Source organism: Dendrobates tinctorius, unplaced genomic scaffold (assembly GCF_039654945.1).
Source record: "Dendrobates tinctorius isolate UK_male_01 unplaced genomic scaffold, ASM3965494v1 ptg000101l, whole genome shotgun sequence".
Lineage (NCBI taxonomy): Eukaryota > Metazoa > Chordata > Amphibia > Anura > Dendrobatidae > Dendrobates > Dendrobates tinctorius.
This window is the reverse complement of record NW_027361769.1, coordinates 1,236,480-1,380,658: the sequence shown is the minus strand read 5'-3', so window position 1 is coordinate 1,380,658 and position 144,179 is coordinate 1,236,480. Positions and strand designations below refer to the sequence as shown.

The 144,179-nt window shown below is 45.9% G+C and overlaps 2 protein-coding genes and 1 long non-coding RNA gene across 3 annotated transcripts; all 3 read right to left on the bottom strand.

Moving 5' to 3' along the window:
• Positions 1 to 5,939: 5,939 nt before the first annotated feature.
• On the bottom strand, positions 5,940 to 12,362 carry LOC141099677 (uncharacterized). The gene is made up of 7 exons (XM_073587638.1): positions 12,247 to 12,362; positions 11,995 to 12,144; positions 11,686 to 11,865; positions 11,480 to 11,603; positions 11,284 to 11,396; positions 10,546 to 10,636; positions 5,940 to 7,817 (listed from the first exon to the last, which is right to left on the bottom strand). The coding sequence occupies exons 2-7, from the start codon at positions 12,070 to 12,072 to the stop codon at positions 6,463 to 6,465; spliced, it is 1,941 nt and encodes a 646-aa protein (XP_073443739.1). The 5' UTR covers positions 12,073 to 12,144; positions 12,247 to 12,362; the 3' UTR covers positions 5,940 to 6,462.
• Positions 12,363 to 36,727: 24,365 nt separating this feature from the next.
• On the bottom strand, positions 36,728 to 141,291 carry LOC141099676 (uncharacterized). Its single transcript, XM_073587637.1, has 9 exons — positions 141,144 to 141,291; positions 140,963 to 141,060; positions 140,674 to 140,764; positions 122,334 to 123,343; positions 115,769 to 115,869; positions 94,508 to 94,548; positions 39,961 to 40,059; positions 39,757 to 39,872; positions 36,728 to 37,387 (listed from the first exon to the last, which is right to left on the bottom strand). The coding sequence occupies exons 1-9, from the start codon at positions 141,289 to 141,291 to the stop codon at positions 36,848 to 36,850; spliced, it is 2,244 nt and encodes a 747-aa protein (XP_073443738.1). The 3' UTR covers positions 36,728 to 36,847.
• LOC141099688 (uncharacterized) lies at positions 113,696 to 115,559 on the bottom strand. Its single transcript, XR_012234505.1, has 3 exons — positions 115,006 to 115,559; positions 114,417 to 114,531; positions 113,696 to 113,809 (listed from the first exon to the last, which is right to left on the bottom strand). It is a non-coding gene; the product is annotated as an uncharacterized lncRNA (long non-coding RNA).
• Positions 141,292 to 144,179: the final 2,888 nt, after the last annotated feature.

The window sequence follows — 144,179 nt, the reverse complement described above, 5'->3', positions numbered from 1 at the left end:
ATACCATGCTGGGGGGGCTATATACCATGTTGGGCTGTATTATACCATGCTGGGGGGCTATATACCATGCTGGGCTGTATTATACCATGCTGGGGGGCTATATACCATGCTGGGCTGTATTATACCATGCTGGGGGGCTATATGCCATGCTGGGAGGCGGGGCTATATACCATGCTGGGCTGTATACCATGCTGGGCTGTATTGTACCATACTGGCGGGGCTATATACCATGCTGGGGGGGCTATATACCATGCTGGGCTGTATTATACCATGCTGGGGGGCTATATACCATGCTGGGGGGGCTATATACCATGCTGGGAGCTATATACCACGCTGGGCTGTATCATACCATGCTGGGGGCCATATACCATGCTGGGCTGTATTATACCATTCTGGGGGGCTATATTTCATGCTGGGCTGTATTATACCATGCTGGGGGGGGCTATATACCATGCTGGGGGGCTATATACCATGCTGGGCTGTATCATACCATGCTGGGGGGCTATATACCATGCTGGGCTGTATCATACCATGCTGGGCTGTATTATACCATGCTGGGGGGCTATATACCATGCTGGACCGTATTATACCATGCTGGGGGGATATATACCATGCTGGGCTGTATCATACCATGCTGGGGGGGCTATATACCATGCTGGGGGGGCTATATATCATGCTGGGGGCTATATACACCACACTGGGCTGTATCATACCATGCTGGGGGCTATATACCATGCTGGGCTGTATTATACCTTGCTGGGGGGCTATATTTCATGCTGGGCTGTATTATACCATGCTGGGGGGGCTATATACCATGCTGGGGGGCTATATACCATGCTGGGCTGTATCATACCATGCTGGGGGGGCTATATACCATGCTGGGCTGTATTATACCATGCTGGGGGGGCTATATACCATGCTGGGCTGTATTATACCATGCTGGGGGGCTATATACCATGCTGGGCTGTATTATACCATGCTGGGGGGCTATATGCCATGCTGGGAGGCGGGGCTATATACCATGCTGGGCTGTATACCATGCTGGGCTGTATTGTACCATACTGGCGGGGCTATATACCATGCTGGGGGGGCTATATACCATGCTGGGCTGTATTATACCATGCTGGGGGGCTATATACCATGCTGGGGGGGCTATAAACCATGCTGGGCTGTATTATACCATGCTGGGGGGCTATATACCATGCTGGGCTGTATTATACCATGCTGAGGGGGCTATATACCATGCTGGGCTGTATTATACCATGCTGGGGGGCTATATACCATGCTGGGGGGGCTATAAACCATGCTGGGCTGTATTATACCATGCTGGGGGGCTATATACCATGCTGGGCTGTATTATACCATGCTGGGGGGGCTATATACCATGCTGGGCTGTATTATACCATGCTGGGGGGGCTATATACCATTCTGGGCTGTATTATACCATGCTGGGGGGCTATATACCATGCTGGGCTTTATTATACCATGCTGGGGGGCTATATACCATGATGGGCTGTATTATACCATGCTAGGCTGTATTATACCATGCTGGGCTGTATTATACCATTCTGGGGGGGCTATATACCATGCTGGGCTGTATTATACCATGGTGGGCTATATACCATGGTGGGCTGGGCTATATACCATGTGGTGCTGGGCTATATACCATGCGGCTGTTATATACCATGGGGGACATTTTACATTATATTCTATAAGGGGAAGCTGTGTTATATAATATGGGGGGCTACATTATGTTCTAAGGGGAGGTGGGCTGTATTATATTCTATATGGGGCTACATTATATTCTATAGGGGGGCTGTATCATATTTATTACATTCTATGGAGGCTGCATTATACTATATGAGGTGGGCTACATTGTATTCTATGGAGGGGCTACATTATACTATATAAGGGGCTGCATTATATCTTATGAGGGGGTTGCCATATATTCTATGGAGGGGCTGCATTATACTATATGGGGGACTGCATTATATTCTATGGGGGGTTACAATATGTTCTATACAGATATTATATCCAGCCCTGCATAGCCTCAATATTAGATAACAACAAATAACTTTGTTGCCCTATGAAGGGTTGGGGGGGGCCCGAAAAATTTCTTGCACAGGGGCCCACAACAGTCTGTGTCCGCCCCTGAATCTGCAGATAGTTTGTCACTATAGTCGGATGGTAGATATATATATCTAGATGGGAAAAGATGACTAGGGGGAAAGGGGGAGGATGGAATTAAGATGGGGAATTGTGGCCGGGGAGAGAGCACAGTAGGTGCTCATCCGCGCTGATTCTACCGGCAAGAATCTTCTTATGGGAGAGAATGAAGGGGGAACTACAATATATTTGATCATATATATTATATTTATACCTAATTTATAACCCACTTGCTGATTGTCTCTCTTAGGCCAGACACATCCACACAATCACAGGGAGTGAGTGTGAGGACAAAATAGTATTGTGACCCGGTCACTGCTTCACATAGAGTCTTCATTGCTAGTGCATAAATCCAGAAGCAGGGGAACGTGGCGAACCCCACAATGTCCACATACCAAAGAGGCAGACACAAACAAGACCGATCTATAGGGAGGATTACATTACCTAGAGGCGCTCTTTTATGCACGTTTCGCTTGTAATGCTTCCCCAGAAACCCCATTTTGTTGTGAATTAAATTTATTTATTTTAAATTTTTGTGGAAATACAAAAACTGAAAAGTGGGGCGTGCAATAGTATTCGGCCCCTTTAACTTAATACTTTGTTGCGCCACCTTTTGCTGCGATTACAGCCGCAAGTCGCTTGGAGTACCATATATACTCGAATATAAGCCGAGATTTTCAGCCCATTTTTTTGGGCTGAAAGTCCCCCTCTCGGCTTATATTCGAGTCATATACACCGGGGGGTCGGAGGGGGAGGGGGGGCGGGGGTGTCAGGTCATACTTACCCGTCCTGACGCTGTCTCTTGAGCCCCCAGCTTCTCCGCACTCTCTCTTCCTGCCTTCAGCGGTCACGTGGTACCGCTCAATAAACTCATGAATACATGCATATTCATGAGTTTTAATGAGCGGTATCACATGACAGCTGAACGCAGGAAGAGAGAGCGCGGAGAAGCTGGGGGCTCAAGAGACAGCATCAGGACAGGTAAGTATAGCGATACTCACCTGTCCTGCGTCCATAGCTGCTATGGGGGAATAATCTAAGGAGCTTCTTATGGGGTTAGCATATGGGGGAATAATCTAAGGATCTTCTTATGGGGTCAGCATATGGGGGAATAATCTAAGGATTTTCTTATGGGGGCAGTATATCGGGGAATAATCTATGGAGCTTCTTATGGTGGCAGTATATGGGGGAACAATCTATGGGGCTTATACTCGAGTATATACGGTATGTCTCTATCAGTTTTGTACATTGAGAGACTGAAATTCTTGTCCATTCTTCCTTGGCAAACAGCTCAAGCTCAGTGAGGTTGGATGGAGATCTGTTATGATGAGTCACCGAAGGAGGAAAAAACAAAATACCAGCTAAGTCCAGAAAAACCAGAGAGGTTGGCAGCTATCGGATTGCAGACCCCTGGACCTATTCACAACAACTAGCAGTAGCCGTGGGGGGTTCCTACGGTGCCCTAGACCCCTCGATCACAGCCGGAGAACTAGATAGCCTAAAGACAGAAAGGGGAAAAACTAAACTGCCCCAGAGCAGACCCCAAAGCAATAGGCAGCCCCCAACATATGACGGTGAAGCAAGATGAAAACACTAACACAGATAGAAAGATAGATTGAGCAAATGATGGGGCCCAAGCTAACTACATAGGACAGGATAGGAAAGCTGCTGTCTAACATCCGCAAAAACCCTATCAAAATGAGCCAACCGTAGGAAAAACAGGCCCTGAAGTCGCTAGGCTTCAAAAGACTATATCAGCACTCAGGTATATTCTGAAGACAGAGCAAAAGATCAACAGATCAGAGACAAAAATGGAATTCAGATCACCCCCAGCCGGGGATGGCAGAACTCCCAAAAAACAAGGCAAAACAAAAACAAAACTGAAGAGTACAAAGCAGAGCAGAAAAACTTAGCTTTGAGAAGCAGGAATCAGACTGGTCTCCAAGAATCCAGCAGGAAAATCACCAGCCAGGAAGAAGGGCATCGGCAGCCTTATATCCAGTCCTCAATTCCAGCCACCCAGTCATAATCTAGCTGCCCAGGTGTTTGATAATCAGCCTCACTACCTTCCTTCACCAGAGGAGGGAGTTCATCAGACCTCAATGGTGAAGGGAAAAATGAACTCACAACAGAGATCGTTTGTGAACAGCAGTTTTCACCTTTTTCCACAGATTTTCGGTTAGATTCAGGTCTGGACTGTGACTTGGCCATTCTAACACCTGGATATGTTTATTTGTGAACCATTCCATTGTAGATTTTGCTTTATGTTTGGGATCATTGTCTTGTTGGAAGACAAATCTCCATCCCAGCCTCAGATCTTTTGGAGACTCCAACAGGTTTTCTTCAAGAATGGTCCTGCATTTGGCTCCATCCATGTTCCCATCAATTTTAACCAGCTTCCCTGTCCCTGCTGAAGAAAAGCAGGCCAAAACCATGATGCTGCCACCACCATGTTTGACAGTGGGGATGGTGTGTTCAGGGTGATGAGCTGTGTTGCCTTTATGCCAAACATATCGTTTGGCATTGTTGCCAAAAAGTTCGATTTTGGTTTCATCTGACCAGAGCACCTTCTTCCACATGTTTGGTGTGTCTCCCAGGTGGCTTGTTGCAAACTTTAAATGACACTTTTTATGGATATCTTTGAGAAATGGATTTCTTCTTGCCACTCGTCCATAAAGGCCAAATTTGTGCAGTGTACGACTGATTGTTGTCCTATGAACAGACTGTCCCACCTCAGCTGTAGATCTCTGCAGTTCATCCAGAGTGATCAAGGGCCTCTTGGCTGCATCTGAGATCAGTCTTCTCTTTGTTTGAGATGAAAGTTTAGAGGGACCACCGGGTCTTGGTAGATTTGCAGTGGTATGATACACCTTCCATTTCAATATGATCGCTTACACAGTGCTCCTTGGGATGTTTACAGTTTTGGAAATCATTTTGTATCCAAATCCAGCTTTAATCTTCTCCACAACTGTATCACGGACCTGCCTGTTGTGTTCCATGGTCTTCATGATGCTCTCTGTGCTTCAATCAGAACCCTGAGACTATCACAGAGCTGGTGCATTTATGCAGAGAATTGATTACACACAGGTGGATTATATTTATCATCATTAGTCATTTAGGACAATTTTGGATCATTCTGAGATGCACAATGAACTTCTGAAGTGAGTTTGCTGCACTGAAAGTAAATGGGCCAAATAAATTTCGGTCGACTTCACAACTATGTCCCACTTGTTGATTCTTCACCAAAAATTTAAATTTGGTATCTTTATGTTTGATGCATGATATGTGGGAAAAGGTTGAAAAGTTCCAGGGGGCCGAATACTTTCGCGAGGCACTGTAATTGTTATACTTCTTCCATATGGGCTTTCCATTTACAATTATATATATGTAAAGGATTTTTCTAAACTATATTTTGGGACAGATTTAGATACGTTTTATATACATACCTGATGATTTTTCTATGCATAATCTCTTCTTTTTACATTTTTTTATGTGTTTTGCTGTAATACAGATATATTTCATACTGAAATGTTGTTTATGGGAGTAACGTTTGTAGGCCATGTTGTTGATTTCTACTTCTGAATATATGGCGGACCTCGTTTGGGCTTTTTATATATATATATATATATATGGTTAGACAAACGAGCTACATATAGTGGTAAAAGGTGTATACATGATAACCTCATAATGCAGGGAAGACATATTCTAGAATACTAAAGAAAGTGATAATACAAAATGACAATATTTAGGAGTATTTCACCAAACTCCATTACAGTCCATAAATCCCCATGTCCCTTTTATCTAATGTCATTACTCACATAACTCTTCACATATTGACTACTGTATTGTCCTCATCACAGACACTACTTACTACCATATGACACCATTATTTACTCTCACAATGCCCTGCAGCTACCCCTATTAACCCTTGTGTATGCCAACCATACCTGCTAATGGCTCTGATGTCATTTTATGTCTCCATTCTGGCTAGAGCTCCCATAAGGTCATCTCATTAGCTGCAAAGTTAGTTAGCGAAAGTTTTTCCAAGATGGCAGCTCAGTCTGACATGGCTGTCCAATATATTTAGTACTGATCATTCTCGTACAATGAGTGTTTTTATTGTAACATGGCCAAACATGAGGAATGACAAGGGGTTGTCCTAGTAGTGGTCAACACCTTTAAGATACAATTTTGAGTTAAAATATTTCCAACATTTTGAACATGAAAAAAGCTTCTCCCCATATGACTTCCCTGATATTTATTAAGAGTTGATTTCGGTAGAAAACATTTCCCACATTAAGAACATGAAAAAGGTTTCTCCCCTGTGTGAGTTTTTTGGTGACTAAGAAGAGATGATTTCTTCACAAAACATTTCCCACATTCTGAACAGGAAAAAGGCTTCTCCCCTGTGTGAGTTCTTTGGTGCTTAAACAAATATGATTTACAGTTAAAACATTTCCCACATTCTGAGCAGGAAAAAGGCTTCTCCCCTGTGTGAGTTCTATGGTGATAAACCAAACCTGATTTCCAGTTAAAACATTTCCCACATTCTGAACAGCAAAAAGGCTTCTCCTCTGTATGAGTTCTATGGTGATTAACCAAATCTGATTTCTGGTTAAAACATTTCCCACATTCTGAACAGGGAAAAGGCTTCTCCCCTGTGTGAGTTCTCTTGTGATTAACAAGATGACAATTCTGGTTAAAACATTTCCCACATTCTGAACATGAAAAACGTTTCTCCCCTGTGTGAGTTCTTTGGTGCTTAACACAATCTGATTTATTGCGAAAACATTTCCCACATTCTGAACAGGAGAAAGGCTTCTCCCCCGTGTGAGTTCTCTGGTGATTAACACAATCTGATTTATTGCTAAAACATTTCCCACATTCTGAACAGGAAAATGGCTTCTCCCCTGTGTGAGTTCTCTGGTGATTAACACAATCTGATTTATTGCTAAAACATTTCCCACATTCTGAACAGGAAAAAGGCTTCTCCCCTGTGTGAGTTCTGTGGTGCCTAACCAAATCTGATTTCTGCCTAAAACATTTCCCACATTCTGAACATGAATATGGCTTCATTCCTGTATGAATTCTCTCATGTGTAACAAGATCTGAATTCTGCGTAAAACATTTCCCACATTTTGAACAGGAAAAAGGCTTCTCCCCTGTGTGAGTTCTGTGGTGCCTAACCAAATCTGATTTCTGGCTAAAACATTTCCCACATTCTGAACATGAATATGGCTTCTCCCCTGTGTGAATTCTCCCATGTGTAACAAGATCTGAATTCTGAGTAAAACATTTCCCACAATCTGAACAGGAAAATCTATTCTCTGTTATGTGAATTTTTTCATGTTTAAGAAAAGTCTTTTCAAGAAAACTATTTCCATGTTCTGAATATGAAAATGGCTCCTTTCCTTTAGAATCAATTAGTTTTTTACTGCTTATATTGTGACTTTGATTTTCCTTAGTAGTTGGTAATGAGCCAAAAGATGGGACCTGTTTCATAGGATCAGATGACAGATCTTTGCTGTGAAGGGATGATGGTATATCTGGAGTAATGTCATTCACTTCAATTGGATTCTGTGAGATCTCAAGATCATTATATTTAAAAATTGAAGATGTCAGCGTTCCCTCTGATCTCCTGGTGCAGTCATCTGCTAAAAATAAAACCAATTAATAATTTTGAATAAAATATCTTCACATTTTATACTTTTGGACATTTCTACTTAAGCTGTCCATAAAAAAATACAAGCTTTTTAAAAATATTGAATTATTCTCCAAGACAACGACAGTTCACAGTCTAATCGAAAGCCTCATAGCATGAACCAGTGCATCATGGTGTTCAATGGTTTGTTCATTCTGCTTCCCAAACATGGAATAAAAAGCCAACAATGTTATATAGGTCAAAATTATACCAATAAAACTTCTACTCATCTCACGGAAACACAAGACACCACTAAGGTCCATCATCTGTCAGAGGAAAACCAAAAGGTTTCCACAATATTTGTGGCTCAAAAGCTCTTGAAAAGCAACATGGCTTCCATAAACCAATCCAGCAATATCCGCTCTCCCAAAGTCAAATATCCACTCTCTTCTGAGCCTTGTAGTGCGCCCAAACCATATTTAGCATCCATATATTTGGCATTACTATAGTGAGAAGAACCCACTTAATTTACGGTGTGTGTTTCCTGGAGCACAATCTGGGCATTATGTGTTGGATAATAAAATGGCAAATGTGCAATTTTCATGTTGCAACATCCAGTGCGAGCTAATTTCCGTAAAGTGTCACTACTCCCATAGAATAATTCACTGAGGGTTATAATTTCCATAATGGAGTCACTTTATGGGGATTTCTACTGCTTTAGTTTCCTGTAATTTTGTTATATTAGGGCATCTGCAGATGGTGTGTCCCCTCTCCACTGGAATCTGCTCCTGCGATGTTTGGTTCCATCACCAAGCAGCGCCTTATTTATTGTGCAGGCGTTGCTGGTAATAGAAGAGACGTTGAAACCAGAAGCTCTGGGTGGCGCTGGCTCTGTCCAGCCACTAAGATTAGGGTGCCTGAGACCAGTAGTTTCATCCAGCCTGGCAGTATGGGTTTGTGTGCTGTCCAGCAATCTGGTAGCAATCTGCTACCTGCTTAAGCCAATTAGAAAGCACCAAACCCTACTAAAGCTTGAAGCCTATTCCCGGAATCTGCCAGATACAGCCTTGTTCTCCTCTGCTTCAGTCCTCTGTGCTCAGCTGGTGTATTTGTTTCCTGGTGTAATCCCAGCCCGCTTACTGACTACACTTGTGTCTTCTGATTTTGTACTTTCTCTGCCCTCCTGGTTATGACCAACTACCTGACTATTCTTCTTGCCATCTCACCCCACAGAATAGCAGGTAACACCATGGCCCAAGCCTAGGGGTCTCTGTGTAATTCCAGATCCATGAAGAGGGGTTAAGGGATGATGAGCAAGGCAATCACTGGGATCTGGAAAATAGAGTAGATAGAGCCAAGCCTTCTCGTGATGGCCATCTTTTCATATGACAGGTGATCACTAACAGTGCTCCCAATACATCGTGTGTGTAAACTATTCCATCAAGATCTGTGTGCGAAAAGCTAAATGGCGCTCCTTCCTTTCTTACCCTACCATGTGCCCAGAAAGTAGTGTACAACCATATATAGGGGATTATTGGATTCAGGAGACATTGGAGAATAATTTGTAAGGTCCATTTGTTTCCTATTATCCTGGTGAAAACTCTCTGGGTAATTAGAGTATGGGGCTCGGTGGCTCTTGGCAATCTAAACTATCGTAAGGGCCAATATTTTCTGTCAGATGAGTTTCAAGAAGAAATATTAAATATTCATAGAGAACTTTTTATAATAGTGCAGAGCTGATGTGTCTTATATTTAGATCTCAGGCATATGGCAGAGGTAATGGAGACCTTATTTTAAAGGCTACCAGGTAGTTGCAGACTCAGATAAGTGAGGCAGGCCGATCCCACCATCATCAGACTACCATACAAAATGAACCTGTACAAAAAGAACTAGAATAAAAAAACATGTTACCGTATTTTTGGGATTATAAGACGCTCCCCAAATTTTGAGGAGAAAAATAGGAATTTTTTTTTTTAATAAAATGGTGGTGTTTCTTATAATCCATGCGTCTTATTGCTGTGGTGAAGCGGGGTCCCAGAGTCGCTGCTGGAGGAGGCAATGGTGCGGTGATGCTGCAAGCGGCAGGGTGGGATGAGGGTGGGTCCGATGTGCAGTGCACCGCTGCGATTGTTTGGTGCTGCTGGGGTGCCTGGTGCTGCTGCCCGGGGAGTCCGCTGCTGCGGGGGGACTCTGCCGACATTTCGTGAAAGGCCAGAACCCCCCGCATGTCCATGGTTTCCTCCTGTGTGGTGGACTCTGTGAACATGGCTGCTGGGGGGGCGGCACAAGCGCAGATGGAGATCTCGGTATCAAGATATCGGGAGATGATATTTCAGCCCTGAAATTAGATCTCAGGGATCTAGGAAGCCAACAGCATCATTACCCTCCACTTTCTCTTACAGGCCAATCATAATATTTTTCTTCAAGTGATTTTATAACTTGTCAGCACATTCTACGTACGCTGTCATTTGGCTTTATAGTTTACAGATCTGGGCAGGGAACCGTCAACATCTTCTAATCCCAGGGGGGTAGGTGGATCCTCCAGGTCGTAAGTTCTATAGAAAAGGGCTTTCAATGCCCAAAGTCATTTGAACAGTTTTGGGTGGAGGAGAATGTTGTGGTCTGGAGGCAAAATGGTGATCATGGTAATACGGCCGGACTACACCACCGATAAAGCAGCCACAGCCGGTGACTGAGAGGAATCTGTGACTTCTCTGCATTCAGTGGTTACTACTCACCTGGGTAGTCATATGTGGGAATCTCCTCTTTACACCGCTCATCACCCCTCACATATGTCTCTGTAGTATTAATATGGGTCAGATCTTCACCCTGAAACAAATATTGTAAAAGTCACAGACTGATGGAGAAGTCCCATCAATGATCAGCTTTAATCCTGCCATATCCATCGTTCTCATTATACAAGTTGTTGGAATAGGTTTAGTGCAACAACTCCATTCCTGTCAATGAGTGTTTAGTTGCTAGATTTGTATGCTGTTTATAAAGTTCAAAAAAAAAACTCACAGAGGCTCACACAGGGAGAGCATGTGACTGTATTTCCTGTTTTCCTGCTGTGTCTGTGTAAGAGAGAAGCAGCCTGCTGTAGATGCTGCACAGAGAGAGACACTCAAATGATTTATTCCTGATCTATTAAGCTTATCATATATTGTTCCTAAAAAAACAAGTTCTGTTGTCACACGCTTGGGGAGAATTGTGAGTAATCCGCTGCCAACACAAGGTCTGTGATGTATTAAGAGAAGTATAGAGTCTACATCACGTCAAATAATTATTCTCCTCTACTCCTTCTTGGTCAGATCTCTTCTGGAACACTGTGTCCAGTTCTGGGCACAACATTTAAAAAAAAACATTGACAAGCGAGAGCAAGATTAGAGAAGAGCTAACAGGATGGTGACATAAAACAAGACTGAGCACAAGACCGTCACAGCACTCTACACATCATAGGGGAGATCTCCTGATACCTTCTCTCCATCTACCTGATGATCCTGAGGAACACTGGGATCTTCTTGGTTACAGTCCTGTGGAAGAAGAGGACGGCGACATCTCTCTGGTGTTGTCCTCTTACTGGATAGATCTGGAGGAAACACATACAGGGACTGAATTCATTCTCTACATACAGCTAATTATAGGCCGTGTGTATTTAGTCCTGTCTATTACCTGGAGATGTGAGGGGCTGGGGAACCTCCATTATGACGTCCTTGTACAGATCTCTGTGTCCTTCTAAATACTCCCACTCCTCCATGGAGAAATAGACAGCGACATCCTGACACCTTATAGGAACCTGACACATACAATGATACCGTCATCCCCCGATCCCTTCATAGTGTTACTGTATAATGTCCCAGCATTCCCAGCAGTGTCACCTCTCCAGTCAGCAGCTCAATCATCTTGTAGATGAGGTCTAGGATCTTCTGGTCATTGATGTCCTCATGGATCAGGGGGTGAGGTGGAGGCCCCGTGATTGGGCTCAGGGGTCTTACCCATCCCTCAGACACAGGGTCCTGACAGCGATCACTAGAGGTCTTCTTCACCACTGTGTAATCCTGGTTATGGAGAGACACATTAATAAATCTCACTCCAGACATTTCCAGAGTCCTCACCTCTCCAGTTCTGTCCATCTGTTATTCCCACAGATAAGAATGATGTAATGTGACGTCATCAGAATCTCTCACCTCTCCAGTGAGACGGAAGAGGATCTCTAGGGTGAGGTGTAACATCCTCTCCGCCATCTTGTCTCTGTCCATATCCATCCTTGATGGGTAAATCAGGAAAATTCTCTTCTGTAGAAGATCTTCACTGAGAGGATCCGATATTGTAGAGACCTGAATGAGAAGATGATCCGATGTAACATCATAAGAATCCTGTGTAATAATACAATTACTGGAGATAATAAGGGAAACATAGGAGGAGATTTATTATCTTACAGGGTTTAGTTTTCTTCCCTGACATCTACTAATAAAACCTATATATTTAGGCCACAGACAACAAGCAGTTTCCTCCTCGGAGTCGGCAGCTGAACACGTTCCTCATAGACTCATCTTCCATAACGTTAATTCTCGTCTCATTACCGACACTGGAATCGGCATTAGCAATACTGCAGGAGATATTCATTACACGTGACATGAGAAATAACTCCTTCATGATGAGGACGACATCTTCATCTTCTACTGCGGCTCTAGAAACAGATGTGGCCAGAGTCGGTCACTGCCTCCATCCCCACCGGCCGTCTATATGAAGGTTTCCCGTCTTCCCCACACTGGAATCTTCTCTCACGTTAGATCTCAGCTCTGAGTCACACACAGAAGTTTGAGGCTTTTAGAAAAGATTTTTAGTTTCCACAAACACAACGGACAGAAATGATCTGACCCCAAAGTCTCCATGTACAGTGATTTATGGGGTTTATTTCGGGCCTTAGGCTTTCCTATATTACAAGATCGATGTGAAGACTTTTCTGCCCAATGATGATATAACTATTCTCGGAGTGACGCCTTTATAACCAGATAATAGTATGTTTGCAGCTTGCAGAGCACAGCGGCTCCTTCTTCAGGCAGCTGCAACAATCCAGTCTCTCTCAGCACTGACAGCTTCTATGGCTGCTCTGGGGAGAAAACTTATTTTTGTGGTAAAATGTAATTATTTTTTCCTCATCGCCCAATGGTATAAAATTCTGGGACACAGATGAGTAATTGAGAGGTGGCGGGTGTAACATGGCGCCTCTTATTGGGGGCTCTGATAATGTGACATGGCCCCTAACACCATAAGAGCAGACTCTGCCCTGTCAGACGGCGCTCCTTCCCTCCTGAGGAATGTCCGGCCCCTTATGGGGTATCGGCGCTCAGGGGAAATTGTGGAACAAGTGGTTTCTGTTTTCTCCTCTTCTCCCGTGTGATAATTACAGACTTGGGGACGGAGCGACATTTTAGTGGGAACATTTCATTCCTCCGCTCAATGTTACACAATTCTGTGACCCCCTGAGGGTTAATAATCCTCCCTGCCCCCTAGATGAGCCCCCAGAGGTGGAGGGGGTAACATGGGGCCACTTGTGGGGTCTCTGCTGTTCTGGTGTCAGAGCTCTTCACACGTCACACGGCGTCCGCCGTCTATCCCAGCCACAATGGCGCCCCTTCCCTCCCGAGCCTGTGGGGTATCGGCACTCAGGAGACACGGCGCACTGTGCGGCCTCAGCGCTCCTGTCACCTTTAGGACAATGATACATTGGGGGGAAAGTCACATTTCTGTGAGGAAAACAGTAAAATTGTCATTTCTTCCTTCCACATTGCTGAAATTCCTGTCACACTGTCCGAATTCAGAGATTGTCCTGTCAGAAAGGAGAAGACAGGGAGCGAAAGGGTTAATAGGACTCACAGGAGGAACCGGCCCAGAAAGCAGAAGGTCCAGGAGCATCCGCCACATATATGACTGCTCTGTGCACAGGACCTGTGATGAGGTCACAGGAGGGGAGGAGTCAGGGGTCACATGATCAGGGGCCTCAGTGTGTGCAGGACTCTGCTGTGCTGGTTGTCATGGTGCTGGATGAGGGGAAGTTTCTGTGTGGGGTCAGGAGGGGTTTACAGGGTGGATGTAGCAGAGCCGCGTGTGTACGAGGTGTACGGAGAGGAGCCGCGTGTGTGCGAGGTGTACGGAGCCGAGCCGCGTGTGTGTACAAGGTGTACGGAGCCGAGCCGCGTGTGTGCGAGGTGTACGGAGCCGAGCCGCGTGTGTGCGAGGTGTACGGAGCCGAGCCGCGTGTGTGCGAGGTGTACGGAGCCGAGCCGCGTGTGTGCGAGGTGTACGGAGCCGAGCCGCGTGTGTGCGAGGTGTACGGAGCCGAGCCGCGTGTGTGCGAGGTGTACGGAGCCGAGCCGCGTGTGTGCGAGGTGTACGGAGCCGAGCCGCGTGTGTGCGAGGTGTACGGAGCCGAGCCGCGTGTGTGCGAGGTGTACGGAGCCGAGCCGCGTGTGTGCGAGGTGTACGGAGCCGAGCCGCGTGTGTGCGAGGTGTACGGAGCCGAGCCGCGTGTGTGCGAGGTGTACGGAGCCGAGCCGCGTGTGTGCGAGGTGTACGGAGCCGAGCCGCGTGTGTGCGAGGTGTACGGAGCCGAGCCGCGTGTGTGCGAGGTGTACGGAGCCGAGCCGCGTGTGTGCGAGGTGTACGGAGCCGAGCCGCGTGTGTGCGAGGTGTACGGAGCCGAGCCGCGTGTGTGCGAGGTGTACGGAGCCGAGCCGCGTGTGTGCGAGGTGTACGGAGCCGAGCCGCGTGTGTGCGAGGTGTACGGAGCCGAGCCGCGTGTGTGCGAGGTGTACGGAGCCGAGCCGCGTGTGTGCGAGGTGTACGGAGCCGAGCCGCGTGTGTGCGAGGTGTACGGAGCCGAGCCGCGTGTGTGCGAGGTGTACGGAGCCGAGCCGCGTGTGTGCGAGGTGTACGGAGCCGAGCCGCGTGTGTGCGAGGTGTACGGAGCCGAGCCGCGTGTGTGCGAGGTGTACGGAGCCGAGCCGCGTGTGTGCGAGGTGTACGGAGCCGAGCCGCGTGTGTGCGAGGTGTACGGAGCCGAGCCGCGTGTGTGCGAGGTGTACGGAGCCGAGCCGCGTGTGTGCGAGGTGTACGGAGCCGAGCCGCGTGTGTGCGAGGTGTACGGAGCCGAGCCGCGTGTGTGCGAGGTGTACGGAGCCGAGCCGCGTGTGTACGAGGTGTACGGAGCCGAGCCGCGTGTGTACGAGGTGTACGGAGCGGAGCCGCGTGTGTACGAGGTGTACGGAGCGGAGCCGCGTGTGTACGAGGTGTACGGAGCGGAGCCGTGTGTATACGAGGTGTACGGAGCCGAGCCGCGTGTGTGCGAGGTGTACGGAGCCGAGCCGCGTGTGTACGAGGTGTACGGAGCGGAGCCCTGTGTGTACGAGGTGTACGGAGCCGAGCCGCGTGTGTACGAGGTGTACGGAGCAGAGCCGTGTGTGTATGAGGTGTACGGAGCGGAGCCGTGTGTGTACGAGGTGTACGGAGCGGAGCCCTGTGTGTACGAGGTGTAATGTTTTAGACTCAAATTTTTAAATTTCACAGAGTGAAAATGGAAAACAAGGAGATTTCTGGGCACAGTAAACTATTTGATACCATCACAAAATCATTCATATGGCCAGGTACAGCAGCAGTAGAAATAACAAGTAGAGGAGGGAGAGAGAGAAGCACCACTGCATGACAGCGCACACTGACCCAGAGATAGATTATAATATAATGAAATAATCTATATTGATACACAGAATTATGTAAAATTAAAACATAAGTAAAATCACAAGACTATGGCTTCCATGATGTCTACAATACAGAAAACATGTTAGCATAAAGACACAATATATAAATAGGTCCAATTTAAGGTGATATAATACACTCTCCCTGCTACTATGGCTCATGATGACTTACAAGACCCTAAGCACAGTGTGGTCAACCAATATAGAATCATGACCAAAACTGCCTCAAAGACCATTAAACTCAATAGGGCCCCCTGATACAATCTAGCCAGGACTACAATGAGTCCAGGCCACCAAGAGGCAAGAGTCCGACCTTGAATATGCAAGTAGCCCAGTAAAAGAGCCAAGGAGGGGGAGCTAAAAAGTAATAATATTACCAGAAGAGATCATATGCCACAAATAGAATGCAGATCCATGGATGCCAAGCCCTAGACCATGACCCCACGCGTATCGCCGTAACCTGTACGGTTTCGTCAGGGGAAGTATGGAGATGATGATCCATAGGGCTTAAATACCTTGCAGGTGTCCATAAAGATGTTCCGGTGTGCTGGGGACATCCTCTCATTAGAATGAACCGGGAGTGAAAAAAACCGGCGTCCCGGTCATGAGCGCAGGGCCCAAACATTTAGGCCGCATTACAACCGTGCATGCGCCATGCCGGCCTATAGGAGGCTCACGCTGACATTCATACAGCGCTTGCGTCTAGTGGAACGCAGGCCTAGATGCCTGAGCCGCATTAGAATCGCGCATGCGCTAAGCCAACCAGTAGTGAGCTCATATTGATGTATGAAAAAGTGCGCGCAGCTCCCGGGAGACAAAGACACATAAACGGACTGGACATACATAGACACACAGACAAGGAGGACAACAGCACATAAATACAAAACATATATATATATATGTACCATTATAATAATGATGACCATTTAATAATGAATGATCCAGGACAGAAAACTCTCTAATACATCCAGGATCTAATTGATGGAAAAATGAAATGATGTCTAAAACAATAATTTATGGCCAACATACGCACTAGAGTATTTCAAGGTGCAATCCTGTGAAAAAGTGCATCAAGAGGCCTATATATAGATCCGAAATCAATGATTTATGGCAAAGATACGCATTAGAATGTCTCAAGGTAAAATCCTATGAAAAAGTGCATCAAAAAGGCCTATATATATCCAATATCAACAATCCAATAACAAGGAATAGCACAGCACTCCCTGGGAAAGGGCTGCCATGCAAGGAACAGCCAGGCCATCAATGGAAACAATAAGGGGGGGGATAATAACTGAGCAATACAGTCATAGCTACAGATTTATTATTGAAAGAGTATATACATATACCCCATATTTGAGGGACAGTGTGGCCAAAAGTGAGCCGGGAATACCCCATCAAATCCGAATAGAGGAAAGACACACGTATCGCCCACAAAAAACATATATAAACTGTTGCATACTGAAAAGTGTGTACTATCGTGATATATCCCTCCTAATAGACCCAAGATAAGGTTAGGAAAACTAGAAGAGGGATTCCCCCTATCTGCACACCTAACAGTTCCAAGAATAACCAGAAGCAGAGTCCTCGTGAGCCAGTAGGAACTATCCACCACTCTCATCCTCAATTGTGTAAGCTAGATAGTAGGACAATATGTTATTCCATGTGAATGGAGGGAACTCTTGAATAGAATAAGTCCCAATAGGAAGTAACCCAAACCCAAGGTTCTAATCATTGGCATAAAGAGGTCCCCCTGTCTAATACCGGCAGGAAAATCTCGGGTAAACCGGAGTCCATCTTGGTATAAGGATAAAAAAGAGCCAGAACAAAATACTCATAGACCAAAAGATCCTAACATCGGCCTTACAGTTCTCTATTATATAAGGTAAATACTGGGATAATGTATCCTTCACTAAGAGGCAAGGAACTCTCAATAGAGGAAGTCCACATGAAAAATGTCCCAAATCCAAGCGTTGTAATGGTTGAGATAAAGAGGACCTCTGCGTCAGTGTGCGCTATCATGCAGTGGTGCTTTTTTCTCTCCCTCCTAGAGTCAAAATGGAGCCACAGGTTACACAGAAATTTCTCCATAAACCTGAGGCCAGGAATGATTGCACACGGCCGGGTTCCAATGGGGAGAGTCACTGTTTTGCTTTTGGAGCACTAATTTGGCAGTTCTCTCTTGTGGGGCCAAATGTAAAGCCCCCGATGTTTGTGGACAACATACGACCCCCTAAAGTGACCCCATTTCAGACACTGTACCCCTCAGGGAAGTCATCTAAGTGAGTAATGGGCATTTTTATCTTACAGGTGTCACTGATTTCTTTACCACCTGGCTGTGAAGATAATATTACATTTGTTCCGAGGTGCAGCGCAGGGTTCAGCTCAGGGACATCTGAGTGGGCTCCTAACCAGGTGTTATGGTGGTGCCTCACATGGCCTCTCAGCGCCTCCCTACTCACTATGGTGACTGCAGCTTCTCAGCATGTTGCCTCCATTTAGCCTTGGGGGATTGGCCAGTCTCTACAGGAATTTAACCCTGCTGTGTCCTTCACAGATTAGGTTCCCCAGCCTATCCCGTGCCGGCAGGTTCTATATTAGGCAGCTCCACCAGCTGCTCTCTGCTGGATGTTGGTTCTTAGGCAGTTCACTTTGCCTGTTGTACCTCACACATGTCTCTGACCCACCAATCAGCTGAGGTTGTCTTGGGGACTACCCTGGAGTAGTTCCTGGTGTCTACCAGCTGTCCAGCCTATCCTCTCCACCAGTAGCCCTAGTGAAGTCCTGGTGGACACCTAGTTACACCTCTCTAGAGTAAGCCTGGCCGATGGTGCAGTGGGTCCACATCCACCAGTGTTACACCAAGTAACTGTGCACACCTCACAACTTTTGAAGCACAGATAGAGGCACAGATCATGCGGCGCACATAGCAGCAAATTTTGGCCTCACCCTAATCCACGGCCACTTACCACTGCTTTCTCCCCCGGCAGGAGGAGTTGTCAGAGGGACGCTGGTAGTGAGGGAAATTCAGCAGACGCCTGAGACTGCAGGGTGTAGACCCAAATCCGGGACTGTCCGCTGTATCCGGGACAGTTGGGACTAGAGATGAGCAGGTGGATTCATGGCTGTCTGGTCCAGCGTGCGTGGGACCTGGGGATTATTTTTTGTGCCTTCATTCACAGTCGGAGCCTCCAGAACGTTCTCCTCTTTATGTAGCGTCACTATACGACATCCGGCTTATTTGTGTCTGTAAGGCCGTGTTCACACATTGCAGAAATACGGTGTTTTTTGTTTTCTGCAGGATCCGCACCATCTACAATAACGATCTTCTCCCCCTTATTTGATGCGTTCTTGGTGCAGAGGTGAAGTCGCGTTTTTATTGAGCTTTTTAGAGGACAGAAAAGCTTTGATTCTGCACTTAATAAAGTTTCTGCAGTTTTTTACCTGCGATTTTATTAGAGAGAAAAAATCCCCAAATCGGCACAGATCAGCCGCGTGCCTTGGGCGCCCAGCGGGCGCCTTTTATGGTAAAGTAGTTTTTATTAAGGATTTATTTACATAAATGGGGTAAAGAAAAAGGGGAGAGACAGATTATAAATACCCAGTAAGGGTGGTTTCACATTTGCGTTTAAGGCCGCAGCGTCGGCCTGCGCACGGCCTCCGCTAGTAGCTCCGCCTACAGGAGCATGACGCTGCATGCGTCCCCTATCTTTAGCACTGAGGACGCACGTCGTGCGCAGGTATGCGTTTGGCGCCGCACGCGTCCTTTTGACGCTGCGCCGAGCGCACCAAATTGCAACAGGTTGCGGGGGGGGGGGGATTTGAACTTTTATATTTTTTAAATATTTTTAAAAACTTTTTTTCCCTTTTGGCCTGCTTCAATAGTTTCCATGGCAGACTAGAAGCTGCCATAACTCGGTCGGCTCTGCTACATACAGGCGATGATCAGATCTCCTGTATGTAGCAGAATACCTCACTTGTACTGACGTGTGCTGGGAAAGATGCGGGCTCACCGCCGGAGCCGACATCAAAGGGAGAGAAGCTACCTGCACTGTACTAGTACAGTCGTGAAGGGGTTAAGGAAAATGGGGAAAAGGGAAAAATGAAAGGGATAGAAAGAAAATGGAAAAGATTGGTCTGCACCGGATAGGCCGGGAAAGGGGTTACGGGACACATGTAATACCTTATGTATAAAACATTTAAGAGGCGGGAGGGGAAGAGAAGGAATGGGAAAGGCGAGGAAAGAAAAGGGGAGAAAGGAAGAACAGCTGTAACCAGGCGGAGAGACGAGAATCTAGAGGAATACTGACTGTTAGGCTGTGTTCACACACAGCGGTTTTTTCGCGGTTTTTCCCGTGGATTTGCCAAAAAATCTGTGGGAAAAACGCGAAGAAGAAGCTTCCCATTCATTTCTATGCATTTTGCACTTTTTGTGCACATTGATGCGTTTTTTACTGCAAAAAAAACATTGCGGTAAAAAACGCAGCATGCTCATAAATTTCGCGTTTTTTTACGCATTTCCTGCTTTTTCCATGAAACGCGCGGAAAACACGCAGAAAAAAATGCACGGTTTCTGGGAAGGTAGTCCTGTTTTTCAGCAGAAAATTTCTGCTACGTGTGCACTTAGCCTTAGGCTAACTGCACACGGTGATTTTCCTCCTGCGGATTTTTCCGTACAGATTTGAAGAAATCCGTAGGTCAAATGACCGGCATTTTTCCTGCGGATTTCTTCCTTTTTTATTGCGGTTTTTGTGTGGTTTTCCCCTGCAGATTTCCCCCTATGGATTTGGAGAATGGAGCAGGTGGAGAACCGCACAAAAGAAGTGACATGCTGCATTTTTTGTACCGCACAAAAACCGTGTGGAAAAAAACGCAGCGTCTGCACAGCGGGTTTTTTTTCCATTGATTTACATGCTACTGTAAATCACTTTGCGGATCTGCAGCGTTTCTGCGCGGTAAAATCCGCTGCGGATCCACAGGAAAAATGCATCGTGTGCACATGGCCTTAGGCTGTGTGCACACGATGCAGATTTGCAGTGGATCCGCAGCGGATTTTACCGCGCAGAAACGCTGCAGATCCGCAAAGTGATTTACAGTACCTTTAAAATGAATGAAAAAAAAAAACGCTGTGCAGACGCTGCAGATTTTTCCGCGCGGTTTTCCCGCGGTACAAAATCCGCAGCATGTCACTTCTTTTGTGCGGTTTTCCATCTCCCCTGTCACCAAATCCACAGGGGGAAAACCGCAATGGAAAACCGCACAAAAACCGCAAGAAAACCGCGTGAAAAATGGAAGAAATCCGCAGGAAAAATGCAGGTCATTTGACCTGCGGTTTTCTTCCATTCTGCACGGAAAAATCCGCAGGGCAAAAAAGTACGACTGCACTCAGCCTTAGGCCATGTGCACACGCTGCAGTTTTTGCTGCGGTTCTGCTGCGGTTTTGGCCCTGCAGAACTGCAGCAGTTTCGCAGACATGGTACTTTACCATGTTAGCCTATGGGTTTTCAAAACCGCAGTGCTCACGCTGCGGTTTTTTACCTGCGGAAAAGCTGCAGGTTTTTTTCCGCAGCATGTCAATTGTTTCTGCGGATTCTGCTGCGGTTTCACACCTTTAACATAGTAGAGGTGTGAAACCGCAGGCCAAACCGCAGCAAAAACGCAGGTCACTTTACCTGCGGCTTTACCTGCGGTTCCGCAGGAAAAAACCCGCAGGTGAATCCGCAGTGTGTGCACATAGCCTAACATCATGGAAGATACTGATTGTTGGAGTTTAAGGCCCTGTGCACACGGTGCAGATTCTGTGCAGTTCTGCAGCAGATTTGGCCCTGCAGAACTGCAGCAGAAAAGCAGCAGAACTGCACGTGATGTACAGTACCATTTAAGGCTATGTAAAACAAAAAAGGCTGTGCACATGCTGCAGATTTTTCTGCGCAGATTTGGTGCAGAATAAGGCTGAGTGCAGACGGAGTTTTGAGCCCTGTGGATTTTTCCGTGCAGAATGGAAGAAAACCACAGGTCAAATGACCTGCATTTTTCCTGCGGATTTCTTCCATTTTTCACGTGGTTTTCTTGCGGTTTTTGTCCGGTTTTCCATTGCGGTTTTCCCCCTGCGGATTTGGTGACAGGGGAGATAGAAAACCGCACAAAAGAAGTAACATGCTGCGGATTTTGTACCGCAGGAAAACCGCGTGGAAAAATCCGCAGCAGTTTTTTTTTTTTCCATTCATTTTAAAGCTACTGTACATCACAATGCAGATATGCAACGTTTCTGCGCGGTAAAATCCGCTGCGGATCCGCTGGAAATCTGCCTCGTGTGCACACATTGCAGATTCTGCTGTGGAATTTTCCGTGCAGATTTTGTTAAATCCGCAGGTAAAATGACCGGCATTTTACCTGCAGATTTAGTGCAGTTTTTGTTTGGATTTCCCCTGCAGTTTTCCACCTGCAGATTTCTATAATGGAGCAGATGTAAGGCTGAGTGCACACGTACTTTTTTGCCCTGCGGATTTTTCCGCGCAGAATTGAAGAAATCCGCAGGTCAAATTACCTGCATTTTTCCTGCGGATTTCTTCTCTTTTTTTTGCGGTTTTCTTGCGGCTTTTTTGCGGTTTTCCACTGCGGATTTGGAGAATGGAGCAGGTGGAAAACTGCACAAAAGAAGTGACATGCTGCATATTTTGAACCACAAGAAAACCGCGCGGAAAAATCCGCAGTGTCTGCACAGCGTTTTTTTTTCTATTGATTAACATGCTACTGTACATCACACTGCGGATCTGCAGTGTTTCTGCGCGGAAAAATCCGCTGCGGATCCGCAGGAAATCTGCATCGTGTGCACATGGCCTAAGTGCACACGGTGTGGCTCCACCCACGGATTTTTCCGCGTGGATTTTAAGAAATCCGCAGGTCAAATGACCTGCATTTATCCTGTGGTTTTTGTGCGGTTTTCCACTGCGGTTTTCCCCCTGTGGATTTGGAGAATTTGGCAGGTGGAAAACCGCACAAAAGAAGTCACATGCACTTCTTTTAAAACTGCAGCAAATCTGCTCTGATTTTTCCGCACCGTCTGCACAGGGTTTTTTTTTTTTAATTTATTTACATTGTACTGTAAATCACAGTGCGGATCTGCAGCGTTTCTGCGCGGAAAAATCCGCTGCGGATCCGCAGGAAATCTGCACCGTGTGCACATGGCCTAAAACTGCAGCAGAACTGCACAAAAGAAGTGACATGCTGCAGAAATCCGCACCAAATCTGCACAGAAAAATCTGCATGTGCACAGCAGTTTTTGTTTTACATAGCCTTAAATGGTACTGTACATCACTTGCAGTTCTGCTGGGCCAAATCTGCTGGGCCAAATCTGCTGCTGAACTGCAGAAGAATCCGCACCGTGTGCACACAGCCTAAAGAAGCAGCATGTCGCTTCTTTTGTGCGGTTTTGCTGCAGTTTTCCACCTGCTCCAATATAGAAATCTGCAGGTGGAAAACCGCAGGGGAAATCCACACAAAAACTGCACTAAATCTGCACTAAAACTGCAGGTAAAACACAGGTCATTTTACCTGCAGATTTAACAAAATCTGCGCGAAAAATTCCACAGCAGAATCCGCACCGTGTGCACATAGCCTAATAGCGCCGCAGTTCTCATGAAATCTCATCCACTTTGCTTGGACAATTAAACGCAGCAGAAAATCCACAGCATTTACTCTACATGTGAACACGGTCTAAACTTCATAGCAAAGTGAGCGTGATTCCATGAAATCTGCGCTCTCTGTGGTCTGAAGACCCTGCGGACCTCTGGGGCTTTGATGCATTTTCCCTTTATAGGCTTCTTCTGAAAAAAATGTATTAAGAGAAAAAATGTATGAAGAGAAAACCGCCGTCACATTTATAAGCGCAGAATCAAAGCTTCTCTGTACTAATAAAAAAGTGTTAAATGCGGCTTCATATCTGCCAAAAACATCAAATATGGGGGAAAATGCAAAAAAGAAGAAACGCAGCAAACGCGCTATAATCAGGGAGGATTGTCACTACGTCATCTGGGTCAGACATTTACAGAAGAAAGAACGCAGCATTTACGCTACGTGTGAACACGTCCTCCACATCACAGCTTTATCACAAAACCAGGGGAAGAGTCCTGAGGAGATCATTTGCATATTCCCAGTGCCTTCTGGGATAAGTGAAGAGTCTCCGCGAGCTCAACGATCACTGGGTTTTGGCCGTTGCAGCTGAAAAGAGGAAATCAGAATTTTGGCTCATCTTTCATCCTTTTTAAGAAATCTCAATATGGAAGAGGCCAGGAGCCATTTGGTGAGCTGCATTTCTTGCTACATGTTCACAGACTTACCAGTGGAAAAGCCAAACTTCACATGCCACAAATGCAGCTTGTGTCTCTGTTGGAGGATAAGTTGCAAAATCTCGAAGAGAGGTTAGCTACGTTGAAGATCATTAAGGAAGGTGAAGAGTTCTTGGACAGAGCAGAATTATCTCTTCATGTTACAGAAAGAGAAGAAATTCGAAGTGCACCTGAAGAAACAGAGGAATGGAGACATGTGACCCAGAGAAGCAGGAGGATCAGGAGGCAGTCAGCACCCATACTGCTCAGAAACCAGTACCAGGCTCTCACGCAGGAAAACGATGAAGAAATACATCAGGATAAGACTTTGCCCACAAACAGCAACCTTGTACGCCTTCAGAGTCCTCCTGGATGGAGAAAGAAAAATGTTGTGAAGAAGAAACGGAGAGTGGTGGTCATGGGGGATTCCCTGTTGAGAGGAACAGAGGCCGCTATCTGCAGACCGGATATAACTTCAGAAATGTGCTGTCTTCCAGGTGCAAAAATTAAAGATGTGTCTGACAGGATATCAGGACTCTTCAGACCTACAGATGACTACCCATTCCTGCTACTACATGTGGGGACAAATGACACCGCAAGAAACGACCTGGAAACCATCTGCAGAGACTTTGAAGACTTAGGCAAGAAAGTGAAAGAACTGGGAGCGCAGGTTGTTATGATTGAGTGACCGTAGGAGGCAGACACAAAAATAGAAGCTACGTCCAGAAAACCAGAGGAGCTGGCAACTATCCGATTGCAGACCCCTGAACCTAACAACACAACTAGCAGTAGCCGTGGGGGGTACCTACGGTGCCCTAGACCCCTCGAACACAGCCGGAAGACTATATAGCCTAAAGATAGAAAGGGAAATCTAAACTGCCCCAGAGCAGACCCCAAAGTAAAAGGCAGCCCCCCACATATAATGACGGTGAAGCAAGATGAAAAAACACTGACACAGATAGAAAGAGAGGCTGAGCAAACGTTGGGGCCCTATCTAATCTAAACAGGAAAGGAAAGGAAAGCTGCTGTCTGCAATCGGCAAAAAACCCTATCAAAAACATAGGCCAGCAAGCTGAAATGGAAAAAGACCCTGAAGCAACTAAGCTTCAAAACTAAAACAGCACTCTGGTATTTTCAGGAGACAGCGCTAAGGAGTTCAGCTCACCCCAGCAGGGGATGGCTGAAATCCAGAAAAAACAAAGCAAAGCAAAAAGCAAGGAAGAAAACTTAGCTTTAGCAGAGCAGGAATTCAGACTGGACTCCAAGGATACCACAGAGAAATCACCCGCAGGGAGAATGGGCGTATGCAGCCTTATATCCAGTCTGTGACTCCACTCAGCCAGTCATCATCATTAATCTCAGGTGTCTGATAATCAGACTCACTACCTCTCCTTACCAGAAGAGGGAGTTCCTCGGGCCTCAGTGATGAAGAGGAAAATGAACTCACAACAGTACATCCCCCTTGAGGAGGGGTCACCGAACCCTCAACCACGCCACCAGGGCGATCAGGGTGTGCCTGATGTAAGGCACGCACCAGTCTTTTAGCATGAACATCAGAGGCAGAGACCCAGGAATTATCCTCCTGACCATAACCCTTCCACTTAACCAAATACTGGAGTCTCCGTCTAGCCAGACGAAAATCCAGTACTTTCTCTACCTCATATTCAATGTTACCTTCAACCAATACAGGGTCTGGAGGTGCCACTCCCGGAACAACAGGTTCAACAAATCTCTTCAACAAGGACTTATGAAACACATTATGGATTTTAAATGTGACAGGAAGAGCCAAATGAAAAGAGACCGGATTAATAATCTCCAAAATCTTGTAAGGTCCAATAAATCTAGGCTTAAACTTAGGAGAAGCCACCTTCATAGCAATATTTTTTGATGATAACCACACCAAATCACCAACCTTAAACTGGGGACCAATGGTCCTATGTCGGTTGGAAAACCGCTGGGCCTTTTCCTGGGAGAGAGATAACTTATCCACCACTTGGTCCCAGATCTGGTGCATTCTCTCCACCACAGTGTCAACCCCTGGGCAGGCAGATGGCTCCACCTGCCCTGAAGAAAATCGAGGATGAAACCCAAAGTTACAAAAAAAAGTGACATCAAAGTGGCAGAACTAGCTCTGTTATTTAAAGCAAATTCGGCCAAGGGTAAAAATGAAACCCAATCATCCTGATCAGCGGAAATAAAACATCTCAAATATGACTCCAAGGTCTGGTTTGTTCTCTCTGTCTGCCCATTGGTCTGAGGGTGAAAGGCAGAGGAGAAGGACAACTGAATTCCCAGCTTGGAACAGAAAGAAAATCTAGACACAAACTGAACTCCTCTGTCAGACACAATGTTCTCAGGAATCCCGTGCAAGCGAAACACCTGTTGCAAAAACAGGGGCACCAACTCAGAGGAAGACGGCAACTTAGGGAGTGGTACAAGATGAACCATCTTAGAGAACCTATCACAAATCACCCAAATAACAGTCATCCTTTGAGAGACAGACATATCGGAGATGAAATCCATTGAAATATGGGTCCATGGCCTCTTGGGGACAGGCAAAGGCATCAACAACCCACTAGAGCGGGAGCATGATTTAGACCGGGAGCAAGTCCCACAGGACTGCACAAAATTCCTGACATCACGAGACAAGGAGGGCCACCAATAAGACCGACTCACAAGATCTCTAGTACCAAAAATACCTGGATGACCAGCCAAAGCAGAGCAAGGAACTTCAGACATCACTCTCTTCCTCCACTGGTCAGGAACATACAACTTTCCACTGGGACAACTCTCAGGCTTGTCTCTCTGGAATTCTTCCAGAGCACGTCTCAAATCGGGCGAGATGGCAGAAAGAACTACCCCTTCGCCTAAGATGGTAGCAGGCTTGGTCACCACAGGAGAATCAGCAAAGAAACTCCTAGAGAGTGCGTCTGCCTTGACATTCTTAGTTCCAGGAAGAAAAAAAACCACAAAATCAAAACGTGTAAAAAACAAGGCCCACCTAGCCTGTCTAGGGTTCAAGCGCTTAGCAGACTCTAGGTAAATCAAATTCTTGTGGTCGGTGAGGACCATGACTTGATGCTTGGCTCCCTCCAACCAATGTCTCCACTCCTCAAATGCCCATTTCATGGCCAACAGTTCCCGATTCCCCACGTCATAGTTATGTTCAGATGGAGAGAACTTTCGGGAAAAGAAAGAGCAGGGATTCATTTTAGATGTTACAGGATCCTTTTGGGACAAAACAGCTCCTGCACCAATCTCAGAAGCATCCACCTCTACCTGGAACGGAAGTGAGACATCAGGTTGCCGCAAAACCGGGGCGGAGGTGAATCTTCGCTTCAACTCCAGAAAGGAAGAAACAGCCTCCGGAGACCAATTTAACACATCAGCACCCTTCTTAGTCAAATCAGTCAATGGCTTGGCAATACTAGAAAATTTTGCTATAAATTTCCGATAAAAATTAGCAAAACCCAAAAACTTCTGGAGGGCCTTCAAAGAAGTGGGCTGAACCCAATCATAAATGGCCTGTACCTTGGCTGGATCCATTTCAATAGTTGACGGAGACAAATCCCAAAAATGAAATCCTCTGTACCCCAAAAAGGCATTTAGATCCCTTGACATACATGGAATTCTCCCTCAAGATCCGGAACACAGTCCGAACATGTTCCACATGAGAATCCCAATCCTTGGAGAAGATCAAAATATCATCCAGATAGATAATCAAAAATGTATCCACAAAATCTCGGAAAATATCGTTCATGAAGCACTGGAAGACAGAAGGGGCATTAGTGAGCCCAAAAGGCATCACCAGGTACTCAAAATGTCCCTCCGGAGTATTATACGCCGTCTTCCATTCATCCCCATGCTTAATGCGAATAAGATTATACGCCCCCCTGAGGTCAAGCTTGGTAAACCAGCAAGCACCTTTAACTCTGGAGAATAGATCCGAAATCAGGGGTAACGGATACTGATATTTAACAGTAATCTTGTTGAGGGCACGATAATCAATACAAGGTTTTAATGATCCATCCTTTTTGGCTACAAAAAAAAGCCCAGCACCTAAGGGTGAAGAGGATGGTCTAATATGACCCTTCTCCAACGCCTCCTTAATATAGGATCGCATAACCTCGTGCTCGGGTACAGATAAATTGAAAAGCCGACCCTTGGGGAATTTACACCCCGGGTTCAGCTCAATAGCACAGTCATAACTCCTATGAGGAGGCAAAGACGCAGACTCATTCTCACTAAATACATCATAAAAGTCAGCCAAATAGTCAGGAACATCATATGACTGGGGAGAGGTGGAGAAAACAGGAGCATCACTAAGGGCACACCGACAACCCCAACTCACCACAGACAAAGATTTCCAATCCAGAACTGGATTATGGATTTGTAACCAGGGAAACCCCAGAACAATGGTATCATGCAGATTATGCAACACCAAAAATCTGCAATTTTCCTGATGGTCTGGGGCGACCCGCATTACCACCTGGGTCCAAAACTGAGGTTTATCTTTTGCCAAAGGTGTAGCATCAATCCCCCTCAAAGGGATAGGCGTCCGCAGAGGTGTCATAGGAAATCCACAACGTTTAGCAAAATCCAAGTCCATTAGGTTTAGAGCGGCTCCCGAATCCACAAATGCCTTGGCGGAAAATGTGGACAGGGAGCAGATCAGAGTAATAGCCAGAAGAAACTTAGGTTGAACACCACCAACAGAAAACGTGTGTGCAAAGCGTTTCTCTCGTTTAGGACAGATAGAAATAATATGCGAGGTATCTCCACAGAAAAAGCACAACTTATTACGCCTTCTGAACTCCTGACGCTGCTCTCTGGAGAAAACTCTATCACATTGCATAGGTTCAGTCATTTATTCAACAGGTGGCAACACTTCTCGTGCAGTCTTGCGTTCACGCAAACGCCGATCAACCTGAATGGCTAATGACATAGAATCGTCAAGACCAGAGGGCACAGGAAATCCCACCATAGTATCTTTTACGGCTTCTGACAAACCCTTCCGAAAGAGAGCAGCCAAGGCATTATCATTCCAAGTAGTATGTACCGCCCACTTTCGGAATTTTTGACAGTACAATTCTGCAGCATCTCGACCCTGATTCAATGCCAGCAGGGTCTTTTCAGCCTGATCAATGGCATTAGGTTCATCATACAACAAGCCCAAGGCTTGAAAGAATGCGTTCACATTAGTCAGAATAGGATCATCTGGTTTCAAAGAAAACGCCCAATCCTGGGGATCGCCACGCAGCAAAGAGATGACAATTTTAACCTGCTGCGCGGAGCTCCCTGACGAGTTAGGCTTCAAGGCAAAAAATAATTTACAATTATTTTTGAAATTCAAAAATTTAGACCGATCACCACAAAATACATCAGGTGTAGGAATCTTTGGTTCAGCAGCATGTGAATGAGCAAGGTAGGCGGAAATTCCCCACACTTCCGCAGCGAGCTGCTCCACACGATCAGACAATTGCTTTATCTCCATTGAGAGAAAAAAAAAATTCCCCCTACGGCCTCAGAGATATAGAGTAAAAAATATACACACTTTTTTTTTTTTTTTTTTGCAATTCTTTCCTGCTATTGAGTACCCTAGGATCTGCGGTCAGGCGGGTGATTCTGTTATGATTGAGTGACTGTAGGAGGCAGACACAAAAATAGAAGCTACGTCCAGAAAACCAGAGGATCTGGCAACTATCCGATTGCAGACCCCTGAACCTATCAACACAACTAGCAGTAGCCGTGGGGGGTTCCTACGGTGCCCTAGACCTCTCGAACACAGCCGGAAGACTATATAGCCTAAAGATAGAAAGGGAAATCTAAACTGCCCCAGAGCAGACCCCAAAGTAAAAGGCTGCCCCCCACATATAATGACGGTGAAGCAAGATGAAAAAACACTGACACAGATAGAAAGATAGGCTGAGCAAACGTTGGGGCCCAATCTAATCTAAACAGGAAAGGAAAGGAAAGCTGCTGTCTGCAATCGGCAAAAAACCCTATCAAAAACATAGGCCAGCAAGCTGAAATGGAAAAAGACCCTGAAGCAACTAAGCTTCAAAACTAAAACAGCACTCTGGTATTTTCAGGAGACAGCGCTAAGGAGTTCAGCTCACCCCAGCAGGGAATGGCTGAAATCCAGAAAAAAAAAAGCAAAGCACAAATGCAAAAAGCAAGGAAGAAAACTTAGCTTTAGCAGAGCAGGAATTCAGACTGGACTCCAAGGATACCACAGAGAAATCACCCGCAGGGAGAATGGGCGTATGCAGCCTTATATCCAGTCTGTGACTCCACTCAGCCAGTCATCATCATTAATCTCAGGTGTCTGATAATCAGATTCACTACCTCTCCTTACCAGAAGAGGGAGTTCCTCGGGCCTCAGTGATGAAGGGGAAAATGAACTCACAACAGCAGGTGGTCTTCTCTTCCATCCTCCCAGTGGATGGCCATGGAACAAGGAGGTGGAATAAGATTCTGCAGGTGAACAACTGGCTACGTCGATGGTGCCGTCAGCAACGATTTGGATTTCTGGATCACGGAGTGAATTACTTATACGATGGACTACTTGCTAGAGATGGGGTGCACCTTACGAAGACTGGAAAACATGTATTTGGAAGTCGCCTTGCTACACTTGTAAGGAGAGCTTTAAACTAGAACAAAATGGGAAGGGAAGCAAAAGACCAGAAAAAGCCATACACCTGACAAATATATATGTAAAAACTCAGGAGGGCACTACTGAGTAAGATATGCGGATCAACCAGCAGTCAGTATAAACACAAACTGAGAAAATGGAGAAAAAGCTACTGACCAAAATGCAGGGATCACTGCAAAATTACAAATTTTATTGGTAACAAAAAGACAACATCCATGTAAAAACATTTAAAAAGTCATACAATGACATGAAACTATCACAAAGGCTTATAATAAAGCCCAAAGAGCTCCCTCCAGTAAATGGACATATATAAAAAAGGCTCTAGAATATATCACATACAATAGCATACCTGCAATGAAGAAATGTTCAGAGATGTAATACTAAACATAATGATCCATTGAATAATCCATCCAAATAGACTATAGTACAATAATGAATGCAAGTGATAACAAATGTAAGCAACTGAGCCATGAAAATAAACACCATAGGGTACTAAGCATAGATGAAAAGTATAGCAATCATGGTGTAGCCAAGAGGCTAAAATGACCAAGATTAAATCCTGCCTGCATAGTCCCTATATAATGCCACTTACAAGGGGGAGCTTGTGGAGTGCCCTACGCGTGTCGCACAACAAAAGGTGGCTTCATCAGGGGCTAAACTAGAACAACATGGGAAGGGAAGCAAAAGACCAGAAAAAGCCATACACCTGACAAATGCTATTGAGAACTCTGCTATTAGAAGTGGAAAGGAAGAACAAAGACAAAAGAATCTAATTAATAAAAATATTGGAGAAAGAGAAACCAATCACAAACTAAAATGTTTCTATACTAATGCACAAAGCATGGGCAACAAACAAGGAGAATTGGAACTACTAACACAGGAAAAGAAATATGATGTCATTGGAATCACTGAAACTTGGTGGGATAATACACATGATTGGAATACAAGACTAGAAGGATACAACTTATTTGCAAGAAACAGACTTGATAAACGAGGAGGAGGTGTCGCATTGTATGTTAGAAATGCGTATATGCACAGAGATTGAAGCTTCAGAGACTGGGAGTTCTGTGGAAACTGTTTGGGTAAGAATACAAGGACAAAACAATGGAAAGGACACCATTGTAGGCATTTACTACAGGCCGCCTGTGCAAGCTGAAGATATGGATGAACTCTCTATGCATCAAATGGCCAAGTTCTCCAAAAAATATGACATAGTTGTCATGGGAGATTTCAACTATCCAGACATTTGTTGGGATTCTCTCTCAGGCAAAACTAACAGGTCAAGGAAATTCTTATCCTCTCTTGCTGACAACTTTATCTTCCAAAAGGTAGGGGAGAAAACAAGGGGAACTGCTACCTTGGATCTAATCCTTATAAACAGGAAGGAAATGGTTGAGGAGGTAAAAGTGGCTGGGACCCTAGGAGGTAGCGACCATGCTATTTTAGAATTTTGGATAACTAGAGGAGGAAGACCTGTGAAGACTCAGACGTCAAGGTTAGTTTTCAGAAAGGCAGATTTTAACGGATTCAGAAAGAGAATTGGAGGGATCCAATGGCTGGATAATCCTTAAAGACAAAAATGTCCAGGAAGGATGGGAAATCTTGAAAAATGAAATTCTCAAAGCACAATCGTTAACAATTCCGAAAAGAGGGAAGAATAGGAAGCATTTAAGGAAACCAGGATGGATGAACACAGAACTTAAGCACATGCTAAAAAGGAAGAAAGAAATGTTTATAAAATGGAAAGAGGGAGGCATATCTAAAGAAGAATATAATGCTGTCTGCAGGGCACAAATCAGATTAACTAAAGCTGACAATGAATTGAGGCTTGCAAGAGATGTCAAAAGCAATAATAAAGGATTTTGGGGATATGTCAAAAGTAAAAGAAAAGTCAAAGATGCTATAGGATTTTTACAGGATGAAAATGATGAAATGGTAAGACAGGATGTTGAGAAGGCCGAACTTTTAAATTCCTATTTTGCATCTGTTTTCTCTCAGAAAGGAAATGTAACCTCAGCTGTTCTTCACTGTACTATTAAGGGAATAGAAGAATCCAGGATATCTATAAACAGAAAGATAGTGAGGAAACACTTAGCTAATCTAAATGAATTCAAGTCTCCATGTCCAGATGAATTACACCCGAGTACTGAAGGAGATAGCAGAAGAAATTTTTGAACCCCTCTCCATAATCTTTGAAAATTCTTGGAGAACAGGAGAAGTCCCAGAAGACTGGAGAAGAGCAAATGTTGTTCCTATCTTCAAAAAGGGGAAGAAGGTGGACCCAGGCAACTATAGGCCGGTGAGTCTGACTTCTATACCAGGAAAGATCTTTGAACAAATTATTAAACAACATGTATGTCAGTACCTGGATAAGAATGAAGTGATTAAACAGAGTCAGCATGGGTTTGTAACTAATAAGTCATGTCAGACTAACTTAATTTCCGTCTATGACGGAATCACTGATTGGGTGCATCAAGGAAATGCTGTAGATATAGTATATCTTGACTTCAGCAAAGCATTTGACAAAGTATCTCATACAATCCTTATTGCAAAAATGACTAAGTATGGAATGGACAAGGCAACTGTTAGGTGGATTCATAACTGGCTTAGTGATCGGACCCAAAGAGTGGTCGTAAATGGCTGCACATCCAGTTGGAAGAATGTCTCAAGTGGGGTACCACAGGGCTCTGTCCTGGGCCCTGTATTGTTCAACATCTTTATCAACGATTTAGATTAAGGAATTGAGGGTAAACTGATTAAATTTGCTGATGACACAAAGCTAGGAGGGATAGCTAATACTAGAGAAGAGAGAGAGGATTCAAAAAGATATAAATAAGCTGAAGCAGTGGGCAGCAACTAACAGAATGGTTTTTAACAGGGAAAAATGCAAAGTACTACATCTGGGCAATAAAAATGAAAAAAGCATATACAGAATGGGAGGAATAGGGCTAAGCAACAGCACATGTAAAAAAGACTTGGGTATACTAATAGATCACAGACTGAATATGAGTCAACAGTGTGATGCAGCAGCAAAAAAGGCAAATGCAATTCTAGGATGTATTAACAGAAGCATACAGTCTAGATCACGTGAAGTCATTATTTCCCTCTACTCCTCTTTGGTCAGACCTCATCTGGAATATTGTGTCCAGTTTTGGGCACCACATTTTAAAAAAGACATCAACAAACTGGTGCACGTTCAGAAAAGAGCGACCAGAATGGTGACCGGTCTGCAAACCCTGTCTTATGAGGAAAGGTTGCAGGATTTGAGAATGTTTAGCTTGCAGAAGAGAAGACTGAGAGGAGACTTAATAGCTGTCTACAAATATCTCAAGGGCTGTCACATTGTAGAAGGATCATCTTTATTCTCATTTGCACAAGGAAAGACTAGAAGCAATGGGATGAAACTGAATGGGAAGAGACACAGATTAGATATTAGAAAAAACTTTTTGACAGTTAGAGTGATCAATGAGCGGAACAGGCTGCCACGAGAAGTGGCGAGTTCTCCTTCAATGGAAGTCTTCAAACAGAGGCTGGACAGACATCTCACTGGGATGATTTAGCGAATCTTTGAGCAGGGGGTTGGACCAGATGGCCCAGGAGGTCCCTTCCAACTCTACGATTCTATGATTCTATGATTTTATGGGTTTTATAGAGAAAAATATCAATTACGCCATTTTGTTTCTCCCGTAACTTACCGATTCCTGTAAATAGTCTGATCGCTGTGTTCTGCAGGTCATTACAGTTATGTGCATTCTACAACTATGTGTAGAGAAAAGAACATATTCTCACTTTCTTAAGTAAGAGCACGGTGAGGATAGAAAGGAAAACAGTATTGAATTGTGTGGCTAAAATAAATCTTGTTTAACCCCTTAGTGACAGAGCCATTTTGCAGCTTAATGACCGGGCCAATTTTTACAATTCTGACCACTGTCCCTTTATGAGGTAATAACTCTGGAGCTTCCATGGATCCCGGTGATTCTGACATTGTTTTCTCGTGACATATTGTACTTCATGTTAGTGGTAAAATTTCTTCGATATGTCTTGTTTTTATTTATGAAAAAAACTTTAAATTGTTTATGCCCTTAAATCAGAGAGATGTATCACACAAATTTCTTAATAAATAACATTTCCCACATGTTTTCTTTACATCAGCACAATTTTGGAAACAAAATTTTATTTTGTTAGGACGTTATAAGGGTTAAAAGTTGACCAGCGATTTCTCATTTTTACAACAAAATTTACAAAACCATTTTTTTTAGGGACCACCTCACATTTGAAGTCACTTTGAGGGGTCTATATGGCATAAAACATCCCAAAGTGACACCATTCTAAAAACTGCACCCCTCAACCTACTCGAAACCACATTCAAGAAGTTTATTAACCCTTTACGTGCTTCACATGACCTAAAGCAACGTGGAAGGAAAAAATTAACATTTAACTTTTTTGCAAAAAATTTACTTCAGAACCAATTTTTTTTTATTTTCACAAGTGTTAAAAAAGAAAATGAACCACAAAATTTGTTGTGCAATTTCTCCTGAATACGCCGATACCCCATATGTGGGGGTAAACCACTTTTTCAGTGCACGGCAGAGCTCGCAAGGGAAGGAGCGTCGTTTGACTTTTTCAACGCAGAATTGGCTAGAATTGAGACCGGATGCCATGTTGCGTTCGGAGAGTCCCTGATGTTCCTAAACAGTGGAAACCCCCAACAAGTGACCCTATTTTGGAAACTAGACCCCTTAAGGAGCTTATCTAGATATGTGGTGAGGACTTTGAACCTTCAAGTGCTTCACAGAAGTTTATAACGTAGAGCCGTGAAAATAAAAAATCATTTTTTTCCACAAAAATGATATTTTCGCCCCCAAATTTTTATTTTTACAAGGGTAACAGCAGAAATCATACCCCCACAGTTGTTGTGCGATTTGTCCTGAGTACGCTGATACCCCATATGTGGGGGTAAACCACTGTTTGGGCGCACGGCAGAGCTCAGAAGGGAAGGAGTACCGTTTGACTATTTCAATGCAGAATTGGCTGGAATTCAGATAGGATGCCATGTTGCTTTTGCAGAGCCCCTGATGTGCCCAAACAGTGAAAAAACCCCACAAGTGACACCAACAGCAGTGAAAATAAAAATCACTTTTTTTTCCTCAAAAATGATTTTTTTCAGCCCGCTATTTTTTATTTTCCTAAGCGTAACAAGAGAAATTGGACCACAAAAGTTGTTGTGCAATTTGTCCTGAGCAGGTTGATACCTAATATGTGGGGGGAACCACTGTTTGGGCGCATGGGAGAGCTTGGAATGGAAGGAGCGCCATATTGGAGAAAGTAAGTGGATAATGGGAAAATAATGTAAATAAAGCAAATGAAATGGGAATAAATGAATGTGAAAATAACGGAACAAAATCATTTTTGGGATGAAATTTATACAAAAGAATGGATGAATGAAAAAAATGGATGAATAAACTAAATGAAAAAATGTTGAAAAAAAGGGAAAAAAATTAAAATAAAAAGGGGGAAATTTTTTTTTAAGAAAAATGAAAAAAAAAAATGAAAAAAAAAATGAAAACAAATATATTATTATTTATCTTACCGCCAGGGAAGGTGTCAATATAGACTCATAGGGGCACCTGTTCAGTGGGTCTGAAGGGAAGAAAAAACCCTGACTGTTGTATCACCATCGCACCAAAACCACCTAGACTCCCTTTTGTTCATGGCCACCATCCTGCAGAGGGTCCATAATCTCATCCATAAACATTGGTTTCTACTTACCAAAGCCTGCCCCAAAATTGACATTTTCAAGAACCCACCATTGATGTGTTTAAGAAGACCTCAAAACATCAAAGACAAGTTGGTCAGGGCCGACCTAGGACATTGCAATCAGACTTCCACACGAACACTGTCAGGTCAAAAAAGGACGGGTACTTTCCCTTGCCTCAGTTGCATGAGTTGTTCCAACATCATTAAAGTTAATGAAGTCATTCACTCACGTACAGGCAAATCTTACCCCATTAGGGACTACTTCACATGCAACACCAATTTCGTAGTATACCGTATATGTTTTTTCTATTAGTCATCTATTGACTAACCTTCAGGGGCAAATTATGGGTATAGTTTTAGATTTGGAATTAATAAAGTTTAGTTTTATCCTTTTGCCAGCAAACATGAGGAATGACAAGAGACAACCCAATTAAGAAAATTCAATTTTGATTAAAACTATTCCAAGACTATGAACATAAAAAGGCTTCTCCCCTATGTGACATCTCTGATGTTTATTAACACTTGATTTCCAAGTATAATATTTCCCACATTAAGAAAATGAAAAAGGCTTCTCCTCTGTGTGACTGCTCTGATGGCGATCAAGAAGCACTTTCTGGTTAAAATATTTCCCACAATCTGAACAGGAAAAAGGCTTCTTCCCCGTGTGAGTTCTATGGTGATTAGCCAAATTTGATTTCCGGTTAAAACATTTCCTACATTCTGAACATGAAAAAGGTTTCTCCCCTGTGTGAATTCTCTGGTGATTAACCAATTGTGATTTCCGGATAAAACATTTCTTACATTCTGAACATGAAAAAGGTTTCTCCGCTCTGTGAGTTCTTTGGTGCCAAACCAATTCTGATTTGTTGACAAAACATTTCCCACATTCTGAACAGGAAAAAGACTTCTCCCCTGTGTGAATTCTCTGGTGCTTAACACAATCTGATTTACTGTTAAAACATTTCCCACATTCTGAACAGGAAAAAGGCTTCTCCCCTGTGTGAGTTCTTTGGTGCCTAACAAAATGTGATTTCCATGTAAAACATTTCCCACATTCTGAACATGAAAATGACTTCTTTGCTTTAGGAGCAGTTTGTTTTTTTCTGCCTCTTTTGTGACTTTGATTTTCCTTAGTAGTCAGTAATGAATCAGAAGATGGGACCTGTTTCATAGGATCAGATGACAGATCTTTGCTGTGAATGGATGATGGCATATCTGGAGTAATGGCATTCACTTCAGTTGTATCTTGTAGGATCTCAAGATCATCAGATTTAAAAATTGAAGATGTCAGCTGTCCTTCTGATCTCCTGGTACAGTCATCTGCTAAGATAAAAAACAATTTTTTTAATAACATATCCTTGAGTTTTATATTTTTAAACATTTCTACTTAAACTGTCCATAAAAATGGCAAGCTATGTAAAAAACTTTAATTATTTACCAAGACAATAACTGTTCACAGTCTAATAGGAAACCTTGTTGGATGAGCCAGTAGTGTGCGGTGTCCAACTGTTTGTTCATTCTGCCTCCCAAATATCGAATAAAAAGGAACCAATCAATGTTATGTAGGCAAAAATAATACCAATTCTCATCTCACAAAAAACAAGTCCCCACTCAGGTCCATCATCTGTCAATAGAAAAACAGATAAGGCAGGTTACAGTTAGCGCTATAGTTAGGGTTAGTGTTGGGGTAAAGTTAGGGTTACTTTTAGGTTATAGTTAGGGTTAGTGTTATGCTAAAGTTAGTTACTGTTAGGCTAAAGAATTAGGCTTTTCTCAATTGTCTCCCCAATAATTTGGTCACGTCAGTCATGTCAGAGATTTCTATTTCCGGAAAAAGAAATAAAAACAAATAAAATGGCCCGTCAGTATTATAGTGCAGAGGAGGCTTATGCACTTTTTACGTTCTGACAGTGAAAAAAGCGCAGTGTCAGATGGTGATGTGGATTTCGAGGGTTTTAGTAGCAGTGAGAGTGATAGCTCAGAAATGAGCAGTGATTCTGGTCCATCCTCACACACAAGGACCAGTACAACAAGAAGGACAAATAGCGCTTCTGGAGAAATGTCTCCAACTCAGGGAACAATGCCCAGTACTAGTGCTGTCCCTAGTGCTCGTGAATTGGTGCACACCAATGTCCAAGGGGCTTTGCCTCTTGATGTAGCATTTCCCAGATGGGAGGCTTCGGATTCGGCTACTCCATTCATCCCTAATTTTAATGCCATTCCTGGTATATATGTGGAGGTGGAAAATTTTGGACCAATTATTTTTTTATGACAGATAGCTTGCTAGAGCATATTGTCCTACAAATTTATATGTGCCCCAATTCATCAGCCAGAATCCACGATCCGGTTATGCTAGGTCAAATTTATGGACACCAACTAATGTCCTAGAAATGAAAACATTTTTAGGACTTACATTCGCTATGGGGCTTGTTAAAGAAACGAGCATGACGTTGGTAGTGTCGAGTTGCCACCAGACAGGCGTGGGAACAAATCTCACCCTGTCACCAAACCTCCCCCCGCATCACCTCCAATAATCCCCACCACAGAACACGGAGACTCGGAATTTCTTTTGGAATGTTATGGCCACAGCAGCCTTTATTATAAACACCAAAAACACAAACAGTGAATCATAAATCACTTTAACAAAAACATGAACCTGAGAAGGAGTCCTTGAAGCCCCAAGATCTTGGTGAATAACCCCAAAAATTGCTGTGGACAAAAACCCCTCATGATTGCTCCCAGCCGATACCCCACTGGCTCGGGAGCACCAACACCGATATATCTTGTCCACTAAGCTACTCGGGGATCCGCCACTTCGGCCGGAAACTCCCCCCCACCTTTCACCAGATCATCCCCAAGATACCTGTTTAACCAAGGAGACCCTAGACACTGAGTTTCCACACCCAATTTTTACCGACTTCAAGGACTCCCCCCCTCTTGAAACTGCCACAACAAGGGCCCATTGAACACCTCAATGGCCCGAGACCCCCCCGAACCCGCCATGCCATGGGCCGCTCAATACCCTCCTGGAATCCGAGAGCCCAAATGTCAGAACCAACCGAATTCAAATGAACCTCATCGGCCAGCCAGAAATCACCCTCACCTTTTTCCAAATCAAAGTGTCGCACCGCCACCCCTCCATTCCTGATAACAAAAGAAGACACAGCCCTGTTCACTTTTATCCGGGCCTTATTAACCTTAGCGAGAGACCTCATGGAACGCCATCACCTCTGAGGAACAATGTCGGACCAAACGATAGTGACCCCTCGGTACAATAACCACAAGCGCAGACAGTCCTGTTTGATGTCCCGTATCAACTCCCGAAAAGGTCGAACCGCCAAGTCACTACCCCCCAACATGCAACACCAGGATGTCCGGAGCGCGGTCCAACCGAACGCACTCGTGTATCTCCGGCAAGACATGTCTCCACTCCATCCCCCTAAAACCACACCAACGCACCAAGGCCGTGTTCCTGGAAAAACCGAGCTGTCTGCCTTCGTTCCGGACATCCACCCGCAACGCTCCCCAGTAAACGAAGGAATGACCAAAAATCCACACCAGCAACGGCTCGACACCTGGAATAAAAAAGGCGATGCCAATATCAAACACAAACACCATTAGCGTGAATGCCGCCCTCCGCCTCACCCATCACCACCCACCGACCTAACATAACTTCGGTAACGATTGGACGCCCAACCACCAATGCGCCGAATCGAAGCCACATCCAAACCCCGAACTGCTGCTTCTGATGCCACCCCAATCCTGAAGGAATGAGAAGCGAAACGGGATTCATCCAAACCCAACGATCGGATGGACCTCTTGAGAACAGCACCAAATTGGTATCTCGACAAAGTAGAGCCATCCACGTGACACAAAAGGGGGCCGCTCAAACTAGGACCCAGCTCCCAAAACCCCCGCAAACACTGAACGGGACACATCAAAGACCCGGGCACATGGCCCAACACCACTCGGCGACCTTTACCCGCCTGATCCGTCTAAGACCGTCGCAACCAAAACTCAATGCCCCGCGCAGTAAGCACAACATCCCTGGCCAATATACCCCCGGCTGACTGCTTGTTCCCCGACACTAGTTCCCCTACCCTTAATGCGCCAAAAAATGCCAACGAAAAGGCTAGGCGAAATAACAAAACCTCATAGCGTGAAGAACACACCTTCTCCAAAATGCCGCTCAACCGTTCAAGCACCTCAAAAGATATCGGACGCCTCAAGTCACCCCTGCTTTTTAACCGGCGAAACCCTTTCGCCGCTTGTTTCACCAAAAATGTTTTCGTCCAATCGCGGCAGCCGCGCAAGCGAAATCCAAAGGACAAACCCGCTAAAACACGCATGGCTTTTGCACCCGACCAACTCTCGGAGGCCCCCCACCCCAACCAAGACAACAAAACTCCCTCCTGATCCAAGCCGGGCCCGACTGCTACGTCGGCCGCTAACTGTTCCTCCCACTTGCACCATACAGCCCAGTAAGCCTCCCAGGTCTTTGGAGCCAAAGACGACTCAATCAGCGATGCCGCGGCCCATAGGCCACTATCCACAGCTCCTCCGGACAAGCTAAACCCATGACCTCCACCTCTGGCGCCAAAGAGCGAAACCGATCCCACTGTAAACGAGAGAGAGAGTCAGTGATATCGTTCTTAACACCTGGCACATGCGTCGCGGTCACTTGTGCATTCAGGTCCAAACAGAGGAGAACCAACCGCTGTAACACCCGAACGACTGGGGGAGACGATGCAGTAAGGCCATTAATCGTGCACACAGCGCCCATGTTATCGCAATTAAAACGCACCCGCCGATCCCGAAACTCACGTCCCCACAAATGGACGGCTACCAGAATCGGAAAGATCTCCAGCAAAGCGATATTGCGCACCAAGCCATCCGCAATCCATCCCTTAGACCACCGGGACGCACACCACTGCCCCCGAAAGTAAGCCCCAAAACCAACACCGCCAGCCGCATCTGTGAACAACTCCAACGCGTCACTGCTGACCACCTCTTCCATCACCAACGAACGGCCGTTGTACCCCTCCAAGAATGACTCCCAAATCGCCAAATCGGCCCTGAGTTCCGCTGACAACCTGATGAAATGATGAGGGGCTCGAACACCCGCGGTCGCACTGGCCAGACGACGTGAAAAAACATGCCCCATTGGCATGACTCGACATGCAAAATTGAGCTTTCCCAGCAACGACTGGAGATCACGCAGCGAGAACTTCTCGACCCTGCGCGCTCAGACCACCTCCGCCCGCAAATCAGCCAACTTATCCTCAGGCAGCCTGAACTCCCAATTCACCGTATCAATGACAATTCCCAAAAAACGCAAACACGTACAGGGGCCTTCGGTTTTTTCAGGCGCGAGAGGAACACCAAAACGCTCCGCCACCCACTCGATGGCCTGTAACAGTCTCTCGCAACAATCGGAATCCCCGGAGCCCACGCACAAAAAATCATCCAAGTCATGAATGACCGAATCAAAACCGGAAACATCGCGCATGACCCACTCCAAAAAAGAACTGAAGGCTTCAAAATACGCACAAGACAACGAACATCCCATGGGTAGACACCTGTCCACAAAAAACATGCCTTCCCAATAGCAACCTAACAACTTCATGCTGTCCGGATGAACCGGGAGCAAACGAAAAGCGGATTCCATGTCCGTTTTAGCCATAAGGGCACCCCGACCACATTTTCGCACCCACCCCGCTGCTTCATCAAAGGAGGAGTAAACCACCGAACAGCTTTCCGGATCGATACCATCGTTAACAGAACCCCCGCGAGGGTACAACAAATGTTGGATAAGCTGAAACTTATTCGGCTCTTTCTTCGGAACCACTCCTAGAGGAGAAACAACCAAATCCGAAAAAGGGGGGAAACAAAGGGGCCAGCCATACGGCCCAACGAAACCTCCTTTTCCAGCTTTTCTGAAACCACTGAACCATGTAACAACGCAAATTTTTTAAAACCCGCGGAATAGCAAAAGGGGGGTGAGGGATAACAAAACCGTCCTTGAAACCCGCGTACAGCAAAGCCGACTTCTCCCTGTCCCCATATCTATTTAGATAAGGGACCATCCTTTCCAGCCTCACTGGAGTCTCCCCCTTGGGAATTACCACCGCCGGTTCGGGGCTTCCCTTTCTTGAAACACTTGGCGGCTCCATGGGACGCGCTATTGCAGTTGGAGCAAAGATGTTTAAATTTGCAGTTCGCCCCGAATTTACATGGGCCGTCGTTGAACTGCCAGCACACCCCCAACTTATGATTTCCCGTTTGAACCTGCCCGCCCCCTCCTGAGATGCCAGAACTGCCGCTACTCTGGCTGGTACTCCCAGCCCCCCCATGAAAGGAGCTACCAAATTTATTTTGAGCTATGACCCGCATCCACAGCCCAATGTCCTTCTGGTCCCAACGGATAGCCGGACGGACGGCCTTCCTCTGCCGAAATTGCTCATCATAGCGCAAACAAGCCTGACCCCCATACACCCTATAGGCCTCCCCTATGGCGTCAAAATAACGCCGAGCAATTATCAGGGGACTTTTCTCCAATGACGCTCGCCAAAATAGCGAACGCCTGTTGCCAATTAACGAACGTTTGCGGGATCAGACGCCATCTACGCTTCTCTTCATCCTCCTTTTTGCTATCCTCCTTCAGGCCCTTATCCAAATTAAATTTCTCTAATGGCAAGAGGGAAAATATTTCCACATACTCGTCCTTCCAAATGCACTCCTTTACTTCTTTCTTTAAATGAGCCCCCAACTGACCCTCAAAACAAACATACCTCCCCATGCGCTCTATCGTCCAAGTGTATGCGACATTCTTTCTCTTTCTCAGTCTGCACCGACACCGACACCGGTTCACTTGCGCGCCCGGCCAAATCCGACCCACTCCGCCCCGCAGGACTCCCAGCTTGTGGCCAAGCTGCTACTGGTGACGGTGAAGCGAGACCCCGCTCCAGACGTGACACCAAATTCCGCATATCCGCAAGCACATCGCTAACCCCCCCGGCCGCGGCTACGCCACCAGATCCCAACCCCCCGCTGACCCCGAGGGATTCCGCCAACGGCCCCCCACCCAACCAGGATGATGTTGCAACTGGATGACAAACAGGGGACAGAGAGCCATATTCACCGGGCTGCGAGGGGGCTGTGTGCCCTCCAGCCGGAAAACCTGGGTCCTCGGATGTACCTTCGCCAGCTTGCTGTCGACCTCTGGGACTCCCCGCAGGAGGTGTCAAATGATGATGACTGGGCCCCCCGAGGGACCCCGATGACGGGACCCCAGCAATGGACGCTGACCGGGACACCGTGAGTTCTGCTCCCGCATCCATAGCTGGAATTTCCCACACAGCAATGGCATAAAGTGAGACTAGGGACTTTTTTTTTTTTTAAGTGGCGGAGGAATACAGTGTGGAAGGATACCTACCTTCCGTCATTGGATTCCTGCAGCCCGTAGAGAACGGCAGCAACAGCTGATGCTGCAGTTCTCTACCCAAGATCGTCGTGGGACACACTCGTGGACTGCTTCGGATCGTGGGTGAGTATTTTTGTGGTTTGTTATGTTAATATTTATTCCGGAAAAGACAATGGCTTCGGGAAACAATGTGACAAGTATTGGTAAGTATGTTACTCTATGTTATATGTACTGTATGTCTATGTATGTATTGTATGAATGTATTGTATGTAGTATGTATGTAGTATATATGTGGTATGTATGTAGCATGTAGTATGTATGTAGTATGTATGTAGCATGCATGTAGCATGCAGTATGTATGTAGCATGCATGTAGTATATATGTAGTATGTATGTAGCATGTAGTATGTATGTAGCATGCATGTAGTATATATGTAGTATGTATGTAGCATGTAGTATGTATGTAGTATGTATGTAGTATGTATGTGGTATGTATGTAGTATATATGTAGTATGTATGTAGCATGTAGTATGTATGTAGCATGCATGTAGTATATATGTAGTATGTATGTAGCATATATGTAGTATGTATGTAGCATGTAGTATATATGTAGTATGTATGTTGCATGTAGTATATATGTAGTATGCATGTTGCATGCATGTAGTATATATGTAGTATGTATGTTGCATGTAGTATGTATGTAGTATGTATGTTGCATGTAGTATATATGTAGTATGAATGTAGCATGTATGTAGTATGTAGTATGAATGTAGCATGTAATTAGTATGCATGTTGTATGTATGTAGCATGTAATTTTTTTTTTTTTTTTTTTTTTTTTACATTCAACACATTAGCCGGATGATGGGACTACTACTGTCCCATCATTGGCTAATGTGTCAATCACTGTCATGGTAGCAGGCATCGCCCGATGGGACTTGTAGTCCCATCGGACGATGCCTGCACAGACCCCCGAAGCCTGCACAGCCCCCGGGCAGGCCGGCACAGCCCCCCGGAGCCTGCACAGCCCCCCGGCAGGCCGGCACAGCCCCCGGCAGGCCGGCACAGCCCACCGGAGCCTGCACAGCCCCCCTGGCAGGCCGGCACAGCCCCCCGGCAGGCCGGCACAGCCCACCGGAGCCTGCACAGACCACCGGCAGGCCGGCACAGCCCCCCGAAAGGCCCATACAGACCCCAGAGAGGCTGTACAAGGGAAAAACAGGATTTTTCTTATTCCGATACCGGAAGTCCCATAGACTTGAATGGGACTTCCGGTATCGGAATCGGCGATACCGATACTTTTTTTTAAGATCGGCCGATCCATTCCGATCCGATACTTTGGATACTTAGTTGTGGACCTTGCAGATCAGGTTCTACAGCCATACCAGGCATCAAGAAAATCATATATCTGGTATAAAAAGTTAGTCATGTATTTGTTTCAGGTGGCCACATATAATTCTTTTGTGTTATACAAAAAAGTCAGAAATGCAGATACTTTCCTTGATTATCAGGAAAAGGTCACTGAAAATCTTGTTTTTGAAAATTTTGTCCCCACCAATCCTTTAGAATGTGAAGATGTCAGAAGACTCACTGAGCGACATTTTATTGCACTCATCCCAGTAACTGAAACAAGAAAGAACCCCCAGAGAAGATGTCGTGTATGTTCCTAGAGAGGAATGAGGCATGATCCCCGCTATTATTACCCACAATGCCCATCATTGCCAGCCTTATGCCTCCATGACGGCTTTACAATCTTCCACACAGAACCACGTTTTTGAACTGTTTTCACATTCAAGCATTTGGTTTATTTAGTGACAGACACATTTGAGTAGAGCTGACTTAACAATTTCCGGGGGTAGGTGGGGGAGGTCTCCAGAGACACAAGCTGGGCACAATATGTTATTGTGAGGCTTAGAAAAAAAATGACATTCAGCAAATTGCACCGGTCATGGCGGCTCCTGCGCCTTAGCATCTATAAGTAAGAGATAGATGATACTGCGCAGGCGCCGCTGGTGTCATTTTGCTGGATGTAATTTTTTTCTAAGCCTCACAATAGCCACAATATTATAGGAATTATCACCAATAATATCAATGCTATTATATGCATTAATGGGGGCAGGTCAGTGAGGGATCAGCGACCTGTCATAAGCCAATACAGATGAACATGTAATCAGAGCACCACATAAAGCCCCGCCCACAGCCCCACCCACAGCCCCGCCCCAGAGCACGAGAATCTCATTAACTGAAAACTACAAATACAGATTACACAACAGTAAACCAGAGTTGCCCTCATTTATGGTGGACCATTGGAGCTACTATGGATCCTGAGCAGAAGATTAGAGGAAATAATATTGCTCCCCATTTCAGGAGAGATTGTGCAGTAATCTGAATTCCTTAGGATCAGAAACAATGTAATTTATGACGTGGAGTGACTCCATGACACCAGGGCTGGAGCCAACACATCTCCTGCAGGCGTGAATAAATGTATATTACAGCCCTCAGCCGCGCACAGCTTAGAGATCTATCATGGCACAGGTGGAATGTTTGTCCTGTAGATTATCACAATCCTCCCTGAAGTTAGTTGGTTTTAATACAAATTGAAAAGTCAGGATAAAGGGAAACTCTGCTGTTATTGGACAGAAATTCACACTTGGCCTCACTGCACATTTACTGTTGTGGATCATAAAAGGGAAGTTTGGCCAGAAAGACTGGACCTGGTCTTGTAGGGACCATGAGACATTGAGCAGCACAGAAGGGAGAGAAGATTCATCCGATAAGATCTCAGGGATCTAGGAAACCAACAGCATCATTACCCTCCGCTTTCTCTTACAGGCCCAGCATAAGATTTTTCTCCAAGTGATTTTCTATCTTGTCAGCACATTATACGTACGCTGTCATTTAGCTTTATAGTTACAGATCTGGGCAGGTAACGGTCAGTGTCTTCTAATGTGAAGCAGAGAATGGCTGATGAAATCAATTATTAACCCTTATACAAGTCAGTTCACATATGGTGTACCAAGATGGCGTCTGTGCCTTCAGACAACACCCTGTAAGGAATCCTTGGAATGCAGAAGCTGAGATACTGGATACCATATATGGAAGTGAAGCTGAAATGGACCTATCATAGACTGACACTGGCTACTCAGGAGATTGTGTGACACCCATTTCCTGTCTCTTTGTCTTGAGAATAAACTTCAGTTCTGTGCAAGCCTTTGCTGAGAAAGGAGTAGACATCTAACTCTGTGTTCCGTGTGACTCCTTAAGCACGCACTCGGCCTATATTAGGTCAGGTACAAGCAATTATATAGATCTCGCTTTAAAGGTTCACCTTCACACTAATACCAGGGGGTAGGTGGATACTCCGGGTTGTAAGTTCTATAGAAAAGGGCTTTCAATGCCCAAAGTCGTTGAACAGTTTTGGGTGGAGGAGAATGTTGTGGTCTAGAGGCAAAATGGTGATCATGGTAATATGGCAGGACTACACCACCGATAAAGCAGCCACAGCCGGTGACTGAGAGGAATCTGTGACTTCTCTGCATTCAGTGGTTACTACTCACCTGGGTAGTCATATGTGGGAATCTCCTCTTTACACCGCTCATCACCCCTCACATGTCTCTGTAGTATTAATATGGGTCAGATCTTCACCCTGAAACAAATATTGTAAAAGTCACAGACAGATGGAGAAGTCCCATCTATGATCAGCTCTAATCCTGCCATCTCCACCGTTCTCATTACACAAGTATAAAACATATAATACTGGTGGATAAAACAAGACTGAGCACAAGACCTTCACAGCCGTCTACACATCATAGGGGAGATCTCCTGACACCTTCTCTCCATCTACCTGATGATCCTGAGGAGCACTGGGATCTACTTGGTTACAGTCCTGTGGAAGAAGAGGATGGGGACATCTCTCTGGTGTTGTCCTCTTACTGGATAGATCTGGAGGAAACACATACAGGGACTGAATTCATTCTCTACATACAGATAATTATAGGCCGTGTGTATTTAGTCCTGTCTATTACCTGGAGATGTGAGGGGCTGGGGAACCTCCATTATGACGTTCTTGTACAGATCTCTGTGTCCTTCTAAATACTCCCACTCCTCCATGGAGAAATAGACAGCGACATCCTGACACTTTATAGGAACCTGACACATACAATGATACCGTCATCCCCTGATCCCTTCATAGTGTTACTGTATAATGTCCCAGCATTCCCAGCAGTGTCACCTCTCTAGTCAGCAGCTCAATCATCTTGTAGATGAGTTCTAGGATCTTCTGGTCATTGATGTCCTCATGGATCAGGGGGTGAGGTGGAGGCTCCGTGATTGGGCTCAGGGGTCTTCCCCATCCCTCAGACACAGGGTCCTGACAGCGATCACTAGAGGTCTTCTTCACCACTGTGTAATCCTGGTTATGGAGAGACACATTATTAAATCTCACTCCAGACATTTCCAGAGTCCTCACCTCTCCAGTTCTGTCCATCTGTTATTCCCATAGATAAGAATGATGTAATGTGACGTCATCAGAATCTCTCACCTCTCCAGTGAGAAGGAAGAGGATCTCTAGGGTGAGGTGTAACATCCTCTCTGCCATCTTGTCTCTGTCAATATCCATCCTTGATGGGTAAATCAGGAAAACTCTCTTATGTAGATCTTCACTGAGAGGATCCGATATTGTAGAGACCTGAATGAGAAGAAGATGATCCGATGTAACACCATAAGAATCCTGTGTAATAATACAATTACTGGAGATAATAAGGGAAACATATGAGGAGATTTATTATCTTACAGGGTTTAGTTTTCTTCCCTGACATCTACTAATAAAACCTATATATTTAGGCCACAGACAACAAGCAGTTTCCTCCTCGGAGTCGGCAGCTGAACACGTTCCTCATAGACTCATCTTCCATAACGCTAATTCTCGTCTCATTACCGACACTGGAATCGGCATTAGCAATACTGCAGGAGATATTCATTACACGCGACATGAGAAATAACTCCTTCATGATGAGGACGACATCTTCATCTTCTACTGCGGCTCTAGAGACAGATGTGGCCAGAGTCGGTCACTGCCTCCATCCCCACCGGCCGTCTATATGAAGGTTTCCCGTCTTCCCCGCACTGGAATCTTCTATCACGTTAGATCTCAGCTCTGAGTCACACACAAAAGTTTGAGGCTTTTAGAAAAGATTTTTTGTTTCCACAAACACAACGGACAGAAATGATCTGATCCCAAAGTCTCCATGTACAGTGATTTATGGGGATTATTTCTGGCCTTAGGCTTTCCTATATTACAAGAAAACTCCAGAAAAAGCCGATATTAAAATGTTTCTAAAGAAAATTGGCTCCAACAATTCTTGTAAGAAGAAAAAAATATGTAAAAAGCAGAAGACACATTTTATAATTTTTGACATGTTAAACATTTATTAAGAAGAAATTAATCTTTTTGGGCCCCAGAACATAGATGTACACCGCAGGGACGGCACAGATGAGGCTTCAACAAAAACCCTGAAAAGCAAACATGACATCTAAGAAGGTGTGACAGAGTTTGGCTGAATGCCCCCTGCCTCCAAGTACTCGATATTATGGGGCGGCCTAGATACTCTGATACTTAGGCCTGTTTCACACTTCAGTTTTTGTCCATCAGTCAAGATCCGCCGTTTTGCAAAAAAAACGGATCCGCTATTTTGTTTGGCGGATCTGTTTTTTTTCCCATTGAGTTGCATTACCAGTGGATCTTGACGGACGGCCAACCGTTGAATCCGTTTTTTTGCGGATCCGCCAAAATTTTGCCGTCTGCCGACATGCCCGAACGGAGCATGTAACGTTTTTTCGGGCGGAAGGATCCGCACTTCACACTGCGCATGCCCGAAAAACTTCACTCACCCTGAAATGTAACCCTAAAGTCTGTTCTGATGCCTGGAAAAAAAAAATCTCTCTCTCTTTCTTTCTCTCCCCCCTCCTCCCCCCCCCCAGGCTGCAGTTCCTTTAAAATTCTTCAATCATCGGATCCATCAAAAAAACGGTCCGGTGGCATCCGTTCACATCAGTTAGCAACGGATCCGCTTTCCGCCATTTTGGCAGATTTTAACTGACACAAAAAAACTGAAGTGTGAAACAGGCCTTGCATGCCTAATAATGGGGTCTGGGCTGCAATGTATGAAGGTCTATTAGGCCGGGCCAGAGGCAGCGTCCAATAAGTTACCTTATAACCCCCCATACACATTAGACTAAAGTTCCATGAAAGCACTGATTTCGGGGGGTTTGGCCGACCATATAATGTATTTGGGGGCCTCCCGACAGATGATGTCAGGGCAGAGAAGGATCTGGCATCCTGAATTTCAGAGGATAATCTGTTTCCTCTTCCTGTAGATAATCCTCCTCTAGAGGAGTCTGGAGGCGACTCTCTCATACAGACCACAGGAAAGCTGGAATATTTGTGTATATGGGGGAGTCGGGAGAGATCGCCGTCTGCCAAATGACCGTTCAGCCAACTCTGATCTCATGTGTATGGGGCCGTTAGTATTACACTGACAGGCAGTGATGATACACGGCACTACAGTAGTACAGGGCATCACCGGAGCCATCAGAGGCTTGTATGTTGTGTGATCGCACTGATCAGAGGGGTTTAAAAAAGGTTTAAAGTGGAAAAAAAATCACAGTTTCAGCAACAAGAAATATCCATCACTATATGGAAAGCAGAGTCACTGCACAATGTTAGTTACGTCACGTCCATAACTACTTTATTATACTCTATTATCCTGTACACAGTGGATTAGATAGAAATCACAGATCACACAGCAATAGCTGGAATTGGACCCTCCAACGTAAAGAAAAAAAAATCTCTCTATCTATATACACTGTTCAAAAAAAATAAGGGGAACACTTAAACAACAGAATATAACTCCAAGTAAATCAAACTTCTGTGAAATCAAACTGTCCACTTAGGAAGCAACACTGACTGACAATCAATTTCACATGCTGTTGTGCAAATGGAATAGACAACAGATGGAAATTATTGGCAATTATCAACACACCCTCAATAAAGGAGTGGTTCTGCAGGTGGGGACCACAGACCACATCTCAGTACCAATGCTTTCTGGCTGATGTTTTGGTCACTTTTGAATGCTGGTTGTGCTTTCACACTTGTGGTAGCATGAGACGGACTCTACAACCCACACAAGTGGCTCAGGTAGTGCAGCTCATCCAGGATGGCACATCAATGCGAGCTGTGGCAAGAAGGTTTGCTGTGTCTGTCAGTGTGGCACCCCCAAGAGTATGGTCGCCACACTGGCTTTGCCTTCCTCCAGGGGAGGGTAATGCCAGGCTTGGAAGCAGTGATGGGTCTCTCCAGCAGTTAACCTAATGCATGCAACGCAGTTCCACTCCGGGCCAGCAGGGGGAACTCTGAACCAGGATTCTGTAGAGGAGTGTCCTCTGAGGGCCAGGAGGAAGAAGGGGCAGATAGCCTGCGGAGGGTGAAGTGTGCAGACGGGAGGAACGAAGCTGAGCTGCAGAAGGCGAGCTCCCTCAGCTTGAGAGCGCACAGAACTGGAGCCTGGTCTCCACGGTGGTACGGATACTAACAGTCCTGCCACAGATACCAGAGGAGTAGGAGGCTGTAAATGCCCTGCTCTCACCAAAGACTAGGGACACAACAGCAACTGAATAGAGAGCCAGGACTCAGGAGAGTAGTCCCCGAGAGAGGCTACAGCTGTCTGTCATACAAGTAAAGTTCTAGGAACATCTGCAGAGAGGCATTTCAGAGTAACTAAGTACTGGAGTGCTTCACACTACAAAGCGCTAGGAAGGAGACTGCACAGCCCTTCTGCAGAGAGAGAATCATGATCTGCTTCCAGGCTAACCTGCTAAATACCATCTGTAATCAGGACTCTGGACTGCATATACTCAGTAAAGGTACAGAAACTGCAACCGCTGTGTCTTGTCTGTTCCCTATGCTTTTGGCACTGCTACATCCCGTGCCAGCTACATCTACACTGCCCTGGTACTACAGCTCCACCTGTGGGGAGCTTTACCATCTAAGCTGCACATACCATCAGTCCCAGCGGATCTGTATGCAGCGTTGGCCTAACACCATATTTACCAAACACCACGGGTGGCGTCACGAACTATTCCACCATTAACTACATCTCCCCATTGCTTGGGCGCCCAGGGCCACGGACCGGGTCACCTCTGCTGTGACACATCCCCATGACAACGGCCCGATACCGAGTACCCCACAGCCCTGGGAGGGCAACCCATCAGCGTAGTGTCCAGAGGCTGGAGGCATGACCAGGAGACAGGACACTACACCAGGAGATGTGGAGGGAGCCGTATGAGGGCAACAACCCAGCAGCAGGACCGCTACCTACACCTTTGTGCAAGAAGGAACAGGAGGAGCACTGCCAGAGACCTGCAAAATAATCTTCAGCAGGCCACAAATGTTCATGTGTCTGCACAAACGGTTAGAAACCGACTCCATGAGGATGGTCTGAGGGCCCGAGGTCCACAGATGGGGGTTGTGCTCACAGCCCAACACTATACAGGACGCTTGGCATTTGCCACAGAACACCAGGATTGGCAAATTCACCCCTGGCGCCCTGTGCTCTTCACAGATGGAAGCAGGTTCACACTGAGCACATGTGACAGATGTGACAGAGTCTGGAGACGCCGTGGAGAGCGATCTGCTGCCTGCAACATCCTTCAGCATGACCGGTTTGGCAGTGGTCAGTAATGGTGCGGGGTGGCATTTCTTTGGAGGCCACACGATGTTGGGCTGTGAGCACAACCCCCATGGAGACACAATTGTGCCTTTACCTGGAGATAAATTCCCAGTGGGGGCAATTTCCAAAATGCAATAACTTAAGTGGGGAATTCAGCTCTTTTCTCACTTAAGGGATCTGTATATGGAGTCTACAAACTACAGTGGGGAAAATAAGGATTTGTTACGCTGCCAATTTTGGGGCTAAAGTCACATTGCTTAAATTCCTGTCACACTATCCGAATTCAGATATTGTCCTGTCAGAAAGGAGAATACAGGGAGCGAAAGGGTTAATAGGACTCACAGGAGGAACCGGCCCAGAAAGCAGAAGATCCAGGAGTGTCTGCCACATATATGACCGCTCTGTGTGCACAGGACCTGTGATGAGGTCACAGGAGGGGAGGAGTCAGGGGTCACATGATCAGGGCCTCAGTGTGTCCAGGACTCAGTGTGCTGGAGCGCTCCCGAGAATCAGCTGCATGTGTCGCGCTGTGTGATAGTCACAGCACCTGCATGGAGGGCGACACATGCAGCTGATTATCGGGAGCGCTCCAGGGATCCGGGGTCCCGATGCAGCTATTCGGTAAGCGATATTAGCCAATAACAACTTCTCTGACGATATTCGCTCATCTCTAGTAATAACAGCTCAAAGAAATTCACCGAACTTTTCATTAAGTTTAATAGTAAGACCCTATTAAATATTGAGCACCAGCGGGACGAAGCATTGACAGCGGCATGTAAAAGTGTGGGCGCCCCGGGTCAAAATGACCGTTATTGTGAGCAGTAGTAAGATGAAGATGAAATGATCTCTAAAAGGCCGAACCTCTAAGATGACACATGGCCTTTGTATTTTAGGCAAAAAGAATAATAAAACATATATATATATATCTAATATATAAAGCTCAAAGTGTGTATGTATGTACAGTCATATGTTAAAGTTTGGGCACCCCTATTAATGTTAACCTTTTTTCTTTATAACAATTTTGGTTTTTGCAACAGCTATTTCAGTTTCATATATCTAATAACTGATGGACTCAGTTATATTTCTGGATTCAAATGAGGTTTATTGTACTAACAGAAAATGTGCAATCTGCATTTAAACAAAATTTGACAGGTGCAAAAGTATGGGCACCTCAACATAAAAGTGACATTAATATTTCGTAGATCCTCCTTTTGCAAAAATAACAGCCTCTAGTCGCTTCCTGTAGCTATTAATTAGTTCCTGGATCCTGGATGAAGGTATTTGTGATCATTCCTGTTTACAAAACAATTCCCGTTCAGTTCAGTTTGATGGTCGCCGAGCATGGACAGCCCGCTTCAAATCATCCCACAGATGTTCAATGATATTCAGGTCTGGGACCTGGATAGATGGGTTTCCTCAAAGTTATCCTGGCTCGGCAGAATACATGCATTAAAAATGGTGTCACTGCCTCGCTTCTTATATCTATTTAGGTCCCTCCCAATTATGGTACCAGCCAGAACGATCACTCATTTACACTCCACGATGTCTAAGTTTCTTTGGCTCGGAAAACAACCCAGAATTGTGCAAAAACTTATGTTCCATCACAGAAAAGAAGGGGGTTTATCCCTCCCTAATTTTACACTTTACTACAAGTCGGCACAGATTGCTCCATTAATAAGTGCGTGTTCATATCCCAATAGTCCGAGATGGGTTATTCTGGAATCATTTCTCTCCAAACCATTCTCTTTATCAGGCCTAATGTGCACCACAGACCGACTTCCACAGGGGTTAATGAATGTGGCTCCTTTTACAGTCCACTCGTTGCTTCTTTGGAGGAAAGTCCGGTTTAAATATAACTTACAATCAAGCCCTTCTCCCCTGACAGCTATATTACAAAACCCCATGTTCCCGCCAGGCCTTGAGCCTCAAATTTTTTCTTGGTGGAAGCTGAAAGGTATTCATATACTTAAACATTTGTGTTCCCCATTTAATATCTTACTTGACAGACAGGAATTTGTTCAAAAATTTGACCCTCCAGTTAGGGAGGTAATGCGCTTGAACCAGATCTCCCACTTTGCAAAGCAGATCCTCCCGAGCGGTACTACTCTCAGGGCAACCAGTTTTGAAAATAAATGTCTAAATGACCCTTTGGGCAGGGGAACGATCTCATTGATCTACTATGCTATAAATTCTCCACAAGATGATAAAAAATTGAAGTATACAGTATGTTACAGTGGGAGGAGGATCTGGGGTTTGAACAGTCAATTGATGAATGGTATCGTAGCTGTGACACCCTATCATGAGGTAGTCACCAGACTTCCCTTGTTGAGACTTCCTTAAAACTATTACACAGAGTCTATTATGTACAGGAAAAAATTCACAGCATTTTTCCTAAAATCTCGGGAGACTGTTTTAGGGGCTGTGGAATATCTGGTGACATGAAACATATTTGGTGGTCTTGTACGGTAGTTTCTGGGCTTTGGGAGAAGGTGAAGTGTCTGATAGCACAGATGTATGGTGGACCGGTTGATCTGGAACCTTCTACTCTTTTACTGGGAACCAGGCCTTCCCGGCTTCCAGAAAGCTTTCAGAAGCTACTAAACTACTTATGTATGGCCACTAAAATCCACATTGCGGCAAAGTGAAAGTCATCCTCACTGTCAATATCTATGGTGAAAGAGAAGATGAGCGACATTATGTTATTCTCATTTGTGGCCCCAGCGTTTCTTGTAGAATAAATCCCTTTCTCACACAGTCCTGTAGTAATGACTTTGTTCTCACATTTTGTAGGAGGGTTCGTCTGACTCCATCTTATGTTATCAGTATAAGTGCGAGAGATGAGAGACCGACGACCGCAGTTTTACCGTGTGTGTCCGGCGTCAGTTCTACAGTGTGAGAGATGAGGGGTCTGTGACCGAAGCTGGGGGTATACGGATGTATACAGCATACACAGAGGGGTCTGTGACCGAAGCTGGGGGTATACGTGTGTATACAGTACACACAGGGGTCTGCGACCAAAGCTGGGGGTATACAGGTGTATACAGTGTACACAGGGATCTGCGACCGAAGCTGGGGGTATATGGGTGTATACAGTGTACACAGGGGGCTGTGACCGAAGCTGGGGGTATACGGGTGTATACAGCATACACACAGGGTTCTGAGACTGAAGCTGGAGGTATACAGGTGTATACAGTGTGAGAGACGCAGGGTCTGTGACTGAAGCTGGGGGTATACAGGTGAATAAAGTATACACAGGGGTCTACAACTGAAGCTGGGGGTATATGGGTGTATACAGTGTACACAGGGGTCTGCGACCAAAACTGGGGATAAACAGGTGTAAACAGTGTACACAGGCGTCTGTGACCGAAGCTGGGGGTATACGGGTGTATACAACATACACAGGGGTCTGCGACTGAAGCTGGGGGTATACAGGTGTATATAGTGTGAGAGACGCAGGGTCTGTGAGTGAAGCTTGGGGTATACAGGTGTATACATTATACACAGGGGTCTGCAACTGAAGCTGAGGGAATACAGGTGTATACAGCGTACAAAGAGGCATCTGCAACCGAAGCTGGGGGTATATGGGTGTATACAGCGTACACAGGGGTCTGTGCCCGAAGATGGGGGTATACGGGTGTATACAGCGTACACTGTGGGGTCTGAGACCGAAGCTGGGGGTATACAGCGTACACAGAGGGTCCACACAAACACGGCTCCGCTCCGTACACCTCTTACACACACAGCTCCGCTCCGTACACCTCTTACACACACGGCTCCACTCCGTACACCTCTTACACACACGGCTCCGCTCCGTACACCTCGTACACACGCGGCTCCGCTCCGTACACCTCGTACACACGCGGCTCCGCTCCGTACACCTCGTACACACGCGGCTCCGCTCCGTACACCTCGTACACACGCGGCTTCGCTCCGTACACCTCGTACACACACGGCTCCGCTCCGTACACCTCGTACACACACGGCTCCGCTCCGTACACCTCGTACACACACGGCTCCGCTACGTACACCTCGTACACACACGGCTCCGCTCCGTACACCTCATACACACACGGCTCCGCTCCGTACACCTCGTACACACACGGCTCCGCTCCGTACACCTCGTACACACGGCTCCGCTCCGTACACCTCGTACACACGCGGCTTCGCTCCGTACACTTCGTACACACGCGGCTCCCCTCCGTACACCTCGTACACACGCGGCTCCGCTCCGTACACCTCGTACGCACGCGGCTCCGCTCCGTACACCTCGTACACACGCGGCTCCGCTCCGTACACCTCGTACACACGGCTCCGCTCCGTACACCTCGTACACACACGGCTCCGCTCCGTACACCTCATACACACGGCTCCGCTCCGTACACCTCGTACACACGCGGCTTCGCTCCGTACACTTCGTACACACGCGGCTCCCCTCCGTACACCTCGTACACACGCGGCTCCGCTCCGTACACCTCGTACACACGCGGCTCCGCTCCGTACACCTCGTACACACGCGGCTCCGCTCCGTACACCTCGTACACACGGCTCCGCTCCGTACACCTCGTACACACACGGCTCCGCTCCGTACACCTCGTACACACACGGCTCCGCTCCGTACACCTCGTACACATGCGGCTCCGCTCCGTACACCTCGTACACACACGGCTCCGCTCCGTACACCTCGTACACACACGGCTCCGCTCCGTACACCTCCTACACACGCGGCTCCGCTCCGTACACCTCGTACACATGCGGCTCCGCTCTGTACACCTCGTACACACACGGCTCCGCTACGTACACCTCGTACACACACGGCTCTGCTCCGTACACCTCATACACACACGGCTCCGCTCCGTACACCTCGTACACACACGGCTCCGCTCCGTACACCTCGTACACACACGGCTCCGCTCCGTACACCTCCTACACACGCGGCTCCGCTCCGTACACCTCGTACACATGCGGCTCCTCTCCGTACACCTCGTACACACACGGCTCCGCTACGTACACCTCGTACACACACGGCTCCGCTCCGTACACCTCATACACACACGGCTCCGCTCCGTACACCTCGTACACACACGGCTCCGCTCCGTACACCTCGTACACACGGCTCCGCTCCGTACACCTCATACACACGCGGCTCCGCTCCGTACACCTCGTACACACGCGGCTCCGCTCCGTACACCTCGTACACACGCGGCTCCGCTCCGTACACCTCGTACACACGGCTCCGCTCCGTACACCTCGTACACACACGGCTCCGCTCCGTACACCTCGTACACACGGCTCCGCTCCGTACACCTCGTACACACGCGGCTTCGCTCCGTACACTTCGTACACACGCGGCTCCCCTCCGTACACCTCGTACACACGCGGCTCCGCTCCGTACACCTCGTACACACGCGGCTCCGCTCCGTACACCTCGTACACACGCGGCTCCGCTCCGTACACCTCGTACACACGGCTCCGCTCCGTACACCTCGTACACACACGGCTCCGCTCCGTACACCTCGTACACACACGGCTCCGCTCCGTACACCTCGTACACATGCGGCTCCGCTCCGTACACCTCGTACACACACGGCTCCGCTCCGTACACCTCGTACACACACGGCTCCGCTCCGTACACCTCCTACACACGCGGCTCCGCTCCGTACACCTCGTACACATGCGGCTCCGCTCTGTACACCTCGTACACACACGGCTCCGCTCCGTACACCTCGTACACACACGGCTCCGCTCCGTACACCTCCTACACACGCGGCTCCGCTCCGTACACCTCGTACACATGCGGCTCCGCTCTGTACACCTCGTACACACACGGCTCCGCTCCGTACACCTCGTACACACACAGCTCCGCTCCGTACACCTCGTACACACACGGCTCCGCTCCGTACACCTTGTACACACACGGCTCTGCTACATCCACCCTGTAAACCCCTCCTGACCCCACACAGAAACTTCCCCTCATCCAGCACCATGACAACCAGCACAGCAGAGTCCTGCACACACTGAGGCCCCTGATCACGTGACCCCTGACTCCTCCCCTCCTGTGACCTCATCACAGGTCCTGTGCACAGAGCAGCTGTAGAAATCTCCGGCCTCGGGGGTCTCACCAGACTTCGCTCTTTTCTTGCAGGGGCCGCAGTGGATTTCATCCTGGATCCATAGAGCTGAATAGAGGAGCGATGTTCCTTCACTCTGATGGGAATTGATGGTGACGTTTGTCCAACGTCCACGTTACCGAGTAAATCCCCCCAGGACTGCAGCCGGTAAAGACCCCGATATCCACAGGTGTCCCCTCTAATTGGGGGAAAGGGATAGAAAAGCCTCTTATCCCGAGGGGAAACCCTGTACATGGAGACATCGGCCTCAGATCTCTCCTGTCCTGTTCTTCCAGAAAAGCCTCAAACTTCTGTGTGTGACTCAGAGCTGAGATCTAACGTGAGAGAAGATTCCAGTGCGGGGAAGACGGGAAACCTTCATATAGACGGCCGGTGGGGATGGAGGCAGTGACCGACTCTGGCCAAATCTGTCTCTAGAGCCGCAGTAGAAGATGAAGATGTCGTCCTCATCATGAAGGAGTTATTTCTCATGTCGCGTGTAATGAATATCTCCTGCAGTATTGCTAATGCCGATTCCAGTGTCGGTAATGAGACGAGAATTAGCGTTATGGAAGATGAGTCTATGAGGAACGTGTTCAGCTGCCGACTCCGAGGAGGAAACTGCTTGTTGTCTGTGGCCTAAATATATAGGTTTTATTAGTAGATGTCAGGGAAGAAAACTAAACCCTGTAAGATAATAAATCTCCTCATATGTTTCCCTTATTATCTCCAGTAATTGTATTATTACACAGGATTCTTATGATGTTACATCGGATCATCTTCTCATTCAGATCTCTACAATATCGGATCCTCTCAGTGAAGATCTTCTACAGAAGAGAATTTTCCTGATTTACCCATCAAGGATGGATATGGACAGAGACAAGATGGCGGAGAGGATGTTACACCTCACCCTAGAGATCCTCTTCCGTCTCACTGGAGAGGTGAGAGATTCTGATGACGTCACATTACATCATTCTTATCTATGGGAATAACAGATGGACAGAACTGGAGAGTTGAGGACTCTGGAAATGTCTGTAGTGAGATTTATTAATGTGTCTCTCCATTACCAGGATTACACAGTGGTGAAGAAGACCTCTAGTGATCACTGTCAGGACCCTGTGTCTGAGGGATGGGGAAGACCCCTGAGCCCAATCACGGGGCCTCCACCTCATCACCTGCTCCATGAGGACATCAATGACCAGAAGATCCTAGAACTCATCTACAAGATGATTGAGCTGCTGACTGGAGAGGTGACACTGCTGGGAATGCTGGGACATTATACAGTAACACTATGAAGGGATCGGGGGGATGACGGTATCATTGTATGTGTCAGGTTCCTATAAGGTGTCAGGATGTCGCCGTCAATTTCTCCATGGAGGAGTGGGAGTATTTAGAAGGACACAGAGATCTGTACAAGGACGTCATAATGGAGGTTCCCCAGCCCCTCACATCTCCAGGTAATAGACTGGACTAAATACACACGGCCTATAATTATCTGTATGTAGAGAATGAATTCAGTCCCTGTATGTGTTTCCTCCAGATCTATCCAGTAAGAGGACAACACCAGAGAGATGTCCCCGTCCTCTTCTTCCACAGGACTGTAACCAAGAAGATCCCAGTGCTCCTCAGGATCATCAGGTAGATGGAGAGAAGGTGTCAGGAGATCTCCCCTATGATGTGTAGACGGCTGTGAAGGTTTTGTGCTCAGTCTTGTTTTATCCACCAGTATTATATGTTTTATACTTGTGTAATGAGAACGGTGGAGATGGCAGGATTAGAGCTGATCATAGATGAGACTTCTCCATCTGTCTGTGACTTTTACAATATTTGTTTCAGGGTGAAGATCTGACCCATATTAATACTACAGAGACATATGTGAGAGATGATGAGTGGTGTAAAGAGGAGATTCCCACATATGACTACCCAGGTGAGTAGTAACCACTGAATGCAGAGAAGTCACAGATTCCTCTCAGTCACCGGCTGTGGCTGCTTTATCGGTGGTGTAGTCCGGCCGTATTACCATGATCACCATTTTGCCTCTAGACCACAACATTCTCCTCCACCCAAAACTGTTCAAATTTATTTGGGCTTTGAAAGCCCTTTTCTATAGAACTTAGAACCTGGAGAATCCATCCACCTCAAAATACTGACCGTTACCTGCCCAGATCTGTAACTATAAAGCCAAATGACAGCGTACGTAGAATGTGCTGAGAGGTTAGAAACTCGCTTGAAGAAAAATCTTATGCTGGGCCTGTAAGAGAAAGCGGAGGGTAATGATGCTGTTGGCTTCCTAGATCCCTGAGATATTATCGGATGAATCTCCCTTTTCTCCCTTCTGTGCTGCTGAATGTCTCTTGGTTCCTAGGGATGAGCGAGTATACTCGTTAGGGTTTGGTACTCGGCGAGTAATGCGGTACTCAAATCCTGGCGAGTATTTCACAACTCACCTCTCTAAGCTGTGCGTGGCTGAGGGCTGTAATATACATTTATTCCCGCCTGCAGGAGATGTGTTGGCTCCAGCCCTGGTGTCATGGATTCACTCCACGTCATAAATTACATTGTTTCTGATCCTAAGGAATTCAGATTACTGCACAATCTCTCCTGAAATGGGGAGCAATATTATTTTCTCTAATCTTCTGCTCAGGATCCATAGTAGCTCCAATGGTCCACCATAAATGAGGGCAACTCTGGTTTACTGTTGTGTAATCTGTATTTGTAGTTTTCAGTTAATGAGATTCTCGTGCTCTGGGGCGGGGGTGTGGGCAGGGCTGTGGGCGGGGCTTTATGTGGTGCTCTGATTACATATTCATCTGTATGGGCTTATGACAGGTCGCTGACCCCTCACTGACCTGCCCCCATTATTACATAATGCATATAATAGCATTGATATTACTGTTGATAATGCATATAATATTGTGGCTATTGTGAGGCTTAGAAAAAAATTACACCCAGCGAAATGTCACCGGTGATGGCGGCGCCTGCGCAGTATCATCTATATCAAGTATATCAATTTTTTTTTGTTAGGAAGTTATAAGGGTTAAAAGTTGACCAGCGATTTCTCATTTTTCCAACAAAATTTACAAAACAATTTTTTCAGGGAGCACCTCACATTTGAAGTGAGTTTGAGGGTCAATATGACCGAAAATACCCAAAAGTGACACCATTCTAAAAACTGCACCCCTCCAGGTGCTCAAAACCACATTCAAGAAGTTTATTAACCCTTCAGGTGCTTCACAGGAATGAATGGAATGTGGAAGGAGAAAATAAACATTTACTTTCACACAAATTTTCCTTTAGACCTAATTTTTTACTTTTGCAAGGGTAACAGGAGAAAATGGACGATACATTTTGTTTTGCAATTTCTCCTGAGCATGCCGATACCCCATATGTGTGGGAGATCTACTGTTTGGACACACGGCAGGGCTCAGAAGGGAAGGCACGCCATTTGACTTTATGAATGTAAAATATGCTGGAATAATTAGCGGTTGCCATGTCGCATTTGGAGAGCCCCTGATATCCCTAAACAGTTGAAACCCCCAACAAGGGACCCCATTTTGGAAACTAGACCCCTTAGGGAACTTATCCAGATGTGTATTGAGCACCTTGAACCCACAGCTGCTTTATAGAAGTTTATAACATGGCGCCGTGGAAGTAAAAAAAAATAACATTTTTCACAAATCTTTTTAACTCCATATTTTGCATTTTCATAAGGGTAACAGGAGAAATTGTTCCATACAATTTGTTGTGCACTTTCTCCTGAGCACGCCGATACCCCATATGTGGGAGAATGCTACTGTTTGGGCGCATGGCAGAGCTTGGAAGGGAAGGAGCGCCCTATTGGAGAGCAGATTTTGCTGGAATTGTTTGTGGGTGACATGTCACATTGTCAGAGCCCCTGAGGTACCAGAACAGCATAAGCCCCAAAAGTGACTGCATTTTACCAAATACTTCCCTGAATGAATTCCTCTAGTGGTGCAGTGAGCATACTGACACCACAGCTGTTCCATAGAAAATTATACCACTGGGCAGTGAAGAAAAAATAATTACTGTATTTTTCAGACTATAAGATGCACCCCAAATTTTCGAAAGGAAAATAGGGGAAAAAATGTGCCAAATGAGGGTCCGTCTTACAGTCCGAATCCAGCTTACCGGGGGGGGGATCAGCACAGGTGCCAAAGTGGTCATAGAGGTTGTTCGGTGGTCCAGGCTGGTGTGGTGGCCGCCGGATAATCCCTTTCCTGGCTGGTGCGGCAGCGGTGCTCTGTGCTGGGGTGGCAGCAGCTCTCTACCCGGGGTGGCAGCAGTGCTCTGTGCTGGGGCGGTAGCAGCGATCTGTGCTGGGGCGGTGGCGTTGCTCTGTGCTGGGGCAGCGGCGCTCTGTGCTGCGTGGGGGGCTCCACCGCCTTTTTGTCAAAGCCATAGGCCCCTTCAGCTCCATTGCTGCAATGCGGTGGCCTCCGGGAAAATGGCAGCTGGGGGTGGAGCATGCTCAGATTCAGATCTCGGCAACGAGATCACAGGACGAGATCTGAATCTCAGCATGTGCTGCACACAGCGGCCATTTTTCCGGAGACCACCGCATCACAGCAATGGATCTACAGGGGTCTCCGGGCTTTGACAAAATGCCGGCGGAGCCCTCCACGCAGCACAGAGCGCCGATACCGCAGCATTTGTAAGTATATTCCAACTGTAAGACGCACCCCCAATTCCCCCAAAAAATTTTGGGGAAAAAGTGCGTCTTGTAGTCCGAAAAATATGGTACATTTTTACCATTAAAATTTTGTTTTAGCCCCAAAATTTACATTGGAAAATAGGTAGATAGTTAAATGGTCATCATAGGTAAATCTATGGGTATACATAGGTGAATTCGCAGAGGGGTGTCATTTCCAAAATGGGATCACTTCAGGGCGGATTCTGCTGCTGTGGAACTTTGGAGAGCCACTAAGTGCCAGAACAACAGAATCCCCCCTGAAGTGACCCCTTTTCGGAAATGACACCCCTCTGGGATTTCATCTATGGATATAGTGACCATTTTCACTACATGGATGATTTCCAGAAACACATAGTGGAAGTTTCTGAGGAAAAATTGCAAAAATGTCATTGTAGTGTCCAATATATTGTGCCCAGCTTGTGTCTCTGGAGACCTCCCCCCACCTACCCCCGGAAATTGTTAAGTCAGCTCTACTCAAATGTGTCTGTCACTAAATAATCCAAATGCTTGAATGTCAAAACAGTTCAAAAACGTGGTTCTGTGTGGAAGATTGTAAAGCCGTCATGGAGGCATAAGGCTGGCAATGATGGGCATTGTGGGTAATAATAGCAGGTATCATGCCTCATTCCTCTCTAGGAGCATACATGACATCTTCTCTGGGGTTCTTTCTTGCTTCAGTTACTGGGATGAGGGCAATAAAATGTCGCTCAGTGAGTCTTCTGACATCTTCAGATCTAAAGGATTGGCGGGGACAAAATTTTCAAAAACAAGATTTTCAGTGACCTTTTCCTGATAATCAAGGAAAGTATCTGCATTTCCGGCTTTTTTGTATAACACAAAAGAATTATATGTGGCCACCTGAAACAAATACATGACTAACCAGACTTTTAAATAGGGTTATTCTGGTGTAGTAGTTGTCAACATACAGATTGTAGCCTTTTTGAAAAAAAAGACTCAAAACCATTTTTCCAGATGTCCCCAGATAAGTAGGGCCTCCTGGTGGGTTTAGTTGGCTGTCTTTCCCCTCATAAATGTGAAAAGCTGATGCGTATCCGGTTGAACTCTCGCACATTTTGTAGAGCTTTATTCCGAACCTTGCCCTCTTAGTAATAAATGGCTTGAGGTGCAGTCTTCCTTTGAATTTTACAAGGGACTCATCAATGGAAGTGTTTTCTGTTGGGGTGTAGAGCTTTAAGAACTTTTCTGTCAAGTCTTCGATGATGGGTCTGATTTTGAATAGTCTGTCATGTTCTGGGGCATTTCTGGGCAGGCATTGACTATTGTAGTTAAAATGCCAAAATCTCATGAACATTTCATAACGCGTCCTAGGAAGAACGGCAGAAAACATAGGGGTGGCTTGAACAGGTCGGTTGGACCAATAGGACCAAATGCTTGCTTCTTTAACAAGACCCATAGTGAATGTAAGTCCTGAAAATGTTTTCATTTCTAGGACATTAGTTGGTGTCCATAAATTTGACCTAGCATAATAGGATCGTGGATTCTGGCTGATGAATTGGGACGCATATAAATTTGTAGGACAATATGCTCTAGCAAGCTATCTGTCAGAAACAAATTAAAAAAACTAATTGGTCCAAAAATTTCCTCCTCCACATTTATACCAGGAATGGCATTAAAATTAGGGATGAATGGAGTAGCCGAATCCGAAGCCTCCCATCTGGGAAATGCTACATCCAGAGGCAAAGCCCCTTGGACATTGGTATGCGCCAATTCACGAGCACTAGGGACAGCGCTAGTACTGGGCATTGTTCCCGGAGTTGGAGACATTTCTCCAGAAGCGCTATTTGTCCTTCTTGTTGTACTGGTCCTTGTGTGTGAGGATGGACCAGAATCACTGCTCATTTCTGAGCTATCACTGTCGCTGCTACTAAAGCCCTCGAAATCCACATCACCATCTGACACTGCACTTTCTTCACTGTCAGAACATAAAAGTGCATAAGCCTCCTCTGCACTATAATACTGACGGGCCATTTTATGCGTTTTTATTTTTTTTCTGGAAATAGAAAACTCTGATGTGACCAAATTATTGAGGAGACAATTGAGAAAAGCCTAATTCTTTAGCCTAATCCTAACTTTAGAATAAACCTTAACTTTAGCCTAACAGTAACCCTAGCTTTAGCCCCAACACTAACCCTAACTATAGCACTAACCCTAACCTGCCTTATCTGTTTTTTACTTTATAGCACAATCGCTGACTGACACAGCTGTTGGCAGCAGCTCTTGTAACACTGTTTCTCCTCTATTCTCTCACTGACAGGAGATCTGAGGAGAAACAGCGTTTTTATGAGGCAGATCACCCGGGAAAGTTGCTACAACAAACTCTCCTAGTGATTTGTATCATTGGCTGGTGTGATGCTGACATCATCAGGACCTGAACCTATCAGGTCTCGATGAGGTCGGGGGTCACAGGAAGCATTCTGCGCCAGAATTCCCTCGTTATAAGTTATGTGGGGTCCTGATGAGCACAAAACTGCCGACCGTAGACAAACATCGGCATTGCACAAAGCCCTGCTAGCGCGACGTTTATCTACCGTTGGCGGTCATGAAGTGGTTAAGTTAAGGGTACCATAATTTCTGTCCTGGCCTGTTTCATGAGTTTTATTTTTTTTAAAAATTCTGTGGAAGCATGGCTGAAAAGCAATATCAGACTTTCATTTTCATAGATTTTTGATTTATTATTACTTTTGTCAGATTCAAGTTATTTCTGTGACCATTGTGGGTTTTTCTGTCATTAAACGAGGGGTACCAACAGCTTTGACCACGTGTGTAGGAGGAGTGAATATTTTAACTCCACAGTCACTTTCTGGAAATTAACACGCAGTGGATGTTGGAGAGTGAAAATTACACATTTGCCATTTTATTACCCAGCACATAGTGCCCAGATTGTGCTCCAGGAGACACCGCAAATTAAGTGGATTCTTCTCACTATAATATTGCTAAATACAGGGATCCTAAATGTTGTTTGCGCACACTGCAAGACTCCGAAGTGAGAGCGGATTTTGGTGGATTGGTTTATAGAAACCTTGTTGCTTTTCAGCAGCCTTTGAGCCACTAATAGTGCGGGAACCTCTGTTTTTCCATTGGCAGATGATGGACCTGAGTGGGGACTTGTTTTTTGAGATGAGAACTGGTATTATTTTTGCCTACATAACATTGATTGGTTTCTTTTTATTCGATATTTGGGAGGCAGAATGAACAAACAGTTGAACACCGCACACTACTGGCTCATCCAACAAGGTTTTCTATTACACTGTGAACGGTCATTGTCTTGGTAAATAATCAAAGTTCTTTACATAGCTTGCCATTTTTATGGACAGTTTAAGTAGAAATGTTCGAAAATATAAATATAAAACTTTTTTAAAAAATTGTTTTGATCTTGGCAGATGACTGTACCAGGAGATCAGTGGGACAGTTGACATCTTCAATGTTTAAATCTGATGATCTTGAGATCCTGCAAGATACAACTGAATTGAATGCCATTACTCCAGATATACCATCATCCATTCACAGCAAAGATCTGTCATCTGATCCTATGAAACAGGTCACATCTTCTGATTCATTACCGACTACTAAGGAAAATCAAAGTCACAAAAGAGGCAATAAAAAACAAACTGCTACTAAAGCAAATAAGCCATTTTCCTGTTCAGAATGTGGGAAATGTTTTAACAACAAATCACATTTTGTTACACACCAACGAACTCACACAGGGGAGAAGCCTTTTACCTGTTTAGAATGTGGGAAATGTTTTAACAACAAATCACATTTTGTTACACATCAGAGAACTCACACAGGGGAGAAGCCTTATTCCTGCTCAGAATGTGGGAAATGTTTTGCACATAAATCACTACTTGTTACTCACCATAGAACTCACACAGGGGAGAATCCTTTTTCATGCTCAGAATGTGGGAAATGTTTTAACCAGAAATCAGATTTGATTAAGCACCATAGAACTCACACAGGGGAGAAGCCTTTTTCCTGTTCAGAATGTGGGAAATGTTTTAACCATAAAGGGAATCTTGTTACACACCAAATAACCCACGCAGGAGAGAAGCCTTTTTCATGTTCAGAATGTGGGAAATGTTTTGCATATAAATCACTGCTTGTTACTCATCACAGAACTCACACAAGAGAGAAGCCTTTTTCCTGTTCAGAATGTGGGAAATGTTTTGCACATAAATCACATTTTGTTAACCACAAGAGAACTCACACAGGGAAGAATCCTTTTTCCTGTTCAGAATGTGGGAAAAGTTTTCTGAAGAAATCATCTCTTCTTAGTCACCAAAGAACTCACACAGGGGAGAAACCTTTTTCTTGTTCAGAATGTGGAAAATGTTTTAACCAGAAATGTCATCTTGTTGGTCACCAGAGAACTCACACAGGGGAGAAGCCTTTTTCCTGTTCAGAATGTGGGAAATGTTTTAACCATAAAGGGAATCTTGTTACACACCAAATAACTCACACAAGGGAGAAGCCTTTTTCATTTTCTTAATGTGGGAAATACTTTACTTGGAAATCAACTGTTAATAAACATCAGAGATGTCACATAGGGGAGAAGCCTTTTTTATGTTCATAATGTTGGAAGAATTTTAACCAAAATTGAATCTTCTTAAATGGGTTGTCTGTTGTCATTCCTCATGTTTGCTGACAAAAGGATAAAACTAAACTTTATTAATTCCAAATGTAAAACTATACCCATAATTCAACCCTGAAGTTTAGTCAGTAGGTGACTAATAGAAAAAAACATTGTTACATAGTTAGCAAGACTGAAAAAAGACATTTCTCCTTTCAGTTCAGTCTATATTGTCAGAATGAATCCCCAGATCTAGGTCCTAAAGAACCTAATCACTGTAAGATACAATATTGTTGTGCTCCAGGAAGACATCCAGGCCTCTCTTGAACCCCTCAACTGAGTTTGCCATCACCACCTCCTCAGGCAAGGAATTCCAGATTCTCACTGCCCTAACAGTAAAGAATCCTCTTTATGTTGGTGGAAAAACCTTCTCTACTCCAGACGCAGAGAATGCCCCCTAGAGACCATCACCTTCCTTAGTATAAACAGATCCGTGGAGAGATATTTGTATTGTCCCCTTATATATTGATACCTGTTTATTAGATTGCCCCTCAGTTATCTTTTTCTGCACTAAATAATCCTAATTTTGCTAATCTCTCTGGGTATTGTAGTTCACCCATCCCCTTTATTAATTTTGTTGCCCTCCTTTGTACTCGCTCTAGTTCCATTTTGTCCTTCCAGAGCACCGTTGCCCAAAACTGTACACAGTACTCCATGTGCGGTCTAACCAGAGATTTGTACAGAGGCAGTATAATGCTCTCATCATGTGTATCCAGACCTCTTTTAATGCACCCCATGATCCTGTTTGCCTTAGCAGCAGCTGACTGGCACTGGCTGCTCCAGGTAAGTTTATCATTAACTAGGATCCCCAAGTCCTCCATGTCAGATTTACCCAGTGGTTTCCCGTTCAGTGTGTAATGGTGATATTGATTCCTTCCCTTCTTCCATCTGTAGCAAAATACTATCTTCTCTTGTATTGACTGCTTTACATAGTTTTGCATCATCTACAAATATCGATATTTTACTGTGTAAACCTTCTACCAGATCGTTAATATGTTGAAGAGAATAGGTCCCACACCGACCCCTGCGGTACCCCATTGGTCACAGCGACCCAGTTAGAGAATATACCATTTATAACCACCCTCTGCTTTCTATCACTAAGCCTGTTACTTACCCATTTACACACATTTTCCCCCAGACCCAGCATTCTCATTTTGTGTACCAACCTCTTGTGTGGCACGGTATCAAATGCTTTGGAAAAATCAAGATATACCACATCCAATGACTCACCTTGATCCAGCCTATAGCTTACCTCTTCATAAAAACTGATTAGATTGGTTTGACAGGAGCGATTCCTCATAACCCTATGCTGATATGGAGTTAAACATATACCCCACAGTTCAGTATAGAGGGTTATGTGACGTATACACACTCCCTCTCCAAGTCTCTCATTTCTACTTGCTTGATCGTCCTCACTAACGGCGACTCATCAGGAGATTATTTAGTATTGACCTATATTCAAGCGGGACTAGACGAAGAAAATCATCTATCATGTTATCTGAAACAGTCAGAAAACTAGCCACATAATGGCAGACCCCAGACCTCAAACTATATACTTCGTAAGTTTATAATCCACTCCAGTGTCAGGAATAAATAGTATGTGAAAATACAGTATATACCGCTAAGGGAATACTTTACTTTCAGTGATAATTTTGTTCTGGCCCCACATGAGGAGAATGGAGGTATAGTTGATTGGGGCTGGGAGAGATCCCTACCTTCCGTTTCCTCAATGGAGAGTAGACAGGACCATTGTTGCTGTTTTGCTGTTCATGCGTCCAGAGAGATGATACACACCAGATATTGTGAAGTCCAGACTTGTTTATTGGAAATCTGGACATACAGCATATAATTGGTAATGCAGTACTTCTCCAGAAATGGAGGTGTAACAACCCAAGTGATACAGCGATGTGTGTGCAGCAAGGTGTGTAGCAAGTTGATAGCAAGATGATTCAGCAAAATTGAGCAAATTGTGAGTTGTCAAAAAAACTGATGCCTTTCACAGCCTGGTAAGCCTGTCTCTCCCAGGAGAAAAATAAACTAGTAATGGCCACCGGCAGGAAGAGAAGGAGTCAAATGACCAAGAAGTTGAAGGCATGTACTAAAAATAATTAGCTGCAGTCTGCTATACAGAAAAAGGACAGCAGGTGGCAGCAGACCAAATGCAAAACTGAACACAAAGAATGGTAACAATACAATTATATAAGCATACAATCATAACCTTCGATGGAACAGCACACTCCCTGTCTGAAATTCCGTAAGGGATTTTACTATATTAATGTTTTTTGTTTAAGTAAAGTTCAATAGCCTAGAAAGGAGACACAAATATGCATGCAATAATGACAACTTCAAAACGAGGTAGATGACAGTCAGTTCCTGAGACAATCCAATGATACCCATCTTCGGATCGGAGAAGCCGCACTAGGCCAAAATGTCTCCGATCCAACGGTAATCCAATGGATGAAGTAGTAGGGCAGTGTTCTGTTCGTGGTTCATCCTACTGGAATGTCCTCAATTGGTAGTATCAATATAAGCTCGTGGATTGGCCTCTAAAATGTCTTAGGCTCGCCTTTCCTAAGGACCTTCAGCTCCACCTTCCGGACCTTACTGTCTTGACTAGGAAAGGTCCTTGAAACGATTCCCATAGGCCAGTTGATCCTTCGGGCTTGTTGTTCTTTCATTAGTACCACGTCTCCTTTCAAGTTCGGTTTATTCTGTCGCCATTTTCTTCCTTGGAGAGTAACGAGATATTCCTTTCTCCACCGGTTCCAGAAGTAATCAGCGAGGTACTGCACACGCTTCCACTGTTTCTGGTAGGTGTTTGCGTGAGTAAACTCTCCACTAACTGTTAGCGGGTTCCCAGTCTTTTGAGTGAGAAGAGTAGCTGGCGTAAGAATGGTCGGTTTTTCGGGATCCATGGACACTGGGACAAGTGGTCTTGAGTTGATTATGGCAGAAACTTCAGCCAGAAGAGTAACCAAGGTCTCATGCGTAAGCCTTGAACAATTTACGTCCATAAACATAGAGTTCAGGATGTTGCGTGAGATCTTGATCATCCTTTCCCAGGAACCTCCCATGTGAGAACTATGCGGAGGACTAACGATCTTTCTGCCAGCTGATCCTGAATTGGCTTGATGTCAATATCCAGCTCTCGACATGTACCGATGAAGTTGCTTCCGCGGTCAGACCTCAACTGTTTCACCGGTCCTCTGATCGCTAGAAACCGCCGGAGGGCGTTGATCTGACTGGATGTGTCCATAGACTCTTACCTCTATGTGGACGACACGGACACTCATGCAAGTGAATAGTATAGCCCATCGTTTGCTGTTGGCATGGCCACCTCGAGTTCTGCATGCAGATACCATCCATGGCCCAAAGACATCTAGGCCAACGTAGGTTAAAGGCGGTTCGGCACTCAATCTGTCAAAGGGCAAGTCGGCCATTTGTTGATGTACCTGTTTTGCTCTGGTTTTCCGACATTGCACACAGCGATGTAGTGATCCTGCTACACGTGTTTTCATATCTATGATCCAAAGACCTGCAGACCGTAACTTGCCTTCTGTGATCTGCCTGCCTTGGTGCTTGGTTTTTTCATGAAAGTGCTGGATCAGTAGATCAGTGATATGATGTTTACTGGGAATGATGCAAGGATGTTGCTGTGAAGCCGCAATCTTGGCTTGATTTGAACGACCACCGACTCTCAGCAAACCGAAGCTGTCCATTACTGGATTCAAATGGGCAATGGGGTGTTATGATGAGTCACCGAAGGAGGAAAAAACAAAATACCAGCTAAGTCCAGAAAAACCAGAGAGGTTGGCAGCTATCGGATTGCAGACCCCTGAACCTATCCACAACAACTAGCAGTAGCCGTGGGGGGTTCCTACGGTGCCCTAGACCCCTCGATCACATCCGGGGAACTATATAGCCTAAAGACAGAAAGGGGAAAACTAAACTGCCCCAGAGCAGACCCCAAAGCAATAGGCAGCCCCCAACATATAATGACGGTGAAGCAATATGAAAACACTAACACAGATAGAAAGATAGGTTGAGCAAATGATGGGGCCCAAGCTAACTACATAGGACAGGATAGGAAAACTGCTGTCTGCCATCCGCAAAAACCCTATCAAAATGAGCCAACCGACTGATAGGAAAAACAGGCCCTGAAGTCGCTAGGCTTCAAAAGACTATATCAGCACTCAGGCATATTCTGAAGACAGAGCAAAAGATCAACAGATCAGAGACAAAAATGGAATTCAGCTCACCCCCGGCCGGGGATGGCAGAACTCCCAAAAAACAAGGCAAAACAAAAACAAAACTGAAGATTACAAAGAGCAGAAAAACTTAGCTTTGAGATGCAGGAATCAGACTGGTCTCCAAGAATCCAGCAGGAAAATCACCAGCCAGGAAGAAGGGCGTCGGCAGCCTTATAGCCAGTCCTCAATTCCAGCCACCCAGTCATCATCTAGCTGCCCAGGTGTTTGGTAATCAGCCTCACCACCTTCCTTCACCAGAGGAGGAGTTCATCAGACCTCAATGGTGAAGGGAAAAATGAACTCACAACAGTACCTCCCCCTTGAGGAGGGGTCACCGAACCCTCATCCATGCCACCAGGGTGATCCGGGTGAGCCCGATGAAAGGCACGCACCTATCTTTCGGCATGAATATCAGAGGCAGAGACCCAGGTATTATCCTCCTGACCATAACCCTTCCACTTAACCAAATAATGGAGTCTCCGTCTAGCCAGACGGGAATCCAGTATCTTCTCTACCTCATATTCCATGTTACCTTCAACCAATATAGGGTCAGGAGGTGCCACCACAGGAACTACTGGTTCAACAAACCTCTTCAACAAGGACTTATGAAACACATTATGAATTTTAAATGTGACAGGAAGAGCCAACCGAAAAGAGACCAGATTAATAATCTCCAAAATCTTGTAAGGTCCAATAAATCTAGGCTTAAACTTAGGAGAAGCCACCTTCATAGCGATATTTTTTGATGACAACCAAACCATATCACCCACCTTAAACTGGGGACCAACGGTCCTACGTCGGTTGGAAAACCGCTGGGCCTTTTCCTGGGAGAGAGACAATTTATCCACTACTTGGTCCCAGATCTGGTGCATTCTCTCCACCACAGTGTCAACACCTGGGCAGGCAGAAGGCTCCACCTGCCCTGAAGAAAATCGAGGGTGAAAACCAAAGATACAAAAAAAAGGTGACATCAAAGTGGCAGAACTAGCTCTATTATTTAAAGCAAATTCGGCCAAGGGCAAAAATGAAACCCAATCATCCTGATCGGCAGAAATAAAACATCTCAAATACGACTCCAAAGTCTGGTTTGTTCTCTCCGTCTGCCCATTGGTCTGAGGGTGAAACGCAGAGGAGAAGGACAACTGAATTCCCAGCTTGGAACAGAAAGTCCTCCAAAATCTAGACAAAAACTGAACTCCTCTGTCAGATACAATGTTCTCAGGAATCCCGTGCAAGCGAACCACCTGTTGCAAAAACAAGGGCACCAACTCAGAGGAAGATGGCAACTTAGGGAGTGGTACAAGATGGACCATCTTAGAGAATCTATCACAAATCACCCAAATAACAGTCATTCTCTGAGAGACAGGCATATCAGAGATAAAATCCATTGAAATATGGGTCCATGGCCTCTTGGGCACCGGCAAAGGCATCAACAAGCCACTAGAGCGAGAACAAGGTTTAGACCGGGAGCAAGTCCCACAGGACTGCACAAAATTCCTGACATCATGAGACAAGGCGGGCCACCAAAAAGACCGACTCACCAGATCTCTAGTACCAAAAATACCTGGATGACCAGCCAATGCAGAGCAATGAACTTCAGACATCACTCTCTTCCTCCACTGGTCAGGAACATACAACTTTCCACTGGGACAACGCTCAGGTTTGTCCTTCTGAAACTCTTCCAGAGCACGTCTCAAATCGGGCGAGATGGCAGAAAGAACTACCCCCTCGCCTAAGATGGTAGCAGGCTTAGTCACAACAGGGGAATCAGCAAGGAAACTCCTAGAAAGGGCGTCAGTCTTGACATTCTTAGTGCCCGGAAGAAAAGAGACCACAAAATCAAAACGTGTGAAAAACAAGGCCCACCTAGCCTGTCTAGGATTCAAGCGCTTGGCCGACTCCAGCTAAATCAAATTCTTGTGGTCAGTAAGGACCACGACTTGGTGTTTGGCTCCCTCCAACCAATGTCTCCACTCCTCAAATGCCCATTTCATGGCCAACAGTTCCAGATTCCCCACATCATAGTTACGTTCGGATGGGGAGAACTTTCGGGAAAAGAAAGCACAAGGATTCATTTTAGATGTCACAGGATCTTTTTGGGACAACACCGCTCCTGCACCAATCTCAGAAGCGTCCACCTCCACCTGAAACGGGAGTGAGACATCAGGTTGCCACAAAACCGGAGCAGAAGTGAATCTTCGCTTCAGCTCCTGAAAGGAAGAAACAGCCTCCGGAGACCAATTCAGCACATCAGCACCCTTCCTAGTCAAATCCATCAATGGCTTGGCAATATCAGAAAAATTAGCTATAAATTTCCGATAAAAATTAGCAAAACCCAAAAACTTCTGGAGGGCCTTCAAAGAAGTGGGCTGAACCCAATCATAAATGGCCTGTACCTTGGCCGGGTCCATTTCAATAGTTGACGGAGACAAAATAAATCCCAAAAATGAAATCCTCTGTACCCCAAAAAGACATTTCGATCCCTTGACATACAGGGAATTCTCCCTCAAAATCCGGAACACAGTCGAACATGTTCCACATGAGAGTCCCAATTCTTGGAGAAGATCAAAATATTATCCAGATAGATAATCAAAAATTTATCCACGAAGTGTCGAAATATATCGTTCATGAAGCACTGGAAGACAGAAGGGGCATTAGTGAGCCCAAAAGGCATCACCAGGTACTCAAAATATCCCTCCGGAGTATTAAACGCCGTCTTCCATTCATCCCCATGCTTAATGCGAATAAGATTATACGCCCCCCTGAGGTCAAGCTTGGTAAACCAGCAAGCACCTTTAACTCTGGAGAATAGATCAGAAATCAGGGGTAACGGATACTGATATTTAACAGTAATTTTGTTGAGGGCACGATAGTCAATACAAGACCTTAATGAACCATCCTTTTTAGCCACAAAAAAAAACCCAGCACCTAAGGGTGAAGAGGATGGTCTAATATGACCCTTCTCCAATGCCTCCTTAATATAGGATCGCATAGCCTCGTGCTCGGGTACAGATAAATTGAAAAGCCGACCCTTGGGGAATTTACACCCCGGGTTCAGCTCAATTGCACAGGCATAACTCCTATGAGGAGGCAAAAACGCAGACTCATTCTCACTAAATACATCATAAAAGTCAGCCAAATAGTCAGGAACATCATGCGACTGGGGAGAGGTGGAGAAAACAGGAGCATCACTAAGGGCACACTGACAACCCCAACTCACCATAGACAAAGATTTCCAATCCAGAACTGGATTATGGATTTGCAACCAGGGAAACCCAAGAACAATGGTATCATGCAAATTATGCAACACCAAAAATCTGCAATTTTCTTGATGGTCTGGGGCGACCCGCATTACCACCTGGGTCCAAAACTGAGGTTTATTCTTCGCCAAAGGAGTAGCATCAATACCCCTCAAAGGGATAGGCGTCCGCAGAGGTGTCATAGGAAATCCACAACGTTTAGCAAAATCCAAGTCCATCAGGTTCAGAGCTGCTCCTGAATCCACAAAAGCCTTGGCGGAAAATGTGGACAGGGAGCAGATCAGAGTAATTGCCAGAAGAAACTTAGGTTGAACACCACCCACAGAAAACGTGTGTGCACAACGTTTCTCTCATTTAGGACAGACAGAAATAATATGCGAGGCATCTCCACAAAAAAAAACACAGCTTATTACGCCTTCTGAACTCCTGACGTTGCGCCCTAGACAAAACTCTATCACATTGCATAGGTTCAGACATTTGTTCAACAGGTGGCAACATCTCTCGTATAGTTTTGCGTTCACATAAACGCCGATCCACCTGAATGGCTAATGACATAGAATCGTCAAGACCAGAGGGAACAGGAAATCCCACCATAGTATCTTTTACAGTTTCTGACAAACCCTTCCGAAGAGGGCTGCCAAGGCACCATCATTCCAGGTAGTAAGGACCGCCCACTTTTGGAATTTTTGACAGTACAACTCTGCCGAATCCCGACCCTGGCTTAATGCCAACAGGGTCTTTTCAGCCTGATCAATAGCATTAGGTTCATCATACAACAACCCCAAGGCTTGAAAAAATGCGTTCACATTATTCAGAATAGGACCATCAGGTTTCAAAGAAAACGCCCAATCCTGGGGATCGCCGCGCAGCAAAGAGAAGACAATTTTAACCTGCTGTGCGGAGTTCCCCGACGAGTTAGGCTTCAAGGCAAAAAATAATTTACAATTATTCTTGAAATTCAAGAATTTAGACCGATCCCCAAAAAACACATCAGGAGTGGGAATCTTTGGTTCAGCAGCATGTGAATGAGCAAGATAGGCGGAAATTCCCCATACTTCAGCAGCGAGCTGCTCCACACGATCAGACAATTGCTTCATCTCCATTGAGAGAAAAATTCCCCCTACGGCCTCAGAGATATAGAGGAAAAAATATGCACACAAAAAAAAAAATTCTGACACTTTTTTTTCCTTATTTTTTTTTTCTTTTTACAATTCTCTCCTGCTATTGAGTACCCTAGGATCTGCGGTATGGCAGGTGATTCTGTTATGATGAGTCACCGAAGGAGGAAAAAACAAAATACCAGCTAAGTCCAGAAAAACCAGAGAGGTTGGCAGCTATCGGATTGCAGACCCCTGAACCTATCCACAACAACTACAGTAGCCGTGGGGGGTTCCTACGGTGCCCTAGACCCCTCGATCACAGCCGGAGAACTATATAGCCTAAAGACAGAAAGGGGAAAAACTAAACTGCCCCAGAGCAGACCCCAAAGCAATAGGCAGCCCCCAACATATAATGACGGTGAAGCAAGATGAAAACACACAGATAGAAAGATAGGTTGAGCAAATGATGGGGCCCAAGCTAATTACATAGGACAGGATAGGAAAGCTGCTGTCTGCCATCCGCAAAAACTCTATCAAAATGAGCCAACCGACTGATAGGAAAAACAGGCCCTGAAGTCGCTAGGCTTCAAAAGACTATATCAGCACTCAGGTATATTCTGAAGACAGAGCAAAAGATCAACAGATCAAAGACAAAAATGGAATTCAGCTCACCCCGACCGGGGATGGCAGAACTCCCAAAAAACAAGGCAAAACAAAAACAAAACTGAAGATTACAAAGCAGAGCAGAAAAACTTAGCTTTGAGATGCAGGAATCAGACTGGCCTCCAAGAATCCAGCAGGAAAATCACCAGCCAGGAAGAAGGGCGTCGGCAGCCTTATATCCAGTCCTCAATTCCAGCCACCCAGTCATCATCTAGCTGCCCAGGTGTTTGGTAATCAGCCTCACCACCTTCCTTCACCAGAGGAGGGAGTTCATCAGACCTCAATGGTGAAGGGAAAAATGAACTCACAACAATGGGGCTTTTCAGAGGGATCTGATGTTTGTGGTGTAGGCATTCCCATTCAGTGCTGAATACGCTCTGCTGGACGTATTATAAGGGACTCACAGTAAGAAATGTCCTCAGCAGAGAGTGGTTTATGGCAGACGTGCCAACCGCAACAGTCTTTGTCTCCACGTGCGCTGTGATAAGATCTTGCAATGTGGACTAACCTTGCGATAGTCTTGACGAGTCTTATGCAATTGGAGAAGCGTTCAAAGCGCTGGCAACCGAGGCTGGAGGTTGGTTTAGTGTTCGTCGCCAAAGCACTGAGCTCGGAGCGAACTTCTGGATCACCATCCGGATCCTGGATGCTGAAGACTTCCTGGACACGTTCGCTTCCCTTCTGTTCCAACAGAAACTTAGGACCTGAAAGCCAAGAAGAGTTAGCAAAGGACCTTATAGACATAGGTCTAGTGGCATGGTCAGCTGGATTAAGTTCAGATGGGATATAGTGCCAATGTTCAGGCTTGGAAGACCTCCTTATTCTTTCGATGCGGTTACTGACATACACATAGAAGCGCCTTGTTTGATGGAGATGTAACCTAAGACAACCTTACTGTCACTGTAGTATTGTACGTCGTCTATGTTGGTGTCAAGCTCGTGCTGTGCTGTATAAAGTCTGCGAGTTCTACTGCAAGCACGGTTGCACAGAGTTCAAATCTGGGAATAGTGTGGTCAGGGTTGGGAGCCAACTTAGCCTTGCTGAAGACGAACCCAACGTGATCTTGATTGTCGGGTCCCATCACCTTCAGATAGGCAACTGCTGCAATGGCCTCCGTGGATGCATCCGAGAACACATGGAGTTCCTTCCTAGTGCTAGCAGCAAGTGAGGTTCTGGCGTAGCATCTCGGTATGTGGATCTCATCAAGGCACACAAAGACTGCTTCCAGGCTTCTCATTTTGGTTCCTTCTCAGGAGGGAGTGGGGCATCCCAGTCCTTGACGGTTTCAGAAAGCTGTCTCAGAAGGGATTTACCTTGTATGATAATTGGTGCTATGAACCCCATTTGGTCGTATAAGCTATTCACCACTGACAGGACACCACGTTTAGTGAACGGTTTGTCTGCACAGTTTATTTGAAAACTGAAGGTGTCGACTGACAGGTTCCACCTCAAGCCTAAGCTTCTCTGCACAGATGGACAGTCTGGTCCCAGGTCTATGTCCTTGAATCCTGGTGCGTGATCACTTGAATCAAAGGCTCTCATGACAGCCTGGCAGTTTGAAGCAATTTTGTGCAATCTAAGCTTAGCTTGGTACAGCATACCTTGGGTCCTCTTGAGTAGATCGATAGCCACTTCTTCTGGGGGTAGGGATTTTAGTCCATCATCTACATAGAAGTCTTTCTCTACAAAGTCTCTGGCATCTGTTCCATATTCGGTCTCTCCTTCTTGAGCGGTTCTCCGCAGGCCATAGGTTGCCACTGCGGGGAAGGGCTGTTCCCGAATACGTGCACTCATGCGATACTCCACCATCTCTTTCCTGGGGTCATTGTCCTTGTACCACAGGAACCTGAGGAAATTCCTATGGTCCTCTCTAACTATGAAACAGTGGAACATCTGTTCAATGTCGGCGGTGATGACAATGGGCTCTTTCTGGAACCTCATCAACACTCCGACTAGGTTGTTTGTAAGATTAGGACCCGTGAGGAGGACATCATTGAGAGATACGCCTTGATGTTTGGCGCTTGAATCAAAGACAACTCTAATTTTCTTAGGTTTCCGTGGGTGATATACTCCAAATGAGGGTAGGTACCAGCACTCCTCGTTTGCCTTTAAGGGAGGCGCTGGCCCCGCATGGTTATTCCGGAATATCTTGCTCATAAAGGTGACAATGTGTTCTTTCATCTCCGGTTTGTTGCTAAGTGTGCGCTGGAGAGAGCTGAATCTGGACAAGGCTTGTTCACGATTGTTCGGGAGTCTTACCCTGGTAGCTCGGAAGGGTAGGGGAAAAACCCAGTGATTGGTCTCGTCCTTAAGGAACTCATTGTCCATTATCCTGACAAATTCCTTGTCTTCCATTGATGGGGCTACTTTGTTGTCATCCTTAGTTGTATGAAACACTGATCTTCCCAAGTCGTCTGCATAGGGAGAAGGAATGACATCAGGCAGCTGTACAGGATCTGGAGGCTTTTTTTTCACATCATAGTGATGAGGGCATGGCTTGCAGAAAGTAGTTCGTCCGTCTCGGCGTATGTAGGTCTTAAAGGCATTGACTCTTGTTCGGTCCAAGCACACATTTCCTATGATTACCCACCCCAAGTCGAGTCTCTGTGCGTAGGGGGCATAGTCGGGACCATTGCACTGTTGTCGGACCTTAAGTATCCTTAAATTGCCTCTGCCGAGCAGAAGTAGGATTTCAGCATCTTTGTCCATAGGTGGGATAACGCTGACTAGGTGCCTTAGGTGTGGTTGGTGGAACGCAGCTTCTGGGGTAGGAATCTCATCCCTTTAACTGGGTATTTGGTCGCATTCGATTAGCGTAGGTACGGGTATTTCTACACCTTCGTTGACAGGAGAAGCAATGAAACCTTGTGCCCTCTTGCTGCTAGTTTCTATGCGGCCTGAACAATTCTTCAGAGTATAGGGCGTTGCTGGTTCCTTGATTCCAAAGGCTTCAAAGAACTTAGGTCCAGCTAGAGATCGATTGCTCTGATCGTCAATGATGGCATACATTTTTACTGCCTTCTCTGATTGCCCTTCTGGATAAGCTCTGATTAGGCATATCCTGGCACAGAATTCATCACTTTGGCTCTCCCCACATACCTCTGAGCATGAGCAGGAGACAGCCGTGGTAGAATTGGCTTTATTCTGTGGCTCCCCGCCATGGCTTGTAGCCGGACTAGAGGTAACTGCGACTGCTGGATCGCTGGTGGCTGAGGTTGGATGCAAAGCTGAAGGGTGTTTGTCACTGTGACACTCTTCACACTTAATAGCAGATTTACAGTCCTTGGCCATGTGTTCTAATGAGGCGCAACACTTGAAACATACCCAAAGTTCACTGAGGATTTTCTTGCGCTCTTGCATGGTTTTGGACCTGAAGCCTCTACATTTGTTCAATGAGTGTGGTTTTTTGTGAATGGGACACTCACGATTGAAAGATTTATCTCTCAATGGAATGGTGTACTGTTTACCGGCAGTTACTGCAGGTGGTGGCAAGTTAGTCTTTCTGATACATACTGCTCCTCAAGTCCTTGCGTCTATGTGAGACGCTTTCATACCTTGACAGTGTTGCTGGAGCTGTAGTGTTAGACTCCAGGAAGTCTAGGCTAGGGTCATTCCTCATTTGGGCCTGTTTGTCAACAAACTTGCAGAATTGATTAAACAGAGGAAAGGTGACATCATGTGACCTTTTGTACCTGGAAACGCATACTGCCCACTTCTCTTGCAGACTATGCGGCAGCTTTAAGATGATTGGGTTCATCCCATGGGCAGTGTCCAGGTAGCATAATCCAGACAGACGAGGGTCTCTCTTTGCGAGTTCCAGTTCCATAAGCAGGTCGCTTAAGTCCAGAAGCTTGTGGGCTTCCTTAAGGTTGATCCTTGGAACATTCTGCAGTCTCTTGAACAGGGACTTTTCTATGGCTTCAGCACTGCCATAGGTTCTTTCGAGTCTCAGCCAGGCAGCAGCGAGACCTGCTTCAGCTTGCCCCACGTAGACTGTCCGAAGACTCTTGATATGGTTTGTGGAGTCAGGACCCAACCATTTTACCATGAGGTCGAGCTCCCGTTCTGCTGATAGATTGAGGTCAGCAATGGTGGCCTTGAAGGTTGCTTTCCAGGCTCTGTAGTTCTCTGCACAGTTGTCAAACTTTGAGAGGCTGGTGCTGATTAGATCTTTGCTCACCATAAACCTGGCTAACTCGGGCATATCCGATCCTTCACTCCTTGTTACCATGTTAGCTTGTGTTGTCTCTCGGGCGTATAAGCTGTGTGGCGTGGAAGGGTGAATTGTTCCCGAGTAGAATGATGTTGCTGCAGGGTTGAGCTGTGGTTTAACCTCTGGAAATTTCGATGACTGCGGCTTGAACTGTGGAGATGGACTGGAGTGCATCTTGTGGTCGTCTTGTGATGATTGCTGCACCTGAGGGGACACATTATGGCGTTGGTCTTGGGTCTCTGCAGGTGCTGTGGGTAACACTGGCACCGTAAGTTGGGCTGACTGACATTTCCACATTGGTGGGTTGAACGCCGATGGAGAAGGTGTGTTCTGCAGATATCTGTTTCTGCACGTAATCACTGGTACGGACAGCTGGGTCCTCTTCTTCCAGTGGTGGTAGGCAAATCGGGTAGAGGTTTTGATTCAATGCTTGCTCAAGTATTTTTACTTTGGCTAGCGCGATTTCTTCCTCCATTTCTGTTTGAAGGATCTTTGCTTGGGCCTCTGCTTCTGTTTGAAGGATCTTTGCTTGGGCCTCTGCTTTTGCTTTCTTGGCTTCTGCCTTCTTACTTTCTGCCTCTGCTTTCTTGGCTTCTGCCTCTGCTTCCGCTTTCTTTTCTGTGTAGGAGCGTCTTAGTTTGGATTGCTCTGCGTTTAAACGGGCCTCTAGGATTCTGTCGCTGAGGGCTGAAGTTCTTGATCAGTATGATTTATATGACCCAGCAGAGTGTCTGGATGAGCCTGATCTGTGAGATCCAGCTTCTTGCAGATAAGCGATACAGAGCTCCGCTTTATCTTTGGCGTCTTGCACAGCGGCGCCCTTCTCTCTTTCTGTGGAATCCACTTTGCTTAATTCTGATGAGGCTTCATCAATATTTTAGTCTTTTAGGAAGGCAATGTACCTTGCGGACAGTCTCTTGTATCTTCCATGGGCCGTGTCTAGCCATTTTATAGTGTCCAGTAGACTCGCTGCATCATTTTTGTGGCGTTGGATGCTTGACATGAGGGAGGTGACTCGCTCCCATAGGTAATCCAGGTTGTCATTGAACTCGTCCTTAGTACTGTGATAGTTTTTGACAGCCTTTATGGTTGGTTTGAAGGAGCGTCTTGGCCGTGAGTCTTGGTATATTTCTGAAGCTGGCTCTGTTTCCCCCTCTCCATAATGGACAGTATCGGGTAGTATTTGCTCTGTTTCAGCAGTGGGAGAATGTGCCGGGTCTTTTTTGGCTATTTTGATTTAAGGTGCACTGTCAAAAAACTGAACTTTTGAATTGGGGGCTGGAAATCGCAGTGCAGCTTAGTTAAGACGTCCTGACGAGATCCCCAATGTGTTTTTAGAGAATTGTGGGGTTTTGCAGTCCGACAATCTGCAGCGATGTTGTATAATATACAGACAGTAACTATGCACAATGCGGTCTGGGGTGATGCTGCAGAGTTTCTTAGCAGAGCAGGGCTGCAGTATGTGAACGGGCAGATGGGTTAGAATATAAGGGTGATTTTTTGCCGGGCTTCAAGGCAGTTTTTTGACTGTTTTGTCCCCACATGAGGCGAATGGAGTTGTAGTTGATTGGGGCTGGGAGAGATTCCTACCTTCCGTTTCCTCAATGCAGAGCAGACAGGCTGATGAGTCCTTAACCATGTGAGACCGAGTAGAATGGCGTGGGAGAGCTTAGGTAAAACGTAAAAGGCTATCTTCTCTTGATGTAAGGCTCCGACTTGCAACTCCACTTCTTCAGTGACCAAGGTGACGGTCACCTGTAGCGGTTTGCCATCCACAGTGGCAATCTGAATAGGGTTAGACAGAGTGACTACAGGAATATGGTATCTGTCCACCTCTTCAGGCCGAATGAAGTTACCTGCCGAGCCCGAATCCAGACCATCTCGGATCCACGTCTCTCCCCGGAAACCAAAAGCACAGAAATCGTTAAGGGGTTGAGAGGGATCATCATCACCTAGGGAGGCCTCTCTTACCTGACCCAGGTGGAGTCGTTTCCCTGTCTCTTAGAGCAGGTGCGGATATAGTGTGACAAATCACCGCAATAGAGGCACAGACCCTGTGCCCGTCTCTCTCTCTGACGCAACTCGGCCATTCTAAGGCGATCTATCTGCATGGATTCTACCGAAGAGGGAGGAGAGGACCCGGCCGAACGGGAGCTGGCAGATCGGATGAAAAGGGGAACTGACCTGGTGGACCTCCTGTCTCTCGCTGACTCCCGAGCGTGCTCCAAGAAGCGTACGTCAATGCGGGTAGCCAGCGAGATAAGGTCCTCTAAGGTGGACGGGGTATCTCGACCTGCGAGTTCATCTTTTATTCTGCCTGAAAGACCGCGCCAGAATGCCCCTACCAAGGCCGCGTTATTCCAGCCGAGCTCGGAGGAGACTGTGAGAGAGCCATGATGTAAGTTAAAGAGTGACTCAGTGAGAGAGCCTAACCGACCCGGCTCATCGAAGACCCTACGAAACATCTCAAGGAAAACCGGGAGACTCAGAGCGGATTCAACCAAGACAGGGCCTGTGATGTACAATATCTGCAAGATATGTTTTCTGTTGCAATGTGCTAACAAATCCTCCATCCTAGGACATTGTAAACTGTCAGTAGTAGGAATTCCTTCCCCCCGTCATGTTCCCAGAGCGGATTCAACCAAGACAGGGCCTGTGATGTACAATATCTGCAAGATATGTTTTCTGTTGCAATGTGCTAACAAATCCTCCATCCTAGGACATTGTAAACTGTCAGTAGTAGGAATTCCTTCCCCCCAGGTTTTACCAACCCTGCCACTTCCTCTGGAAGAGCAGGAATGTTAATTAGCTAGACCATCTTCCTCACACCATTTGGCTTCTCTCAGCTGAAAGAAAAATGCGGGGAAAAAGGTCTTTGTTTGAAATAAAACTTTAAGAGCCTGCCCTGCGAAAACCGTACCAAGTAGAGATATGAAAATCATATTTTTGTAACCTGAGCGGTCCCAGCTTCGAGACTGCGTATGTTTCGAAGTTCTACCCTGTCCAGAACATGAGATAGGATTTGCGCCCAAATGGATGGTCATATCGCATAGATGTTTGATGTTTTCTTGATAGGCTCATTACGCTGGGAAACATGATACCACTGATGAGTCCATACCAGCTTCTCCCATAAAGTTATAGCTAATCTAAGTTTTGTAGCCAAAACATAACTCGGATGAGAGAGGAGGGATCAACCCAGAATGCATCTCTCCGTGATGTCACAAAGCAAAGCCTATAAGGCCTTCCCTGGGCAAACCAGCTCAGAACAGCTGCAGAGTCCGTGCTGACAAGAACTCAGATGAGCGGAGAAGTGCAGCTCCGCCTCCACCCACCTTAGCCGCATGGTCTGCCTAAGGAACAATATGGAACTGTGAGTGTAATCTCTTTGTTTTCTCCACTTTTATTTTATACCTGTACTGTACATATTTTATGTCTCAATTTTATAGCAACTTTTATCTGTAATCACTGTCCTCTTTCGGAAAATAAATGAAATAATTATTTAGATCTGTCTCTATGCTCTAAGACTCGAACTATACGCCTTTGATAGATAATCGCTACTAATTCAAGGGGTTTGCCACGGACCCTCTTAATTTAACACTGTGAATTAAGTAACCGTGACTGGTGGCAGCGCGTTGTGTACGGCTATTACGGCTTGCTGGCAGTACAGAAGGGTCTTATATTGCTGAATAAGGGTCTGCGGCCACAGCATTGATAATTCCCTTACTGCAGAAGCCTAATTGCCGGTTCACAACAGGCAGCCCGTCCGGCGACCAATTATCCTAGGTGCAGTTCCCTGACTGACCTGAGGGTAAGGGGGGCGCCGGAGAGCTGCGAGTTCCAAGGTGGAACTGAGAAAGTGGGATATACACAAATCCCCGCAGTACTTGGAAGATTGATAGCAGTGGTGGGGCATCCAAATTAAACTCCCCCTGCGGCAAATTGTAGAGCGAGATTAGCTTGCTGGATATTTTTGTCACATGGTGCCAGTGGTGGGATAACTAAGATAAGCCCCCCTGCGCCTGTGATAGCCGTGTGCCGGCATTGTGTCACGTCCCTCCGTCCGCTGATACACCGGTGTCAGTGGTGGGATTGTGACATAGTGGTGACACAGGGTCCGCTGTCCGTCGCGATTTGGTGGCAGAGGGACCCCCGTTGGTGTCGCCCGTAAGTGGACGAACGGCGGTGGGCTGTTCGTCACATATTGGTGGCAGAGAGGTGGGATAATCCTAGAGCATTAGTGATTTGGTTTGAGCAATCATTCCTCTCACTAAAAACCTGCACGGTTCCTGCGGGAATCCTGCATCATAGGTTTTGGAGAACAGACTCAGTGGTTACTAGTCCTGAGACATTAGTGTGTACTTGCAAGTATCCCCCTCCCGTTTCTTCGTTTTTCTTTTTCTATCTTTTATTTGGCAACCATGGCGGCAAAAGGAGAACCTTGGTACAACCGGCAGACAAAGGAAGTTCTTGCTGCGTTATGCACGTACCAAGGCCTTGACGCCACAAACAAAAACAGAGCTCAAATGATCGCGGCTCTAGTGCAGCTGGACAACGACCAGAATCCAGCGAGCGCAGAAGTTGGCCCAAGTTGCAATGGGGCTGCAGCAGAGGCTCCACTCCTGAGCGCTGGCCCCACATTCAACCAGAACGGGGTGGACCCCTATCTGCAAATGGCCTTGGACGAACTCCCCGCCGAAGACAGGGATGGGCGGGTGAGGCTGATCCAGCAATATCGGCAGGAGGCCCAAGCCGAACGTGAGCGCCAAGCTGAGGCTGAGAGAGCAGAGCAGCGAGCCGAGAGGGAGGCGCAGAGGGCCCATGAACTGGAGGTACTCCAGCGGGGTGGGAATGCCCCCACAGCCCGAAGCAGTGAGCCCAGCAGCGTCCAGACTCCTAAACCCCGGCCAGAGCATTTTCCCGTGATGGAAAAGGATGGGGACTTGGACACATTTCTGCGAGCCTTTGAGAAAGCCTGCAGACAGTACCAGCTGCCTAGAGACCAATGGGCAAGGTACTTGACCCCAGGGCTAAAAGGCAAAGCCCTGGAGGCATTTGCTTCTCTTCCGCCAGAAGCCGATGACGACTATGACGCCATAAAGCAGGCGCTGATCGCCAAATACCGGCTGACACCTGAGGTATACCGAAAGAAGTTCCGACACCTCCAACGTGGCCCACACGATAGCTACAGTGATGTGGTGCAAGGACTCAGGACCCACTTTGACCAGTGGATCCATGGACTGTCCGTTGAAACCTTTGAGCAGCTACGGGACCTGATGATCAAAGACCAGTTCCTGCATCTCTGCCCAGCTGAGGTCCGACAGTTCATCCTGGACCGCGAACCAACGAACGCGAACAAAGCGGCGCAGATCGCCGACAACCACGAGGCCAACCGGAAGCCCGAGACGCGGAGGCCAGTCGCCACCAGCTGGAAAGGGGGTAAGCCAGCAACCAACCCCAATGCCCCAGCTAGCCGTCCCTCCGGAGGCCCTGTCCCTGTTGCCAACAACAGGCCGGCTACTGACAGTCGCCTGTGTCACCACTGCCAGCGGCCTGGTCACTTCTTTTACACCTGTCCGAATAGGCCGAAGAACCCCCCAGCCAAGGCCCCCGGGCCCAACGCCTCTGTTCTTTTGGTGGGAGGTGTGGTTGGGAGGGCTGACGACAATGTTCAACCTGTTCAGGTGGGGGCCCGTCTTGCTACAGGCCTCAAGGACACCGGGGCTGAACGAACCCTCATCCGTCCTGGACTGGCGGCCCCTGAAGAGTTTGTTGAGGGGAAAACCCTGACTGTCACCGGGATTGGAGGCACCCGTTGTCCCTTGCCGGCACGAGTTTTTCTTGACTGGGGTGCCGGGAGCGGGTTGAGGGAGGTGGGAGTGTCTGAAAATTTGCCCACTGATGTTTTATTGGGGACTGACTTGGGGAGGATGGTTGCATACTATGTCCCTGACACCCTTCCCCAAACTGATAATAAGGGTAACGTTAACCCTGATGATGATGATGATGACGGGAAACTGAATGTGTTACCTGCTAATGCCTTGATGAGTAATGATGCAACTAACAACCATTCTTTCCCCAGGTACGATGCTGATGCTGATGTGAATGTACCAAAGCAAACTGATAACCATTCTTCTCCTAGGAAGGATGATGATGATGTTGATGTATCTGTGCCGACTGAACCCGTTAACCCTTTCTTTGAAGCGGTAGATGTGTCCACAGGTACCGAAGTGCTCAGCCCCGTCACTCTGCGGAGTGAGACGGCTGAGGAACCCCTGGCAGGAGTAAGCAACGGTGCTCAAGGAAATGGGGAGGTGCATGGGGACCATGAGGAAGGTAATGCCATGCAGCTGACCAGTGCCACCGAGGAAGGTAACTGGCCCATAAGTAGCACTGCTCCTGAAGTGTTGGGGGTGGATGGGGAGGTAGAGCCCAGGGCAGCACCAGCTGGTGGGTCTGAAGAAATCCCCAGGGAGACAGCATACATAGCAGCTGTCACACGCAGTCAGAGTGCCCAGATCGCAGGTAACGCACTGTCTTCTGGACCCTCTGCTGCTACAAGAGAGACTGAACCAGAGGTGAACCCAGAGCCGGTTCCAGAGGGTCCCAGTAAAGAGGGGACCCTGACGTCACTTCTGGCAGCCTCCAGCATGGAGTTCCAGGCTGCTCTGCACTCAGATGCCAGCCTGGAGAAATTGAGAGGTCTCGCCGAGACGCCCACCTCCAAGTCTGATAAGGAGAGGGTGTTCTGGGAACGAGGAAGGTTGTACCGGGAGACAGTACCCGGAGATCCTAAAAAGGAGTGGTTGAGGGAAAGACAGCTGGTCGTCCCCTATCAGTTCAGAACTGAGTTGTTGCGGATTGCCCATGAGATTCCACTCGCTGGACACTTGGGGATCAGCAAAACAAAGGCACGGCTGTCTCAACACTTCTATTGGCCCAAGATGGGGACAGATGTAACACACTACTGCCGCTCCTGTGCCACCTGTCAAAAAGTGGGTAAGGCGGGGCCTGCTCTTAAGGCTCCCCTTATTCCTTTGCCGGTGATAGAGGAGCCTTTCCAGAGAATCGCGGTGGACATTGTCGGACCGCTGTCCGTCCCCAGCAGCTCCGGAAAGCGATACATTCTCACCGTGGTAGACTACGCTACCCGGTACCCAGAGGCAGTAGCTCTGTCTTCAACCAGGGCAGATAAGGTGGCTGACGCACTGGTGACCATCTTTTCAAGAGTAGGATTTCCCAGGGAGATGCTTACCGATCAAGGGCCCCAATTCATGTCTCGCCTAATGGAGGCTCTCTGTGAGAAAATGCAGGTGACGCACCTGGTATCGAGTCCGTATCACCCACAGACTAATGGTTTGTGTGAACGCTTCAACGGTACCCTCAAACAGATGCTCCGCATACTGGTTGAGACCCAAGGGCGCGACTGGGAGCGGTACCTCCCACACCTGCTGTTCGCTTACAGAGAAGTTCCGCAGGCCTCGACCGGGTTCTCCCCCTTCGAGCTCCTGTATGGCAGGCGAGTCCGGGGACCCCTTGGGTTGATAAGAGAATCCTGGGAAGATGAGCCAAACCCCACAGAAGTGTCCATCGTGGATTATGTCATGCGCTTCCGTGACAAGATGCAGACCTTGACGCAGTTGGTGCATGACAACATGACGCAGGCTCAGGCTGACCAGAAGCGCTGGTACGACCAGAACGCCCGGGAGCGGACCTACCAGGTGGGTCAAAAGGTGTGGGCGCTGGTCCCTGTACCAACGGATAAGCTTCAGGCAGCCTGGGAAGGCCCGTACGTCGTCCACCAACAGCTCAACCCGGTCACCTACGTGGTCACGCTTGACCATGCTCGGGGTAGGCGCAAGGCCTTTCACGTCAACATGCTGAAGGCGCACTACGAACGTGAAGCTTGCGTCCTACCGGTCTGCAATCTGCCAGAGGATGGGGAGGAAGATTCCCTCCTGGACATGCTGGCCCAGGCCAAGGCCAATGGGTCCATTGAGGACATGGAGATAAGTGGTTCGCTCACCGTGTCCCAGCGGTTGCAGTTGATGGCCACCCTGGAACTCTTCCGGCCCGTGTTCACCAACCGTCCTGGGAGGACGGAGTTAGCGGTTCATGAGGTGGACACCGGGAATCATGCCCCATTACGGCGAACACCTTATCGGATCTCTGAAACGGTGCAACAAGTCATGCGCCAAGAGGTCGATGAGATGTTAAGGCTGGGAGTGATTCGACGGTCAAAAGGTGCGTGGGCTTCACCTGTAGTCCTCGTGCCTAAAAAGGATCGAACCACCCGGTTCTGCGTGGACTACAGGGGGCTCAACGCCATCACAACCTCTGATGCCCACCCGATGCCGCGCATCGAGGATCTGCTCGAGCGGTTGACAAACGCCAACTACATATCCATCATGGATTTGAGTCGGGGATACTGGCAGATTCCCCTGAGCCCTGAGGCGCAGGAGAAATCCGCCTTTATCACCCCCTTTGGACTGTACGAGTCCACGGTCATGCCCTTCGGCATGAAGAATGCCCCTGCCACTTTCCAGCGGATGGTCAACCACCTGCTTCGGGGACTGGAGGAGTACGCGGTGGCGTACTTAGACGATATTGCCGTCTTCAGTTCCACCTGGGAGGAACACCTTCAGCACCTCCAGGAGGTGCTCAAGCGTCTTCACCAGGCAGGCCTGACCATCAAGCCGGGGAAGTGCCAGATAGGCATGCGCAAGGTCCACTACCTGGGGCACCGGGTAGGCAGGGGTTCCATGAGTCCGGAGCCAGGAAAAGTGGACGCAATCGTGTCCTGGCCCACCCCCAGGACCAAGAAACAGGTGAAGTCCTTCTTGGGCACTGCAGGGTACTATAGGCGGTTCGTACAGGACTATAGCGCCCTTGCCAAACCCTTGACTGACCTCACCAAGCAGAGGCTACCCCAAACAGTCAACTGGACAGATGACTGTGAGGCGGCTTTCCAAGCTTTGAAAGCAGCCCTGTGCAACTCTCCAGTGTTGAGAGCAGTCGACAGCAGTCGCCCATTTCTGGTACAGACCGACGCCAGCGAGTTTGGCCTCGGTGCTGTGCTTAGCCAGGTCGACTCGGGGGACCAAGAGCACCCCGTGTTGTACCTGAGCCGGAAACTTTTGCCGAGGGAAGTGGCATACTCGACCATAGAGAAGGAGTGTCTGGCCATGGTGTGGGCACTGCAGCGTTTGCAGCCCTACCTGTATGGGCGCGCCTTCACGGTGGTAACCGACCACAACCCTCTGAGCTGGTTGCACACAGTGTCCGGAACCAATGGAAGATTGCTCCGCTGGAGCCTTGCTCTTCAACAGTATGATTTTACTGTAAAACACAGGAAGGGCAGTGAAAACGGCAATGCCGATGGGTTGTCCCGCCGGGGCGAACCCGCTGAGGTGCGCATGGCCGATTACCGAGAGGTAATGCCTCCTTAGCGCCCTCTTAAGGGGGGAGGTGTGATGTACAATATCTGCAAGATATGTTTTCTGTTGCAATGTGCTAACAAATCCTCCATCCTAGGACATTGTAAACTGTCAGTAGTAGGAATTCCTTCCCCCCAGGTTTTACCAACCCTGCCACTTCCTCTGGAAGAGCAGGAATGTTAATTAGCTAGACCATCTTCCTCACACCATTTGGCTTCTCTCAGCTGAAAGAAAAATGCGGGAAAAAGGTCTTTGTTTGAAATAAAACTTTAAGAGCCTGCCCTGCGAAAACCGTACCAAGTAGAGATATGAAAATCATATTTTTGTAACCTGAGCGGTCCCAGCTTCGAGACCGCGTATGTTTCGAAGTTCTACCCTGTCCAGAACATGAGATAGGATTTGCGCCCAAATGGATGGTCATATCGCATAGATGTTTGATGTTTTCTTGATAGGCTCATTACGCTGGGAAACATGATACCACTGATGAGTCCATACCAGCTTCTCCCATAAAGTTATAGCTAATCTAAGTTTTGTAGCCAAAACATAACTCGGATGAGAGAGGAGGGATCAACCCAGAATGCATCTCTCCGTGATGTCACAAAGCAAAGCCTATAAGGCCTTCCCTGGGCAAACCAGCTCAGAACAGCTGCAGAGTCCGTGCTGACAAGAACTCAGATGAGCGGAGAAGTGCAGCTCCGCCTCCACCCACCTTAGCCGCATGGTCTGCCTAAGGAACAATATGGAACTGTGAGTGTAATCTCTTTGTTTTCTCCACTTTTATTTTATACCTGTACTGTACATATTTTATGTCTCAATTTTATAGCAACTTTTATCTGTAATCACTGTCCTCTTTCGGAAAATAAATGAAATAATTATTTAGATCTGTCTCTATGCTCTAAGACTCGAACTATACGCCTTTGATAGATAATCGCTACTAATTCAAGGGGTTTGCCACGGACCCTCTTAATTTAACACTGTGAATTAAGTAACCGTGACTGGTGGCAGCGCGTTGTGTACGGCTATTACGGCTTGCTGGCAGTACAGAAGGGTCTTATATTGCTGAATAAGGGTCTGCGGCCACAGCATTGATAATTCCCTTACTGCAGAAGCCTAATTGCCGGTTCACAACAGGCAGCCCGTCCGGCGACCAATTATCCTAGGTGCAGTTCCCTGACTGACCTGAGGGTAAGGGGGGCGCCGGAGAGCTGCGAGTTCCAAGGTGGAACTGAGAAAGTGGGATATACACAAATCCCCGCAGTACTTGGAAGATTGATAGCAGTGGTGGGGCATCCAAATTAAACTCCCCCTGCGGCAAATTGTAGAGCGAGATTAGCTTGCTGGATATTTTTGTCACATGGTGCCAGTGGTGGGATAACTAAGATAAGCCCCCCTGCGCCTGTGATAGCCGTGTGCCGGCATTGTGTCACGTCCCTACGTCCGCTGATACACCGGTGTCAGTGGTGGGATTGTGACATAGTGGTGACACAGGGTCCGCTGTCCGTCGCGATTTGGTGGCAGCGGGACCCCCGTTGGTGTCGCCCGTAAGTGGACGAACGGCGGTGGGCTGTTCGTCACAGGGCCTCTCCCTCCAGATGGGACATGATGAAGGCCACCTTGGCCCGGTCCGAGGGATATTGCTGCGGCAACCATTCAAAGTGGAGGCTACACTGATTTAAGAACCCCCTACAGAGCTTGGGATCCCCGGTGAAGCAAGGCGGTTTGGTGAGGCGGGGCGTCGGGAGAGCTGTAGATGCGGGAGGAGGAGTCGGGGCTGCAGTGACAGCCTGGAGGGCCAACAAGCGGCTGTCAAAGGAGGCCATTTAAGACAAAATGTGGGCTTGCGTATCTTGTTGCTGACCCAGCTCCTGTTGGAGACTGGCCAACTGGGAGGCATTTCCAGGATCGGCTACCTGCAAGGCAGACAAATGGGTGTCCATAGACTTCATGACCAACATAATGCATCCCTGATTCTCCTGCAGGAAGCGCAACTCTTTCTGGGAAGCAGCCGTAGTACCGGCAGAGTCCATGGCCTGATTGTACTGTTAGCATGGGGGGTCTGGAACCGGAACTCCAGGAGTGGACCCTCTGAACCGTGGCACCGAGGGGCCTCAGGCAAGCTGCCAGGTGGGACCGACCCCTATACAGCGACCGTTAGGAGCAGGCCCAGGGGTTTGAGTACCACGGTAGCCGGTACCGAGAGGAGCGTCTCAGGGTGGACCGGAGTAGGACTGTGTGCCTGAAGTATAGAATGACAGAGCTGGAACCAGGAGGCAGGATTGGAGTGAGACAGTAGACTGGAACGAGGAGGGATGACAGGAGTAGGAACACAGGAGAAAGGATGGGAGGAGGACGGAAGGACAGAAGCTGGAAGGAACTGGAACACCAGAGGCAGGACTGGAGTAGGATGGCAAGACTGGAGCAGGATGGAACAGGGACACTGGAGGCAGGACTGGAGGAGGATGCAACAGGAACACCGGGGGCAGGGGGCAGGACTGGAGTAGGACGGCAGGACTGGAGCAGGATGGAACAGGAACACCGGAGGCAGGACTGGAGTAGGATGGCAGGACTGGAGCAGGATGGAACAGGAACACTGGAGGCAGGACTGGAGTAGGATGGAACTGGAACACCGGAGGCAGGACTGGAGTAGGATAGCAGGACTGGAGCAGGATGGAACAGGAACACCGGAGGCAGGACTGGAGTAGGACGGCAGGACTGGAGCAGGATGAAACAGGAACACCGGAGGCAGGACTGGAGTAGGATGGCAGGAACACCGGAGACAGGACTGTGGAAGAGAGCAAGGAACCCGGGTAGCAGGACTGAGAGGCTGCTGCGGAGAGCAGGCGAGAACGGAACTGCAGGAGCCGAGAGCACACGATACAGCGAGGCCAGTGTGCTAGGAAACACAACAATCAGGCACCTCCCTAAGGGGGAAGTGGCCTGATATGCTCCTGTCTGGTCTGCCATTGGTTAGGGAGGTGCTTCCGGGTCACGGCATAGCCGGAGCACAGGAAGCCAGAGGGAGGCACGGCTGCGGCCTATGGCGCATGCGCATAGCATGCAGGGATGGCATCGGCCGCGAGCCCGTCACAGGTGAGCGCCGCGACCGTCGGAAGGAGAGAGGCTGCGGCGAGGGAGCGGAGGCCGGCAGCGGCATGGGAGCAGAGGCCAGGTGAGTATGACGGAGCAGTGTAACAGTATGATTGGTAATGCACTTCTCCAGAAATGCAGGTGTAACGACCAAGGTGGTACAGCAGGATGCAGCAAGGTGAGCAACGGATTTGTATGTGTGGTCAAAAAAATGATGCCTTTCACAGCCTGGTAAGCGTGTCTCTCCCGGGTGAAAAATGAAACTAATAATGGCCACCAGCAGGAAGAGAAGGAGTCACTGATCAGGAAGTAGAAGGCATGTACTAGAAATAATTAGCTGCAGGCTGCAGAAAAATGACAGCAGGTGGCAGCAGACCAAATGCAAAACTGAATACAAAGAATGGTAACATAACACAATCTAGATAAACATATAATCAAAACTTTAGATGGGACAGCAAAAAAACAGCTTACAGTCTGTAAACAGACACATCCCTTGGTCCCTGGGTGGGCTAATCTAATGTCTTCCGCTCTGCATTCTGGGAGAGATTGTGTCACGGGATAAAGACTAAACTAGGACATATATAAAACTTACCAGAAGGAGCTCGGTATTGACACAAGACAAGCAGATCTGAGCTAAGGAGAAGAGAGTGTATATAAGATATGCACATGATAAAATAACGCCCTTATGCTACTTTCACACTTGCGTTTTTTCGCGCTGCGTGCGCACGACCATGCGCACGTCAGAGCACCCATAGACTATAATGTGTTTTTGGGTGAATTTTGTGCGCATTGCGAGTGCATGCATTTTTTTGAGACAGGTTGGACGCACAAAAAATGCCACAGGATGCATTTTGTGCGCCCGGGCGCACACTACAAAAAAACGCATGCGCATACAAATGCGTACGAACGCATGACTATGCGCACCCATGTTAAGTATAGGGGAAAAACCGCATGCGCAAAAACGCAGCGCAAAAAAACGCAAGTGTGAAACCAGCCTTACAAAGTGACTTACAAGAGGGAATTTATCATGAGATAAACTTTCCCCAGTCCCGCATGCTCAATGCCTCGGGGTGATCCTCGACTCTGCCCTCTCTTTCAAGCCACATATCCAAGCCCTTGCCTCCTCCTGCTGACACAAACGCAAAAATATTTCCCGGATCCGTACATTCCTTGACTACGAAGACACAAAAGCACTAGCGCATGCCCTTACCATCTCCCACCTTGACTACTGCTACCTCCTACTCTCTGACCTCCCCTCTAGCACTCTTGCACCACTCTAATCCATCCTACACTCTGTTGCCAAACTAATCCATCTATCTCCCTGTTATTCTTTAGCCTCTCCTCTATGCCAAGCCCTTCACTGGTTTCCTATTGTCCAGAGGCTCCAGTTCAAAACCCTAACTATGACATACAAAGCCATCCACAACCTGTCTCCTCCATACATCTGTGACTTGGTCTCCCGGTACTTACCCACACGCAACCTTCGATCCTCTCAAGATCTCCTTCTCTACTCTCCTCTTATCTCTTCTACACACAACCGCATACAAGACTTCTCCCGTGCTTCCCCCATACTCTGGAATTCTCTACCTCAACACATCAGACTTTCCCCTACCACAGAAACCTTCAAAAAGAACCTGAAGACCAACCTCTTCCGACAAGCCTACAACCTGCGGTGATCCTTAGTCTAGTGAACCGCCACACGACTAGCTCTACCCTCTCCTAGTGTACCCTCACCCGTGTCCTGTAGACGGGGAGCCCTTGCCGGCAGGGTCCTCTTGCCTTCTGTACTTGTGTGTACCTTGTTTTGCTCATGTTGATTGTACTTGTCCATATTTGTAAAGTGACATGGAATAAATCGTGCTATAAAAATGTATAATAATAATAATAATATTAATGAGATGAATTGAAGCTTGAAGTCAGGTTTTTTTTGGGCTGCATTATTGTTCTTTGCACCAAATTTTAAGTGCTGCACGAAACGGTACAATCTTGGTGATTTTTTTATGTGCGAAAAATGGAACAAAAGCCTCAATAAATCTCCAATGTTTCCTGTAAATTCTAGCTATGTGTAACTATAAAACTGCTCTTCAATGTGAACCTGCATTGGAGTTCAGGCTGTGTTATCATCACGTTTGATGTATACGCATTGGTATACTTTCTTTTAACCTGTACAGAAAAGCAATGGAGACGCATAACACCTAGACTTTTATTTTTCCCCAATAGAAGTCTAGTATGCTGTAAAGTTTCTATTGGTTGACAATGGTCATTTCTACCTTCACTACTTCTAACAACTGGATGACCCACTAGAGACAATGCAGAAGATCCACCTGACCTCGCAGCAATCTACCGTCCATCTATAAACAGTCTTTAGCTTCACATTTTCCACAGGATTGGTCATTGTGATTGGTGGGAGTCAGACAGATTGGATCCCCATAGATCCAGAGAACAGGACTCTGAAATATCACGATGAACAGTTGTGGCCTCCATCACTCAGTTCTTTGCCTGGATCACAAAGTTATCATTCATGAACAAAAGTGTCTAAATGATAGCAGTATGCCACCTGCTTCAAGCTAACAGCGGCAAACCATGCAGCCATGATGGGACCCGTGAGTGTGTGTGGGGGGGGGGGGGGTGTCAAGCAACATTGCCCTCCCTGTGCTGGTGGCTAAATTTCACCAGTATCTGCATCCGAGGCCAATACAGTGGAATTCAATGGTAGAACTGTATTCAGTCTGTAGATCTGAGTGTCAGCACAGAAGGCACAATGATGAGACTAGATCGCGCCTGCACAGACGGGTGAAGGGCATTGGAGGAATTGGGCTGCGTGAGAACATTTTTAAACAATTTTGTCAGTGAATTCTTTTGGAATGGAGCCAGCATGCTGAGAAGGAGCAATCATACTGTGTGTGCTGTGGATGGAATTGCGGGGATCACCATACTGTGTACATAGTTATGGGGACATCATGCTATGTGTGGGGGCCTCAATTTTGTGTGAGGGGACTGTGTGGGTAATCTAACTGTGTAGGGAACTGTGGGGGAATCATACTTTATATTGGAGGCAGCTGGGACCATCATACGGTGTGTAAGACTTTGGGGGCCATCACATTGTGTATGGGGTACTGTGGGGGCCATCATACTGTTTTGTGGGGCTGTGGAGGCATCATACTGTGTGGGGGGATGTAGAAGATTCTTACAGTGTAGGGGCCTCATAATGTATGTGGGGGAAGACTGTTGGCATCATACGGTGTTGGGGGCACTGTGGGGACAACATACTGCGTTGGAGGGGGCTGTTGCAGTATCATAATGAATGGGGTGTGCAATGGTCACATCATACTGCGTTAGTGGTTGTGGGGGCATGATATTATGTTGTGGACACGGTTGCAGCATCATACTGTGTTAGGGACACTGTAGAGTCATCCTACTGTGCACGTGTTGGGTATTGTAGGGGCACATTGTGTGAGGAGTTCACTGTGGGGGAATTGTACTGTGTGTGGGAGGGGGAATTTTTGAGGGAATCATACTCAATGAAGGCCATGGAAGGCATATTGTACGAGTGAGAACAATAAAGGGCTGACTGGCGGTATTACTAGCAGATCCTGTCATCACACGCACTGAGCAGTGTCCCATGCACAACCTCCATTTGCCAGCTCACCCCGTATATGCCATGCACAACCTCCATATGCCAGACCACCCTGTATATGCCACACACAGCCTCCATATGCCAGCTCACCCTGTATATGCCACACACAGCCTCCATATACCAGCTCACCCCGTATATGCCACACACAACCTCCATATGCCAGCTCACCCCTGTATACGCCACGCACAACCTCCATATGCCAGACCACCCTGTATATGCCACACACAGCCTCCATATACCAGCTCACCCCGTATATGCCACACACAACCTCCATATGCCAGCTCACCCCTGTATACGCCACGCACAACCTCCATATGCCAGCTCACCCCTGTATATGCCATGCACAACCTCCATATGCCAGCTCACCCCGTATATGCCACGCACAACCTCCATATGCCAGCTCACCCCTGTATATGCCATGCACAACCTCCATATGCCAGCTCACCCCTGTATATGCCACACACAACCTCCATATGCCAGCTCACACCTGTATATGCCACACACAACCTCCATATGCCAGCTCACCCCTGTATATGCCACGCACAACCTCCATATGCCAGCTCACCTCTGTATATGCCACGCACAACCTCCATATGCCAGCTCACCCCTGTATATGCCACACACAACCTCCATATGCCAGCTCACCCCGTATATGCCACACACAACCTCCATATGCCAGCTCACCCCTGCATATGCCACACACAACCTCCATATGCCAGCTCACCCCGTATATGCCATGCACAACCTCCATATTCCAGCTCCCCCTGTATATGCCACACACAACCTCCATATGCCAGCTCACCCCTGTATATGCCACGCACAACCTCCATATGCCAGCTCACCCCTGTATATGCCACGCACAACCTCCATATGCCAGCTCACCCCTGCATATGCCACGCACAACCTCCATATGTCAGCTCACCCCTGTATATGCCACGCACAACCTCCATATGCCAGCTCACCCCGTATATGCCACACACAACCACCATATTCCAGCTCCCCCTGTATATGCCATGCACAACCTCCATAAGCAAGCTCACCCCTGTATATGCCATACACAACCTCCATATTCCAGCTCCCCCTGTATATGCCATACACAACCTCCATATTCCAGCTCCCCCTGTATATGCCACGCACAACCTCCTTATGCCAGCTCACCCCTGTATATGCCACACACAACCTCCATATGCCAGCTCACCCCGTATATGCCACACACAACCTCCATATGCCAGCTCACCCCTGCATATGCCACACACAACCTCCATATGCCAGCTCCCCCTGTATATGCCACGCACAACCTCCATATGCCAGCTCACCCCGTATATGCCACACACAACCTCCATATGCCAGCTCACCCCTGCATATGCCACACACAACCTCCATATGCCAGCTCACCCCGTATATGCCACACACAACCTCCATATGCCAGCTCACCCCTGTATATGCCACGCACAACCTCCATATGCCAGCTCACCCCTGTATATGTCATGCACAACCTCCATATGCCAGCTCACCCCTGTATATGCCACGCACAACCTCCATATGCCAGCTCACCCCTGTATATGCCACGCACAACCTCCATATGCCAGCTCACCCCTGCATATGCCACGCACAACCTCCATATGTCAGCTCACCCCTGTATATGCCACGCACAACCTCCATATGCCAGCTCACCCCGTATATGCCACACACAACCACCATATTCCAGCTCCCCCTGTATATGCCATACACAACCTCCATATGCCAGATCACCCCTGTATATGCCATACACAACCTCCATATGCCAGCTCACCCTGTATATGCCACGCACAACCTCCATATGCCAGCTCCCCCTGTATATGCCACGCACAACCTCCATATGCCAGATCACCCCTGTATGTGCCATGCACAACCTCTATATGCCAGCTCACCCTGTATGTGCCATGCACAACCTCCATATGTCAGCTCACCCCTGTATATGCCACGCACAACCTCCATATGCCTGCTCACCCCGTATATGCCACACACAACCACCATATTCCAGCTCCCCCTGTATATGCCACGCACAACCTCCATATGCCAGCTCACCCCTGCATATGCCACGCACAACCTCCATATGCCAGCTCACCCCGTATATGCCACACACAACCACCATATTCCAGCTCCCCCTGTATATGCCATACACAACCTCCATATGCCTGCTCACCCTGTATATGCCATACACAACCTCCATATGCCAGCTCACCCCTGTATATGCCATGCACAACCTCCATATGCCAGATCACCCCTGCATATGCCACACACAACCTCCATATGCCAGATCACCCCTGTATATGCCATGCACAACCTCCATATGCCAGCTCACCCTGTATATGCCACGCACAACCTCCATATGCCAGCTCCCCCTGTATATGCCACGCACAACCTCCATATGCCAGCTCACCCCTGTATATGCCATGCACAACCTCCATATGCCAGCTCCCCCTGTATATGCCACGCACAACCTCCATATGCCAGCTCCCCCTGTATATGCCACGCACAACCTCCATATGCCAGCTCACCCCTGTATATGCCATGCACAACCTCCATATGCCAGCTCACCCCTGTATATGCCATGCACAACCTCCATATGCCAGCTCCCCCTGTATATGCCACGCACAACCTCCATATGCCAGCTCACCCCTGTATATGCCACGCACAACCTCCATATGCCAGCTCACCCCGTATATGCCACACACAACCACCATATTCCAGCTCACCCTGTATATGCCATACACAACCTCCATATGCCAGCTCACCCCTGTATATGCCATGCACAACCTCCATATGCCAGATCACCCCTGCATATGCCACACACAACCTCCATATGCCAGATCACCCCTGTATATGCCATGCACAACCTCCATATGCCAGCTCACCCTGTATATGCCACGCACAACCTCCATATGCCAGCTCCCCCTGTATATGCCACGCACAACCTCCATATGCCAGATCACCCCTGTATATGCCATACACAACCTCTATATGCCAGCTCACCCTGTATGTGCCATGCACAACCTCCATATGCCAGCTCCCCCTGTATATGATACGCATAACCTCCATATGCCAGATCACCCCTGTATATGCCATGCACAACCTCCATATGCCAGCTCCCCCTGTATATGCCACGCACAACCTCCATATGCCAGCTCCCCCTGTATATGCCACGCACAACCTCCATATGCCAGCTCCCCCTGTATATGCCACGCACAACTTCCATATGCAGCTCACCCCGTATATGCCACACACAACCTCCATATGCCAGCTCACCCCGTATATGCCATTCACCACCTCCATATGCCAGCTCCCCCTGTATATGCCACGCACAACCTCCATATGCCAGCTCACCCCTGTATATGCCATGCACAACCTCCATATGCCAGCTCACCCCTGTATATGCCATGCACAACCTCCATATGCCAGCTCCCCCTGTATATGCCACGCACAACCTCCATATGCCAGCTCACCCCTGTATATGCCATGCACAACCTCCATATGCCAGCTCACCCCTGTATATGCCATGCACAACCTCCATATGCCAGCTCCCCCTGTATATGCCATGCACAACCTCCATATGCCAGCTCACCCTGTATATGCCACGCACAACCTCCATATGCCAGCTCCCCCTGTATATGCCACGCACAACCTCCATATGCCAGATCACCCCTGTATATGCCATGCACAACCTCTATATGCCAGCTCACCCTGTATGTGCCATGCACAACCTCCATATGCCAGCTCCCCCTGTATATGATACGCATAACCTCCATATGCCAGATCACCCCTGTATATGCCATGCACCACCTCCATATGCCAGCTCCCCCTGTATATGCCACGCACAACCTCCATATGCCAGCTCACCCCTGTATATGCCATGCACAACCTCCATATGCCAGCTCACCCCTGTATATGCCATGCACAACCTCCATATGCCAGCTCCCCCTGTATATGCCACGCACAACCTCCATATGCCAGCTCACCCCTGTATATGCCATGCACAACCTCCATATGCCAGCTCACCCCTGTATATGCCATGCACAACCTCCATATGCCAGCTCCCCCTGTATATGCCACGCACAACCTCCATATGCCAGCTCACCCCTGTATATGCCACGCACAACCTCCATATGCCAGCTCCCCCTGTATATGCCACGCACAACTTCCATATGCAGCTCACCCCGTATATGCCACACACAACCTCCATATGCCAGCTCACCCCGTATATGCCATTCACCACCTCCATATGCCAGCTCCCCCTGTATATGCCACGCACAACCTCCATATGCCAGCTCACCCCTGTATATGCCATGCACAACCTCCATATGCCAGCTCCCCCTGTATATGCCACGCACAACCTCCATATGCCAGCTCCCCCTGTATATGCCACGCACAACCTCCATATGCCAGCTCACCCCTGTATATGCCATGCACAACCTCCATATGCCAGCTCACCCCTGTATATGCCACGCACAACCTCCATATGCCAGCTCACCCCGTATATGCCACACACAACCTCCATATGCCAGCTCCCCCATGTATATGCCACACACAACCTCCATATGTCAGCTCACCCCTGCATATGCCACGCACAACCTCCATATGCCAGCTCCCCCCTGTATATGCCACACACAACCTCCATATGCCAGCTCACCCCTGCATATGCCACACACAACCTCCATATGCCAGCTCACCCCGTATATGCCACACACAACCTCCATATGCCAGCTCCCCCCTGTATATGCCACGCACAACCTCCATATGCCAGCTCCCCCCTGTATATGCCACACACAACCTCCATATGCCAGCTCACCCCGTATATGCCACACACAACCTCCATATGCCAGCTCACCCTGTATATGCCACGCACAACCTCCATATGCCAGCTCCCCCTGTATATGCCACACACAACCTCCATATGCCAGCTCACCCCGTATATGCCACACACAACCTCCATATGCCAGCTCACCCTGTATATGCCACGCACAACCTCCATATGCCAGCTCCCCCTGTATATGCCACGCACAACCTCCATATGCCAGCTCCCCCTGTATATGCCACGCACAACCTCCATATGCCAGCTCCCCCTGTATATGCCACACACAACCTCCATATGCCAGCTCACCTCGTATATGCCACACACAACCTCCATATGCCAGCTCACCCTGTATATGCCACGCACAACCTCCATATGCCAGCTCCCCCTGTATATGCCACGCACAACCTCCATATGCCAGCTCCCCCTGTATATGATACGCATAACCTCCATATGCCAGCTCCCCCTGTATATGCCACGCACAACCTCCATATGCCGGCTCACCCCTGTATATGCCACGCACAACCTCCATATGCCAGCTCACCCCTGTATATGCCATGCACAACCTCCATATGCCAGCTCCCCCTGTATATGATACGCATAACCTCCATATGCCAGATCACCCCTGTATATGCCATGCACAACCTCCATATGCCAGCTCCCCCTGTATATGCCACGCACAACCTCCATATGCCAGATCACCCCTGTATATGCCATGCACAACCTCTATATGCCAGCTCACCCTGTATGTGCCATGCACAACCTCCATATGCCAGCTCCCCCTGTATATGATACGCATAACCTCCATATGCCAGATCACCCCTGTATATGCCATGCACAACCTCCATATGCCAGCTCCCCCTGTATATGCCACGCACAACCTCCATATGCCAGCTCCCCCTGTATATGCCACGCACATCCTCCATATGCCAGCTCCCCCTGTATATGCCACGCACAACCTCCATATGCCAGCTCACCCCTGTATATGCCACGCACAACCTCCATATGCCAGCTCACCCCTGCATATGCCACGCACAACCTCCATATGTCAGCTCACCTCTGTATATGCCACGCACAACCTCCATATGCCAGCTCACCCCTGTATATGCCACCTCACCCCTGTATATGCCACGCACAACCTCCATATGCCAGCTCACCCCGTATATGCCACACACAACCTCCATATTCCAGCTCCCCCTGTATATGCCATGCACAACCTCCATAAGCAAGCTCACCCCTGTATATGCCACACACAACCTCCATATGCCAGCTCACCCCTGTATATGCCACACACAACCTCCATATGCCAGCTCACCCCTGTATATGCCACGCACAACCTCCATATGCCAGCTCACCCCTGTATATGCCACGCACAACCTCCATATGCCAGCTCACCCCGTATATGCCACACACAACCTCCATATTCCAGCTCCCCCTGTATATGCCATGCACAACCTCCATAAGCAAGCTCCCCCTGTATATGCCATGCACAACCTCCATATGCCAGCTCACCCCTGTATAAATCCAAATCATTGCTGACGGCACCATCGACGTAGCCAGTTGTTCACCTGCAGAATCTTATTCCACCTCCTTGTTCCATGGCCATCCACTGGGAGGATGGAAGAGAAGACCACCTGCGCTCCCAGTTCTTTCACTTTCTTGCCTAAGTCTTCAAAGTCTCTGCAGATGGTTTCCAGGTCGTTTCTTGCGGTGTCATTTGTCCCCACATGTAGTAGCAGGAATGGGTAGTCATCTGTAGGTCTGAAGAGTCCTGATATCCTGTCAGACACATCTTTAATTCTTGCACCTGGAAGACAGCACATTTCTCTTGAAGTTATATCTGGTCTGCAGATAGCGGCCTCTGTTCCTCTCAACAGGGAATCCCCCATGACCACCACTCTCCGTTTCTTCTTCACAACATTTTTCTTTCTCCATCCAGGAGGACTCTGAAGGCGTACAAGGTTGCTGTTTGTTGGCAAATTCTTATCCTGATGTATTTCTTCATCGTTTTCCTGCATCTTCTGCTTAGGAAAACAATAGCCAAAATCCCACTAGCTGTTGACATAAGCCTAAATTAGATTATGGTCCAGGTACATCACAAGACATTGCAAAGTATTGGGGGAAGGAGACATGGTTAATTTACAGCGAATACAACCAGAGAAAATTAAAATGACATATTATACAAAATACAGGACAGGACAAAACTACAAATCATGACAGTGAGTATGCTTAAACCTTCTTTCCTCCAGACGTAGAGCATGCCCCCTAGTCCCCGTCACAGGTCTAAGAGTAAAAAGATCAGTAGAAAGGTCTTTGTATTGTCCCTGCATATATTTATACATTGTAATAAGATCACCCCTAAGCCTATTTTCTATTATTCTTCGTCTGCTAAAAATAGTCATCTGGTTAATTAAGATACAATGTGGTAAAAAATAAAAAATAAATATATAAGTTCAAATTACCCCCTTTTCGCCCCATTGAAACTAAAACAAAACGCCACATAGGTTTTTTTGGTCACTGCAACATTGCATTAAAATGCAAGAACGGATGATCAAAAGATCGTATCTGCACCAAAATGGTATAATTAAAAACGTCAGCTCGGCACACAAAAAATAAGCCTTCACCCAACCCAAGATCATCAAAAATGGGGATGCGACGGGTATCGGAAAATGGAGCAATTCTTTCATACTTTACCTAATTAAGATGAGTTATTTTTACTGATAAATATTTGTTTTGGGTCATTTATTTTCTGTTTGTATTTGGTTTATCCTATAAAACTCCCATATAATATTCTCACCTAGAATTTATCCTATAAAACTCCCATATAATATTCTCACCTTGAATTTATTCTATAAATCTCCCATATAATATTCTCACCTTGAATTTATCCTATAAAACTCCCATATAATATTCTCACCTTGAATTTATCCTATAAAACTCCCATATAATATTCTCACCTTGAATTTATTCTATAAATCTCCCATATAATATTCTCACCTTGAATTTATTCTATAAAACTCCCATATAATATTCTCACCTAGAATTTATCCTATAAAACTCCCATATAATATTCTCACCTAGAATTTATCCTATAAAACTCCCATATAATATTCTCACCTTGAATTTATCCTATAAAACTCCCATATAATATTCTCACCTTGAATTTATTCTATAAAACTCCCATATAATATTCTCACCTAGAATTTATCCTATAAAACTCCCATATAATATTCTCACCTTGAATTTATCCTATAAATCTCCCATATAATATTCTCACCTTGAATTTATTCTATAAATCTCCCATATAATATTCTCACCTTGAATTTATTCTACAAAACGCCCATTGTTATAATTTTATACTAAAGTTCTATGAAGCCCGATGATGTGGGTCAGAAATGAAGACAAACACAGTATATCACAGTTCAAGATGTAAATATCTATTGATAGAGATATGAACTTCCGGATAACAGATGCAAACTGCAATGTTACAGATAAGCAGGCAATAAGACAGTCTTTAGAGTAGGCAGATATAGTAGTACAGACCGAGGGTGTGAGAATGAGTCCAGCAATGCAGGCTCCAGGGCCCTGGGCCTGGAAGGCTCCTAATGGAGGGCAGACCGTAGCCGAGGTGGGTGCAGAGCCGGAGTAAAGCAACATAGTCCTTTCGTGGTACATAGATCAAAGCGGGTGGGGTATCCCGAAGATTAGAAGAAGCAAGCAGGTTGCAGGTCCTTCCAGCTTGGCAGCAAGGTACAAGATACACAAGCAAGGCATAGTGTGCAGAGTTCCCTTATATATACAGCAGACAGGAAAACAAGGAGTATCAGACAGGAAACAAGATGGCCCCGGTGAAGCCAGCAACTCCATTTTGGTTAAGGGCAGAATCCAACCGAACTAAGGGCAAGAGCAGACACAACAAGTGCACAGTCCCAGTCCTTACATTACTCGCCTCTTTAAAGATGTCCTGTGGATGATCTTATATCTGGTTTATTGGGGTATCTGCTGTGGAACTGTCTGATCAGACGAGAAGCGTGAATATTCTCCAGAGGTTCCCAGGAATTCTCTTCAGACGAATACCCTTGCCATTTTACCAGATACTGGAGTCGTCCCCTATGAATCCATGAATCGATGATCCTCTCCACGATGAATTCCTCCTGCCCGTCAACGAGAATTCGATCAGGAGGAGCAGATGTGCGCCCAGAGAAAGGATTTGCCACTACCGGTTTAAGCAGGGAAACGTGAAAGACGGGCTGTATCTTTAAAGAACTAGGCAACTTGAGTCGACAGGCTACAGAACTCACTATCTTGCTGATTTTGTACGGACCAACATATTTCTGCCCCAGTTTAGATGTTGGGACCTTGAGTTTCAAGTTCTTTGTTGAAAGCCAAACCATGTATCCTACCTTGCATGTGGGTACTGGCTTGCGGAATCTGTCTGCTGCCTTTTTGTATCTCTCCTGTGCTGTGGCCAGCATCTGCTTCAGAACTTCCAGATTCTCCGGTAGAGATGAAATGCGGTCGGCTACTGCAGGCACAGACATGTCCATTGGAAGCCGAGGAAGAATACTGGGATGATATCCCTTATTAGCAAATAATGGAGACATTTTGGTGGATGCACTCTGATTTATTATAGGTGAATTCAGTCAACGGGATCAAACTCACCCAGTCATCTTTCAGGTGACACACATAGCAACGCAGATACTGCTCCAAGGTCTGGTTGGTCCGTTGCGTTTGGCCATTAGACTGCGGGTGGAAAGCAGATGACAAATTTACCTTGATGTCGAGAGCAGAACAAAAATTTTGCCAAAATTTAGAAGTAAATTGAACCCCTTGTCAGATATTACTTCATCCGGGACTATATGTAATCGAAAAATATTTTGTACAATGAGGTCCGCTGTCTGTTTGGCCATCGGTAACCTGGTACTCGGAATGAAATGAGTAGCTTTGGTTTGTCGGTCAACCACTACTAGAATCATGTTCTTTCCTTGGGATGTTGGCAACTCTACAATAAAATCCATTGAGATAGACCCCCAGGGATGAGAAGGAATAGGAAGAGGTTGCAATAGTGCAGTAGGTGAGGAGGGAGGGCCTTTTGATCTGGCACATACCGCACATGATGACATGTACAGTTGAACGTCTTTCCGGAAAGTCAGTCACCAAAAGAAACGAGACACAAACTCCTGAGTTTTCTGGATTCCTCTATGACCGTTGATCTTAGAGTAATGCATTAGTTTTAATACTCTTAATTTTATTGTTTCCGGGACATATAGAAGTTGTCTCTGAAACCAAAGGCCATTCTTCAAGGTTAAATTTACCTGAGTAGGTGGTTGAATCAGCAGTGAATCTGTGGCGTAGGCCTCCTTAATATCCTTTAATAGGTCTTGATTGTGCAGCACACTTGTGAAGTTTCGTTCTCACAGTATGGTCCTTGGAGGTGAAGCCAAGGTTACATCATCCGAATGAATCCTGGACAGAGCGTCGGCTTTCCCATTGTGAGAACCTGGGAACCTGGTCTATAGGAAATAATGAAATCAAACTGATTAAGAAATAGATTCCCCCGAGCTTGTGTGGGTTTTAGACACCTTGCCGACCTCATGAATTCAAGATTTCGGTGATCTGTGAGCACAACAGTCTGTTGAAATGCCCCCTGTAGCAGGTGCCTTCATTCTTTAAGTGCAGTTATAATAGCCAACAAATCTATATTCCCAACATCGTAATTTTTTTCAACAGGTGACAACTTTTGGGAGAGAAAAGCACAGGGGTGTAGAAGATCTTTCTCACCTGTTCTTTGCTAGAGTATGTCCCCTATAGCACAGTCTGAGGCATCCACTTCCACTATGAAGGCCCAATCTGAGTCCGGATACACGAGGATAGGGGCCGAAGTAAATTTAGCCTTCAATTTAGAGAATGCCAGTTGTGCCTGTGGTGACCAAACAAACGGCGTCTTCTTCTCTTGTATCCGGACCAGGGGAAGAGTCTTGAGGAGATCATTGGCATATTCCCAGTGCTTTCTGGGATAAGTGAAGAGTCTCCGCGAGCTCAACGATCACTGGGTTTTGGCCGTTGCAGCTGAAAAGAGGAAATCGGAAAACCAGGGGAAGAGTCTTGAGGAGATCATTTGCATATTTCCAGTGCTTTCTGGGATAAGTGAAGAGTCTCCGCGAGCTCAACGATCACTGGGTTTTGGCCGTTGCAGCTGAAAAGAGGAAATCGGAAAACCAGGGGAAGAGTCTTGAGGAGATCATTTGCATATTCCCAGTGCTTTCTGGGATAAGTGAAGAGTCTCCGCGAGCTCAACGATCACTGGGCTTTGGCCGTTGCAGCTGAAAAGAGGAAATCGGAAAACCACGCGCCTATCGGCGCGCAAATTTTGGCTCATCTTTCATCCTTTTTAAGAAATCTCAATATGGAAGAGGCCAGGAGCTGCATTTCTTGCTACATGTTCACAGACTTACCAGTGGAAAAGCCAAACTTCACATGCCACAAATGCAAGCTTGTGTCCCTGTTGGATGAAAAGTTGCAAAATCTCGAAGAGAGGTTAGCTACATTGAAGATCATTAAGGAAGGTGAAGAGTTCTTGGACAGAGCAGAATTATCTCTTCATGTTACAGAAAGAGAAGAAATTCGAAGTGCACCTGAAGAAACAGGGGAATGGAGACATGTGACCCAGAGAAGCAGGAGGATCAGGAGGCAGTCAGCACCCATACTGCTCAGGAACCAGTACCAGGCTCTCACGCAGGAAAACAATGAAGAAATACATCAGGATAAGACTTTGCCAACAAACAGCAACCTTGTACGCCTTCAGAGTCCTCCTGGATGGAGAAAGAAAAATGTTGTGAAGACGAAGCGGAGAGTGGTGGTCATGGGGGATTCCCTGTTGAGAGGAACAGAGGCCACTATCTGCAGACCGGATATAACTTCAAGAGAAACGTGCTGTCTTCCAGGTGCAAAAATTAAAGATGTGTCTGACAGGATATCAGGACTCTTCAGACCTACAGATGACTACCCATTCCTGCTACTATATGTGGGAACAAATGACACCGCAAGAAATGACCTGGAAACCATCTGCAGAGACTTTGAAGACTTAGGCAAGAAAGTGAAAGAACTGGGAGCGCAGGTGGTCTTCTCTTCCATCCTCCCAGTGGATGGCCATGGAACAAGGAGGTGGAATAAGATTCTGCAGGTGAACAACTGGCTACGTCGATGGTGCCGTCAGCAACGATTTGGATTTCTGGATCACGGAGTGAACTACTTATACGATGGACTACTTGCTAGAGATGGGGTGCACCTTACGAAGACTGGAAAGCAGGTATTTGGAAGTCGCCTTGCTACACTTGTAAGGAGAGCTTTAAACTAGAACAACATGGGAAGGGAAGCAAAAGACCAGAAAAAGCCATACACCTGACAAATGCTATTGAGAACTCTGCTATTAGAAGTGGAAAGGAAGAACAAAGACAAAAGAATCTAATTAATAAAAATATTGGAGAAAGAGAAACCAATCACAAACTAAAATGTTTCTATACTAATGCACAAAGCATGGGCAACAAACAAGGAGAATTGGAACTACTAACACAGGAAAAGAAATATGATGTCATTGGAATCACTGAAACTTGGTGGGACAATACACATAATTGGAATACAAGACTAGAAGGATACAACTTATTTGCAAGAAACAGACTTGATAAACGAGGAGGAGGTGTCGCATTGTATGTTAGAAAGGCGTATATCTGCACAGAGATTGAAGCTTCAGAGACTGGGAGTTCTGTAGAAACTGTTTGGGTAAGAATACAAGGACAGAACAATGGAAAGGACACCATTGTAGGCATTTACTACAGGCCGCCTGTGCAAGCTGAAGATATGGATGAACTCTTTATGCATCAAATGGCCAAGTTCTCCAAAAAATATGACATAGTTGTCATGGAAGATTTCAACTATCCAGACATTTGTTGGGAATCTCTCTCAGGCAAAACTAACAGGTCAAGGAAATTCTTATCCTCTCTTGCTGACAACTTTATCTTCCAAAAGGTAGGGGAGAAAACAAGGGGAACTGCTACCTTGGATCTAATCCTTATAAACAGGGAGGAAATGGTTGAGGAGGTAAAAGTGGCTGGGACCCTAGGAGGTAGCGACCATGCTATTTTAGAATTTTGGATAACTAGAGGAGGAAGACCTCTGAAGACTCAGACTTCAAGATTAGATTTCAGAAAGGCAGATTTTAAGGGATTCAGAAAGAGAATTGGAGGGATCCAATGGCTGGATATCCTTAAAGACAAAAATGTCCAGGAAGGATGGGAAATCTTGAAAAATGAAATTCTCAAAGCACAGTTGTTAACAATTCCGAAAAGAGGGAAGAATAGGAAGCATTTAAAGAAACCAGGATGGATGAACACAGAACTTAAGCACATGCTAAAAAGGAAGAAAAAAATGTTTATAAAATGGAAAGAGGGAGGCATATCTAAAGAAGAATATAATGCTGTCTGCAGAACTTGCAGGGCACAAATCAAATTATCTAAAGCTGAAAATGAATTGAGGCTTGCAAGAGATGTCAAAAGCAATAATAAAGGATTTTGGGGATATGTCAAAAGTAAAAGAAAAGTCAAAGATGCTATAGGATTTTTACAGGATGAAAATGATGAAATGGTAAGACAGGATGTTGAGAAGGCTGAACTTTTAACTTCCTATTTTGCATCTGTTTTCTCTCAGAAAGGAAATGTAACATCAACTGTTCTTCACTGTCCTATTAAGGGAATAGAAGAATCCAGGATATCTATAAACAGAAAGATAGTGAGGAAACACTTAGCTAACCTAAATGAATTCAAGTCTCCAGGTCCAGATGAATTACACCCCAGAGTACTGAAGGAGATAGCAGAAGAAATTTTTGAACCCCTCTCCATAATCTTTGAAAATTCTTGGAGAACAGGAGAAGTGCCAGAAGACCGGAGAAGAGCAAATGTTGTTCCTATCTTCAAAAAGGGGAAGCAGGTGGACCCAGGCAACTATAGGCCGGTGAGTCTGACTTCTATACCAGGAAAGATCTTTGAACAAATTATTAAACAACATGTATGTCAGTACCTGGATAAGAATGGAGTGATTAAGCAGAGTCAACATGGGTTTGTTACTAATAAGTCATGTCAGACTAACTTAATTTCCTTCTATGACGGAATCACTGATTGGGTGGATCAAGGAAATGCTGTAGATATAGTATATCTTGACTTCAGCAAAGCATTTGACAAAGTCTCTCATACAATCCTTATTGAAAAAATGATTAAGTATGGAATGGACAAGGCAACTGCTAGGTGGATTCATAACTGGCTTAGTGATCGGACCCAAAGAGTGGTCGTAAATGGCTGCACATCCAGTTGGAAGAATGTCTCAAGTGGGGTACCACAGGGCTCTGTCCTGGGCCCTGTATTGTTCAACATCTTTATCAACGATTTAGATGAAGGAATTGAGGGTAAACTGATTAAATTTGCTGATGACACAAAGCTAGGAGGGATAGCTAATACTAGAGAAGAGAGAGAGAGGATTCAAAAAGATATAAATAAACTGGAGAAGTGGGCAGCAACTAACAAAATGGTTTTTAACAGGGAGAAATGCAAAGTTCTACATCTGGGCAATAAAAATGAAAAAAGCATATACAGAATGGGAGGAATAGGGCTAAGTGACAGCACATGTGAAAAAGACTTGGGTATACTAATAGATCACAGACTGAATATGAGTCAACAGTGTGATGCAGCAGCAAAAAAGGCAAATTCAATTCTAGGATGTATTAACAGAAGCATACAGTCTAGATCACGTGAAGTCATTATTTCCCTCTACTCCTCTTTGGTCAGACCTCATCTGGAATATTGTGTCCAGTTTTGGGCACCTGTTGTGAGTTCATTTTCCCCTTCATTACTGAGGCCCGAGGAACTCCCTCTTCTGGTAAAGAAAGGTAGTGAGCCTGATTATCAAACACCTGAGGCTGATGATGACTGGCTGAGTGGAGTTACTGACTGGATATAAGGCTGCCGACGCCCTTCTGCCCTGCGGTTGATTTCTCTGTGGGATCCTTGGAGACCAGTCTGAATTCCTGCTCCTCTAAAGCTAAGTTTGCTGCTCGGCCTTTTGCTTTGGTGCTTTGACTTTGTTTTGCTTTGTTTTTCTGGATTTCTGCCATTCCCTGCTGGGGTGTGCTGAATTCATTTAGCTCTGTCTTCTGAAAATACCTGAGTGCTGATTTAGTTTTGAAGCCTAGCTGCTTCAGGGCCTTTTTCATATCAGCTTGTTGGTTTATGTCTTTGATAGGGTTTTGGCAGATTGCAGACAGCAGCCTTCCTGTCCTTTCCTATCTAGGTAGTTTTGGGCCCCGTCTTTGCTCAGTCTATCTTTCTGTCTGTGTTAGTATTTTCAACTTGCGTCACCGTCATTATATGTTGGGGGCTGCCTATTGCTTTGGGGTCTGCTCTGGGGCAGTTTAGATTTCCCCTTTCTTTCTTTAGGCCTATGTAATTCTCCGGCTGTGATCGAGGGGTCTAGGGCATCGTAGGAACCCCCCACGGCTACTGCTAGTTGTATTGATAGGTTCAGGGGTCTGCAATCTGATAGTTGCCAACTTCTCTGGTTTTCTGGACTTAGCTTGTATTTCTGCTTTTGTCTCCTACGGTGACTCATTCATAACAGGCACCACATTTTAAAAAAGACATCAACAAACTGGAGCAAGTTCAGAAAAGAGCGACCAGAATGGTGACCGGTCTGCAAACCCTGTCTTATGAGGAAAGGTTGCAGGATTTGGGAATGTTTAGTTTGCAAAAGAGAAGACTGAGAGGAGACTTAATAGCTGTCTACAAATATCTCAAGGGCTGTCACATTGTAGAAGGATCAACTTTATTCTCATTTGCACAAGGAAAGACTAGAAGCAATGGGATGAAACTGAATGGGAGGAGACACAGATTAGATATTAGAAAAAACTTTTTGACGGTTAGAGTGATCAATGAGTGGAACAGGCTGCCACGCGAAGTGGTGAGTTCTCCTTCAATGGAAGTCTTCAAACAGAGGCTGGACAGACACCTGACTGGGATGATTTAGTGAATCCTGCTTTGAGCAGGGGGTTGGACCAGATGGCCCAGGAGGTCCCTTCCAACTCTACGATTCTATGATTCTGGGTCAATTGAGTAATGGGTGCGATGATGTCTGAAAAGGTTTTAATGAACTGCCTGTAAAAATTGGCAAATCCAATGAATCGTTGAACCTCCTTCACAGACCTGGGAATTGGCCATTCTTAAATGGCTTGCGTCTTGCTCGCATCCATGCTGAGACTCTGAGAAATAACATACCCCAAAAATTGCATTTCCGTTTTGTGAAACTCACATTTCTCCAGTTTGATGTATAACTGATTTTGCCGTAAACGATCCAGAACCACGTGCTGCTGGTGCTCTTCTATATTGCTGGAAAAAATCAAAATGTCATCCAGATAAATCACAACAAAAATATTGAGTATATCCCTAAAAATATCCTTTGCCAGATGTTGGAATGTAGCTGGTGCATTGCGCAGGCCAAAAGACATAACAAGATACTCATAATGTCCATATCATGACCAAAAGGCTGTTTCCCACTCATTCCCGAGACGAATACATACTAAATTGTAAGCACCACGGAGATCTAATTTTGTGAAGATCTTGGCGTGTCGCACCCTCTCGAGTATTTCAGGAATTAGCGGAAGCGGATAAGAGTTCCTGATCGTAACTTTGTTAAGTTCACGGTAATCGATACATGGTCGAAGAGAACCGTCCTTCTTTTTGACAAAGAAGACTGGAGCACCTGCTGGGGAGGAAGATGGTTGTATAAATCCCTTCGCTAAATTTTCGTCAATATACTCTTTGAGAGCTTTCAATTCTGGCCCAGACAAGGGATAAATATTCCCAAATGGAATCACAGCACCGGGAAGTAGTTCCACAGGGCAATCGCATGGCCGATGTGGTGGCAATTTGTCTGCTTTCTTTTTATCGCGTACATCCGCAAAATCTTGATATTCAATTAGTAATTCTAACTCACCTGTGATGGCTGACCTCAGAAGTTAATTCTCCAGATGGTGTCTGTTTACTTGGAAACTGCAATTCTTTCATCCTCCAATCGATAGTTGGATTTTGCTGTTGTAACCATGGTAACCCTAGAATTATAGGAAAGTGAGGGGAGGAAATTAGCAAAAATGATATTTTTTCAGAATGACCCTCCCCCATACGAATCTTCAGAGGTGTTGTTTGAAAGTCTATTGGTCCGGACACCAACGGAGACCCATCCATGGTTTCCATTAACACCGGTGAACGTCTCTTCTGCGAGTGTATACCATGTTTTTTAGCGAATGCAATGTCCATGCAATTGCCGCTAGCCCCAGAATCAATCATGGCCTTACTAGTAATCCAACAAGATTGCACCCAGATCTCAATGGGAATAGTATAAAGTGTGTCCTTTCTGACCTCGCCTGAGATCGCCGTAGCAGTACTTATTGGAAATACTTCCCCACCCACAGGTGATGATGCTTCTGAACAAGAATCAGAGAAATCTGGGGTCTCGTCCAGCATCATTTCTCTGCAAGTATTTGACTGAGAGCAAACAGAAGATCGGAAAAGTCACATTCGATTACCGCAGCTGCGGACTTGCGATTTTTTTCCGGGACAGACCGAGATGTAGTGACCCGATCTTCTGCAGCAGAAACACAAATTTTCTCTGAAGCGATGTTCCTTGCGTGCGTCGATGTTACTCCTCCGAACCGCATCACTCATAGGTTCAGACTAAGCCGGAGAAGACGGCTTGTTTTAGGTTTCCCTGGAGGAAGATGGGAGGAATATGGGGTTATTATGATTGGCCTCCGCCCACCTCTCTTGCCGACGCTCCGTGAGACAAATATCTATCCGGATACAATGATTTATAAAGTCAGTTAAATTAGGAGGTGATTCACCCCGAGCCAGTTCATCTTTAAGGGTATGTGCACATATAGTTTTTTGTCTCTGCGGATTTTGTAGAGAAAAATCGCAGGAATTCCGCAGGACAAAGTGCTGCGGTTTTTCTGCGGTATATCTGCGGTTTATCTGCGGTTTTACACCTCATAATGGATGAGGTGTAAAACTGCAGCGTTTCTGCACCAAACAATTGACATGCTGCGTTTTGAAAACCGCAGCAAAACCGCGCGGAAAAAAACGCAGCATGTGCACAGCTTTTTTTTATTTCCACAGGAAATAAAGGTACTGTACAATGCAGCAGAATCTGCTGCATTTCTGCAGAGCCAAAAACGCTGCGGAAACGCAGCAGAAACCGCAAAGTGTGCACATACCCTAATAGTAGCAGACAAACCCCTCCTGAACACTGCATATTTTGCTGAGTCACACCATGTAGTGTCCAGCACCCACCTCCGAAATTCCATAGCATATTCCACCACAGGACGCTTTCCTTGACGAAGTGTTAATAATGCAGCTTCTGCCGTGACATTACGGTTGGGATCATCGAACATCTGACACATGGCAGCAATAAAGTCATTTAGAGAATTCAAACATGCATCATTGGTTTCAATCAGCGGATTTGCCCAGGCTAAAGCTTTGCTTGTCAGCAGCATTATCATGGTTAACACCTTGTCCCGTTCGGTTGCGAACTGAGCCGTATGTGCAGAAAAATACAATTGACACTGGTTCAGAAACCCACGGAATTTCTCTCTTTCTCTACCAAACCTGAATGGTGGGAGTTTGGGAAAAACCGGACCTGGAGCTGGAACAGGGGCTGGAACCGCAGCTGCGGCTGTAGTCTCCACATTTGAGAGGCTATAGCCTGGATAGAAGTATCAGCCACATTTACATTGTGATTAGTTTGGGACTAATGCCCCCAGCATGGTCTTAATCGCCTGAAGCTCTCCATGCAGTCCTGTGACAAATGAGCACAGCTTTTTCACCCGTGTCTCCATTGTATCTGACCCAGTGAGCTCCATCTTTGAGGCTTGTGTATTCTGTTATAATTTTATACTAAAGTTCTATGAAGCCCAACGACGTGGGTCAGAAATGAAGACAAACACAGTATATCACAGTTCAAGATGTAAATATCTATTGGTAGAGATATGAACTTCCGGATAACAGATGCAAACTGCAACGTTACAGATAAGCAGGCAATAAGACAGTCTTTAGAGTGGGCAGATATAGTAGTACAGACCGAGGGTGCGAGTATGAGTACAGCAATGCAGGCTCCTAATGGAGGGCAGACCGTAGCCGGGGTGGGTGCAGAGCCGGAGGAAAGCAACAGAGCCCTTTCATGGTACGTAGATCAAAGCAGACTAGAAGAAGCAAGCAGGTTCCAGGTCCTTCCAGCTTGGCAGCAAGTAAGGTACAAGATACTCAAGCAAGGCATAGTGTGCAAAGTTCCCTTATATATACAGTAGACAGGAAAACAAGGAGTATCAGACAGGAAACAAGATGGCCCCGGTGAAGCCAGCAACTCCATTTTGGTTGAGGGCAGTATCCAACTGAACTAAGGGCAAGAGCAGACACAACAGGTACACAGTCCCAGTCCTTACACCCATATAATATTCTAACCTTGAATTTATTCTATAAATCTCCCATATAATATTCTCACCTTGACTTTATCCTATAAAACTCCCATATAATATTCTCACCTTGAATTTATCCTATAAAACTCCCATATAATATTCTCTTCTTGAATTTATTCTATAAAACTCCCATATAATATTCTCACCTTGAATTTATTCTATAAAACTCCCATATAATATTCTCACCTTGAATTTATCCTATAAAACTCCCATATAATATTCTCACCTAGAATTTATCCTATAAAACTCCCATATAATATTCTCACCTTGAATTTATCCTATAAAACTCCCATATAATATTCTCACCTTGAATTTATCCTATAAAACTCCCATATAATATTCTCACCTTGAATTTATCCTATAAAACTCCCATATAATATTCTCACCTTGAATTTATCCTATAAAACTCCCATATAATATTCTCACCTTGAATTTATTCTATAAAACTCCCATATAATATTCTCACCTAGAATTTATCCTATAAAACTCCCATATAATATTCTCACCTTGAATTTATCCTATAAAACTCCCATATAATATTCTCACCTTGAATTTATCCTATAAAACTCCCATATAATATTCTCACCTAGAATTTATTCTATAAAACTCCCATATAATATTCTCACCTAGAATTTATCCTATAAAACTCCCATATAATATTCTCACCTTGAATTTATCCTATAAAACTCCCATATAATATTCTCACCTTGAATTTATCCTATAAAACTCCCATATAATATTCTCACCTTGAATTTATTCTATAAAACTCCCATATAATATTCTCTCCTTGAATTTATCCTATAAAACTCCCATATAATATTCTCACCTTGAATTTATCCTATAAAACTCCCATATAATATTCTCACCTAGAATTTATCCTATAAAACTCCCATATAATATTCTCACCTTGAATTTATCCTATAAAACTCCCATATAATATTCTCACCTTGAATTTATCCTATAAAACTCCCATATAATATTCTCACCTTGAATTTATCCTATAAAACTCCCATATAATATTCTCACCTTGAATTTATCCTATAAAACTCCCATATAATATTCTCACCTTGAATTTATTCTATAAAACTCCCATATAATATTCTCACCTTGAATTTATCCTATAAAACTCCCATATAATATTCCATCCTTGAATTTATCCTATAAAACTCCCATATAATATTCTCACCTTGAATTTATCCTATAAAACTCCCATATAATATTCTCACCTTGAATTTATTCTATAAAACTCCCATATAATATTCTCACCTTGAATTTATCCTATAAAACTCCCATATAATATTCCATCCTTGAATTTATCCTATAAAACTCCCATATAATATTCTCACCTTGAATTTATCCTATAAAACTCCCATATAATATTCTCACCTTGAATTTATCCTATAAAACTCCCATATAATATTCTCACCTTGAATTTATCCTATAAATCTCCCATATAATATTCTCACCTTGAATTTATCCTATAAAACTCCCGTATAATATTCTCACCTTGAATTTATCCTATAAAACTCCCATATAATATTCCATCCTTGAATTTATTCTATAAAACTCCCATATAATATTCTCACCTTGAATTTATCCTATAAAACTCCCATATAATATTCCATCCTTGAACACACGCCGCGTGCATCATGCTTTTGTACAATCTGTGAATAATATATATAGGTTCTCCTCATCTGAGTTATTTTTCATTGTCAACAACATACGATTTTCCTGTAATTCATTTCTCGCACTCTCTGTATAATAATGACTTTTCCCTGTGTGGGATTTTTGATAAAAAGGTTGACAACTAGTTGGACAACCCCTTCTCATTCCTCATGTTTGGTCTTGTTAAAATAAAAACACTTACACAAACCTCCCATGCTGGCTCCGTTTCAGTGGTGTCGGCACTTGTGTTCTTCTGTCTCTTTTGAGGTTTTTACATCATGTGAGCCCTGTGCCCAATCAGCGCTGACGTCACTGTCCCCACCTTTGGACAAATCAAGCATCATGAGGCCGCCAGAGAGCAGCCGCAGCCCTGGCTTCATGTTGATGTCCAATACGTCCGAAGGCAGGAACAGTGAAGCTGCCGGTGATTGGGTGCAGGGCTCGTGTGATGTGAGAACCTCACATAAGCCCCAGGACAGTGAGTCTCAACACCACTGAAGTGGAGCTGGCACGCCAGCGGAGTATGAGTGTTTTTATTTTAATGAGGCCAAACATGAGGAATGAGTTCACTGAGAAAAACAAATATATATATATATATATATATATATATACCGTATTTTTTGGACTATAAGACACACCTAGGCTTTAGAGCAAGAAATTAGGAAAAAAAATTGAAGCAAAAAATGTAGTCAATTCTGTACTTAATATCCCCTATCCTGGTATGCATGGCCCCCTCATCCCTACCCTGGTATGCATGGCCCCCTCATCACTACCCTGGTATGCATGGCCCCCTCATCCCTACCCTGGTATGCATGGCCCCCTCATCCCTACCCTTGTATGCATGGCCCCCTCATCCCTACCCTGGTATGCATGAATCCCTCATCCCTCCCTGTTGTGAATTCACTTTCTGGCCTACCTCTGATTACTAGTGAAGGTAGTGGAGCTGGTTCTCTTTCCGGGCTCCCTCTGGTGGCTACTGGAAGTAATGGAGCTGTACTAATTAACAGTGGCCTGCCACCTGATGATGAGGAGGATGACTGGATATCTGTAATTTCTGACTGGATTTAAGACAGCTGACTCCCTCTATCCCTGCTGGTGACTTTTTCCTGCCTCCTGAGGTCTTAGTTTCCAGCTCAGTCCCTGCATGCTCAGCTAAGTGCTCTTTTGCTATTGTTCACATTTGATTTGGTTTTGTCTATTTTAGGTTTGTGTGGTCAGCCAGCCCCGGTGGGGGCTGTGCTGAATTTCCATCCTTATGTTACTGTTTGTGCCAGTTTGTTTTTGTCCCTTATTAGATTGTCCTCTTTTTGCTCTGCTTTCAGAATATACCAGAGTGCTGATATAGTGGGCGAAGTCTAGTGACTTCAGTATTTTTCTATCAGACGTGTTGGGCATTTTTTGCAGGGTTTTTTGCATGATTGCAGACAGAGTCCTTTCCTGTCCTGTCTAGTTAGTGTGGGCCCCATCGTTTGCTCAGTCTATTTTCCTACCTGCGTTTGTGTTTTCATCTTGTCTCACCGACAATATATGTTTGGGGGCTATCTATTCCTTTGGGGTCTGCTCTGGGACAGTTTAGATTTCCCCTTTCTTGCTTTAGGCTTATTTAGTTCTCCGGCTGTGTCAAGGCGTCTAGTATCATCGTAGGTACGCTCCACGGCTACTGCTAGTTGTGTGGATAGGATCAGGGGGGTCTGCAATCCGCTTAGTTACCAACCTCTCTGGTTTTCTGTGGCTTGGTCTTGCTTTCCTCCTCGGTGACCCAATCACAACACCTACCCTGGTATGCATGGCTCTCTCATCCTTATCCTGGCATGCATGGATCCCTCATCCCTACCCTGGTATGCATGGATCCCTCATCCCTATCCTGGTATGCATGGCCCCCTCATCCCTATCCTGGTATTCATGGATCCCTTATCCCTACCCTGGAATGCATGCCCCCTCATCCCTACCCGTTATGCATGGCTCCCTCATCCCTACCCTGGTATGCGTGACCCCCTAATCTCTATCCTGGTATGCATGGCCCCCTCATCCCTATCCTGGTATGCATGGCTCCTCATCCCTACCCTGGTATGCATGGCCCATCAACCCTATCCTGGTATGCATGGCCCTTGATCCTTATCCTGGTATGCATGGCCCTTCATCCCTATCCTGGCAGGAATTATCACTCTCATCCCTATACTAGTATGCATGGCCCCATCCCTACCTGGTATACAGGGCCCCCATCTTATCCTGGTATGCAGGGCCCCATCCCTATTCTGGTATGATTGACCCCCATCTCAGTCCTGATATGCATGGCGCAATCCTTATAATTGGCCACCACCCCCATCCTGGTATGCATGGCCCCATCAGAAAACATTAAAAAAAAAAAAAACACAAAATATTACACTTACCTACAGGCGCTCCCTCGCAGCGTCTGCTCCGGTGCCAGCAACTGCTTTATGCTTGTAAGCAGCACATGGCAGGGACGACATGCATTGCTCACAAGCAGAGCACAGCTGCCGGAGTACTCGCTGGGACTGTGCGCACAGAGAGCAGTGAGCATTCATTCCTCTTCAGTAGCGCGCAGTGTCAGCCACTGGCTTCCTGCTGCTACCGGTGGTCACGTGTGCCACTGCTTAAGAGAAATGAATATTCATTGGATTCATTCATTCATCAGAAGACTATTTATTATTGATCAATATTTAAGTGGGACTAGACGAAGAAAACCCTAAAATCATGTATCATGTTAACCGAAACAATCAGAAAACTAGCCACATATTGGCCGATCCCAGACCTCAAACTATATACTGTGTAAGTTTATAAGCCCCTCCAGTGTCAGGAATAGATAGTATGTGACAATACCGTATATACCACTCAGGGAACACTTACCTTTCAGAGATAATTTCCATATTCATACTAAATAATGGCACAGATCTCCCAGACATTATGATTGCACATATCCCTAGTCTTTACAACGATATTGCACTCATTCCCTGACAGACAGCAGCATGGCCATTAGTTAGAAGCTGCTAATGATCTTTGGAGCAGGTAAGTTTTCCCTGAGTGGTACATATTGGGCCGTCTGAAGACTGAGTTTAGTCTAGGACAATTTGTCTGCACTACTAATTATCAGCAGTTACATTACCAAACTAGGGCAGTCCCTATAGGAGAAAACACAAGAATTATACTGTATTGTCACATACTATCTATTCCTGACACTGGAGGGGCTTATATACTTATGAAGTATATAGTTTGAGGTCTGGGATCTGCCAATATGTGGCTAGTTTTCTGACTGCTTCGGATAACATGATTTTAGTTTTTTTTGGCCAGATTCTCGCTTGAATATAGGTCAATATTAAAGAGTCTCCTGATGAGTCGCCTTTGGTGAGGACGGTGAAACCCGTAGAAATGAGAGGCTTGGAGAGCGAGTGTTTATACGTCACCTCACCCTATATACTGAACTGTGGGGCACATGATTTATTTATTAGTCACCTACTGTCTTACCTTCAGGGGGTGAATTATGGGTATAGTTTTACATTTGGAATTAATAAAGTTTAGTTTTATCCTTTTGTCAGCAAACATGAGGAATGACAAGAGACAACCCATTTAAGAAGATTCAATTTTGGTTTAAACTATTCGAACATTATAAATATAAAAAAAGGCTTCTCCCCTATGTGACATCTCTGATATTTATTAACACTTGATATCCAAGTAAAATATTTCCCACATTAAGAAAATAAAAAAGGCTTCTCCTCTGTGTGACTGCTCTGATGTCTAACAAGAAGCGCTTTCTGGTTAAAACATTTCCCACATTCTGAACAGGAAAAAGGCTTCTCCCCTGTGTGAGTTCTCTGATGTCTAACAAGAGGCGCTTTCTGGTTAAAACATTTCCCACATTCTGAACAGGAAAAAGGCTTCTCCCCTGTGTGAGTTCTCTGGTGATTAACCAAATTTGATTTATGGTTAAAACATTTCCCACATTCTGAACATGAAAAAGGTTTCTTCCCTGTGTGGGTTATTTGGTGTTGCTTAAGAGTCCCTTTACGGTTAAAACATTTCCCACATTCTGAACATGAAAAAGGCTTCTCCCCTGTGTGAGTTCTCTGATGTCTAACAAGAAGCGCTTTCTGGTTAAAACATTTCCAACATTCTGAACATGAAAAAGGCTTCTCCCCTGTGTGAGTTCTCTGGTGATTAACCAAATATAATTTCTGGTTAAAACATTTCTCACATTCTGAACATGAAAAAGCCTTCTTCCCTATGTGGGTTATTTGATGTTGCTCAAGAGTCCCTTTATGGTTAAAACATTTCTCACATTCTGAACATGAAAAAGGCTTCTCCCCTGTGTGGGTTCTTTGGTGTTGCTCAAGATTCCCTTTACGGTTAAAACATTTCCCACATTCTGAACATGAAAAAGGCTTCTCCCCTGTGTGGGTTCTTTGGTGTAGCGTAAGATTCCCTTTATGGTAAAAACATTTCCCACATTCTGAACAGGAAAATTCCTCCATTGCTTTAGGAGCAGTTTGTATTTTAATGCCTCTTTTGTGAGTTTGATTTTCCTTAGTAGTCAGTAATGAATCAGAAGATGGGACCTGTTTCATAGGATCAGATGACAGATCTTTGCTGTGAATGGACGATGATATATCTGGAGTAATGGCATTCACTTCAGTTGTATCTTGTAGGATTTCAAGATCATCAGATTTAACAATTGAAGATGTCAGCTGTCCCTCTGATCTCCTGATACAGTCATCTGCTAAGATAAAAAACAATTATTATTTTGTATTAAAATATCCTTGAGTTTTATATTTTTGAACACTTCTACTTAAACTGTCCATAAAAATGGCAAGCTATGTAAAAACTTTAATCATTTACCAAGACAATGACAGTTCACAGTCTAATAGAAAACCTTGTTGGATGAGCCAGTAGTGTGCGGTGTTCAACTGTTTGTTCATTCTGCCTCCCAAATATCGAATAAAAAAGAAACCAATCAATGTTATGTAGGTGAAAATAATACCAATTCTCATCTCACAAAAAACAAGTCCCCACTCAGGTCCATCATCTGTCAATGGAAAAACAGAGGTTCCCACACTATTAGTGGCTCAAAGGCTGCTGAAAAGCAACAAGGTTTCTATAAACCAATCCAGCAAAATCCGCTCTCACTTCGGAGTCTTGCAGTGTGCGCAATCAACATTTAGGATCCCTGTATTTAGCAATATTATAGAGAGAAGAACCCACTTAATTTGCGGTGTCTCCTGGAGCACAATCTGGGCACTATGTGCTGGGTAATAAAATGGCAGATGTGTAATTTTCACTCTCCAACATCCACTGCGTGTTAATTTCTGGAAAGTGAATGTGGAGTCAAAATATTCACTCCTCCTACACATGTGGTCTAAATTGTTGTTACCCCTCGTTTAATGACAGAAAAACCCACAATGGTCACAGAAATAACTTGAATCTGATGAATGTAATAATAAATAAAAAATCTATGAAAATGAAGAAACGAAAGTCAGACATTGCTTTCCAACCAGGCTTCCACAGAATTAAAAAAATATAAACCTCATGAAATAGGCCTGGACAGAAATTATGGTACCCTTAACTTAACCGCTTCATGACTGCCAACGGTAGATAAACGTCTGCGCTAGCAGGGCTTTGTGCAATGCCGACGTTTGTCTATGGTCAGTGGTTTTGTGCTCATCAGGACCCCAACGTACCTTGTAACGAGGGGATTCCGCGGCACAATGCTTCCTGTGACCCCCGACCTATTGAGACCTGATTGCTTCAGGACCTGATGACGTCAGCGTCACACCAGCCAATGAGACAAGTCACTAGGAAAGTTTGTTGTAGCAGTGAACTTTCCCGGGTGATCTGCCTCATAAAACCGCTGTTTCTCCTCAGATCTCCTGTCAGAGAGAGATTAGAGGAGAAACAGTGTTACAAGTGCTGCTGACAGGTAAGGCTGGTTAGGGTTAGTGCTATAGTTAGGGTCAGTGTAGGGGCTAAAGTTAGAGTTTACTGCTAGGCTAAAGTTAGAGTTACTGTTAGGCTAAAGTAAGGGTTACTATTAGGGTTAGGGTTGGGGTTAAAGTTAGGGTTACTGTTAGGGTTAATGTAGGGGCTAAAGTTAGGGTTACTGTTAGGCTAAAGTTAGGGTTGCTGTTAGGGTTACTGTTAGGCTAAAGTTAGGGTTACTGTTAGGGTTAGGGTTACTGTTAGGCTAAAGTTAGGGTTGCTGTTAGGGTTACTGTTAGGCTAAAGTTAGGGTTATGGTTACTGTTAGGCTGAAGTTAGGGTTACTGTTAAGCTAAAGTTAGGGTTTATTCTAAAGTTAGGGTTAGGCTAAAGAATTAGGCTTTTCTCAATTGTCTCCCCAATAATTTGGTCACGTCAGTCAGTCACTACACAGTTTTCTTTTTCCGGAAAAAAAAATAAAAAGGAATAAAATGGCCCGTCAGTATTATAGTGCAGAGGAGGCTTATGCACTTTTATGTTCTGACAGCGAAGAAAGTGCAGTGTCAGATGGTGATGTGGATTTCGAGGGCTTTAGTAGCAGCGACAGTGATGACTCAGAAATAAGCAATTCATCAGCCAGAATCCACGATCTTATTATGCTAGGTCAAATTTATGGAACCAACTAATATCCTAGAAATGAAAAATTTTTTAGAACTTACATTCCCTATGGGGAAAGCAAGCATTCGGTCCTATCGCCCTGTTCAAGCCACCCCTATGTTTTCTGCTGTTCTTCCTAGGACCCGTTATGAAATGCTCATGAGATTTTGGCATTTTAATGACAATAGTCAATGCCTGCCCAGAGATGCCCCAGAACATGACAGACTATTCAAAATCAGACCCATCATCACAGACATGACAGAAAAGTTCTTGTTCTTAAAGCTCTACACCCCAACAGAAAACATTTCCATTGATGAGTCCCTTGTAAAATTCTAAGGAAGACTGCACCTCAAGCAATTTATTCCTTCTAAGAGGGCAAGGTTCAGAATAAAGCTCTATAAAATGTGCGAGAGTTCAACTGGATACACATCAGCTTTTCACATTTATGAGGGGAAAGAGAGCCAACTAAACCCACCAGGAGGCCCTACTTATCTGGGAACATCTAGAAAAATCATTTGGGAGCTAATAACTCCATTTTTACAAAAAGGCTACAATCTGTATGTTGACAACTACTACACCAGCATACCTCTATTTAAAAGTCTGGTTGAACATAACATAGGGGCTTGTGGGACCATTTGCAAAAACCGTCAGGGGTTTCCACAATCATTGGCCAACAAAAAGTTCCGAAAGGGGCAGTCAGGGACTTTACGTAATGGAGAGCTGCTTGTCCTTAAGTATAAGGATAAAAAAGATATTTTTATCCTGCGCTCGATCCACACAGATGCCACAAGGGCCACTGCAGACCAACAGGGATCCACTACTCCAAAACCTGTGTCTGTCATTGACTACAACAAATATATGGGGGTGTGGACCTTGCAGATCAGGTTCTACAGCCATACCAGGTGTAACGGGGTCTACCAAGCTGGAGTACCTCTTTCAGTACCACCCCGTGTTTTCAGAGGTCCGCTCTGCGTTGGCTGGAGTCTGAATGAATGGCGCTGGCTGGAATTCCTCTGAGTGCATGGGCGCATATAAAAGATCACTGCTTCTCCATATATTTCCAGTCTGACAACACTTTACTCACAGGACACAGAATATATCACACAGATACAGAGGGCCGGCCAATAGACAAGCGTCAGGCCAGACATGCATTACAAAATCCGCAGGTGGCCGGAGCCTGCGGATATTTACTGTGTAAATTACAAAGGTGGGGGGAGGGCGGACACTGCTGATACATTAGGGACATGCATCTCACATGGAACCTATTATATATACATATAACTGCACAACATATTCTGGGTGCTGAGTGGTTCTGTAACACCAGTTATCAAGAAAATCATATATCTGGTATAAAAAGTTAGTAATTTAGTTGTTTCAGGTGGCCAAGTATAATTCTTTTGTCTTATACAAAAAAGCAGGAAATGCAGATACTTTCCTTGATTATCAGGAAAAGGTCACTGAAAATCTTCTTTGAAAATTTTGTCCCCGCCAATCCTTTAGAATCTGAAGATGTCAGAAGACTCACTGAGCGACATTTTATTGCACTCATCCCAGTAACTGAAACAAGAAAGAACCCCCAGAGAAGATGTCGTGTATGTTCCTAGAGAGGAATGAGGCATGATACCCGCTATTATTACCCACAATGCCCATCACTGCCAGCCTTATGCCTCCATGACGGCTTTACAATCTTCCACACAGAACCACGTTTTTGAACTGTTTTGACAATCAAGCATTTGGATTGTTTAGTGACAGACACATGTGAGTAGAGCTGACTTAACAATTTCCGGGGGTAGGTGGGGGGAGGTCTCCAGAGACACAAGCTGGGCACAATATATTGGGCACTACAATGACATTTTTGCAATTTTTGCTTGAAACTTCCACTACGAGTTTCTGGAAATCATCCATGTAGTGAAAATGGTCACTATATCCATAGACGAATTCACAGAGTGGTGTCATTACGAAAATGGGGTCACTTGAGGGAGGATTCTGTTGTTCTGGCACTTAGCAGCTCTCCAAAGTGCCATAACGGCAGAATCCCTCCTGAAGTGACCCCAATTTTGGAAATGACACCCCTCTGCGAATTCATCTATGGGTGTAGTGACCATTTACCTATCTACCTATTTTCCAATGTAAAATCTGGAGATAAAACATTTTAGTGGTAAAAATATAATTGTTTTTTCTTCACTGCCCAATGGTATAATTTTCTATGGAACAGCAGTGGTGTCAGTATGCTCACTACACTAGAGTTCGTTCAGGGAAGTATTTGGTAAAATGCAGTCACTTTTGGGGGCTTATGCTGTTCTGGCACCTCAGGGGCTCTGACAATGTAACATGTCACCCACAAACAATTCCAGCATTCCAGCAAAATCTGCACTTCAATATAGCGCTCCTTCTCTTCCGAGCTCTGCCATGCGCATAAACAGTGGTTTACCCCCACATATGGGGTGTCAGAATACTCAGGACAAATTGCACAACAACTTTTGGAGTCCAATTTCTCCTGTTACCCTTTGGAAAAAAAAAATGGAGGGCGAAAAGATCTTTTTTTTTTTTTTGGGAAAAAATATGATTTTTTGTTTTCACGTTTCTACGTAATTAACTTCTGTGAAGCACTTGGGGGTTCAAAAAGCCCACTACACATCTAGATAAGTTGGGGGTCTAGTCTCCAAAATGTGGTCACTTATTGGGGGTTTCCACTGTTTAGGCACATCAGGGGCTCTCCAAACGCAACATTGCATCTGCTAATTATTACAGCATATTTTACATTCAAAAAATCAAATGGCGCGCCTTCCCTTCCGAGCCCTGCCATGCACCCTAACAGTAGTTATCCCCACATATGGGGTATCGGCATGCTCAGGAGAAATTGCAAAACAAAATGTATAGTCCATTTTCTCCTGTTACCCTAGCGAAAGTAAAAAAAATTAGGTCTAAATGAAAATTTTTGTGAAAGAAACACCAAGGTTACTTACCGGTAGCCGTTTTTTCCGGAGCCCATGACGGCACACATGAGAGAGGGGATCCGCCCAGTCAGGACAGGAACCCTACTGAAGATAAAAGGGCGGTACCTCTCCCTCGCTTCAGTTGGTTTACAGAGCATGAGAGGCCCCCCGGGTTAGTACACATGGTAAAACTATCACCACATTATATCTAACTAAAAAAACACCCAAACTATAGTGCACACCAAAGGAGTGAAAAGGGGGGAATATACAGGTGCCGTCATGGGCTCCGGAAAAACCGGCTACCGGTAAGTAACCTTGGTGTTTTCCCGTCTCCCATGACGGCACACATGAGACTTTTGTAGAATAAGACACCTTAGGGAGGGACCACCGCTTGCAGCACCCTTCTACCAAAGGTTAGGTCAGTAGAGGAAGTCAGATCAAGTCAGTAGTGCTTAAAAAAGGTGGAAGGTGAGGACCAAGTAGCGGCTTTACAAATTTGTTCAATTGATACCTCAGCCTTCTCTGCCCAGGAGGTAGCCACGGCTCTGGTGGAGTGAGCCTTGATGCCTTCTGGAACCGGAGCGCCACTTGCGGAGTAGGATAACATAATGGCCTCCCTGATCCATCTGGCAATGGTACTCTTAGCTACCCCGTGCCCTTTTCTACTACCCTGAAAGGCTACAGAAAGGGACTGATCTTTCCTCCACTGACTAGTTACTGACATATATTGTAATATGGCTCTTCTTACATCTAATGTATGGAACTTTTGCTCCCCAGGGTTTCTAGGATTGTTACAGAACGCTGGCAAGGAGATCTCCTGAGTCCTATGAAACTTTTGGACTACCTTGGGGAGATAGGCGGGGTCTGGTCTTAGAACCACTCGGTCCTCCAAGATCTGTGTATATGGAGGACATATAGACAGAGCTTGAAGGTCGCTGACTCTTCGGGCTGATGTTAAGGCTACCAGTAAGACAGTTTTAAGTGTAAGTAGCTTTGGTGACAGTTCTAGTAGTGGTTCAAAGGGGTCTTTGGTTAAGGCCTCTAAGACTAGGTTGAGGTCCCAGGGTGGTATCTTTGGGATAATGACCGGCCTTGACCTGCCACAGGACTTTATGAATCGAGACACCCACCTATTGGCTGCTAAGTTGCAGTTATATAGGGCCCCCAAAGCTGAGACTTGAACTTTGGGTGTGTTAGTGGCTAACCCCAGTTATAGCCCCGACTGTAAGAACTCTAGGATAGGTCCCACTGGCGCTACATCCCCCAAGGGTTCCCCAGGAAGTCTAGGAACTTTTTCCACGTTCTATCGTAGATTTGGGATGTTATAGGTTTCCTACTTTTCAACAGGGTGGAGACTAACCCTGGAGAGAATCCCTGGCGACTCAGTAGCACCCTCTCAAATTCCAGGCTGCTAGATGGAAGCCCTTCACCTGAGAGTGGACCACTGGTCCCTGGGAGAGCAGGTCTGGAATCTCCAGTAGTATCCATGGATCTGTCACTGACATGAGCTTCAGAAGGGAGAACCAAGGCCTTCTCGGCCAAAACGGAGCTATAAGAATTATTCTCGCTCGATCCTCCCTGATTTTCCTGACCACTACTGGGATCATTGTTATCAGGGGAAATGCATAGGCCAGGATGAACTTCCAGGGTATTTGTAGGGCATCTACTGCAAAGGGGTTTTCCCTTGGGTTTAGTGAGAACTTCCTGACCTTCTGGTTGTGTGCGGTAGCGAACAGGTCTATTTCTGGTTTGCCCCAGGCCTGAACTATTTGTTGGAAGACTTGGGGGTTTAGGGACCATTCCCCTTGTCTTAGGTGCCTGCGACTCAGGAAGTCTGCCTGTATATTTTCCGCCCCCTTTATGTGCAGTGCTGTGATGGATAACAGATGTTGTTCTGCTAGCTGGAAGAGTAGATCTGATATTTGCATGAGGCCCCGAGATCTCATTCCCCCTGGTGATTGATGTAGGCTACTACTGCTTGATTGTCCGTCATGACCCGGGTGTGGCGGCCCCGAAGTAAGGGAAGGGAATGTTTCACGGCTTTTTCCACTGCCCATAGTTCTTTTACATTTGAACCATGATCCCTTTCTAGCGAGGACCAGGTCCCCTGTATTGAGTGGGATCTCAGGTGTGCTCCCCATCCTGTGGCACTCGCGTCTGTTGTAATGATGTCCTCGACTGTTTTTTGCCACAGGACACCGGCTGTTAGATTCTTTTCTACAGTCCACCAGAGCAGGGAATCTCTTACAGCCACTGAGAGACATAGTTTGCCTTCTAAATGCCCTTTTAATTGTTTCTGTGCTGACAGAACTTCCCACTGTAGTTGCCTTAAGTGGTACTGCGCCCATGCTACTGCGGGTATGCATGATGTCAACGAGCCTAAAAGGGACATTGCGTTCCTCAGTGTCATATTTGGCCTTTGTATTGCTGTGCGAACTAGGCCCTTTATCTTGGTAACTTTGCTCTCTGGTAGGAAGCAGCATTGTTGCTCGGAGTCCAATATCAACCCTAGGAAGGATTGCTCTTTTACTGGGGTTATCCTTGACTTGGGGATGTTTACTATCCATCCTAATCCTACTAGAATTGCTATCACTTCCTTCACTTGATGTGTGCAGTGGGACTCCGACCTCCCTATTACCAGAAAGTTGTCTAGGTATGGGACGATCACTATGTCCCTGGAAGGCAGAAAAGACATTACTTCGGCCAGTACTTTAGTGAATACTCTGGGGGCTGTAGACAGGCCAAATGGAAGGGCTGCGTACTGGTAGTGCTTCACCTGCCCCTGGACATAGAGCACTACTCTCAAATATTTTTGATACTCCCGAAGAATTGGGATGTGATAGTAGGCATCTTTTAAGTCTATCACTGCCATGAGGCAATGCTGGAACGGGATCTTTGTGGCCGTGTTGATTGACTCCATTTTGAAGGAGCAATTGTCTACCCACTGATTGAGTCTCCTCAGGTTGACAATGGTTCTCCAAGAGCCGTCTGTTTTTTGTATTAAGAAGAGGGGGGAGTAGAACCCCCTTCCTTCTTCTTGCACTGGGACTTCCTGTAGGACTTGTTTTTTCACTAGTCCCAAGACTTCAGTCTCCAGGGCCAGCTGTTGCTCTTGGGCTTTCCTTCTGCGTGTCATTATGAAGGTATGCCTGGGCGGACGGATGAATTTTATTTTTAAGCCATCCTTGATTATATTTAGGACCCATGTACTGGGGGAGATATTTGCCCAGGCGGAAAGAAAGAGAGAAAGCCTTCTCCCTACCTCCGGCCCAACGTCATTGGGTAGATTTTTTTGGAGGAAGTGGAGGGCCCTTTAAACATATAGCCTGATCCTCTTCTTTCTTTAAAGTCCCAGCTTTTTCTATCTCCCGGGGGACGACCCCTGTTAAATCTCCTCCTCCGAAAGGGCTGCTTTTTATGTTCTCCTGGAAATCGGGGAAAGCTTTTCTTCCTATCCCCCGCATGTTCCAAAATCTCTTCTAGTTTTTTCCCAAAGAGGAATTGGCCATCGCATGGAATGGAACATAACCTATGCTTTGATGGCAAATCTCCCAGACACCCTTTAAGCCACATGGCTCGTCTTGCCGCGTTTGACAGGCTTGCTGCTCTAGCTGTTAATCTTGTGGAGTCTGCAGAGGAATCTGCTAGGAAAGCCGCTGCTCCGTGCACCAGTGTCAAATTAGACAGAATTTCGTCCCTAGGAACTCTATCCTTGATCTGGTCCTCTATTTGTTGCAGCCAGACCATGAGGGCACGAGCGGTACAGGTACCAGCTATCGCTGGTTTCAATCCACCTGCTGAAGCTTCCCAGATGTGCTTCAGGAAACCGTCTGCTTTTTTGTCATGCGGGTCTTTCAACACGCCAGAGTCCTCTAATGGTAGGGATACCTTTTTTGAGGATCTGACTATGGCCCCATCAATTTTTGGGACTTTTTCCCAGGCTTCTGAATCCTTCTGCTCAAAAGGATACCTCCTCTTTGATGCGGAAGGTAAGCCCCCTGACCTCTCCGTTTTTTTCCATTCCCTGTCAATTAGTGCTTTTATTTTATCATTTACAGGGAAGGTACGTTTTCGTTTTTTCTTCAGTCCTCCAAACATTACATCCTCTAATGATTTGGGAGCTTTTTCCTTTTTAAGTAGTAGCCCTAATCGCTCTGACCAGTTTTTCCACATCCTCTGTTGGGAAACATGGACGGCCGCCTAGATCGCTGTCCGAGGAGGATTCTGAGGACTGAGTAGAGGAAGAGGAGGTGGAGGGGGACAAGGATCTTTCCCGCCCCTTCTGCCTTGGCGAGGCCTCTGAATCGGAGCTTCTTCTACGATTTCTTTTATCTTTCTTTTTAAGGGCTGCCTTTAAGGAACCTTTCACCTCCTGTTGAATTAACTGTTTAAGGCTAGTCACCAAATCAGGGGTCTCCTCCTGTATAGTTTTATTTATACAGTCAGCGCAGAGGTCTTTCTGCCACTGATCTGCCAGCGGGTGTTTACATAGGGCGCATTCTCTATTTTTGGTTTTGCTGCTGGCCTTCCTCGACCCCTAGTGATCAAACAGAGAAAATGGAACCCCGTTACCATAAGGGTGACAATCACGTAGATCACTCACCACCGCTGTCAATTAGGGGTACCGATCTCGGAGGCTCCTCACATGCACTCGTGACGTTTCTCCTGGACGTCTGAGTCATGCCGATTGCGTTTATGACTGCCGCTCCCACCACTTGAGCGACTGCTCCTGGTATGTTGGCGGCTTGGCCTGGCATCTGGCGAGAGGTCTTGCTGCTGCTGACGCTGCTGCTGACGCTGCTCGTCTTGCCCCACTTCCATCATGAAGCCTTGGGCATGAGTGCGTCTTCTGTGGTCATCCCCCTTTTGTAAGGGGGATCCACTGCACTCTCCGCCTCCTCCGGTTATCCCACAGCCCCTCCCCCCGCCATGCCGCCGGGATCTCCTTTCGCCGGCCGGCGTTATTTTCTATGGGCGCCGCCATCTTGGATTGCCGGCGCCGCCTCCCGACGTCACGCAGGCACGCCCCCTCCCAGCGTGCCCTGCGTGTGACGTCAGGGGAGCGCGATCCGGAAGTGGCCGTTCCCTGACGCTCCTGGATGCGGCAGAGGGGGAGAGGGTCGGCGCGGCTCCACGGCAGAGCCCCAGGACCCCAGGCCGTGCTGCTTCTGCACCCGCTCGGATGCTGAGCCCCCTGGGGACCCGCGGACGGTGCTTCCCTCCCCCGACGCATGGCGCCCAGGACCCTGCCTGTTCTTCCACGCCGGCACAAGAGAGGGGCAGGTACGTGTTCCTTCAGTACACGGGTCCCTGTCAGGACAGGAAACCCAACTGAAGCGAGGGAGAGGTACCGCCCTTTTATCTTCAGTAGGGTTCCTGTCCTGACTGGGCGGATCCCCTCTCTCATGTGTGCCGTCATGGGAGACAGGAAAAAGTAAATGTTTATTTTTTTCCTTCCACATTCCATTCATTCCTGTGAAACACCTGAAGGGTTAATAAACTTTTTGAATGTGGTTTTGAGCACCTTGAGGGGTGCAACTTTTAGAATGGTGTCACTTTTGGGTATTTTCTGTCATATTGACCCCTCAAATTCACTTCAAATGTGAAGTGGTCCATAAAAAATGGCTTTGTGAATTTTGTAAAAATGAGAAATCGCTGGTCAACTTTTAACCCTTATATCTTCCTACCAAAAAAAATTCTGTTTCCAAAACAATCTCAGAATCACCAAGATACGTTGAAACCTTTTAGAGTTATGATCTCATAAAGTGACACTGGTCAGAATTGAAAAAATTGGACCGGTCACGAAGGCAAAAACAGGCTCTGGCGCGAAATGTTTAATATTTTGTTGCACAACCTTTTGAGGCAATCACTGCAATCAAACAATTCCTGTAACTGTCAATGAGACTTCTGCACCTCTCGACAGGTATTTTGGCCCACTCCTCAAGAGCAACTGCTCCAGTTGTCTCGTGTTTGAAGGTTGCCTTTTCCAGACGACACGTTTCAGCTCTTTCCAAAGTTGCTCAATAGGATTTAGGTCAGGGCTCATAGAAGGCCACTTCAGAATAGTCCAATGTTTTCCTCTTATCCATTCTTGGGTGTTTTTAGCTGTGTGCTTTTTGTCTTTATCCTGTTACAAGACCCATGACCTGCGACTGAGACCAAGCTTTCTGACACTGGGCAGCACATTTCTCTCTAGAATCCCTTGAGAGTCTTCAGATTTCATTGTACCCTGCACAGATTCTAGAAACCCTGCGCCAGACGCAGCAAAGCAGCCCCAGAGCATAACAGTGCCTCCTGCATGTTTCACAGTAGGGACAGTGTTCTTTACTTGACATGCTGAGCTGATGTGCCTTGCCAAAAAGTTCCATTTTTGTCTCATCTGTCCATAGGACATTCTCCCAGAAGCTTTGTGGTTTGTCAACATGTAGTTTGGCATAATCCATAAATTGGCTTATGACATTTCGCTGACCCCTCATTGACCTGCCCCTATTATTACATAATGCATATAATAGCACTGATATTATTGTTGATAATGCCTATAATATTGTGGCTATAGTGAGGCTTAGAAAAAAAATTACATCCAGCAAATTGTCACCGGCGATGGCGGCGCCTGCGCAGTAGCATATATAAAAAAACAAAAAACAAATCTGAACTGAGAAAAGTAAGTTAATGTGTATGCACAATGTAAGTGCATATTAACACATGACCATTAACCAGAGAAAACGAAAAGCAAAAAACACAAATATCCTGCACTAAAAGTAAAAAATATACTGCAAATAATACATAAAGGTAATAATAATGAGGGTATTTAGTAAACATAATTTTGATCAAAATAATGTACAAGCCATCCCGCCACGTCACGGCAACCCTTGTGGGACAGTCCCTACTCTAGTATTCAGTATTTGTGCATTCAGTGCATATATGGGTGTGATCGCCCTCTTTCTGAGCTGGGAAAGCCATCCAGTCTGGCCTAAGCTGTTACTAGTGGTTCAGCCGCTCGACCCTTATTCACATTCACGTCACTTGGCAAGTGAAAAGGTATTAAATACTAGAGTAGGGACTGTCCCACAAGGGTTGCCGTGACGTGGCGGGATGGCTTGTACATTATTTTGATCAAAATTATGTTTACTAAATACCCTCATTATTACCTTTATGTATTATTTGCAGTATATTTTTTACTTTTAGTTCAGGATATTTGTGTTTTTTGCTTTCAGTAGCGTCTATAAGTAAGAGATAGAGGCTACTGGACAGACGCCGCCGGTGACATTTTGCTGGATGTAATTTTTTTTCTAAGCCTCACAATAGCCACAATATTATAGGCATTATCACCAATAATATCAATGCTATTATATGCATTATGTAATAATGGGGGCAGGTCAGTGAGGGGTCAGCGACCTGTCATAAGCCAATACAGATGAATATGTAATCAGAGCACCACATAAAGCCCCGCCCACAGCCCCGCCCCAGAGCACAAGAATCTCTTTAACTGAAAACTACAAATAAAGATTAACCCCTTAAGGACCAAGCCATTTTGTAGGTTGATGACAGGCCTTAATTTTGAAATCGGACCACTGTCACTTTATGTGGCTATAACTCTGGAACGCTTCAACAGATCCCACTGATTCTGACAATGTTTTTTTCGGGACATTTTGTACTTCATGTTAGTGGTAAAATTTATTCGATATAATGCGTTTATTTATGAAAATGTCACAAAGGAGGAAGAAAAAGACCGGGTTTTTTTCAATGTATCCACGCTGACCACACAAGGACAGAAAAATTCTTCATAGCTGTATTGTGCTGACGCGTTTCGTGGCAGATCTGCCACTTCCTCAGGGCCAAAGAATTACAGTATCTGGTTACAGCAGCAGTTTTAAACAAAATCTTCATGACATCACAATTACATGCAAAAAGACATCACTTCCTGTGGAAACGCCCTGAGGAAGTGGCAGATCTGCCACGAAACGCGTCAGCACAATAAAGCTATGAAGAATTTTTCTGTCCTTGTGTGGTCAGCGCGGATACATTGAAAAACTCGGTCTTTTTCTTCCTCCTTTGTGACATTGGTATCTACAGGAGTCTGCAGCGACCACTGGTTCCTTTCACATTCTGCAAGGGGTTGTGACTGTTCACAACCTGTAACGGTGAGTGCACTAACCATGTATTGTCACCCAAAAAATTACTTTTATCGCCCTATGGGCGCTTTCTTTCCTTAATTTTTTATTTATGAAATTAAAAATAATGGAGATTTGTCAAAAATTTTGAAAATTTTGCAATTCCTAAAACATTTCATTTTTATGCCCTTAAATCAGAGAGTGATGTCACACAAAATAGTTAATAAATAACATTTCCCACATGTCTACTTTACATCAGCACAATTTTGGAAACATAATTTCTTTTTGTTAGGAAGTTATAAGGGTTAAAAGTTGACCAGCGATTTCTCATTTTTCTAACAAAATTTACAAACCCATTTTTTTAGGGGCCACCTCAAATTTGAAGTGAGTTTGAGGGGTCTATATGGCAGAAAATACCCAAAAGTGACACCATTCTAAAATCTGCACCCCTCAACGTGCTCAAAACCACATTCAAGAAATTTATTAACCCTTCAGGTGTTTCACAATAATTGAAGCAACGTGGAAGGAAAAAATGAACATTTAACTCTTTTTCCCAAAGATTTTAATTCAAACACAATTTTTTTTTATTTTGTCAAGGGCATCAAGAGAAAATGAACCACAATATGTGTTGTGTAATTTCTCCTGAGTATATCAATATCCCATGTGTGGAGGAAGACCAATCTTTAGGCGCACGGCAGAAGGGAAGGAGCATCATTTGGGGTTTTGAATGTCAAATTGGCTGGAATCGAGAGGGGATGCCATGTCACGCGTGGAGAGCCCCTGATGTACCTCAACAGTGGAAACTCCCCTTAATTGACCCCATTTTGGAAACTAGACCCCCCAAAGAACTTATCTAGATGTGTGGTGAGCACTTTGAACCCCCAAGGGCTTCACAGAAGTTTATAACAAAGAGCCTTAAAATTAAAAAATCATATTTTTTCCAAAAAAAAAATCTTTTCACCCCCAATTTTTATTTTCCTAACTGTAACAGGACCCCAAAAGTTATTGAGCGATTTGTCCTGAGTACGCTGATACCTGATATGTGGGGGTAAACCACTGTTTGGGCGCATGACAGAGCTCAGAAGGGAAGGAGCACCATTTGACTTTTTCAATGCAAAATTGGCTGGAATTCAGATCGGACGCCATGTTGCGTTTGGAAAGCCCCTGATGTGCCCAAACAGTGGAAACCCCCCACAAGTGACCCCATTTTGGAAACTAGACCCCCCAAAGAGCTTATCTAGATGTGTGGTGACACTGGTGAGCACTTTGAACCCCCAAGGGCTTCACAGAAGTTTATAACGTAAAATTAAAAATCATATTTTTTTTAACACAAAAATGATCTTTTTGCCCCTAAATTTTTATTTTCCCAAGGTTAACAGGGGAAATAGAATCCCAAAAGTTATTGTGCAATTAGTCCTGAGTACGCTGATACTCCATATGTGGGGTAAACCACTGTGATCGCCTTACTGCGATCTTTGGGAGGCAGAATGAACAAATCCACAAATGGTGAAGAATTGGCTGTATTTTCACGCCGTTCCTCATCCTTTTTCATGTTTAACTTCTGTCACTCACTAAGAGACGCTTTTTTGTAAATAGTTTTTGAATCACTGTATTTTGAGGGTTATAATTTTCCCATATTTTGGACCACAGAGTTATGTGAGGGCTTGCTTTTTGCGGGGCGACGGTTTTATTGGTACCATTTTCGGGCACATGATGTTTTTTGATCGCTTTCTATTCTGATTTATGTATTAGGGGATTTTTTTTTAATTATTTTATTATTTTTTTTAAAAAAAATTTTTTACCTTGTCCCTTTATGGGACTTTCACTTTTTTTTTAATTTGGCTGCAGGTATAATACATTGTACTGCTCCAGCATTGCAATGTATTATACCTATGGAGAAAGCTTCTGAGACCATGCTGTGAGTCATCACGGCAGAGATCGGGCCCTGCGATTACATCGTGGGGCTGCCGACCTGAAGGCAGAGGGAGCCCCCGACACGGATGCTGCTCCTGGCAGTTAGTGCAGGAAGCTCAGCCACCGGCAGTGCTGAGCTCCTGCACTGACTGGGTGGTAGATGTTAAAATTTCAGCATCTTCTGCCTGATCAAGCTGTGATTGGTCAGTCAGACTGACTGACCAATCACAGCGTTCTGGGTGCGGGGACTTATGGCATGGTTCCCTGCACCTCTGCCCATGCTTGTCAGCTGTCTGTTTTTACATGCAGTGACAGTTTAAATGCAGGACGGACACAGTCTGCCATGGTGTGGGAACTGACATCCTGCCATGATGGACTGTGTGCATCCTTGGACGTTAAGGGGTTAAACAACAGTAAACCCGAGTGGCCCTCATTTATGGTGGACCATTGGAGCTACTATGGATCCTGACCAGAAGATTAGAGAAAATAATATTGCTCCCCATTTCAGGAGAGATTGTGCAGTAATCTGAATTCCTTAGGATTGAAGACAATGTAATTTATGACGTGGAGAGAATCCATGACACCAGGGCTGGAGCCAACACATCTCCTGCAGGCGGGAATAAATGTATATTACAGCCCTCAGCCACGCACAGCTTAGAGATCTATCATGGCACAGATGGAATGTTTGTCCTGGAGATTATCACAATCCTCCTTGAAGTTAGTTGATTTTAATACAACTTTGAAAAGTCAGGATAAAGGGAAACTCTGCTGTTATTGGACAGAAATTCACACTTGGCCTCACTGCACATTTACTGTTGTCCATCATAAAAGGGAAGTTTGGCCAGAAAGACTGGACCTGGTCTTGTAGGGACCATGAGACATTCAGCAGCACAGAAGGGAGAGAAGATTCATCCGATAAGATCTCAGGGATCTAGGAAGCCACCAGCATCATTACCCTCCGCTTTCTCTTACAAGCCCAGCATAAGATTTTTCTACAAGTGATTTTCTATCTTGTCAGCACATTCTACGTACGCTGTCATTTGGCTTTATAGTTACAGATCTGGGCAGGTGACGGTCAGCGTCTCCTAATGTGAAGGAGAGAATGGCTAATGAAATCAATTATTAAACCTTATACAAGTCAGTTCAGATATGGTGTACCAAGATGGCGTCTGTGTCTTCAGACAACACCCTGGAAGGAATCCTTAGAATGCAGAAGCTGAGATACCATATATGGAAGTGAAGCTGAAATGGACCTATCATAGACTGACACTGGCTACTCAGAAGATGGTGTGACACCCATTTCCTGTCTCTTTGTCTTGAGAATAAACTTTAGTTGTGTGCAAGCCTTTACTGAGAAAGGAGTAGACATCTAACTCTGTACTCAGTGTGACTCTTTAAGCGCGCACTCAGCCTATATTGGGTCAGGTACAAGCAATCATATAGATCTCGCTTTAAGGGATCAACCTCACACTAATCCCAGGAGGTAGGTGGATCCTCCAGGTCGTAAGTTCTATTGAAAAGGGCTTTCAATCTTTCAATACGCAAAGTCATTTGAACAGTTTTGGGTGGAGGAGAATGTTGTGGTCTAGAGGCAAAATGGTGATCATGGTAATATGGCCCGACAGTTATGAATGAGTCACCGTAGGAGGCAAAAACAGAAATACTAGCTAAGTCCAGAAACCGAGAGAAGTTGGCAGCTATCGGATTGCAGACCCCTGAACCTATCAACAACAACTAGCAGTAGCCGTGGGGGGTTCCTACGGTGCCCTAGACCCCTCGATCACAGCCGGAGAACTAAATAGCCTAAAGACAGAAAGGGAAATCTAAACTGCCCCAGAGCAGACCCCAAAGCAATAGGCAGCCCCCAACATATAATGAAGGTGAAGCAAGATGAAAAAACACTAACACAGATAGAAAGATAGGCTGAGTAAATGATGGGGCCCAAGCTAACTAAATAGGACAGGATAGAAAAGCTGCTGTCTGCAATCCGCAAAAACCCTATAAAAACAAGAGCCAACAGACTGATAGGGAAAAAAGCCCTGAAGACGCTAGGCTTCAAAAAGACTATATCAGTACTCAGGTATTTTCTGAAGACAGAGCAAAAAGACAAAAAGGAATTCAGCTCACCCCAGCAGGGAATGGCAGAAATCCAGAAAAACAAGGCAAAACAAAACCAAAACACAAAAGCAAAAAGCAGAGCAGAAAACTTAGCTTTTGAGGAGCAGGAATCAGACTGGTCTCCTAGAATCCCTCAGGGAAATCACAGCAAGGCAGAAGGGAGTCGGCTGCCTTATATCCAGTCAGCAATTCCTGTCACCCAGTCATCATCTACCTGCTCAGGTGCTTGGTAATCAGCCTCACTACCTTCCTTCACCAGAAGAGGGAGTTCATCAGACCTCAATGGTGAAGGGGAAAATGAACTCACAACACCCGACTACACCACCGATAAAGCAGCCACAGCCGGTGACTGAGAGGAATCTGTGACGTCTCTGCATTTAGTGGTTACTACTCACCTGGGTAGTCATATGTGGGAATCTCCTCTTTACACCACTCATCACCCCTCACATATGTCTCTGTAGTATTAATATGGGTCAGATCTTCAACCTGAAACAAATATTGTAAAAGTCACCGACAGATGGAGAAGTCCCATCTATGATCAGCTCTAATCCTGCCATCTCCACCGTTCTCATTACACAAGAATAAAACATATAATACTGGTGGATAAAACAAGACTGAGCACAAGACCTTCACAGCCGTCTACACATCATAGGGGAGATCTCCTGACACCTTCTCTCCATCTACCTGATGATCCTGAGGAACACTGGGATCTTCTTGGTTACAGTCCTGTGGAAGAAGAGGACGGGGACATCTCTCTGGTGTTGTCCTCTTACTGGATAGATCTGGAGGAAACACATACAGGGACTGAATTCATTCTCTACATACAGATAATTATAGACCGTGTGTATTTAGTCCTGTCTATTACCTGGAGATGTGAGGGGCTGGGGAACCTCCATTATGACGTTCTTGTACTGATCTCTGTGTCCTTCTAAATACTCCCACTCCTCCATGGAGAAATAGACAGCGACATCCTGACACCTTATAGGAACCTGACACATACAATGATACGTCATCCACCCGTTCTCTTCATAGTGTTACTGTATAATGTCCCAGCATTCCCAGCAGTGTCACCTCTCCAGCCAGCAGCTCAATCATCTTGTAGGTGAGTTCTAGGATCTTCTGGTCATTGATGTCCTCATGGATCAGGGGGTGAGGTGGAGCCCCCGTGATTGGGCTCAGGGGTCTTCCACATCCCTCAGACACAGGGTCCTGACAGCGATCACTAGAGGTCTTCTTCACCACTGTGTAATCCTGGTTATGGAGAGACACATTAATAAATCTCACTACAGACATTTCCAGAGTCCTCACCTCTCCAGTTCTGTCCATCTGTTATTCCCATAGATGAGAATGATGTAATTTGAGGTCATCAGAATCTCTCACCTCTCCAGTGAGACGGAAGAGGATCTCTAGAGTCAGATGTAATATCCTCTCCGCCATCTTGTCTCTGTCCATATCCATCCTTGATGGGTAAATCAGGAAAATTCTCTTTTGTAGAAGATCTTCACTGAGAGGATCCGATATTGTAGAGACCTGAATGAGAAGAAGATGATCCGATGTAACATCATAAGAATCCTGTGTAATAATACAATTACTGGAGATAATAAGGGAAACATATGAGGAGATTTATTATCTTACAGGGTTTAGTTTTCTTCCCTGACATCTACTAATAAAACCTATATATTTAGGCCACAGACAACAAGCAGTTTCCTCCTCGGAGTCGGCAGCTGAACACGTTCCTCATAGACTCATCTTCCATAACGCTAATTCTCGTCTCATTACCGACACTGGAATCGGCATTAGCAATACTGCAGGAGATATTCATTACACGCGACATGAGAAATAACTCCTTCATGATGAGGACGACATCTTCATCTTCTACTACGGCTCTAGAGACAGATTTGGCCAGAGTCGGTCACTGACTCCATCCCCACCGGCCGTCTATATGAAGGTTTCCCGTCTTCCCCGCACTGGAATCTTCTATCCCGTTAGATCTCAGCTCTGAGTCACACACAGAAGTTTGAGGCTTTTAGAAAAGATTTTTTGTTTCGACAAACACAACGGACAGAAATGATCTGATCGCAAAGTCTCCATGTACAGTGATTTATGGGGTTTATTTCTGGCCTTAGGCTTTCCTATATTACAAGAAAAACTCCAGAAAAAGCCGATATTAAAATGTTTCTAAAGAAAATTGGCTCCAACAATTCTTGTAAGAAGAAAAAAATATGTAAAAAGCAGAAGACACATTTTATAATTGTTAACATGTTAAACATTTATTAAAAAGAAATTAATCTTTTTGTACCCCAGAACATAGATGTACACCGCAGGGACGGCACAGATGAGGCTTCTCCACAAACCCTGACAGTTTAACCCCTTGCTGCTGTGGAAAGCAAGCATGACATCTAAGAAGGTGTGACAGAGTTCGGCTGAATGCCCCCCGCCTCCAAGTACTCGATAGTATGGGGCGGCCTAGTTACTCCGATACTTACATGCCTAATAATAGGGTCTGGGCTGCAATGTATGAAGGTCTATTAGGCCGGGCCAGAGGCAGCGTCCAATAAACATAGTGTTTGACGAGTGTGACCAACTTTTTACTATTGAGGCTGCCTATGCTGCATCAATAGTAAAAGATAGAATGTAAAAAATAATAATAAAAAAAAATATTGTTATTCTCACCTTCCCGCCTCTCTTCACGCTCCCGGTTCCAGTAATCCTTTGCGACAATTACCGAGATGATGTCCGTTCTCGCGGGATCGCGACGTCTCACGGTCATTCGTGATGACTTCGCGCGAATGACCGCGAGACTTCGCGATCCCGCGAGAACGGACGTCATCGCTCGCAAAGTATTACTGGGAACGGGAGCGTGGAGAGAGGAGGGAAGGCTGCGCGGGACGTCGGAAGGTGAGAATAACAATATTTTTTATTTTAAATTCTATTTTTTACAGGGATATGGTACCCAGAGCCTGGAGGACAGTCTCCTCTCCTCCGGACTGTGGGTACCATCCCCAAATGTTCTGCTTACTTTTCGCATGGTGTGCACAGCCACATGTGGAAAGTAAGCAGAACAATGCACTCCTATGGGTGCGGGATCGCCGCGATTCCACAAAATTAATGAGCATGCTGCGGTTTTTACCGCGAAGCGATTCCGCCGCGATAAAAACCGCAGCATTAGCACAGCATTGCGGAATCCCATAGGAATGCATGGGATGCTTATTTTTCGTGGCAAAATCGTGCGGGTAAAACCGCCGCGGAAACAAGAAAAAACCGCCACGTGTGAACTCAGCCTAAAAGTGGAAAAAATATCACAGTTTCAGCAACAAGAAATATCCATCACTAAAAGGAAAGCAGAGTCACTGCACAATGTTAGTTACGTCACGTCCATAACTACTTTATTATACGCTATTATCCTGTACACAGTGGAGTAGATAGAAATCACAGATCCCACAGCAATAGCTGGAATTGGACCCTCCAACGTAAAGAAAAAAAAAATCTATCTATATACACGGTTAAAAAAAATAAAGGGAACACTTAAACAACAGAATATAACTCCAAGTAAATCAAACTTCTGTGAAATCAAACTGTCCACTTATTTGAATGTTGTTTGTGCTTTCATACTCGTGGTAACATGAGACGGACTCTACAACCCACACAAGTGGCTCAGGTAGTGCAGCTCATCCAGGATGGCACATCAATGCGAGGTGTGGCAAGAAGGTTTGCTGTGTCTGTCAGAGTAGTGTCCAGAGGCTGGAGGCGTTACCAGGAGACAGGCCAGTACACCAGGAAATATGGAGGGGGCCGTATGAGGGCCAGTACACTAGGAGATGTGGAGGGGGTCGTATGAAGGCATCAGCCTAGCAGCAGGACCGCTACCTCCACCTTTATGCAAGGAGGAACAGGAGGAGCA

Excerpts from the sequence above, each read along its gene's own strand:
- LOC141099677 (XM_073587638.1), bottom strand. The coding sequence starts at position 12,072 with ATGGATATGGACAGAGACAAGATGGCGGAGAGGATGTTACACCTCACC. Across the intron at positions 11,866-11,994 it reads TCTTCCGTCTCACTGGAGAG|GATTACACAGTGGTGAAGAA; the intron begins GTGAGAGATTCT and ends CTCCATAACCAG. Across the intron at positions 7,818-10,545 it reads TCCCACATATGACTACCCAG|ATGACTGCACCAGGAGATCA; the intron begins GTGAGTAGTAAC and ends TATTTTTAGCAG.
- LOC141099676 (XM_073587637.1), bottom strand. The coding sequence starts at position 141,291 with ATGACGTATCATTGTATGTGTCAGGTTCCTATAAGGTGTCAGGATGTC. Across the intron at positions 140,765-140,962 it reads GTGTTCCTCAGGATCATCAG|GTTGAAGATCTGACCCATAT; the intron begins GTAGATGGAGAG and ends TATTTGTTTCAG. Across the intron at positions 94,549-115,768 it reads TATGCTATGGAATTTCGGAG|CTCAGATCTGCTTGTCTTGT; the intron begins GTGGGTGCTGGA and ends TCTTCTCCTTAG.